This window comes from Ahaetulla prasina, chromosome 4 (genome assembly GCF_028640845.1).
Source record: "Ahaetulla prasina isolate Xishuangbanna chromosome 4, ASM2864084v1, whole genome shotgun sequence".
NCBI classification, from domain to species: domain Eukaryota; kingdom Metazoa; phylum Chordata; class Lepidosauria; order Squamata; family Colubridae; genus Ahaetulla; species Ahaetulla prasina.
In genome coordinates this window covers 5043931-5186414 of record NC_080542.1, presented here as the reverse complement: position 1 = coordinate 5186414, position 142484 = coordinate 5043931, and the positions used below count along the sequence as shown (strand labels likewise).

Sequence of the window (142484 nt, the reverse complement as noted above, 5' to 3'; positions counted from 1 at the left end):
CCTCAATATCATCATCTTTTAATGACCCCATAATCTGTTGCCGGATAGAGAAGCCAGTTTCCTTGAACAACCATGTGATTCACTTAACAACCGTGGCCCCCCAAAAATAGATTGTAAAATCAATCTCCCTTAACAACCACCTCGCTTAGTGATGGAAATTTCAGGCTCCATTGTGGTCATTAAATCGAGGACTATAATCACATCGGGAAGGGAGGATCACGTACCAGGGCTTAGGCAGGGAAGCAGATGTGCCATACGACTCCCTCAACCGCTTTGCTTAGCGACGGAAATGCCAATCTCGAATTTGGTCATAAATTGAAGACCAGCTGTATTTTCTCAATCTTGGTTTAGCATTCCAGAAAATGGGTCCACAGACATTCTGTCCCCACCTCGCAGGGTGGATGCAAGATCAGAGTTTCCTGTCCCAGCTGTGGGCCTGATCCTTCCAACATTTAGTCCTCGACTTACAACAGTTCATTTAGTGACCTTCAGAGTTGCAACGGCACTAAAAAAAAGTGACTTAGGGATGATTTTTTTCACAGTTACAACCTTTCCAGCATCCCCATGTTCGCGTAATCAAAACTCAGATGCTGGGCCACTAGTTCACACTTACGACGGTTGCAGAATTTCGGTTCTGTAGTCTACTACAGGTAGTCCTTGGCTGACAAGAGTTCATTTAGTGACTGTTGGAAAGTTACGATGGCACCGCTAAAAGGAACTTGGGACCATTGCTGCTTCGCCGTGGTCACGTGATCAAAATGCAGGCCCTTGACTCGCATTTACGACGGTTGCAGAATTTCTGTTCTGTAGTCTACTACAGGTAGCCCTTGACTTACCACAGTTCATTCAGTGACTGTTTGACGTTACGACGGCACTGCGAAAAGTGACCTGCGACCACGTTTTCACACTTCCGATCAGAGGTGGCATTTAGCCGGTTCGTCCGAACCGCTAGCGGAAATTGTGTGATCAAAATTCAGACCCTCGACAACGGTCTCATGGTTTACGACGGTTGCAAACGTCCCCCGGGTCACACAATCTCCTTTTTGTGACCTTCCGACGAGCTAAGTCAACGGGGCGGGATCCCGATTCAGTTAACGACCGGCTTGCTAACTTATCACCCGCGATCCCCTGAACGACCGAGGCCCGAAAGATCGTCAACCGAGGCGAAACTCCAACCAATTCTCACGTAAACGGGACCTTTGTGGGGCTCCGCGGCGGCCGTTCACTCGAGGACTGCCCAACAGTTAAGAGAGCAGAAAAGCTTCGCACAGAAACTGAATTATTATTATTTATTCTAAACAGAGGAGAGGAAGAAGAGCCTGGCTTTGTTTATTGATTATTATTATTATTATTTTTTTTTAAAAAAGTTGCAACCTAAAAAAATCCAGCAAGGATGATGACGATGATAATTGTCTCTCTGGATCATTGATTCTAAGGAGGAAGATTCCCCTCCCCCTTCCTCCCCCCCCCATCACTTCTTCTCAACCCCCCCACCCCACCCCAGGAAAAAGGAGTTCTTGCAAAAATTTTAAAGAGGATTTTAATTGAGTTTAATTTTTTTGCGTGGGGAGAATCTCTCAAGGGGTGTCCCTCTTGTGCATGCCTCCCCCCACCCTCTAAACTCCCCTCCCAAAAATACAGGAAGAAGGAGGGGGAAGGTGGAAAAGCTGTCCTCCCCCTTTGCAACTCCCCACCAACCAGGGAACCTGGGAATGTTGGCTTGCAAGGAGTTAAACCTTGGATCTTTTTTTTCTACTTCTCCCCCCCACACTTAATATCTCCCGGGTTGGGAATGCATCCCCCTCCTCTTCTCTCTCCCCCCCCCCCGCAGCTCTTAATTGCAGCTTTCCGGTTTCCGTGGCAACGGGGAGCGAGGGAGCGAGACAGTCACATGGGGAGAGGAATAAAAAATAGAACAAGCCAGAGGAGCCGAATGAAAGGGAAAAAAAAAAAAGCAGGAAAAGTACCTGCTGGGAGGAGGAGGAGGAGGAGGGAGATTAAAAAAAAATACGACTCCCGAGAGCCTTTGCGCGGCTGGCGGCCTGTGGTGCAGCGGCTTTTCCGGTCCCCCTTTCCCTCCCCGGTCCCACCACCATTGAAGGTCCGGCCGGGGACAAACTCCGTCGTTGTTTAGATCCGCTTGGCAAAAAAAAAAAAGCCGTTTCTGGCAAACATGGAGCGGGGTTCTGCATGCGAAGCGGACCTCCAACCGGGGGAAGGTCAGTGGCTCGCTCCGAGGAGAGGGTGGAAGAGGGGGGGGGAGTCGGAGCAACGGGCAGGAGTGCAATTAATCCGGATTAAGTTAACCCCCCCCTCCAAGCCTCATTCCAACTCCCCCCCCCTCCATCTCAGGCCAGGCTGCGCTGGCTTTTTAGCTGCCTGTTTTAAGCCTTGCCCGTGCTTAGCCGTGCAATGAACCCCGGAGGTGCAATGCACGCGAAGGCGCCGTGCGGTGAACGTGCAAGGCACGCAGAAGCTGCCAGATGCAACAAAATAAAACAAAACAAAACCAAGCCCTGCGGTCAACCACGGATGTGCAATGCACGCGAAGGTGCCCAGGGGCAAAATTACAGTGCAATGAACCACGAGCGTGCAATGCAGGCGAACGCCCCACGTGCAAAAGTGCCGTGAAGCAGGAAGGTGCAATGCACGCGAAGGTGCCAGGTGCAAAATTGCAGTGCCATGAACCACGACTGTGCAATGCATGCGAAGGTCCCACGTGCAAAACTGTTTGTGCGGTGAACCAGGAACGTGCAATGCAGACGAAGGTGCCAGGTGCAAAGCTGGCGTGTGGGGAACCACGAATGTGCAATGCACGCGAAGATGCCGGGTGCAAAACTAATGTAGAGAACCACAAGCGTTGCGATGCACGTGAAGGTGTGCCAGGTGCAAAACTGACGTGCAAGGAACCACGAGTGTGCAATGCGTGCGAACGTCCTGTGTGCAAAACTGCAGTGAACCAGGAACGCACAATGCACGGGAAAGTGCCAGGTGCAAAGCTGACCTGCCGTGAACCAGGAATGTGCAATGCGCGAAGGTGCCGGGTGCAAAAATTGCCGCGCAACAAACCCCGAGCGTGCAATGCAGGCAAAGGTGCCAGTTGCAAACATCCCGGCAAACACTAGATGGCAGCAAAGTTAAAAGATCAGGGGGATTTGCTAGCCCAGATCTGAAAGCCAGGAAAATTTAAGTTTTACCCCTGACTCGCATTAGGTGATATACGGTAGCTTACAGATCATTACTAACTTAACAACCGCCGCGATTCGCTTAACAACGGTGGCAAGAAAGGTCGCATAATGGGGCCAAACTCCCTTATAACTGTCTTGCTTAGCCCCAGACATTTTGAGCTCCATTGTGGTCGTCGTAAGGCGAGGACTACCGGCGTAAATGCAGCTCAAGGGTGATTTTTGTCCCGAAATCATGGCAAAGGCGAGACAGCCCCTCAGAGGTCTGGGTTCAAATCCTCCACTAACCGTGATGTGTAGGGGGACACTATTGTTCACCCCCCTGCGGTCTGCCTCACCAGCCTTCGTCCTGAGCCATAAAATGGATGGAGGGCGAGAAAGGAAAGGAAAGGAAAGTTATCATTAAATGAAAAATGACCTGTTGCTGAAACAGGAAAGAAGGAAGGAGGAAAAAAACAGGAAATGCTATGTGGTGAGATTAGAAACCGTGTTTTTTGTTTTTTTTTAATTCCGAGTCTAGGCTTTTGCTCTCGCTCCAACCGTTTTGTTTTTAAAAGACTAAGGCAGTGGAAGATGGTTTTTGTTCATCAAGCAATCTCTTCAGAAACAGATCCTGAGTCCTTCGGGAGAAGGGCGGTATAAAAATTTAATAAATAATAATAATAATAATCCCACGCTGATTCTGCTGGGAAGTGCAGCTGAAGGCTTAAAGCAGGGTTGTCAAACTTGATTTCGTCGAGGGCCGCATCGGGGTTGTGTTTGATCGTTGTGGGCCAGGGTGGGCGGGGCCGGCACGATGTTACTTGTGTCGGGGGCCCGAGCACTCTGCCAGCGAAAACAGGCTCCGGAGCTCTGTTTTCGGCTGCGATGGCGTCCTGCAACCCTCTGCCAGCGAAAATTGAGCTCAGGAGAGCCGCACGCGGGCTGCGCGAGTTCTGTTTTTGGCTGTGAAAGCCTCCTGCAGCCCTCTGCCAGTGAAAACGGAGCTCGGGAGAGCCACACACGGGCTGCGCGAGTTCTGTTTTCGGCTGCGAAAGCCTCCTGCAACCCTCTGCCAGTGAAAACGGAGTTTGGGAGAGCCGCACACGGGCTGCGCGAGTTCTGTTTTTGGCTGCGACGGCCTCCTGCAACCCTCTGCCAGCAAAAACAGCTCAGGAGAGCCGCACGCGGGCCACGTGATTTCTGTTTTAGGCTGCGATGGCGTCCTGCAACCCTCTGCCAGCGGAAACGGAGCTTGGGAGGGCTGCACGTGGGCCTTGCGAGTTCTGTTTTTGGCTGCGATGGCCTGCTGCAACCCTCTGCCAGCAAAAACGGAGCTCAGGAGAGCAGCACGCAGGCCACGTGATTTCTGTTTTCGGCTGCGACGGCATCCTGCAACCCTCCGCCAGCGGAAACGGAGCTCTGAAAAGCCGCACACGGGCCGCGCGAGTTTTGTTTTTGGCTGCGACTGCCTCCTGCAACCCTTTGGCAGTGAAAACAGCTCGGAAGAGCCGCACACAGCCCTCGTGAGCTCTGTTTTTGGCTGGTAGAGGCATTGTGTGCCAGTGCTTATCTGTTTCCACGACAGCCTTATGGGCTAGATCTAAGCACCCCGCAGGCCGGATTTGGCCCCCGGGCCTTGAGTTTGGCACCCCTGCCTTAAAGGGACTACTTAGAAGCTTTAATGCCCCTACTCCATTTTGAATTCAAAACCTTGCAAATATTCTAAATATATATTTATATAACTACATAAACTTAAATAAATTCATAAAGATATATTCTAAAATAGCTTTCATCAGCAGGTTCTCCGAAAGAGCGAAATTCTGAGCTGAGCAATTCACAAAGAGCAGAATCCAATTTGCTGTAGAAAAATCATTAGGATTCTTTTTCAATTTTGGATACTTTCTTTTTTTGTGTGTGTTTGTGCCCCAGGACAGACTTCCGGAGCCATCGAGGTGGAACAGAAGTTTCTTTTCGGGCCCAGCACCATCGAGAAGTTAGCCGAGCTGGGGGCGATCTTGGAAGGCCGCGTCTCTTTTCGCGACAGCTACTACGACGTCGCTGATTGGTGCTTGACGCGAGAGGATCACTGGCTGAGAGAACGCGAGGGGATGGGTTGGGAGCTGAAATGTCCCCCAGATGTTGGGGTGGGTGGAAGCAAGGAGACCCCATGTGTGGCAGAGACGGATAACCATCCGTCCGCTCCAGTTTTGCAACCACCGAGGGACATTAGATCTTCTCACGCGGCCACTCAGTACCGAGAAGTGACGTGTCCCCAAAATATCGTGACCCGCCTTTGTGGTTTATTGGAGAGAGTCCCTGGACAGAACTGGACTTCTTGTGTGAACAAAGCAGTGAAAGAACTGGGCTTGGAGGTGTTTGCTAGTTTTGTGACCACGCGGCACAAATACCGCGTGGGGGATTTGCACGTGGATCTCGACGAGGCGGATTTCGGCTACGCCGTGGGCGAGGTGGAAGCCGTGGTCCAGCGGTTAGAAGACGTCCCTGAAGCTCTGGAGAAGATACAGAAGTTTTGCAGGCAGCTAGGTAAGGCTGATTTTCTTCGGTCTTGTGTGTTTGTGTATGAGCGTGTGATAAAGTTCAATTTAAAAAAAAAAAAATGATTGGACATCTTTGTCTTAAACGCCTTCTCGGCTCGAGAAAAGGACTTTGGGAAAGTTTCAGATTTAAGATGGCATTGGCTTCACTCATTACTGCCTTGTTCTGTCTCCCCTCGCCTCAGTCCGAGCGATGGCTTAATTAGCCGGCACTATCAGCTCTGGCAGCAAACTAGCGGGCGTCTGCCAAGTGACTCTGTTATCTCCCTTATGCCGATGAGTCACTCAGGAACAAACAGTATTTCAGCTCGTAGATTTGCCTGCTACAAAGAGGCATAGCAGCCCTCGCTGGTTTTATATCCTGTGGGGTATGGCTCCATGACTCAGCACTTCCTAGGCCTGCCCCACCCCTGCTTCTGTTGTTCCCGCCTCTCCTACCTACGAAACCTAGGGTCCAGCCAGGCCTGATTGCCATCAGCCGGGTCTGGAGGCGTGGCCTGGGGGGGAAAGAGTCAGGGGACGGAGGCCTCGTTATCTCCTCCACCTGGCCTGCCTCTGGCTCCTGGAGCTGAGCCAGGGAAGCCGGTGCTCCCGAGGTAAGTCCTGATAGCCCTTCCCCTCACTTTCCAAGTCACTTTCTGGCAGGGGGCCCGGCTTGGGGGCCGCAGACACAACACACCTGGAATTTTGCTCAAATCTTTGTTTGAGGGCTGGATCAGCATTGTAGTTCTCTGCGGGTCAGTAGGTGGGGGAGGGGAGACAGGACGGATGCCTCTTGCAGCAGTTTGCTGGTGAAAACGGGACACGGCCTCATTTTCGGCTTCTTGCAGCTTTTTTCCGGCCAAAAACGTGCCACACGGAGGCCCCCCCACGGCCCGTTTTCAGCCTCTCCAACCTTTTGCAGCAGCCTGCCAGCCAAAAACGGGCCATGTGGCGGTCCCGCGAGGCCCCCGCGCAGCCCATTTTTGGCCGGCAAGAGTGCTGCAGGAGGTGACGGTGGCCGAAAATGGGCCGCAGCCCCCTGTGGCCCATTTTGGCTGGCAGAGACACAGCAGGCCCATTCTTTGATATTTCCGGGCCAGCCCGCGGGCCAGATTTAAGCACCCTGCAGGCCTGTGGGCCTTGAATTTGACACCCCTGTTCTAGGCTGTCAATAGAAAGAAAATTCTTTCCCCACCACCACCTTCTTCCTCTGCTAGGCTTGGAAGAAAAGACCGCCGTTCCTGGCAAGATGTCGGTGTATTTGCACAGATTCAGACCGGCCCAATACAAGGCCTTGACGGAGGTTGGAATTGTGCGGAAAGTGATAAATGCAACAGAGCGACAGGATGGAGAAGTCTGACGGGGCAAGAACCGGGATGGAATGAGAAGAGCTTCATCTCCACACTACAGGGTAGTCCAGAATTATCTTAAAATTAAATCAAATGATCTTTAAATTAAAAGAGCAATTCAAATAAACTGTCCTTTTCCTTCCAAAATATATTGCAAAGATAGGTTTTTCATTTTAATTTGGTGGTTGTGATCTTTTCGCCTTTCCTTTAACTGTGTTTCTCAATCTCTCGCCCCCTTTACGATGGTTGGACTTCAACTCCCAGAATTCCCCAGCCAGCTTTTGTGAGGAGAAGACGAAAAGCTCTGCTGGCTGGGGAATTCTGGGAGTTGAAGTCCAGCCACCTTAAAGGGGGCGAGAGATGGAGAAACACTGCTTTGGTATTTCATGAGCCTGACGTGACATGACAGCGGGTAAGCCAATGGCTGAAAGAGGGAGGGGCTCGGCTGGTTCGTTGATCGTCACTTGGATAATTGTAAAATTATCTGGAGAAAAAGGTTTGTTCATGATCCGACTTAAAAACAGGGACGCGGTGGCTCAGGGGCTAGGACGTTGAGCTTGTCGATCGAAAGGTCGGCAGCTCAGCGGTTCGAATCCCTAGTGCTGCCGTGTAATGGGGTGAGCTCCCGTTACTTGTCCCAGCTTCTGCCAACCGAGCGATTTCGAAAGCACGTAAAAATGCAAGTAGAAAAAATAAGGACCACCTTTGGCGGGAAGGGAACAGTGTTTCCGTGCGCCTTTGGCGTTGAGTCATGCCGGCCACATGACCACGGAGACGTCTTCGGACAGCACTGGCTCTTCGGCTTTGAAACGGAGATGAGCACCGCCCCCTAGAGTCGGCAACGACTAGCACAGATGTGCGAGAGGAACCTTTACCTTTACCTAAAGGAAGCCCAGTTTTTTAATCCGAACACACCATCTAGCCAGGTGTTGTATGTACTTACTTTCCATACCTGTTCGCAAATGTCCACGCATGAACCTGGCCCTCTACGCATGCACTTTGCTGGCGTGCGCCTTCTGCAGTGCGCCCGGCCTCAAAAACATACCTAAATAGGATGGCATAGAACCGTGGGTGATTTCCGCTAGCGGTTCGGGTAAACCAGCACGAGCCGGCTGAATACCAGCTCTGCATCTAGCCGACGTTGCCCTTCATGCTACCTGTCGTGTCCCATTCCTCCTCTGACGGCCGGGTCTGGGAAGTCTGTATCAAGTGTGGCCACAAAGCTTCTGCAGCTTTGCCAAATTCCTGTCAGAGTTCTCAGGGCAGGCAGGAATCCAAGGTGTGACTTCAGCAACCAGATGAGACTTTGCCTGACTCAAGGAATGCCAGAAAGCAGATCCTTCATATAGGCCATGCGGTGTGGCTCCATGACACAGCACTTATCCAGGCCTGCCCCTCCCTTCCTTTTGCTGACATCGCCTCTCCATTCTCCGGAAGCGGGGATCTGTCCACTATGTCTTTTCGTCCTCAGCTGCTGGCAATTCCAGCTTGTGGCTGGCTTCGTGCTCACACGCTGTAGGGAGGTTTGTTTGCTCAGTCTGTCCGGGCATGGTGCCAGGGCTGGGGACTGGAGGCATGCCAGGCCATTCTTCTTCACTATCAGTCTCTGGCTCAGATAGCAGGAGATGGGAGGGGCCCGGCTGAGGAGAGGAGGGCGGGCGAGGCACAACACTACCTTAACCTGGTTAGGACAGGAAGTCGAAAGCCGAAAGTTGCAGTACCCATTAAAAGGGGCGGGGCTTGATACAATCTGAATTAGGGCCGCCATCTCGACTTCTGGTTAACCATGTTTTGAATCAACCTTGTCAACTTTTTTAAGATTTGTGGGACTTCCACTCTCAAAAGAGTTCTCCAGCCACACGAAGCTTTGTGGTTTGGTCGATATCGGTCACTCCCGTCGGCCGGCCTTCCTCTCTGGCTGACAAGGGATGGTGGGAGGTGAGGACCTGCATGGTTAGCTTCGACCATGGTTTATGAACAAGACCTGGGCCGGCTTGGAATATGGTGGACACCATGAGCTCAGGAAGACACAACGTTCAACCTTAGTGTTGGACCTTCTTGAGAAGATCTCAAGGGACACGTCCTCCAGTGTCAACGTGTTGGACAGGAGTCATGGAAGCTGGAGATTAGGGCAGGAGAGCTGGTGGCTCAGGGGTTACCCATCTGTGCGCCCAACGTGGGTGATTAGGTCCCATCAAGGGGTGAGAAGCTGGTGGGACTCCATGCAGGATATCCCTTCCAGGGATGGGATTGAAAACTTTTAGCAACCGGTTCTCTGCCCAGTTGGTGGGTGGACGTGGCCTTTGGGGCGTGGCCTACTCAACCTTCTGCACCATGGTGGAGCCACTCCAGGCTCTGGAGGCTTTTCTCGAGCCTCCAGGAGGACACCATGAGCTGAGGAAGACACAACGTTCAACCTCAGTGTTAGACCTTCCTGAGAAGATCTCAAGGGACACATCCTCCAGTGTCAACGTGTTGGACAGGAGTCATGGAAGCTGGAGATTAGGGCAGGAGAGCTGGTGGCTCAGAGGTTACCCATCTGTGCACCCAACGTGGGTGATTAGGTCCCATCAAGGTGCGAGAAGCTGGTGGGACTCCATGCAGGATATCCCTTCCAGGGATGGGATTGAAAACTTTTAGCAACCGGTTCTCTGCCCAGTTGGTTGGTGGACGTGGCCATGGGGGCGTAGCCTACTCAGCCTCCTGCACCATGGTAGAGTCGCTCCAGGCACTGGAGGCTTTTCTCGAGCCTCCAGGAGGGTAAACATGGCCTCCCCCGGGCTCCGGAGGCCGGAAACGGGCCTGTTTCCAGACTTCTGGGAGGCCTGTTGTTCCCCCTCCCAGACCCTCCGCGTGGATCCTCCACTTAGGTCGCATCCAAAATGGGCCACGCGGAGACTCCTAGGAGGGGCGTTGCCAGCCAGTCCTTGCAACTACCACTTCGTTGAACCAGATGCAAAATTAGCATCCGGTTCATGCGAACCGGCTGAATCCTACTCCTGATCCCTTCTCTTGGTTTCGCTCGTGTTATAGGGGTCTCCTGAGGGGTGTGTACGTGTGGGGCAATTTAGGCAGGGCCAGGGGGGAACCCTGGGGCAGAACCTCTAAATCAGGGGTGTTAAAGTCAATTTCACTGAGGACCGCACCAGGGCTGTAGTTGATCGCGGGAGGGGGGAGGCTGGTGGGTGTGTGGCTGACTGGGTGTGGCCAACTAAGGGCGTGGTCAGTATGACGCCACTCCCCAAATTGCTGCCATGTTTCCTCTTCGCAATGGGTAGACGCGGGCCGACCTCTTACATTTTCCAGGACGGCCACAGTGGACTGGATCGGACCACATCGCAAGCCGGATCCAGCCCGTGGGCCTTGTGTTTTGACACCCGGGTTCTAAATTGACCCTTCAAAAGGGAGAAAAATCCGCCACGGCTGCGTCGATTTCGACAGCCAGCTTCTTCCCTTCACTCGTTTACCGCCATTGATTTCCACTTAGTCTCGCTCGCTTGTTGTGGAGTTTCCCCATCCGGCTGATCAATTCAATTGATTTACTAGCAGTTGAAGTGAGGAGAGAGGGGAAAGCCACCGACGACGAGCCATCGGGATTCCCGATATTTACACCTCCGCACGTGGGTACAACCTCCACAAGGGCCTGGCGCCGCTCACTCTTTTGGGAAGCCCGGCTTCGAACGTACGTTCTACCGGTAGTCCTCGACTTACGGCAGTTCATTTAGTGACCGAGGTTACGACGGCATAGGGAAAAGTGACTTACGACGTCACACGAACCAATATACTTAATTCCTTTCGCTTTTTTAAAGCAGTCTTGGCCATTGTAGCTAGCAGGTTACGGAGTCTCAAAGCCTGTCGGCGCCTAAATATTAGCTTCATACAGATAGTCCTCGATTTACGACAGTTCATTTAGTGACCGAAGTTACAACAGCACTGGAAAAAAGTAACTTAGGACCGTTTTTCACTCTTAACAACCGTTGCAGCGGTCCCCTTGGTCAAGTGATCAAAATTCAGGTGCCTGTCCGCTGTTTCATACTTACGACCGTTGCTGTGTCCCACGGTCATGTTTTGCGAGCTTCTGACAAGCAACGTCGATGGGGAAGGCAGATTCACTTAACAACCGGGTTACTAAGTTGCCAAGTTGCACTGATTTGCTTAACAACCGGGGCCAGAAAGGTCGTAAAGTGGGGCAAAGCTCATTGGACAAATGTCTCGCTTAACGACAGAAACGTTGGGCTCAATTGTGGTCGTAAGTTGAGGACTACTTGTATATGCCACCCTCCCCCCACCTTTACTCACCCACTGGCCATCCACCCTTCCTTGATTTGCATAAAATAGGTATTGTATAGGTATAGTAGTCCTTGACTTACGACCATAACTGAGCCCAAAATTTCTGCTGCTAAGCGAGACCCTTGTTAAGTGAGTGTCTCGGTTAGCAACGGAAATTTTGGGCTCAATTGTCATAAGTCGAGGACTGCCTGTATAAAAACTGTATTGTGCTTTATACAGGCTTGGCGGGAGCAATTCCCACCCACCCCCGTGTCCTCAGAATACAGCTGGTCCTCGACTTATGACCACAAAATTTATGTTGTTAAGTGAAACATTGGTTTAGTGAGTTTTGCCTTCCACGTTGCCACCTTTCTGGCCTCCGTTGTTAAACGAATCGCTGCAGTGGATAAGTTACTAACCCGGTTGTTAAGTGAATCGGGCTTTCCCGTGGGTGTCGCTCGTCAGAAGGTCGCCAAAGCAGATCATGTGACCCCGGGACATGGCGGTTGTCGTAAGTCTGAACCGGTTGCCGAGCGTCTGAATTTTGATCCCGTGACGTGAGAATGCGGGAAAGGTCGTAATTGTGAAAAACGGTGCCAAGTCCCTTTTTTCCCAGCCGTCGTAACTTTGAGCGGTCACTAAATGAACGGTCATACGTCGAGGATGCCCTGTCTGGAAAGCCCTTTGTAAAACCTCATGTGCGTTTATGGCGAAACCAGCTTTCTGGACTAACAATGCATGTTTATTCAAGCGCACATGTGAAAGGGAACACAAATACCACCATCCGTTACTCCAGGAGTTCCTTACTCCTTTGAGTAACCTACTATTCACTTCCACGCAGTCTCCGGGAACGAGTTGAGTTCTTCGACGTGTTGTACAACAGCCCCGGAAGGCAGCGTGTAGGAAAAACGTAGCCTCATCCGAAGAGGGATCTGGGTTGAAGAAACAAGACAAGAGACCTAACGTCACATCTTCGCACTAACTAAATACGTGGAGGTTCTAAGATTCCAGCGGAATCCAGCGGATTCTAGTGGATGGAACAGCAATATATTGTACAACCAATCGGTGAGCTGCTGGTTGAAATTCTGACAAACCTCCCCAAGGTAATTTATGCCCGGATTCAAACTTACAATAGCCGCGTTTCCACCACCCCCGCACAATCGTGTGATTGCATTGTTTGTGTCCCATGGATTGGCCCACGGACGTGTCCCGCGGATGACTGCAAAGTAGGGTTTGCTTTCTTTTTGCACACGATCCTCTTCATTTAACGACCCCATAATCCCTTACGGGGTGGAGTCGGGGCAACTGAATGGAGCTAGTAGAGTGTTTTTTTTTACTGGCTGGATGCCTTTCTTGTCACCGGTGCGGAGTTCTATTCAGCAGATATATTCTCATCGTGCCCAGAGAGAGAAATACCTGGGATCGAACTCACAGCCTCCTGATTGTGATGCGAGAGCTGCACCTCTAGGCCACTGCACCACTTCTGTTTGTACACAATATACGGTATACTTATAATCAATTCCTTATATATATACTTTATACATTACATGTACTATATAATGTTTTTTATACCGGATATAAAATTCCACCCAAAACGCTCCCACCATCACTGACAGGGAAAGCCATTTCTATATAAATAGAGAGCAAATCCCGCTCCCTTCTAACCCTGATGATGTTACCTAGTTGGGTGATGAAATGTCTCAAGAAAACTGCCAAGCTCAGAGAGCACTAAGGAACCCAGTCATTCTCCTCCTCCACCTCTTCCTCCTCCTCCTCCTCCTCCTCCTCCTCCTCCTCCTGCTCCTTCTCCTCTTCTTCCTCCTCCTCCTGCTCCTTCTCCTCTTCCTCCTCCTCCTCCTCCTTCTCCTCTTCTCCTCCTCCTCCTCCTCTTCCTCCTCCTCCTCCTTCCCTTCCTCCTCCTCCTCTTCCTCTTCCTCCTCCTCCTCCTCCTCCTCCTCTGCTCTTCTTCTCTTCTTCTCCTCCTCCTCTCTTCTTCTCCTTCCTCCTCCTCCTCTTCCTCCTCCTCCTCCTCCTCCTGCTCCTCCTCCTTCCTCTTCCTCCTCCTCCTCTTCCTCCTCCTCCTCTCTTCCTCCTCCTCCTCCTCCTCCTCCTCTCCTCTCTCTTCTTCTCCTCCTCCTCTTCTTCTTCTCCTTTTCCTCCTCCTCCTCTTCCTCCTCCTCCTGCTCCTTCTCCTCTTCTTCCTCCTCCTCCTCCTCCTTCTTCTCCTGTTTCTCCTCCTCCTCTTCCTCCTCCTCCTCTTCTTCCTCCTCCTCCTCCTTCCCCTTCCTCCTCCTCCTCCTCCTGCCCCTTCTCCTCCTCCTCCTCCTCTCTCTTCTTCTTCTCTCCTCCTCCTCCTCTTCTTCTTCTCCTCCTCCTCCTCCTCCTCCTCCTCCTCCTCCTCCTCTTCTTCCTCCTCCTCCTTCTTCCTCCTCCTCCTCCTCTTCTTCTCCTCCTCCTCCTCCTCCTCTTCCTCCTCCTCCTCCTCCTCCTCCTCCTCCTCCTCTCTTCCTCCTCCTCTTCTTCCTCCTCCTCCTCCTTCCTCCTCCTCCTCCTCCTCCTCTCTTCCTCCTGCTCCTCCTCCTCCTCTTCTTCCTCCTCCTCCTCCTTCTTCCTCCTCCTCCTCCTCCTCTTCTTCTTCTCCTCCTCCTCCTCTTTCCCCCTCCTCCTCCTCCTCCTCTTCTCCATAAACCCTACTCCCTTACTAGCACTGATGTTGTTACCTGGTTGGATCATGAAACATCCTGGAAAACCACCCAGCTCAGTGAGCACCAAGAACCCCACAGTCCTCCTCCTCCTCTCCACAAATCCCACTCCCTTCTAGCACTGATGATGTTACCTAGTTGGGTCATGAAACGTCTTCAAGAAAACCACCTAGCTCAGAGAGCACCAAGGACCCACAGTCCTCCTCCTCCTCCTCCTCCTCCTTCTCTTTCTCCTCCTCCTCCTTTCCGCTAACCTCCCTCCCCCAGGGACCACACAAGATACAAGACAGCTAATGCCTCCAATTGATGGGAAAGATCAGGAGAGATCTCCTCACGGAGCTGGGCTTGTTTGCAAGACATTGCCGGAGCGGGAAATGTCCCTTTGCGTGTCTCGAAAACAGCTAGCCAGCTTCTCCTCCCAATCCAGAGCGGGTTAGAAAGAGGATCAGAAGCCACCCCTGGGGAGAATCCGCCTTTAATCCACTTGCTGATCAAAGTGGGGCTAAGATACCCGGAGAGCCACTTGACCAGGATACTTAAGTCCTTTTCCTTTGCAGGAAATCCGGCTAATGAATCTCGGGGACCATCTGGCTTGTTTTGGAGGACTTTGAGGAGGGTCTTGACACAATGTCCCTGTCGTGTCCCACTCCTCCTCTGACGGCCGGGTCTGGGAAGTCTGTCTCAAGCGTGGCCACGAAGCTTTCGCAGCTTTGCCAAATTCCTGTCAGAGTTCTCAGGGCAGGCAGGAATCCAAGGTGTGACTTCAGCAAACCAGATGAGACTTTGCCTGACTCAAGGAATGCCAAAAAGCAGATCCTTTATATAGGCCACGGGGTGTGGCTCCATGACTCAGCACTTATCCAGGCCTGCCCCTCCCTTCCTTTTGCCTCTCCATTCTCCGGAAGTGAGGATCAGCCCACCTTTCGCCTTCCTGCTCAGCTGCTGGCAATTCTAGCTCGTGGCTGGCTTCAGGCACACATGCTATAGGAGGCATGGTGCCAGGGCTGGGGGCTGGAGGCATGCCAGGCCATTCTTCTTCACTATCAGTCTCTGGCTGAGATAGCAGGAGATGGGAGGGGCCCGGCTGCGGAGAGGGGGGCGGGCAAGGCACAACAGTCCCCTTGGCCACCAGGTGAGAAGACAGAGGCAAGGAAGCAGATTTCTCAATGGGATCACGGCAGAAGTGAAATGCTACCGGTTTAGGGAGGTTGTCTCAAACTGGTAGTGAAAATGCTACCGGTTCGCCTGAACCGGTATTTTAAAAAAAAAAGCTTTAAAAAGTTTTTTTTAAAAAAAAAAGTTCCCACAATCGCACGGCACAGCTGATAGTCCGAATTTTTTAAAAAAACTTTTTAAAAGCATTTTTTAAGTACCCATTCGGGCAATAGGTAGTAAAAAAAATGCTTTAAAAGGTAAAAAAAAAAAGGTTCTCACGATCGCACAGCACCGCTGATAGTCTGAGTTACTTTTTTTTTTACTTTTTAAAAAGCATTTTTGTACTATCTATTTGGGGGGGGAGTCTGGATTTGCTCCCAGGTGGCTTCCCTGAGGCCTGCTAGGCCAAAAACAGCGGGTGGGGGGTAATGCGGAAGGAAGGAAGGAAGGAAGGAAAGAAAAAGAGAGAGAGAGAAAGAGAAAGAAAGAAAAAGAAAGAGAGGGGAGGGAGGATGGGAGAAAGACAGAAAGGAAGGAAGGAAGGAAGGAAGGAAGGAAGGAAGGAAGGAAGGAAAAAGAGAGAGAGAAAGAGAAAGAAAGAAAAAGAAAAGAGAGAGAGGGGGGAGGGAGGGATGGGAGAAAGACAGAAAGGAAAGGAAGGAAGGAAGGAAGGAAGGAAGGAAGGAAGGAAGGAAGGAAGGAAGGAAGGAAGGAAGGAAAGAGAGAGAGAGAAAGAGAAAGAAAGAGAGGGGGGAGGGAGGGAGGGATGGGAGAAAGACAGAAAGGAAAGGAAGGAAGGAAGGAAGGAGAAAAAGAGAAAGGAAAGAAAAAAAGAGAAAGGAAAGAAAAAAGAGAGGAAGGAAAGAAAGAAAAAAGAGGGATGGAGAAAGAAAGGGAGGAAGGAAGAAAAAAGAAAGGAAGAAAGAAAGAAAGAAAGAAAGGGAAGGATGGGAGAAAGACAGGCAGAAAGGAAGGAAAGAAAGAAAGTGAAAAAGAAAGAAAGAAAGGGAGGGATGGAGAAAGAAAGAAAGAAAGAAAAAGAAAAAAAGAAAGAAAGAAGGGGGAGGGAGGGAGGGAGGGATGGGAGACAGGAAGCACGGAAGGAAGGAAGGAAGGAAAGAGAAAAAGAGAGAAAGGAAGGAAAAAAGAGAGAGAGGAAAGAAAAAAGAGAGGAAGGAAAGAAAGAAAAAAGAAAAAGGGAGGGATGGAGAAAGAAAGGGAGGGAAGGGAGAAAGAAAGACAGGAAGGAAGGAAGGAAGGAAAGAAAGTGAAAAAGAAAGAAAGAAAGGGATGGAGAAAGAAATACAGAAAGAAAGGAAGGAAGAAAGGAAGGGATGGATGAAGGAAAGACAAACAGGAAGGAAGGAAGGAAAGTTAAGAAAAAAGAGAAAGAGGGAGGGATGGAAAAAGAAAGACAAAGAAAGAGGGAGGGATGAGAGAAAGAAAAAAGAAAGAAAGAAAGAGAAAGGGAGGGAGGGAGGGAGGGAGGGAAAAAGGGGAGGAAGGAAGGACCACAAACCTGGCACTAGACGCAGCTTCAGAGGATACCTTGAAAGAGCACAGCAATCAATCCAGTGCTTGGAGGGACCTGGAGGTCATCTAGTCCAACCCCCTGCTCCAGCAGGACACCGTTAAAGTGAGTTTCGGTCTTTTGACACACACCCCAGTCACATGACTACATAGCCACGCCCACCCAGTCACATGACCACCACCCCAAGCCACGCCCACAGAACTGGTAGGCAAAAAAAAATTAAGATTTCACCGCTGGATCTTTACCTGTTTGGGGTTCAACACTCGGATGAGCTGGGTGATGGGGGGCCCCCCCTGGCTTGGGACTGTGGAGCTGCTGGGGGCCAAAAGTTCCACCTGGAAGGACTGGAAAGAAGAAGAAGAGAATGTTCAAGCCAAGTAGGAGAAGATGGGAGGGGAAAGAAGAGAAGGAGAAGAGGAGGGAAAGGGAGAGGCGATGGAGGAGAGGAAGAGGGAGGAGAGGAAGAGGAGGAGGAGACAACGAAAGGAGGAAGAAGAGAAGGAGAAGACGTGGGAGAGGTGAAGGATGGAGGGAACAAGATGAAGAGAAGGAGAAAAGGAAGGGAAGAAGGAGAGGAAGGGGAGGAAAAAGAAGAGGTATGAAAAGGACGAGAATGAGTGGGAAGGGAGGAGGGAGGAGGAAGGGGAGCAGAGAAGTGAAGGAGAAGATGGAGAGGAAGAAGAGAAGGAGAAGAGGAGGGAAAGGGAGAGGAAGAGGAAGAGAGGAAGGAGAAGGGGAACAAGAGGGAGGAGAGGAAGAGGAGGAGGAGACGTGGAGAGGTGAAGGATGGAGGAACAAGATGAAGAGAAGGAGAAAAGGAAGGAAGAAGGAGAGGAAGAAGGAGAAAAGAAGAGGTATAAAAGACGAGAATGAGTGGGAAGGAGGAGGAGGGGAGCAGAGAAGTGAAGGAGAAGATGGAGAGGAAGAAGAGAAGGAGAAGAGGAGGAAAGGAGAGAAGATGGAGGAAAGGAGGAGGAGACAACGAAGGAGGAAGAAGAGAAGGAGAAGACGGGAGAGGTGAAGGATGGAGGAACAAGATGAAGAGAAGGAGAAAAGGAAGGGAAGAATGAGAGGAAGAGGAGGAAAAAGAAGAGGTATGAAAAAGACGAGAATGAGCGGGAAGGGAGGAGGGTGGAAGGAAGGGGAGCAGAGAAATGAAGGAGAAGATGGGAGGGGAAAGAAGAGAAGGAGAAGAGGAGGGAAAGGGAGAGGCGATGGAGAAGAGGAAGAGGAGAAGGGGAACAAGAGGGAGGAGAGGAAGAGGAGGAGGAGACAAGGAAAGGAGGAAGAAGAGAAGGAGAAGACGTGGGAGAGGTGAAGGATGGAGGGAACGAGATGAAGAGAAGGAGAAAAGGAAGGGAAGAAGGAGAGGAAGGGGAGGAAAAAGGTATGAAAAGGACGAGAATGAGCGGGAAGGGAGGAGGGAGGAGGAAGGGGAGCAGAGCAGTGAAGGAGAAGATGGAGAGGAAGAACAGAAGGAGAAGAGGGAAAGGGAGAGGCGATGGAGGAGAGGAAGAGGAGAAGGGGAACAAGAGGGAGGAGAGGAAGAGGAGGAGGAGACGTGGGAGAGGTGAAGGATGGAGGGAACAAGATGAAGAGAAGGAGAAAGGGAAGGGAAGAAGGAGAGGAAGAAGGAGAAAAAAGAAGAGGTAAAAAAAGACGAGAATGAGTGGGAAGGGAGGAGGGAGGGGAGCAGAGAAGTGAAGGAGAAGATGGAGAGGAAGAAGAGAAGGAGAAGAGGAGGAAGGGAGAGAAGATGGAGGAAAGGAGGAGGAGACAACGAAAGGAGGAAGAAGAGGAGGGAAAGGGAGAGAAGATGGAGGAGAAGAAGAACAAGAGGGAGGAGAGGAAGAGGAGGAGGAGACGTGGGAGAGGTGAAGGATGGAGGGAACAAGATGAAGAGAAGGAGAAAAGGAAGGGAAGAAGGAGAGGAAGGAGAAAAAAGAGGTATAAAAAGACGAGAATGAGTGGGAAGGAGGAGGAAGGGGAGCAGAGAAGTGAAGGAGAAGATGGAGAGGAAGAAGAGAAGGAGAAGAGAAGGAGAAGAGGAGGAGGAGACAACGAAGGAGGAAGGAAGGAAGATGGAGGAACAAGAGGGAGGAGAGGAGGAGGAGAAGAGAAGGAGGAAGAAGAGGAGGAGACGGGAGAGGTGAAGGATGGAGGAACAAGATGAAGAGAAGGAGAAAAGGAAGGAAGGAGAGGAAGAAGGAGAAAAAGAGGTATAAAAGACGAGAATGAGTGGGAAGGGAGGAGGAAGGGGAGCAGAGAAGTGAAGGAGAAGATGGAGAGGAAGAACAGAAGGAGAAGAGGAGGGAAAGGGAGAGAAGATGGAGGAGAGGAGGAGGAGACAACGAAAGTAGGAAGAAGAGAAGGAGAAGACGTGGGAGAGGTGAAGGATGGAGGGAACAAGATGAAGAGAAGGAGAAAAGGAAGGGAAGAAGGAGAGGAAGAAGGAGAAAAAAGAAGAGGTATAAAAAGACGAGAATGAGTGGGAAGGGAGGAGGGAGGGGAGCAGAGAAGTGAAGGAGAAGATGGAGAGGAAGAAGAGAAGGAGAAGAGGAGGGAAAGGGAGAGAAGATGGAGGAGAAGAAGAGGAAGGGAGAGGCGATGGAGGAGAAGGAGAAGATGGAGGAACAAGAGGGAGGAGAGGAGGAGGAGAAGAGAAGGAGGAAGAAGAGGAGGAGACGGGAGAGGTGAAGGATGGAGGAACAAGATGAAAAGGAGAAAAGGAAGGGAAGGAGAGGAAGAAGGAGAAAAAAGAGGTATAAAAAGACGAGAATGAGTGGGAAGGGAGGAGGAAGGGGAGCAGAGAAGTGAAGGAGAAGATGGAGAGGAAGAACAGAAGGAGAAGAGGAGGAAGAGGAGGGAAAGGGAGAGATGGAGGAGAGGAGGAGACAACGAAAGGAGGAAGAAGAGAAGGAGAAGACGTGGAGAGGTGAAGGATGGAGGAACAAGATGAAGAGAAGGAGAAAGGAAGGGAAGAAGGAGAGGAAGGGAGGAAAGAAGAGGTATGAAAAGACGAGAATGAGCGGGAAGGGAGGAGGAGGAGGAGGAGGAGAGGAGGAGGAGGAGGAGAAGGAGGAAGGAAGAAGGAGAAGAAGGAGAAGATGGAGGAGAGGAAGAGGAGAAGGGGAACAAGAGGAGGAGAGGAAGAGAAGGAGAAGACATGGGAGAGGTGAAGGATGGAGGAACAAGATGAAGAGAAGGAGAAAAGGAAGGGAAGAAGGAGAGGAAGAAGGAGAAAAAAGAAGAGGTATAAAAAGATGAGAATGAGTGGGAAGGGAGGAGGGAGGGGAGCAGAGAAGTGAAGGAAAAGATGGAGAGGAAGAAGAGAAGGAGAAGAGGAGGAAGGAGAGAAGATGGGGGAGAGGAGGAGGAGACAAGGAAAGGAGGAAAAAGAGAAGGAGAAGACGTGGGAGAGGTGAAGGATGGAGGGAACAAGATGAAGAGAAGGAGAAAAGGAAGATGAGAGGAAGAAGGGGAAGAAAAAGAAGAGGTAAAAAAAGAGAGAATGAGTGGGAAGGAAGGAAGAGGAGGAAGGGGAGGAAGAAAAGAGCAGAGAGATGAAGGAGAAGATGGAAGGAGAGAAGGCAAAGAGGGAGGGGAAGAAGGAAAGGATAAAGAGGAGACGGAGCAAAAAGGGAAAAGGGTGAGGAGGAAGGAGAGAAGGAGGAAGAGGAGAAGGAGAAGGAGAGAATGAAGGAATAAGGAGAAGAGGGTGAGGTGAAGGAAAGAGAGAAGGAGTAGAAGGAGAAGAAGGGTGAGGAGAAGGAGAAGGAAAACAATGGAGATGAGTAGAAGGGGAAGAGGAGGAGGAGGAGAAGAAGAGGAAAAAGAGAGAGGTGAAGAAAAAGATGGAGGGAGAGAAGGAGGAGGCAGCGGAGGAGAGGCGGAGATGAAAAAGGGAGATGGGAGAGGAAGAGGAGGAGAGGAGGGAGGAAGAGAGGGAGGAGAAGAGAAGGAAAAGAAGGGAAGGAAGAGGAAGGAGAAGAGGGGAGGAGAAGGAAGTGGAGGAAGAAGGGAAGGAAAAAAAGAGGCAGAGGAGAAGGGGAGAAGGCAGTTTTAAGTGAACCGAAAATGCTTAAGATGAGAAGAAAGGTGAGACGCAAATCTAATCAACAAAATTTACTCCTCCTCTTTCTCTTCTTCCTTCCTTCTTCTCTTCTTGTTCTTCCTCTCCCTCCCCTTCCTTCTCTTCTTCCTCTTCTCCTCCTCCTCATCCCCTCCTCTTCCTCCTCCTCCTCTTCTTCTTCTCTTCTTCTTCCTTCTTCTCCTCCCTCCTCCCTCCCTTTTCCTCTTTTCTCCTCCTCCTCTTCCTCCTCCTTCCTCCTCTCCTCTCCTCCTCCTCCTCCTCCTCCTCTCTTCTTCTTCTTCTTCTCCTCCTCTCCTCCTCCTTCTTCCTCTTCTCCTCCTCCTCTTCCTCTTTTCTCCTCCTCCTCCTCCTCCTCCTCTCCTCCTCCTCCTCCTTCTCTTCCTCCTCTCCTCCTCCTCCTCCTCCTTCCTCTTCTTCTCCTCCTCCTCGTCTCCTCCTTCTCCTTCTCCTCCTCCTCCTCTGCTTCTCCTTCTTCTCCTCCTCCTCCTTCTTCTCCTCCCTCCCTCCTCCTCCTCCTCCTCTTGAAAAAAGAAAAAAAATGCCACCCATCCTATGGACCTCAACTCAGGGCATCTCACCTTGGGCACAGCCACCTGCATGGAGAAGTTCTCAACGTCTCCAGAGTCGGTGTTGGTCACCGTGGCCGTGATCAGCAGCAACGCGGGTTCCCCCGGAGCCCGCCTCATCGAAAACTCCACCAGCAACCCGTTCTGTTTGTAAACCTCCATGCGGGAGGGAGCGGCCTCTGCGGAAAACACGGTTTGTTTCAAACAAAACATTGCTCTCCTCCAGACAGATGCAGAACGACCATTTTTCTCAACTTTTTTTAGACTTCCTCCAGCCGTACGTCCCTTGCTTCAATCGTTTCCCATGGCCACTAAATGAACCTGTCATAAATCCAGGAGCAAAGGTGATATTCAGCCAGTTCAGGCCGGTTCGCATCGGTTCACCCGAACTGATAGCTGTTGTGGTCCGTCAGCAGCCTACAGAGCTGGCAACGGAGTCGGACAGCGATGAGGCTGAGGTGAGGCCGGGGCCATCGGGAAGTGAGGTGCAGACTCCAGAGCCTCCAGAGACTGATAGTAGTGAGGCAGAGGAACAGGAGGAGCCTGTTCCTAATGCACGCATGAGAAGAGCTGCCAGAAGGCAAGAGCAGCTCAAGCAGAGAGGACAACTCAGGAGTAAGGCCAAGAGATGATTGGCCCCTCCCATAAGGCTTAAAACAGACCATCACTGGTGTTTCAGCTTTGCCGGAAAACAACGTTGTAGCTGCGTCTTCTGTTTCATGAATGTCTTTGTTTTTGTGGCTTCTGGAAGGGCCTTTGGCAGTTTGCCGAATTGGACTAAGGTTTGTGAGATAACTGAGGAATTTGTGTTGGGAGGCATTTGTTTTACTTTGAGTCGAAGGACTCTGGGAATGAAGTAATTCCAGCTGTTCGAATAAAGTTTGTTTTTCCACAGACTAAGTTTATTACTACCTACTTGGACCTGGGTCACAACAATAACAGCCGGCTCCAAGTCGTGCTATTTAGGCACGTTTTCGAGGCCAGGCGCAGGCACAGAAGTCGTGCGAGTGAGCAAAGCGCCTGTGCGGAAGGCCGGGGCATGTGGCAGAAGACAGGCGCGTGCGCGCAGGGCGAACCACTAGTAAGATCATTCGAAACCCCCCGCCGTCGAGGACTACCTACAATTGTGTCTTTCCCCAAACAGCTGATGCAGGTTTCCAAAGACCTTCTGCCTGCCTTCCATTTTAAGCCCCCAGTTGCCTCTTGCTGTCCCGGCTATTTGATGGGATCAAAATTCCTATTTTCCTGAGTTTTCGTTTAATTCCCTGCACTCCAAACCCTCCAGGAAATGTTTTTTCTCCTGTTTGACACCAGAAGTAAAGACGAGAAGAATTTCACACAATTACGAATACACAATCACACCAATTACGAATACACAATCACACGAAATACGATGTATCGCTTAGTGACCATCCAAAGTTACGTTAAAAAAGAAAAGAAAAGCGACTCATGACCACAGCATCCCTATGGTCGAAATCCAGACACTTTGGCAACTGACTCGTATTTATGGCGGGTGTCGCATCCTGGGGTCACGCGATCCCCCTTGGGCGACCTTCCGACCGGGAAAGATTCGCTTAACAACCGTCTTAACAAGCTTGTCAACTGCAGTGATTCACTTAACAACAGAGGTGGTAAAACGGGGCAGAACTCACCGAACCACCGTCTCGCTCAGTTGCGCTCCGTTGCGGTCATAAAGCGAGGACTAGCTCAATAGGTTATCCAACCCAGAGGCTCAACAGTTGTAAACGGGAAGGAACCCTTTGCTTAATAGATCCCTCTTAATAGATCCCTACCTGAAGGTTTTAAATCCTGAAGCAAGCCAAGAAGAGATCCTGTTCCCGCATGGGCTGGATTTGACGGAGCGGGCGATGTATCTACAGGGTCTCCAAGCAGGTCCAAGAGATCGAAGACCTAGACAGAGAAAGACAAGAAGAACGGCGTTTGGAAGGGACCTTAAGAGGTCCACTAGTACAACCCCCTGCTCAAGCAGGAGACTCTACACCAGTGATGGCTAATCTTTTTGCCATTGCGTGCCAGGAGGGAAATGGTGGGAGGGAGCCGCGCGTGTACGTGCTCACATCTATAATTCTATGTGCCTCGCCCCCATGCATGCACATGCAACCCCCACCCCACCCCGCTCCTGGCATGCGATGGCCCAGTAGGCCCGTTTTTCTCTCTCACCTGGCTCCAGAGCCTTTCTAGGAGTCTAGGGAGGGCGAAAACAGCCTTCCCCACCCGCCCTCTGGAGGCCAGAAATGGCCTGTTTGCCAACTTCCGGTGGGACCGGAAGTCCCGTTTTTGCTGTCCCCAGCCTCCAGAGCCTCTCTAGGAGTCTGGGGAGGGTGAAAACGGACTCCCCTACCCTCCAGAGGCCCTCCGGAGGCCAAAAATGGCCCGTTTGCCAACTTCCAGGCCCATCTACTTCTGGTGGGCCCAGAAGCCGCGAAAATCAGTTGGCGCACGCCGGAGCGGAGCTCGCGTGGCCACTGATATGGCTACGCGTGCCACCTGTGGCTCTACACCATTTCCGGATATATGGCCGTCCAATCTCTTCTTAAAAACTTCCCTTGCTGGCGATGAACAGTCTTTCCTTGAGAAGGCCAATGTTAATTTCTGAACAAACCACGATTCATGGTCAGGATTTGTGGCCGTTGTTCATTGGGGTGGGGCGGATCTCAGCTTTTTGGTGGCCTCAAAAATCCACTTCTTCTGCTGGATGCATAGAAGCCAAAGAACTGAGTAGAACAGGAGTTTCCCCAAACCTTGGTAACTTTTAAGTAGTGTGGACTTCAACTCCCAGAATTCCTCAGAATGCTGGCAGAGGAATTCTGGGAGTTGAAGTCCACCCCATTTGCTCCGGTCGGTCAGATGATAATCCAGAAAGAGATTTGTTTAAAGCAAATTTTCACCATTGTCAGCAAGGGCTCCAAATCGCAAATCTTTAGGTAGTCCTCGAGTTACGACCACAATGGAGCTCCAAAATTTCTGCCGCCAAGCGAGACATGTCGAGTTGTTCCCCAGTGTGCGACCTTCCTTGCCACCGTCGCTAAGTGAATCCCTGCCGTTGATGAGTCAGTAGCACGGTTGTTAAGTGAATCCGGCTTCCCCGGGACACGGCGACTGTCATAAATACGAGTCAGTTGCCAAAATCTGAATTTTGATCGCCTGACTAGTGGGGGTGCTACAACAGCTGTGTCAAAAACGGTCGCAAGTCACTTTTTTCCTCGCCGTTGTAACTTGGAACGGTCACTAAATGAGCCGTAAGTCGAGGACTGTCTGTTTCTTCCTGGTTGTACTTTACAAAGGGCTTCAATTTAATTTTGGCTAGTAATCAAGAGGCAGGAGAAATTGGGTTTAAAATTAAATCCCTTCTAGGAATAATCAGATTTATACCGGCTTTTAAGGATTTGATGGCCTCTGCTGCCCCCTACTGCCCAAAGCTAGGCACTGCGTCTCCCACCTGGTTAGGTTCTTGGGGTTTGGGATCGGTGGATGGCTCCCCCTGCGGGACGATTGGGGTAACAATTTCATTTCCATTCTGGTCTGTTTCACGGCTTTCCTTGCCGTTCCCAAATTTCTCTACCACCGGCATCTTTTCCAGTATGGAGGCTCTGGAAAAAGGAAGGAAAAAACAGAATGCCTGAAAAAAATTTTTTTGAAGTTGGGGGAAGATGGTGCAAACAAACGATTTGAATTGCAGAATAATAAGAGTTGAAAGGGGACCTTAGAGGTCTTCTAGTCCGGCCTGCTGCCGGAGGTTTGATTCGAGATCTTTCTCCGCTGACATCCATATGAACCTTTGCTGTGATGTTTCTCAACCTTGGCAGCTTTAAGGCGGGTTGGACTTCAACTCCCAGAATTCCCCAGCCCAGGCAAAATTCCATGAGGCAAAAGAATACTCTTTGCTGGCTGGGGAATTCTGGGAGTTGAAGTCTGTCGTGCTTAAAGTTGCCAAGGTTGGAGACTTCTGCTCTAGAGCAGTATTTCTCAAATTTGGGTACTTTAAAATGGGTGGACTTCAATTCCCAGAATTCCCCAGCCGAACCAAATTCCATGAGGCCAAAAAAAAAATACCCTATAACAGTGTTTCTCAAATTTGGGTACTTTAAGATGGGTGGACTTCAATTCCCAGAATTCCCCAGCCGAACCAAATTCCATGAGGCAAAAAAAATACTCTATAACAGTATTTCTCAAATTTGGGTACTTTAAGATGGGTGGACTTCAACTCCCAGAATTCCCCAGCCTAACCAAATTCCATGAGGCCAAAAAAAAATACTCTATAACAGTGTTTCTCAAATTTGGGTACTTTAAGATGGGTGGATTTCAACTCCCAGAATTCCCCAGCCTGCCTCGCACAGCTGAGGAATTCTGGGAGTTGAAGTCCACCTATCTTGAAGTGAACTGAAGAATTCTAGTCTTGCTCAAATTCAAACATTCGCCAGAAAACTAACCCAGAAATTTCCGTGCGGATTTCAACAGAAGGGATGCATTATTTTTTTAAAAAATGGAGAATTTAATTTTTGGAACGGAGGAACCGTCTTTTTATAACGGAGTCCAACGCCTACGAAGTCATGGGGGTTTCTGGGAGTTGCAGTCCACAGATCTCTCTCAACTTTGCCAAGGTTGAAAAACACCGAACGAAACAGAATGGAAAAATCCAGAATATAAAATATAAATATAAAATAAAGCAAAACCCTTTTTTTAAAAAAACAACAACATTCTTTATCGACCATATTACAAATTGCAATCCAGCATGGCCCACCGATTGAGATCGGGAGCTACACCAAGAGTTTGAAGGAATTGGGCTGATTTAAAAACGATCCAAGTTTCTTGTCCTCATTGTATCGGCTGCTTTGGTTCGGCAGGGATTTCAATGGAAGAAAAAGTGTAAAAGGTTCAGGAAGAAATGAGATAAGCCCTAATGATGCAAAAGAGCAAGAAGTTATAAGAACTATCGAAGCCCTCCTTTCCTTTTCCTCATGCACATAGGTTTCCACCCGCCCCGCCCCGCCCCCAAACAATAAGGACTAGTAACTTAGGGATTTGTTTGACCCTGCATTAAGAATCATTGGATGTGGAGCAGAGGTGGGATACTCATGCTGTTACAACCGGTTCACCCAGCACCGGAAATGTGAGCACGCGCCATCCGCAGGTTTGTGCGACGTCAAACAACACGGCAATTTGCTCGCGCGTATGCGTGCGACGTCAAAAACACAGCGATAGAGGACGGGATTGCGCCCGGCTAGGTGGGCGGGCCCAGGCCCACCCGCAGGTCGCTGTTAGATCGGGTGAATGAGGAGGCACGAGACCCAGCGAGTGACAACAGATCTTTTTATTAGCGGGAGACTTCAGCAAAGGGCACCGGTGGAGGGTGACCCTTTTATACCCACCTGGCTGAGGCACCAGCCAATTAGAAATGTTAGTTTTCCCGCCGAAAAAAACCCACCAATAGAATCATACACAACAGTCGCCCCTACCGGTTCGTCGGAACCGGCTGAATCCAATCTCTGATTTTGATGGAGCAGACCGGCTAACAAGTACCTGAGGTGATCGTATTTTCGGAAAAGGGTGTTGTATTCCACAGCTCTCTGTTGTAGTTCTACGTCGTGGCAGCTACAATAGATAGAAACCAAACTCCGAATCCGGCTTTGAATTGGGGAAGAGGAGAGAAAAAAAAAATGAGAGAGAAAAGGAAGTTACTATCTCATTTCTATTCCTTTTGATAGACACTTTAGATAGAAGTCGTCCTCTACTTATGACCCCAACTGAAACCGGTATTTTGGTCGCTAAGTGATGTGGTCATTAAGTGAGTGAGCACGTGACCAATTCTTACAACCATTGACAGCGTGGTCGTTAAGCAACTCTGGCTTCCCTCGTTGATTGCTTGTCTGGGAAGGTGACAAATTGCAGTCATTTGACCGCAGGATTTTGTGACCGTCGTAAAGGGGAGTCAGTTGCCACGCACCTGAAATACAGTCATGTGACTGTGGGGATGTATGCAGTCGTTAGAATTCCCAAAAACAGATCTTAAGTAAAGTTTGAGGAGCTCCGTTGTAATGTTGAACGATCACTAAGTTACCAGTCGTAAGTCGAGGACTGTCTATCAGGGCCTGTTATTATAATCCCCTGCCAGCTGGGAAGCTGAAGCTGCAGTTCCACTAGCAGCCAACATGGTGGCGCTCTCACCTGTGGAAAAGGGTTTTATGGCGCCCTCTAGTGTGAGAGGAGAGAAAACTCACATTTTCTGGCCCAGGGTGAAAGTATTGTACAGGTAGTCCTTGACTTATGAATGGTCACTCAGCGATCGTTCGATTTTTAACAGCGGACCTCCCAAAGGGTACTTAATACCCACCCCCAAAGCGGTGGTCACTTAAGGACCAGGTCAGTCACTTAGCAACCTCAGTGCTCACTTAATGACAGTCACAAAAAGGTCATAAAATCAGGTCAATCGTGTGGGCGACCCATTTTACGACCATCACAACTTGCTACCATAATCAGATTCCATTAAGTGAGCCATCACACAACAAGGAACCCACAAAACTGCACACTGGACGATGCATTTTACAAGAAAATCCCAGGGAGCACTTCTGCCTGTTCAGAATCAATGATAGGATAATTTTTTTCCCGCGCTCACTTAATGTCGGCGTCCTGGAGGCGTGTCCCAAGCTTCATGAGGGCAGTGAGGGCGTAGCCCCGGGTGGAGGGCAGGGACAGATGTGACTGGAGGACGCGTTCCAGCAAGCTCAGCATGTCCTCGGCGTCCACCTGAGAAGATAAAAAAATGAGGACACGGCGCGACGAGGATCAACAGCTACTAAGATTGTCAGCCGAGCAGGCACAAAAACAGCCAGGGAAATAATTGAAGCCTGGGAAACAGGCCCCTTGTCAGTCAACAGGAGTGCTGATTTAGCCCCAGTTTATCAAGTACTTAGGATGGAGGGTTTGGCCACACAAGGAAACAACAACCAACGATGTAATAGCCGGCCATCAACGCAATCTACATCTAAAAAGCTACACACAACAGGCACCATATAAATACCACACACAAAACAGCCCAAAGTACTCTGAGGATGGGCTCTGGCACACATCCGAAAGATCAGAAGACAAAACCTCTGGTAACCGACCCAGGTTGGATCCAGCAGCATTTTCCTGGGACACCTATATCCACCCTAATTGGTGAGGATCAAGTTTCCCATCGCGGATCTTGTGGCCCGCCGGCAGCCAGTGGGAGCTGGCAGCCGAGTCGGACAGTGAGGAGGTTGGGGAGGAATATGGGCCAGTCCCGGGGGCTAGGGAAAGCTTGGACGAGGGCTCTGTGTCGGAGGCAGAGAGGGAGCTAGACAGCAGTGAGGCAGAGGAACAGTTGGAGCCTGTTCCCAGTGTGTTCATGCAGTGTGGTTTTTGCCGAGACCCTGCTTCCTGCTTTTTAAGGGAGCCTAGGTCAGAACAGATCTTCGCGGATGGATTTCGGAGACCTCACCTGTTGTGGCTCCACCTCATCGCAATTCCCATCGAGAAGGAAGTGTCCGTATTCACCAAGGCACCAGGTGGCCACTTGGACCAAGGGTTGCTGCGATGGGACACAAACAAAGTGCTATTATACCACATCCAGGTAGTCCCCGATATACAACCATTCATTTAGCTCAGGGGTCGGCAACCTTAAACATTCAAAGAGCCACAAAGGTCCTAACCGGAAGCCCCACCATTCAATTCTGGAGCCAACCAGAAGTCCAGTCCCCCCACCATACTATGTCCTAATATGGAGTCTTTTTTCCTCTACCTATCCTAGCCAAAAGTCCTATCAATTGTGGAGCCGACCAGCGACAGGGAGCCGCAGAAGAGGGATGAAAGAGCCACATGCGGCTCCAGAGCCGCAGGTTGCTGACTCCTGATTTAGCTCAAAAAAGTGATTTGTCACGAACGAGTCCTTGCACTCATGTGATCGCAACCTGGTGTGTTATTTGCAGCGTCCCGTGGTTTACGTGATCATCTTTTTCAGCCAGCTTCCAACAAGCAATGTCTGGATTCACTTAATGACCGGGTGATTTTCTTAACGAAGGTGGTGAAAAGTTCATAAAATTGGACGTGTTTGCACGTTGGAGCCTGCTAGTGATGGTTGTAAGTTAAGACAGCCATAAAACGGGTCACCCACACGACGTATCCAATTTGATGACCTTTTTTGCGACTGTCATTAAATGACCATTGTAGTTGTTAAGTGATTGCTATGGTCCTTAAGTGACCACGGTGGTCGTTATTCAAAGCAGGGTGTAAGTATCCTGGGGAGCTCTGTTATTAACATTAAACAATCGCTAAGTGACCACTCATAAGTCCTGGACTATCTATATAATATTTACTTTTCATCCTGGGCCAAAATCTGAGTGGTGCAGTGGCCTAGAGGTGGAGCTCTCACCTCACAATCAGGAGGCTGTGAGTTCGATCCTAGGTAGAGAAATATCTCTCTGGATACAATGAGTTTATATCTGCGGAACAAAACTCCGCATTGGCAACAGGAAGGGCATCCGGCACTCTGCTAGCTCCATTCAATTGCCCAGACTCCACCCCGCAAGGGATTATGGAGTCGTTAAAAGTTGAAGATCCTGGGCCCAAAAAATGTTGAGTTTTCTCTCCTCTGACACTAGGTAAAGGTAAAGGTTCTCCTCGCACATACGTACTAGTCGTTGCCGACTCTAGGGGGAGGTGCTCATCTCCGTTTCAAAGCTGAAGAGCCAGCGCTGTCCGAAGACGTCTCCGTGGTCATGTGGCCGGCATGACTCAACGCCAAAGGTGCACGGAACGCTGTTACCTTCCCACCAAAGCTAGTCCCTATTTTTTCTACTTGCATTTTTTACATGCTTTTGAAACTGCTAGGTTGGCAGAAGCTGGGACAAGTCACGGGAGCTCACCCTGTTACAGGGCAGCACTAGGGATTCGAACCGCTGAGCTGCCGACCTTTCAATCGACAAGCTCAACGTCCTAGCCCTTGTGTCCTCTGACACTAGAGGGCGCCATAACCCACTTTCTCTCAGGCTGAAGCACCACCTTGTGGTCAACGGTTGGAACTACAGCTTCAGCTTTGCAGCTTTCAGCGGGATAACCCCTTCTTTTTTTTTGAGATGCGATATATTGTTTTTAGGCTGGTTCAATCTTGGGCCCCCAGACTTCCCAGGATAGATCAGGAATATGCTAATCCCCCCACTCTTTCCGTTCTGAAATGATCCCCCCCACGATCGGTGGGATCTACTCCGAGCAAGGCCTGCTGCGGTCTGCAACTTAATGTTCCCTCTGCTTAATGCAAAACCCTCAATGTAATTTTTAAGGCTGGAGAAAACGCCGAATATTTCTCTACGGATTCTGAACGTGACACACGTAAGCAAAACCAGAAGGGAGCCATTGTCTGCGTCTGCATCTTTGCAAGCAATTAAATCTCAAGCTTTAAAATATTGGTGTCTCCAGATCCTTTTATCCTCCAGAAGGGGTAACTGAGGTCAAATAAGTCAAAATGGAAGCACACGATTCAGCCCATATTCACCGCTTCGATCTCCTGTCTTGGATTGCGCCGTTACGGAAAACTAGAGCGGTGAATATGTCCGTCACCGTGATTCTAACCAAAATATGAATACCCATGCCAATATCGAGATATCAAAACCATTCGTTTAGTGACCGTTCAAAGTTACGACAGCATTTATGATTCAGCCTGGTTCAGGCTGGTTCGGGCCGGTTCGTGTGAACCGGATGCTAATTTTACATCTGATTCGCCGAACCAGTACTTCCAAGGACTGGCTGGCCCCACCCACCCCACCCCGTCCCTTCCAGGACTCTCCCCATGGCCTATTTTGGATGCCAGGTAAGTGAAGGGCCAGCACAGAGGCTCTGGGAGGGCGAAAAATGGGCCTCCCAGAAGTTCCGGAAGTCTGGAAATGAGCCCTGGAGCCTGGAGGAGGCCGTTTTTGCCAGGGAACCCTCTGGAGCCTGTGGAGGGCGGAAAATGGGCCTCCAGGAAGTCTGGAAATAGGCCTATTTCCGGCCTCCGGAGGGCCTCTGGAGCCTGGGGGAAGGCCATTTTCGCCTTTCCGGAGGCTCAAGGGAACCCTCCAGAGCCTGTGGAGGGCAAAATACAGGCCTCCAGGAAGTTCCAGAAGTCTAGAAGCGGGCCCATTCCTGGCATCCGGAGGCCCTCGGGAGGCTCTCCAGAGGCTGGGAAAGGCCGTTTTTGCCCTCCCGAAGGCTTGAGGAAAGCATCTGGAACTTGGGGAGGGCGAAAAAGCACCCCCCATGGCCACACCCACCTAACAACTGGGCAGTGAACCGGGTTGCAAAAATTTTTTGAATCCCACCCCTGCTTATGACTGTTTTTGACAATGACGCTGGAGCATGCCATGATCAAAATTTAGATATTTGGCAATTGACTCATAGTTATGACTGTCGCAATGTCCCAGGGTCACGTGATTCCCCTTTCGCGACCCCTTCTGACGAGCAAAGTCTACGGGGGAGCCCGATTCACTTAAATGACCGGGCAAATAATTTAATACTTGCTACGATTCACTTGACAATTGTGGCGAGAAAGGCCCGTAAAATAGGGCAAATCTCACTTCACAATGGTCTCGCCGAGCAACAGGAATTTGGGGCCCAATTGTGGTCGTACGTCGAGGACTAACTGTAGTAATTTTTTTTTTTTTTGATAAATCTTTGCTGTTGGATCCGTTTAGGCCAGGGGTGGATTTCTTGGAGGGCCGGATCAGCATTGTAGTTGTTCGCGGGCTGGCCAGGTTTGGGGTAGGGGGGAGATGGGACGGACACCTCCTGCAGCACCCTGCTGGCCATGCGCCATCCACTGAAAACAAGGCAAAGGGGGAGGCAGCCACTTCCAGGTGGTGCAGAGGCCATCCAGGCCCCGTTTTTACGAGCAGAGCCACTGTGGGCCGGTCATTTGCTATTTCCAGGCCAGCCCTGCGGGCCAGATCTAAGCACTCCGTGAGCTGGATCTTGCCTGTCAACCTTGAGCTCAACACACCTGGTTTAGGCCTTATGATGGCGAACCTATGGCACGCATGCCAGAAGTGGCACGCAGAACCATCTTTCCGGGCACGCCAGTCGTCACCTGTTGCTTTTCCGGTTCCAGCACGCACATGCACGTCGGCCAGCTGGTCTTAATACCGGAAGACAAGGTGACCCGCGTGTATGCACACGCCGGACACCGGAAGCTCAGCTATCCAACGTGGACATCAGTGGTGGGTTTCGGCCCAGTTCGGCTGAACCGGTAGCGACGATGGTGAGCTGAGAGCGAACCAGTTCTCTCTGATGGTTAGGTTGGCCCTCCCGCCGGCCCCTTCATTATACCTACTTTATATTTGATCCACTTTAGCCCAGCTGAAAGGCATGGCAGCGTGGATTGTCGCGTCTCAGCTATTCTATAACACACTGCGCTTGCGTGAAACACGCACGAAGCATGTGCATGAAGCGAACCGGTGGTAACACCGGTTGAAACCCACCACACTGGTGCACATGCACGCTGGGGAACAGCTCTTCCGGTTTCCGGCACTCTCCCGCGCGCCCGCGCACTCCCGTTTTGGCACTCGGTGCCAAAAAGGTTCACCAACGCTGCCGTAGAACATCATGCAAATGTTGAAACAGTCACATACCTGCGAGATATCTTGGGCCACTGCGCCATACAGCTGATGCACAGCGTAACTATGAAGCTCCTTGGCACCTCCAATCAGGTGGATGAGGTTGGGGACGGCGTCATCCCGGACATAAGAGCCCGCCTGCCAAAGAGGAACCGGGAAGGTGATGTTTGTACTCCGTTGACGGGATTCTCGTTGCTTACTCTGTCTTTCATCACTCTTCCCCCCAGAAGGAGCGAAAGGAAGATCCATAAGAAATCTCCCCTGCCTGTGCTACCAAATGCAACCTCTAGAGGGTAGCAGCAGATTAAGGTTATCCACGTCTCTCTGCTGCCACTTAGTGGACACCAAGGGATCCTAGCACCAATCCTTGCTCTCACCATGATCAGAATCTGGAGAATGGTATCGATGTGCCACCGTTTGTTGGGCGCGAAACTACGGGAGGGAATCAGAAAAATAAAAGAGAGCTCGTAAGATTCGGACAGAGCTGGATATGTTCGTCCTGCTCTCTATCGCCCTCTTGCAGGTAATGGTGGAATGACTCACTTCTCGGCAGCCAAGAACAGTCCGGAAGCGCACTCCGACTTCAGATCCGGTGTGCTGCTTTCCATGAAGGCCAGCAATTCCTTCGTGGTTGTGCGGATGTTAGCGTGGTTGATCAGGGATAAGCTCAGTTGGAGGGCTCTCCTACGGGGAGAGAAAAAAATAATCAGAAATACGGTTTTCTATTTATCAAAATTCGAACTTTCGCCCATCTTCGGGCCTTCAGCTCACCTCTTCACTGTCGAGTCGGGATCCGTCAGACAGCCGAGAATGGTGGTTCGGTGTCTCTGGACAGCGTTGTTTTCCGTCGGCAACAATTTCTGGAGTGATGTGAGGGCCACGTATCTAAACATCCCATCGATTAAAATGTTAATTGGACCAAGCGGAATTAAATCTTGTCCGCTCTGCTGCCCCCTGGTGGAATTCTGGGCAAAAAAAATGCCCATTTAGCTAAAACGGATTTGCTTAACGACCGTGGCGTTTGCTTAACGACAGCCACATTTGTTTCATAACCACCGCTTTGAACAAGCAAAGTCAACGGCGGGGGCCAGGCTTGTTTAACGACTGCATGCCTCACTTAACAACAAGGGATAAAAGGTTATCAGATTAGGCGTGGCTCACTTAACTGCCTGGCTTAGCGATGGAAACTCAGGTCCCGATTGTCGTGGTAAGTCGAGGACTATCTGGGCCGTCCACATGACAAAAGGGGTGGGGCTTCAAATAGTCCCACCCACTCTTTCAAAAGCCAATGACTATTGTGTGAATATCCTGGCTGGGAAGGATCATGTGATCCAGTGTTTTTTCCCAACCTGGCAGCCTTTAAAGACTTGTGGACTTCAACTCCCAGAATTCCCCAGCCAGCAGTGGATTCTGGGAGTTAAAATCCACACAGTCTTAAAGTTGCTAAGTTTGAGAAAGACTGAGAAATAATTCCCCACAGCAGGGAGTTAGCTACAACATCCTTCATAAGTTAGACGGTTATCTCGCCTCTGTTTAACAATGTTTAATTCTAATAATGTTTAATTTATTTATTTTTTGGCTTGGGCTTATTAGGTTCCTTAACATAGCAACTGTGTTTTGTTAACTCAAGACTCTAAAGTGCTGAGTAAACCAGCCATTGTAGATTTTTTTCTCTTGTCTAATCTTCCTTTCTCCCTTCTTTCCTTCACCCCCTTCTTCCATTTCCTTGTTTCCTTCCTTCCTTCCCTCCCTTTCTTGTTTCTTTTCTTCTTTCTCCCTCCCTCTCTCCCTTTTCTTTCTAAATTCCTTGTTTTCTTTCTTTCCTCCTTCTATTTCCTTCCTTTCTTCTTTCCTTCCTTCCTCCTCTCACTCCTTCCTTCCTTCTCTGCCTTCTTCACTCACATTCTCTCTTCCTTCCTTCCTCTGGCCATTTCCTTGTTTCCTTCCTTCCTTCCTCCCTTTCTTCCTAACTCCATTCCTTCCTCCTCCCTCCTTTCTTGTTTCCTTACTTCTTTCTCCTCCTCCTCCTCTCTCCTTTTCTTTCTAAATTCCTTGTTTTCTTTCTTTCCTCCTTCTATTTCCTTCCTTTCTTCTTTCCTTCCTTCCTCCTCTCACTCCTTCCTTCCTTCTCTGCCTTCTTCACTCACATTCTCTCTTCCTTCCTTCCTCTGGCCATTTCCTTGTTTCCTTCCTTCCTTCCTCCCTTTCTTCCTAACTCCATTCCTTCCTCCTCCTCCTTTCTTGTTTCCTTACTTCTTTCTCCTCCTTCTCTCCTTCCTTCCTAAATCCCTTGTTTTCTTTCTTTCCTCTCTCTATTTCCTTCCTTTCTTCTTTCCTTTCTTCCTTCCTCCTCCCTTTCTCTCCTCCCTTCCTTCTCTGCCTTCTTCACTCACATCCTACTTTCCTTCTCTGTCTTCTTCACTCATTCTTTCTTCCTTTTTTCCTTCCTTCCTTCCTTCTTTCCTTCCTTCCTCCTCTCTCCTTCTCCTTCCTTCCTTCCTTCTCTGCCTTCTTCACTTCCTTCCTTCCTTCCTTTCCTTCGTCCTCACTCCCTTTCTTTACTTTTCTTTTTGCTAGGGAAATATTCAATTTTTTTGAATGAAATGCCAGATTTGAAGAACACAGAATATTTCTCCCTAAGGTTCCATTCAGAAAAGCAGGAAAGTAGGTCTTTAATCAGCCCGACCTGAATAGTTTTATCCCAGCTGGATTTAAATTGAGATTTTCTTTTCTTTTTTACCTGATATTCTTATCTTTGTTAAGGAGAAACCGCCCCAGGATATTTATCGCCAAAATCTATGTATGGAAGAAAAAAAAAATCAAGAATTTCATTTCATTCTTACAATGAATCTGAGGTAAAAGCGGGATTAGGAAAACAGATTGAGTCAGGATAGTGTGTGGAACTACCTGACTCATGATTTTATGAAGGAGATGCTAAAATCTGAGGGAGTTTGTTGTTAGAAAAAGCTTAAGTGTTGTACCTTATGATTCTTGATGAAGGTATCTTTTCTTTTATGTACACTGAGCTCATATGCACCAAGACAAATTCCTTGTGTGTCCAATCACACTTGGCCAACAAAAAAAATTCTATTCTATTCTATTCTATTCTATTCTATTCTATTCTATTCTATTCTATTCTATTCTATTCTATTCCCTCTTCATTCTATTCTGTTCTATTCTATTCTATTCTCTGTTCATTCTAATCTATTCTATTCTGTTCTGTTCTGTTCTGTTCTATTCTATTCCCTTTTCATTCTATTCTATTCTATTCTATTCTGTTCTGTTCTGTTCTGTTCTATTCTATTCTATTCTATTCTATCTTCATTCTATTCTATTCTATTCTATCTTTTATTTATTTATTTATTTATTTATCGTATTTGTATACCACCCTATCATTCATTCTATAGAATCTTCATTCTATTCTATTCTATTCTATTCTATTCTATTCTATTCTATTCTATTCTATTCTATTCTATCTTCATTCTATTCTATTCTATTCTATTCTATTCTATTCTATTCTATTCTATTCTATTCTATTCTATTCTCAGTTCATTCTATTCTATTCTATTCCCTCTTCATTCTATTCTATTCTATTCTATTCTATTCTATTCTATTCTATTCTATTCTATTCTATCTTCATTATATTCTATTCTATTATATTCTATTCTATTCTATTCTATTCTATTCTATTCTCTGTTCATTCTATTCTATTCTATTCTATTCTATTCTATTCTATTCTATTCTATTCTATTCTATTCTATTCTACAATCCTTACTACACATTGCAATGCTGACAAGCCTTGATTTGAGTTCAGCCAGCTAAGCTAAAGAGAGAAATGTTGGTTTAAATCGAACACTAATGTTTGCCCTGTGCAATTGTGCATTGTTCAATTTTACGGTACCCTCAATCCACTGGTAGACTGTATCCCCATGATTGTCAGCACCGTTTCATACAAGATGGCGTTGCCCACGTTTCGTGTGGTTTCAGTGTTGGTTGCCACCTGGGTGAAGAAAGACAGAAAAACATCACGCCCCACGTGTCTTTCTTCCGTAGTCTTCCTTTTATTCAAACATCATAATTTTGTTGCTTTGCATTTTTTACTTTTTTCAAAAAGTAATTTTATCGCTTCGCGTTTTTCTTTTTTAAAATAATATTTTTATCACTTAGCAGTTTCCCCCTTTTTAAAATAATTAAAATTCTTTGCCTTTTTATTTTTTTTAATAATCATCTTATCTATCTATATCAATCTATCGGTAGCTCTCTCACAAACACACACACACACATCTATCTGTCTATCTATCTATCTATCTATCTATCTATCTATCTATCTATCTATCTATCTATCCATCCATCCATCCATCTATCTATCTATCTATCTATCTATCATCTATCTATCAGTTCCGGCTTTATTAATGTTTAGCAATAAGTCAAAACATATCCAACACACATACCTCCTCCTATTTTTCTTGCAAAAACAACCCTGTGAGGTGGGCTGGGTTGAGAGAAAGGGATTGGCTCAAAGTCACCCAGCCAGTTTTCATGCCTAAGGCGGGAATAGAACTCTCCGTCTCCTGATGATTGGCTCAAAGTCACCCAGCCAGCTTTTATACCTGAGGTGGGACTAGAACTCCCTATCTCCTGGTGATTGGCCCAAAGTCATCTAGCTGAGGTGGGACTAGAACTCACTGTCTCCTGGTTATTAGCTCAAAGTCACCCAGCCAGCTTTCATGTCTGAGGTGGGACTAGAACTCACCGTCTCCTGGTGATTGGCTCAAAGTCACCCAGCCAGCTTTCATGCCTAAGGCGGGACTAGAACTCACTGTCTCCTGGTGATTGGCTCAAAGTCACCCAGCCAGTTTTCATGTCTTAAGGCGGGACTAGAACTCTCTGTCTCCTGATGATTGGCTCAAAGTCACCCAGCCAGCTTTCATGCCTAAGGCGGGACTAGAACTCACTGTCTCCTGGTGATTGGCCCATAGTCACCCAGCTGGCTTTCATGCCTAAGGCGGGACTAGAACTCACTGTCTCCTGGTGATTGGCTCAAAGTCACCCAGCCAGCTTTCATGCCTAAGGCGGGACTAGAACTCACTGTCTCCTGGTGATTGGCCCAAAGTCACCCAGCTGGCTTTCATGCCTAAGGTGGGACTAGAACTCACCGTCTCCTGGTGATTGGCCCAAAGCCACCCAACCAGCTGTCATGACTAAGGCGGGACTAGAACTCCCTGTCTCCTGGTGATTGGCCCAAAGTCACCCAGCTGGCTTTCATGCCTAAGGTGGGACTAGAACTCACTGTCTCCTGGTGATTGGCCCAAAGTCACCCAGCCAGCTTTCATGCCTAAGGCGGGACTAGAACTCACTGTCTCCTGGTGATTGGCCCATAGTCACCCAGCTGGCTTTCATGCCTAAGGCGGGACTAGAACTCACTGTCTCCTGGTGATTGGCTCAAAGTCACCCAGCCAGCTTTCATGTCTAAGGTGGGACTTAGAACTCACTGTCTCCTGATGATTGGCTCAAAGTCACCCAGCCAGTTTTCATGTCTTAAGGCGGGTCTGTCTCCTGGTGATTGGCCCAAAGTCACCCAGCTGGCTTTCATGTCTTAAGGCGGGACTAGAACTCTCTGTCTCCTGGTGATTGGCCCAAAGTCACCCAGCTGGCTTTCATGTCTTAAGGCGGGACTAGAACTCTCTGTCTCCTGGTGATTGGCCCAAAGTCACCCAGCTGGCTTTCATGTCTTAAGGCGGGACTAGAATTCTCTGTCTCCTGGTGATTGGCCCAAAGTCATCTAGCTGGCTTTCATGTCTGAGGTGGGACTATAACTTACCGTCTCCTGGTCATTGGCCCAAAAAGTCACCCAGCCAACTTTCTTGTTTCTTGCTTTCTAATCTGGTGCCTTCCTCACTAGGCACCATCACTTTTTCATTTTCAATAATAATTTAACCCCTTTGCGTTTTTTCTTTTTTTTCTTTTTAATAAGAATTTTATCACTCGGCATTTTTCCTTCGTAATAAAAAAAAAAAATGGATCGCTTTGCATGTCTTCCGAAGTACACGATTATATATATAAAAAATTCTTCAGAGAATTCCCACGTCCTAAGACCGTGATGGCAGGTGACACGCGGAGCCATTTCTGCGGCCACGCAAGCTTCGCCCTAGGTCAGCTCCACCGTGCATGTGCGCACGCCTCCCGCCGGCCACCTGATTTTTGAGTCTCTGCCCATGCCGCCCCTCCCCTCCCAGGATTTTCCACGCGGCCCGTTTTGGATGCCAGGTAAGTAAAGGGCTGGCGCGGAAGTACCAGAAATCTGGAAACAGCCCTCTGGAGACTTCAGGGAGGCCTGCAAAATGGGGAACTGGGGGGGGGGGTGTCGCATGTGTTGTGGTCCGTCAGCATCCTACAGAGCTGGCAACGGAGTCGGACAGCGATGAGGCTGAGGTGAGGCCAGGGCCATTGTGGGAAGTGAGGTGCGGACTCCAGAGCCTCCAGAGACTGATAGTAGTGAGGCAGAAGAACAGGAGGAGTCTGTTCTTAATGCACGCATGAGAAGAGCTACCAGAAGGCAAGAGCAGCTCAAGCACAAAGGACAACTCGGGAGTAAGGCCAGGAGATGATTGGCCCTTCCCATAAGGCTTAAAAACAGACCAGCACTGGTGTTTCAGCTTTGCCGGAAAACAACGTTGTAGCTGCGTCTTCTGCTTTATGTACGTCTTTGTTTTTGTGGCTTCTGGACGTTTGCCAGGAAGGGCCTTTGGCAGTTTGCCTAATTGGACTGAGGTTTGTGAGATAACTGAAGAATTTGTGTTGGGAGGCATTTGTTTTACTTTGAGTTGAACCACGCTGGGAATGCAGTAATTCCCAGCTGTTCGAATAAAGTTTGTTTTTCCATGGACTACGTTTATTACTACCTTAAAGTGACCAGATTTCAGCGATGGCAAAGCGGGACACCATTGACGGTGGGGGGTGGGGGTGGGCTGCGCATGCGTGCTGAGTCTTGCCATCTGCCTGAAGGAGGAGGAGCGACTGCTGCTTCTCCGCTCTTCCAGGCAGGCTCGGCTCTCCTCTCGGCTCTTCTCTTCCTCTCGGGTGAAGTCAAGCGGCGTCTCTCCTCCCTCTCGCGCCCCCTTCTCCGCCACTCCCCCTTCTCTGCCTCCTCCTCTTGCGTTGCCGCCTCCCATTTTCAGAATGGGAGTGAAACAAAAAAAAATCGGGACTTTTTGGAATTGCCACGGGACACGGGACAAATTATTAAAAAGCGGGACGTCTGGTCACTATATACTACCTACTTTGGACATGGGTCACAACAACATATATTGTATAGTTATTGTCATGTCCCACTCCTCCGCTGATGGCCGGGTCAGGGAAATCCGAATCAGGCGTGCCTCTGCAGCTCTGCCAAAGTCCTAGCAAAGTCCTCAGGGCAGGCAGGAGACCAGAAAGTGACTTCAGCAAGATATGTTTAGACTTTGCCTGACTCAGAGAATGCCAGAAAGCAGATCCTTTATATAGGCCATGGGGTGTGGCTCCATGACTCAGCACTTATCCAGGCCTGCCCCTCCCTTCCTTCTGTTGCCTCCGCCTATCAAGTCTTCTGACGCGAGGGTCACTCCAGTCGGCAGCTGTTGGTAATAGACCTCCCTCAGGCTCACATGCTGTGGACGAGGGGGAGGGGTCTAGTTGCTCCGTTTGCCTGGGCATGGAGCCAGAGCTGGGGGCTGGAGGTATTTCTTCCTCTTCAGCCTGTCTGGGCATGGAGCCAGGGCTGGGGCCAGGAGGCATACTAGAACATTCCTTCGTGTTCGGAAGCAGATAAGAAGACCCCGGCTGAGGTGAGATTGGACGAGACACAACAGTTATTTCATGCTTATTCTTATGTATACTGTTGTGACAAAATAAATAAATAAATAAAATAAATAAAAACATGCCCCTGCGCAGGGGACGGGGCAGTGGGGGGGTTTTTTGCGAGCATAGGGCACTGCATTATGGGTGTGGCATGCTCCAACCCAGCCTGTCTTTCCCGAAACATCCCGCTGACCTGCGCCAAGGAGTCGTTCATGGCATCGCTGGCCTCCGTGTTGTCTCGTCCTAAGATCCGTAGTAGCCGAAGGAGCTGGACCTTTGATAGAGAGAGAGAGAGAGAAAAAAGAGGACAAGAGAGGTGTAACCGCAGGTTTTTGTAGCTTCGATGGAAGAAGTTACTGACTCTTTTACAAACTCGTTTAATCCAAGTCAGTGATGGCTTACCTTCTTGCCAGCACGTGCCAGGAGGGGGGGAGGGGGGATCACGTGCCCGTGCCCACACCCATAATTCTATGCATCCCACCCCCGTGCATACGTGTGCGCGACTGCCCCCCCCACTCCTGGCACACGACGGCCCGGTAGGCCCGTTTTTCTCTCTCACCTGGCTCCAGAGCCTTTCTAGGAGTCTGGGGAGGGTGAGAACAGCCTTCCCCACCTCCCTTGGAGATCCTCCAGAGGGGGTGGGGAAGACCGTTTTCACCCTCCCCAGATTCCTAGAGCGGCAAAAGGCAAATTAGCTGAACCGTGTCAAAGTGAGCTGAAGTCTTAATCTGTTGGAACTTTTGGCAGGCAGCTGCGTTTTCTCGGCCAGGACTGATAGGAGCCGTGAACCCACTGGCTGTAGGCCAGCTCGTTACTCCAAAGTGAGGACGGAGACAGAACAAACAGTTCACTTGCTACTGAAGTTCGCAGATGACACAACAGTGATTGGTCTCATTCGAGACAATGACGAATCCGCATATAGATGAGAGGTCGAACGACTAGCCTTGTGGTGCAACCAAAACAATCTGGAACTGAACACACTCAAAACCGTAGAAATGGGGGTAGACTTTAGGAGAAACCCTTCCATACTTCCACCTCTCACAATACTAGACAACACAGTATCAACAGTAGAAACCTTCAAATTTCTAGGTTCTATCATATCGCAAGATCTCAAATGGACAGCTAACATCAAAAACATCATTAAAAAAGGACAACAAAAAATATTCTTTCTGCGCCAACTCAGTAAACTCAAACTGCCCAAGGAGCTGCTGATTCAGTTCTATAGAGGAATTATTGAATCTGTCATTTGCACCTCTATAACTGTCTGGTTCGGTTCTGCAACCCAACAAGAAAAACACAGACTTCAGAGGATAATTAGAACTGCAGAAAAAATAATTGCTACCAACCTGCCTTCCATTGAGGACCTGTATACTGCACGAATCAAGAAGAGGGCCGTGAAAATATTTGCAGATCCCTCGCATCCTGGACATAAACTGTTTCAACTCCTACCCTCAAAACGACGCTATAGAGCACTGCACACCAGAACAACTAGACACAAGAACAGTTTTTTCCCGAAGACCATCACTCTGCTAAACAAATAATTCCCTCAACACTGTCAGACTATTTACTGAATCTGCACTACTATTAATCTTCTCATAGTTCCCATCACCAATCTCTTTCCATTTATGACTGTATGACTATAACTTGTTGCTGGCAATCCTTATGATTTATATTGATATATTGACCATCAATTGTGTTGTAAATGTTGTACCTTGATGAACGTATCTTTTCTTTTAAGTACACTGAGAGCATATGCACCAAGACAAATTCCTTGTGTGTCCAATCACACTTGGCCAATAAAAATTCTATTCTATTCTATTCTATAACAAACTTAGCAACATAAATGTGGGGCTCAAGGACTACCCGTGTTGTGTATCTTAAACATCTTTGCTGACCCATGCAGGTCCGTGTGTTCCTTTTGTCCCCAGTTGTCGCCTTGTGTAGGCTTCGCAACAAGAAAGCCAGGTTATCTCCTGCCTACCTGGAGAAAAGGTTCACTGATGCCCGCAATTGTGTTATTCGGAGAATATCCAGCTACCACCAGGTTGCGCAATACTCCGGCCAGCTGGGGAACAAACTGCGGAGGACGACAAAGAGAAGGAGAAGGTCAGGACGGTGAGGTCCTTCCCAAGGGAGGGTGTTTCTACAGGTCTCGGATCCCGTCGTCCACAGCCAGAGATCTCCTGCATGCTGGAAATGCCTATGGAGCCACGTGACCTATGCAGTCCAATGCAGGGAGCCATGGGCAGATCTGTCGATTGGGGAAACAAAACAGCCACTTCATAACCGCATGGCACAACCCAGAAGAAACCCAATCAGGACTAGGTTCAGCCGTCCAGCTGCATTTAAAAGACAAAGGCCACTCTTTTGAAGGCATCAAAGTCCACATTTTGGACAGAGAGGACCGCTGGTTTGAAAGAGGGGTCAAAGAGGCCATCTAGATCCAAATTGAACACCCCTCCTTCAAAGGGGAGGGAGAGATACGACCTCATCTATCTCCAGTCTAAAACACGGTCCTTTCAGCGCTTCCAAATAGGCTTCGCACTTATCTGCACCACTTAGGTGACAGATAAACCTCCAGGTGACCTCAACACAACTCGTTAAAAAGAATGCAAATGACCCGCTGTCTTCAAGGAGGATAAATCCTTCCATTCCCCACCATCCAGTCGGAGCTGAAGAAGCTTCTTCGGGTGAGAAGCGAAACATCTTCAAAGAAAAAAACAGAAAGTCCAGTTGCCTCTTGGACGTGCATGTTGGAAATCTTTTTAAACGTATCGCATTCTGTCGATAGATTCAACTGGAGGCTTTCAAGAAGAGACTGGAAAGCCACTTGCCAGAAAGGGTTTGCGGCTTGAACCGGGGGGCGGGGGGGGGGGGGTTGGAATAGATGACCTCCAAGGTCCCTCCCAACTCCGTGATTCTGTTATTATCTGCTATTACCTTGGAGAAATGTTTGAGGGCCTGTGAGCTTTTTTCACACATCTCCGCGATTAACATAATGGTGCCGTGGAGGATGCCTGGAAGAAAATTAGATTGCTCATTTTTGACTCATTCAGTTGTACTTCCCAATTGCTCGGTTTCTTCCATTCCTTCTTGATTTCCTTCCTAACCTTTTCTCCCTCTTTCCCCTAACCTGTTCTCACTCTTTTCTCTTTTTCTTTATCTTTTCCCTAACCTTTTCCTGATCTTTTTCTTAAATTTTTCTTAAACTTTTCTTAATCTTTTTCTCAATCTTTTCTCTTTTTCTTGATATTTTCCCCAATCTCCTGATCTTTTTCCTAACCTTTTCTCAATCTTTTCATTTTTTTCAATCTTTTCCCTGACCTTTTCTTGATCTTTTTCTAACCTTTTCCTGATCTTTTTCCTAACCTTTTCTCAATCTTTTCTTTTTCTTGATCTTTTCCCTAATCTTTTCCTGATCTTTTTCTTAAACTTTTCTTAATCTTTTTCCTAACCTTTTCTCAATCTTTTCTCTTTTTCTTGATATTTTCCCCAATCTCCTGATCTTTTTCCTAACCTTTTCTCAATCTTTTCTTTTTCTTGATCTTTTTCCTAATCTTTTCCTGATCTTTTCCCCAGTGTTTTCTCAATCTTTTCATTTTTTAAAAAACCTTTTCCCTAACCGTTTCCTGATCTTTTTCCTAACCTTTTCTCAATCTTTTCTTTTTCTTGATCTTTTCCCTAACCTTTTCTTGATCTTTTCTCTAACCTTTTCCTGATCTTTTCCCCAGTGTTTTCTCAATCTTTTCACTTTTTAAAAAACCTTTTCCCTAACTTTTTCTTTAATCTTTTCTCTTTTTCCCGATCCTTTTTCCCACTTGGGTGGAGGGTTGGACTAGATGACTTACAAGATCTCTCCCAACTCTGTAAATCTGTTTTTCCTAACCTTTTCTTGACCTTTTTCCTAACTTTATTTTTTGTCTTTTACCTTTCCTCGAACCTTTTCCTGATCTTTTTCCAAACCTGTTCTTGATATTTTCCCTAATCTTTTCTCAATTTTTCTCTAACCATGTCTCAATTTTTTTTCTCAATCTTTTTCTTGATTTTTTAACCTTTGCTTGATCTTTCCCTAACCTTTTTGCTATCTTTTCCCTTAACTCTTTCTCAATCTTTTCCATAACCGTTTCTCGTAACTATTTCTCGATCTTTTCCATGTTCTTTCCTTGATCTTTTTCCCTTAACTGTTTCTCGATCTTTCTTGTAGAGTTTTCCCAGTTCTTCTGTTGCACGTTTTAGCCCTGAAATCAGTTCCCACGTTCACCTTTTGGTGCAAGTAACGGATGGATCGCCATACAAGCAGGAATAGTGCAACTCACCAATTTTGCCCACCGACCTCCGACACAAAAACCAGCCCACTCACTCTGAATTTGTTCATTCAACAGCTGCTCTCCCAGTGGTGTGAACATATCTACTAAAGTGGGTACTTTTCGGGTGATATGAACGGCACAGACCACGGCCTAGAAACAGAGGGTTCATAAAAAGGAATTATTATGATTTACATGTATATATTGTATAACATATTCATATTATAAAGATATTATTTATTATACATTTATACAGTACATTTTATAATTCACTTATAATTCAGAGTTTTTCAGGGCTCGGCTTTGGAAGGGGCGTTCAGTCCTTTTGTTGTGGTCTGCCAGCAGCCTGCGGCAGACAGTGATGAGGCTGAGGAAAAGCATGGGCCAGTCCTGGAGGCTTGGAAGTCCCAGATGAGGGCTCTGCATCAGAGGAAGAGATGGGGCCAGGGCCATCAGGGAGTGATGTGCGGATTCCGGAGCCTCCAGAGGCTGACAATAGTGAGGCAGATGAACAGGAGGAGCCTGTTCCTAATGCACGCATGAGAAGAGCTTCCAGAAGGCAAGAGCAGCTAAAGCAAAGAGGACGACTCGGGAGTAGGGCCAAGAGATGATTGGCCCCTCCCATAAGGGTTAAAATAGACCAGCAACGGCGTTTGAGCTTTGCCGGAAAACAACATTGGTAGCTGCGTCTTCTGCTTCGTCTACGTCTTGCATTTATTTTTGTGACTTCTGAACGTTTGCCAAGAAAGGCCTTTGGCAGTTTGCCTAATTGGACCAAGGTTTGTGAGATAACTGAGGAATTTGTGTTGGGAGGAATTTGTTTTAATTTGAATTGAATGACGCTGGGAATGAAGTAATTCTCAGCTGTTCGAATCAAGTTGGTTTGTTTTTTTCACGGACCGAGTTTCCTACTACCTACTTGGGCTTAAGTCACAACAGATCCAAACCTTTATGGTCAGCGCACAACATATGTGCCATGAAAGGGGTTGAGCGCCCTCAGTGGAGTCCTTCAGAACGTTGAACGGTCACTAAAGGAACTGTTGTAACTCAAGGACTAGCTGTACGGCTAAATCCAGAAAGCGAATCCGCGGCTTCTCACCTTCCTTCGTATAGTGTGCTGCCCGGTTTTTGCCAGCTGCTGCACTTCCTGTGCCAAATCCTGCAACATGGCCGCGGAGCCGAGCGAACCTAGGGTGCTGAGTGCCAATCCTTGCACCCAGGGGTTGCTATGCAGCAGGTCACTTGCAGGTAAGGAGGGAAAAGTGGCATATAAGAAACCTCATCTTCCACACGCCGCTCCTTATTCTTATTAATATGTTGCCCGTTGTTTAATATTTTCCAGTCTAATCATTTTTAGAGAACCTGCATTTTAATGTGCAGTTTTATGGAAAGTTTTTATTAGCGTTAGATAAATAAACACGGGTCTTCTTGTAATCAGAGCATATCAATGTTTCTCAATCCGTTGCCCCTTTAAGAGGAGGGGACTTCAACTCCCAGAATTCTGGGAGTTGAAGTTCCCTCCTCTTAAAGGGGCAACGGGTTGAGAAACACTGGAATACACTATATTTATGATATATTTTATCATTGCCAGTATGTTACTGCGCTACTTCTCTTTCTTGATCCTGATGGCATTTCCTTTTTTTTTACTTGCTCATTTTATTATTTAATGTTGTTGGTCATTGATGAAATAAATAAATAAATTTAGATTTCATTGTTCACATGCTCCCTTCATTTCCCCCCCCCCCAAAAAAATCTTGAAGGGGAGAAAGCAGAATCTCTGCGTCCCCCAACCCCCAAATATATCCTACCTTATGGGCAGGGATTCTTTAGCTGCAGATTTATCTATCTATCTATCTATCTATCTATCTATCTATCATCTATCTATCTATCTATCTATCTATCTATCTATCTATCTATCTATCTATCTATCTATCTTCCTCTCTCTCTCTCTCTCTCAATCAATCTATATCTATCTATCTATCTATCTATCTATCTATCTATCTATCTATCTATCTATCTATCTATCATCTCTCTCTCTCTCTCTATCAATCAATCTATCTATCTATCAATCTATCTATATCTCTCTATCTATATCAATCTATCTCTATCTATCTATCTATCTATCTATCTATCTATCTATCTATCTATCTATCTTTCTCTCTCTCTCTCTATCTATCTATATCAATCTATCTCTATCTATCTATCTATCTATCTATCTATCTATCTATCTATCTATCTATCTATCTATCTATCTATCTATCTATCTATTTCTCTCTCTCTCTCTCTCAGTCTCTCTCTCTCTCTCTCTCTCTCTCTCAATCTCTCTCTCTCTCTCTCTCAATCTCTCTCTCTCTATCTATTTATTTATTTATTATTTTATTTTATTTATTCATATTTTTATACCGCCCTTCTCCGAAGACTCAGGGCGGTGTACAGCCAATAAAACGACAAGGATCCTAACAAATTAAAATACAATATCAAGTTTAAAAAACTGATTCAATCGCTGTATACTTAAAATATTAGCTAAAATTTATCAAAACTAAAACCTTAATAAAACCCACTAAAACCCCCCCATACTAAAATCAATCAGGCCAGCCCCGCTTGGTGAAAAAAAGAAAGTCTTGAGCTCGCATTTAAAGGTCCAGAGATCAGGGAGGAGACGGAGTCCCACCGGCAGCTCGTTCCATAGAGCCGGGCCCCCCATAGAGAACGCCCTTACCCTGGGGGCCGCCAGCCGACATTGACTAGCCAACGGCACTCTAAGAAGACCCTCCCTGTGGGCGCGCACTGGACGTACCGGACAATGGGAGGTAACTGTCGGCAGCAGGCGGTCCCGTAAATATCCTGGTCCAATGCCATGGAGCGCTTTAAAGGTGATAACCAACACCTTGAAGCGCACCCGGAAGACCACCGGCAACCAATGCAGCCTGCGCAGGAGAGGTGTTACATGGGAGCTACGAGGAGCTCCCTCAATCCCCCACACGGCCGCATTCTGCACCAGTTGGAGCCTCCGGGTGCTCCTCAAGGGGAGCCCCATGTAGAGAGCATTGCAGTAATCCAGACGGGAAGTGACGAGGGCATGAGTGACCATGCATAACGCGTCCCGGTCCAGGAAAGGGCGCAATTGGCGAATCAGGTGAACCTGATGAAAAGCTCCCCTGGCGACGGCTGTCAAATGGTCTTCTAAAGACAGCCGTGCATCCAGGAGAACGCCCAAATTGCGCACCAATTCCCTGGGGGCTAAAGATTCACCCCCCACAGTCAGCGATGGAGTAAGCTGACTGTGCCGGGACGCCGACATCCACAGTCACTCCGTCTTGGATGGGTTGAGTCAGAGCCTGTTCGTCTCCATCCAGACCCGAACGGCCTCAAGACACCGAGTCATCACATCGACGGCTTCGTTGGGGTGGTTCAGGGTGGAGATGTACAACTGAGTATCGTCAGCATACAGCTGACAGCTCACCCCGAAACCACGGATGATCTCTCCCAACGGCTTTATATAGATGTTGAATAAGAGGGGTGAGAGAATCAACCCCTGCGGCACCCCACAAGTGAGTTGCCTAGGGGTCGATCTCTGCCCCCCTGTCAACACCGTCAGCGAGCAGTCGGAGAGGTAGGAGGAGAACCACCGTAAAACGGTGCCTCCCACCCCTAAGCCCTCCAACCGCCGCAGCAAGATACCATGGTCGATGGTATCGAACGCCACTGATAGATCTAACAGGACAAGAACAGAGGAACAACCTCTGTCCCGTGCCCTCCAGAGATCATCAACCAACGCGACCAAAGCCGTCTCTGTGCTGTACCCAGGCCTGAAGCCAGACTGGCACGGGTCTAGATAAACAGTTTCCTCCAGGTACTGGGGGAGTTGCCAAGCCACCACACTCTCTACAACCTTCGCCGTCTTTCAAGGCAGCTGGGAAGACTCCCTCCCTCAGAGAAGCGCTGGTAATTCCCTGGAGCCAGCCTCGTGTAACCTCCTGGGTGGCCAGTACCAACCAGGAGGGACACGGGTCCAATAAATATGTGGTGGCATTCAACCTCCCCAGTATCCTGTCCATGTCATCGGGAGTCACAGGATCAAACTCAGCCCAAACAATGTTCTCAAGACGCGCCCGCGTCATCCCGTCCGGATCTACCCAATCTGTGTCCAACCCATCCCGGATCTGAGCGATTTTATCATGCAGATAACTTCCAAATTCCTCAGCCCGACCTTGCAAGGGGTCCTCCCGAGCCCCCTGAAACAGAAGGGAGCGGGTCGCTCTAAACAAGGCGGCTGGGCGGTTATCTGCCGATGCTATAAGGGTGGCAAAGTAGACTTGCTTCGCCGTCCTTATTGCCACTAGATAGGTCTGAATATGTGACCGTACTAGTGTTCGGTCAGATTCGGAGCGGCTGGCCCTCCAGGCACTCTCTAGGCGTCTTCTCCGGCGCTTCATCTCTCTCAGCTCCTCAGTAAACCAAGGAGCTGGTCGAGAGCAGCGCCGGGTCAGAGGCCGCATCGGCATGACACGGTCCAAAGCCCCCGCCGCCACCCTTTCCCAGGTGGCAGCGAGTTCTTCGGCCGAGCCGTGGGCCAGCTCCTCAGGAAATGGCCCAAGCTCCGTCAGGAACGTACTCGGGTCCATCAGGCGCCTGGGACGGAACCAACGAACTGGCTCCGTCTCCCTGCGGTGAGGGTCTGCGGTCCGAAAGTCCAGGTGAAGGAGAGAATGATCTGTCCACGGCAGGGGAGTAATGACTAAATCCCCCACATCCAGATCATTCAGCCACTGTCCCGAGACAAAAATCAAGTCCAGCGTGTGTGTCCCAGTGTGTGTGGGCCCATTCACTAACTGGGTCAGGTCCAAGGCTGCCATGGAGGCCATGAACTCCCGAGCTGCGACGATGACTCACTGCCGACGGCAGATTGAAATCCCCCATGACCATAAGCCTGGGGGTATCAACTGCCGCCTCGGCTATCACGTCGAGCAGCTCGGGCAGGGCTGCTGTCACGTGGCAGGGAGCCAGGTACGTGATCAGTAAACCCATCTGTACCCCATGGCCCCACCGCACAAAGAGAGACTCACAGCCAGCTGTCTGCGGGACAGAGACCTCCCTCGCATCCAAACTCTCATTTATAATAACCGCAACCCCCCCCACCCCTGCCTTGAACCCTCGGCTGATGAAATGCACGGAAGCCCTGTGGGCACATCTCGACGAGGGGCACGCCCCCTTCTGTGCCCAGCCAGGTCTCTGTAACGCCCATCAGATCCGCACCCCCCCTCCTGTATCAGATCTGAAATGAGGGGGGGCTTATTAATAACGGACCTGGCGTTGCATAACATCAGTCGAAGGTCGCGGCCCTGAGGAATCTGAGCACTTGGGGAACGGGAAAAGGGAACGGGACCGAAGCACGTAATCGCTTGTAAACAGCGCGGGCGCACTCCCTGAACATGATATGGTCCCCTCCTTCCGCCATATCTGCCCCTCCCATAAATCGTACCGATAGAATAATACTCTTGTCCAGGGGCTTCAGTCACCCCTGCTAAAGTCTCGGAACCTGTCTTCATAATGCGAGCTCTAGCAAGGTCTGGTCCCCTCCCACACCCACCCACCCCTCCCCTCCATCCTAAGCCCTCCCTCCCCCTAAAAGCCCATTAAAAGAACCACCTCTCGGGGTTCCAGAACCCGTCATTAAGGTAGGCCCTTGATAAAATAGAGGGCCATGTCCACGAGAGAGGAGCATCCCGCAGATCCAAGAGTTGTGCGGGTGAATATATCATAAAACCAAATAGCAGTCAGGGATCGGGGAGTCGTGTCCCGGCCAGTCCAAGGTGGTTTCTACAGTTCGGGTATCAAGATGAAACCCCCCGAGGGTGCTCTGCCCACTAAGGAAAGATATATCAAGGAACCAAACAGAAGACCAAAGAGATGTCCATCAGCCAGGCACAGGAGGCTCCACCCGTCTATCTATCTATCTATCTATCTATCTATCTATCTATCTATCTATCTATCTATCTATCTATGTCGGCTGGCGGCCCCCAGGGGAAGATCCTTCTCTGTGGGGGCTCCTACTCTTTGACATGAACTTCCCCCTGGTTTACGCCAAATACCTGACCTTCGGACCTTTCGCCGCGAATTGAAAACACATTTGTTTATTTGCGCGGGGCTAGCTTAAACTTTTTTAATTGTTTAGTTTTTAAATTTTAAATTCTATTTATATTTTAAATTGGGGTTTTTAGATTTTAATTATTTTAATTTCTCGGCCAATTGTGTAATAAGTTTCTTAATTTAGTTTTTTAATATTGTATATTGTGTATATTTTTAGCCTGGCTGTACACTGCCCTGAGTCCTTCGGGAGAAGGGCGGTCTAGAAATTCAATAAATAATAATAATAATAATAATAATATCTCTCTATCTATCTCTCTATCTCTCTATCTCTCTATCTCTCTATCTCTCTATCTCTCTCTCTCTCTCTATCTATCTCTCTCTATCTCTCTCTATCTCTCTATCTCTATCTATATCTATCTATCTTTCTCTCTATCTCTCTCTATTTCTATCTATCTATCTATCTATCTTTCTATCTCTCTCTCTCTCTCTCTCTCTCTCTCTCTCTCTCTCTCTCTCTATCTTTCTCTCTATCTCTCTCTATTTCTATCTATCTATCTTTCTATCTCTATCTCTCTCTCTCTCTCTCTCTCTCTCTCTCTCTCTCTCTCTATCTATCTATCTATCTATCTATCTATCTATCTATCTATCTATCTATCTATCTATCATGTACTCAGTGGTGGTTTGCCCCCAGTTTGTTCCGGTTCTATAGAACTGGTAGTAAAACTGGTGGGAGGCTCCACCCACCCGCCACGATGTCATCACGGGTGATCTGCACATGCGCTCCCATCGCGAACTGGTAGCAAAGGTAAGTAGAACCCACCCCTGATCTAGCTAGCTAACTGTCATCTATTTACCTAGCTATCATCTAGCTATCTATCATCTATCATCTATTTATCTAGCTAGCTACCATCTATTTACTTATCATCTATCTATCATCTAGCTAGCTAGCTAGCAACCATATATCATCTATTTATCTAGCTATCATCTAGCTAACTAGCTAGCTATCATCTATCTATCTATCTATCTATCTATCTATCTATCTATCTATCTATCTATCTATCATCTAGCTAGCTGTCATCTATCTATCTATCTATCTATCTATCTATCTATCTATCTATCTATCTATCTATCTATCTATCTATCTATCAGAAAAGAGCTGGGAGGGACCTTGGAGGTCTTCTAGTCCAACCCGCTGCTCAAGCAGGAGACCCTGTAGATAACATTCCACAAGCGACAGGTTTATGGATTCCGTGGCTGTTTCCCTGCCACCATTGTTAAGTGAATCCTCGCAGTTCTTTAACGTACTCACAGGCTTGTTAAGCGAAATCGGGCTCTCTCCTCCAACCCGGCCTGTAGATAACATTCCACAAGCGACAGGTATATGGATTCCATGCCTGTTTCCCTGTCAATGTTGTTAAGCGAATCCTATCTATCTATCTATCTATCTATCTATCTATCTATCTATCTATCTATCTATCTATCTATCTATCTATCTATCTATCTATCTATCTATCTATCATCTATCTATCTATCTATCATCTATCTATCATCTATCTATCTATCTATCTATCTATCTATCTATCATCTATCTATCTATCTATCTATCTATCTATCTATCTATCTATCATCTATCTATCATCTATCTATCTATCTATCATCTATTATCTATTTATTATCTATCATCTATCTATCATCTATCTATCTATCATCTATCTATCTATCTATCTATCATTCATCTATCATCTATCTATCTATTCTATCTATCTATCTATCTATCATCTATTCATTCTATCTATCTATTCTATCTATCTATCTATCTATCTATCTATCTATCTATTCATTCATCTATCTATCTATCTATCTATCTATCATCTATCTATCTGTCATCTATCTATCTATCTATCTATCTATCTATCATCTATCTATCATCTATCATCATCTATCATCTATCTATTCATCTATCTATCTATCTATCTATCATCTCATCTATCTATCATTCTATCTATCTATCTATCTATCTATCTATCATCTATCTATCATATCTATCTATCATCTATCTATCTATCTATCTATCTATCTATTCTATCTATTCTATCTATCATCTATCTATCTATCTATCTATCTATCATCTATCTATCTATCTATATCTATCTATCATCTATCTATCTATCTATATCTATCTATTCATCTATCATCTATCTATTCATTCATCTATCTATCTATCTATCTATCTATTCATCATCTATCTATCTATCTATCTATCTATCTATCTATCATCTATCTATCTATTCATCTATCTATTCATCTATCATTCATCATTCATCTATCATTCATCTATCTATCTATCATCTATTCATTCATCTATCTATCTATCTATCATTCATCTATCATCTATTCATCATCTATCTATCTATCATTCATTCATCTATCTATCTATCTATCTATCTATTCATCTATCTATCATCTATTCATCATTCATCTATCTATCTATCTATCTATCTATCTATCTATCTATTCATCTATCTATCTATCTATTCATCTATTCATCATCTATCTATCTATCTATCTATTCATCTATTCATCTATCTATCATATCTATCTATCATTCATCTATCATTCATCTATCTATCTATCTATCTATCTATCATCTATTCATCATCTATTCATCTATCTATCTATCTATCTATCTATCTATCATCTATCTATCATCTATCTATCTATCTATATCTATCTATCTATTCATCTATCTATTCATTCTATCTATCTATCATTCATTCATCTGTCTATCAATCTATCATCTATCTATCTATCTATCTATCTATCTATCTATCTATCTATCTATCTATCTATCTATCTATCTATCTATCTATCTATCTATCTATCATCTATCTATCATTAACTATATCTACATGCCCTCCTCGATATACAACCAGTCACTGAGGGACCATTCAAAGTTACAATGGACCCCCTCCCAAGGACCCTAGAACCCCTTTTCCAAAGGTTTTAGGGTTGCCCACTCCCCCACACACACATCATGGAGTTTTTTGACCACATCCTGCAGACGCCCCGTCTTCTGAGTCCTTCAAACCCAGTTCCCTGCTCACGTGTTCCACTAAACCACGCTTTAACCGTCATTAGAAACCCTCGCCTGACTGGGTTTGGCTGACAAACCACGATGTCTGTGGTGGCGCCCCCTTAAGCCAGAAGCAAGGATCTGCATGGAGGATTAGTGGGATTGCAGGGTCCCGGTCACCGAAATCCCCTTCGGGACCTGCAAATTCTCCCGCAGGAATCCGCCTGAATCCCTCCCTCTTTCGATAGCCCCACCCATTTTAATCCATTCCGTGGATCGATTTTGAGATCTCAGATTAGGGAAAAGAGAGACCCCCCCACCCCCCAAAAATTTGGACACGCCCCCCCCTTTACTTCTTGATGCTATTGGTCAGGAGAAGGTGAGTGTCCTGCTTCTCGTCCAATAGGAGGGCAGCCCCGAGGTAGCCAATCCGCTTCTCATGGAGTCGGGCAGAGGCGATGAGTTTCAGGCACTCCATCTGGGTTGCGACAGGAAGAAGAGAACTTGCATTTTCCCCCCCCCACAATGCTTTGCAGCGGCATTTAGTTAGGGGGATGGTGGGAAATCAAAATGGCGGCTTCCAAAATGACAGCTAAGGAAGGGCGATATTTTTAAACGTAACCTACCCCAAAATTTTGTGGTTTTTTTTTTTTTGCTCTTTAATAACGGAGTCAGCTTGCAAATGTAATGCATGCATTTAATATATTTATCAATGCTTTACTAAATCCTTACAAAATTACGGTGTTGTGGTCCGTCAGCAGCCTACGGAGCTAGTAACCGAGTCAGACAGCAATGAGGCTGAGGTGAGGCCAGGGCCATCGGAGAGTGATATGCGAACTCCAGAGCCTCCAGAGACTGACAGTAGTGAGGCAGAGGAACAGGAGGAGCCTGTTCCTAAAGCACGCATGAGAAGAGCTGCCAGAAGGCAAGAGCAGCTCAAGCAGAGAGGACAACTCGGGAGTAAGGCCAGGAGATGATTGGCCCCTCCCATAAGGCTTAAAGCAGACCAGCAACGGCGTTTTGGCTTTGCCAGAAAACAACGTTGTAGCTGCATCTTCTGCTTCGTCCTCTGCTTCGTATACGTCTTTGTTTTTGTGGCTTCTGGACGTTTGCTTAATTGGACTAAGATTTGTGAGATAACTGAGGAATTTGTGTTGGGTGGCATTTGAGTTGAACAAGGCTGGGAATGAAGTAATTTCCAGCTGCTCGAATAAAGTTTGTTTTTCCACGGACCAAGTTTATTACTACCTACTTGGGCCTGGGTCACAACACACGGCTAATCCTCCACCTACGACCACAACCGAATTTCCGTTGTTAAGCGAGTTTTGCCGCATTTTACGACCTTTCTTGCCACGGTCGTTAAGTGAATCACTGCCACTGTTAAGTTAGTCACATGGTGTGGTTTTTTTTTAAGTGAATCTGGCTTCCCTTAATTGTCAGGTCGTAAAAGGGGGATTATGTGATCCCGGCACGCTGCGACCGTCGTAAATGCGAGTCAGTTGCCAAGCGTCTGAATTTGGATCACGACGCGGCCATGGGGCTGCTACAACGGTCGTAAGTCTGAAAAAGGATCCTAAGTTACCGTTTTCAGTGCCGTTGTAACTTTGGCTCATGTGCTCATTGGTTCAGCAAATTTACCCCCTTTTACAACCCTTTTTGCCGTTTTTAAGTGAATCACTACCACTGTTAAGTTAGTAACACAACTGTTAACTGAATCCCCTTGCTTGTCAGGTCGTAAAAGGGGGATCACGTGATCCCCGGGACACTGCAACCGTTACAAATGTGAACCTGTTGCCAAGCATCTGGCCATGGGGTTGCTGCAACGGTCCTATGTGCTGCTGTCCCGTTGAACGGTCATTAAACGGATTATTGCAAGTCGAGGATTTAGCTGTACGTACCTGTCCAAAGTGGGCAGGATAGCCCAACATATAGATGTACAGCAATTTCGCCAAATTGGAGGCCCGGTTTCTGGATTCATTGCCCCGAAAAGCGCTCCTAATTTTGGCGCTTTCGCGTTGCACCAATTCCCGTTCTTCTGCCTGCGTCTGGGCGCTCCGGATCGTCCGGATCAGGACCGGTAAGGTGAGCGGTCCCTCGGACATCCTAGACAACAAAAGAAATGTGGGACCGGTCATAATTTGTCAGGATTTGCCAGGAATTTCCCTTATGCTATCTTCTGCACATGATGTGTATTTTTCTTGCGGTTCCGCCCCCTCCCCCCCGAAAACACACTATTAGAACTCGGGACCGGAGACCTGACCTAACCCACCATCTGAGGTGCATCGGAATGACAAAACGCAGGACTTTCAGTTGTGGATTTGGGGAATCTCTTCGGCCCCACAAAACATGTTTAGTCCAAATTTTCAGAGCCCCTTCTCTTCAAGACACCGAACCTGGTCTGCGTTAACCTCGGTTAAGGTTTACCGGATCGTCTGAACCCCAGCTTGGGTTTGCTACTTCGTGATTGGCTCTAAAACAGCAAATGAGGTTCATTTACTTTATTATTTAAAGTAAATACGTTAATTGAGCAAATCAATTGTGCTTCCTGGCAAGCCCAGTCGTCTTCTTCTTCTTCTTCTTCTTCTTCTTCTTCTTCTTCTTCTTCTTCTTCTTCTTCTTCTTCTTCTTCTTCTTCTTCTTCTTCTTCTTCTTCTTCTTCTTCTTCTTCTCCTTCTTCTTCTTCTTCTTCTTCTTCTTCTTCTTCTTCTTCTTCTTCTTCTTCTTCTTCTTCTTCTTCTTCTTCTTCTTCTTCTTCTTCTTCTTCTTCTTCTTCTTCTCCTTCTCCTCCTCCTCCTCCTCCTCCTCCTCCTCCTCCTCCTCCTCCTCCTTCTCCTTCTCCTCCTCCTCCTCCTTTTCCTCCTCCTTCTTCTCCTTCTCCTTCTCCTTCTCCTCCTCCTCCTCCTCCTCCTCCTCCTCCTCCTCCTCCTCCTCCTCCTCCTCCTCCTCCTCCTTCTCCTTCTTCTTTTTTGATAAATCAGGAGTCTCCAAACTTGGGTGATTTTAAGAGAGGTGGACTTCGATTCCCAGAATTCCTCAGCCGGGCATTCTGGGAATTGAAGTCCACCCATCTTAAAGAAACCTTACCTTTCTTAAAAGGAAAAGGTGCCCCTCGCAGCTACGTGCTAGTCGTTGCCGACTCTAGGGGGCGGTGCTCATCTCCGTTTCAAAGCTGAAGAGCCAGCGCTGTCCGAAGACGCCTCCGTGGTCATGTGGCCGGCATGACTCAATGCCAAAGGCGCACGGAACGCTATTCCCTTCCCACCAAAGGTGGTCCCTATTTTTTTCTACTTGCATTTTTTTACCTGCTTTCGAACTGCTAGGTTGGCAGAAGCTGGAACAAGTCATGGGAGCTCACCCTGTTATGTGGCACTAGGGATTCGAACCGCTTAACTATTTTGTCACAACAGTATATGCAAAACATTGATATAAAACAACAACATATCATAAAACTTACGGAACCGCCTGCTGCTACCGAATACCTCTCACCGACCCGTGCGCTCTCACAGAGAGGGACTCCTCAGGGTGCCGTCGGCGCGACAGTGTCGTCTGGCGACACCCAGGGGAAGGGCCTTCTCTGTGGGGCTCCAGCTCTGGAACGAACTCCCCCCAGGACTTCGTCAACTTCCGGACCTCCGAACCTTTCGCCGCGAGCTCAAAACTTACTTATTTATCTGCGCTGGACTGGGTTAGTTTTTTAAGTTATGGGTTTTTAATGGGTTTTATCTCCAAATTTTAATTGTGGCCAATTTAAATAAGTTTTTTACTAGTATTTTAATTGTATTCATAATGTATTGTGCATTTTTTACTTGGCTGTGAACCGCCCTGAGTCCTTCGGGAGAAGGGCGGTATACAAATTTAAATAATAAATAAATAAAATAAATAAATAAAAACATACATATAAGCAAAAGAATGCAACAACTATATTAATCTGATATAACGAAAGAGAACAATAGGACAGGAACGGTAGGCACGTTGGTGCTCTTAGGAATGGGATGAGGTCAATAGTAGACAGTTTTTGGTTGAAGTGTTTGGGATTTTGAGAAGAGACCACAGAGTCAGGTAGTGAGTTCCAAGCGTTAACAACTCTTGTTACAGAAGTCATATTTTCTGCAATCAAGGCTGAAGCGGTTAATGTTCTTCTTCCATCTTTTAAGACTTTTAAGACTTGTGGACTTCAACTCCCAGAATTCCCTAGCCAGTTTGCAGACCCATCCACCCCCCCTCTCTAAATCATGGCGGCCAATTCATAATCTTTGTCTGAGCTGACAGGTTTTTTTAAAAAAGTGGTTTAGGATAATATCTTTGATTCCTTCTCGTAGGCGGCAGAACTATTCAGCTGGTTCAAACCGGTTCGGGGGGAACCGGTAGTAGCGATCTGCCCACCCGCCCCTGTGCTATGCCGTCCTATTTAGCCACGTTTTCAAGCCGTGTGCATGTGTGGAAGCTGCGTGTGCGAGCAAAGCACACACACACGGAAGGCCGTGCGTGGAGGTGGAAAGCCGCGCATGCTCTCGCATTTTCGGTGCTCGGCGAACCGGTAGGTAAATTATGCGAATCCCAGATCTGGTAGGCGGTAACCTCACCAGGTTCGACTGCAGGCAGCTGATTTGGGGTGTCTTTAAATGGGAACAAAATGCTAATTATTATTATTTTAACCCCATATATCCCCCATATAACCCCATATAACCCCGTGCGATCAAACATTGCTCCTCGAAGCAGGAAGCTGAAAACACCAGCCTGAAGATGACGAATGAGACTTCGTCGAAACGTCGCCAAGACACTTCCAATTTTATGCGGGAGAAAACCCGAATAACCAAAGACCCACCCACCCACCCACACACACACACACACACACACACATATATATATTTGTTTTCTGAGGTTTTCGCGGGTGTTTGTATGTAGGTCTTTGGTTGTTCGGGTTTTCTCCCACGTAAAATTAGAAGTGTCTTGGCAATGTTTCGACGAAGTCTCATTCGTCATCTTCAGGCTGGTGTTGGCAAGAAGCACGTAGCAGTAAACACCAGCCTGAAGATGATGAATGAGAGTTCGTCGAAACGTCGCCAAGACACCTCCAATTTTACGCGGGAGAAAACCCGAATAACCAAAGGCCTACATACAAACACCCGCGAAAACCTCACAAAACAAATATATATATATACACACATACACACACACACATCTTCTTGGTTTGTGATTTTTGCATCCCCCCCCCCCCCTCAAAAAAAATATCTTGTTTCTGCTCACAGATCTCAGCTCGGCTTTGCTCACGGTTCCAAAGGAACCGGAAGTCTTTCTTAAGCGCCGGTCTCAGAAATGTTCTTCGCTTTGTGAAACCTTACAACTCCTCGCTCGACTCCGGTTTCAAAGTCCTCGCCACATTCCACCCACCCCATTCAAACATTCCTTGCAAAGCACACACTCAACTTGAAATGAACCAAGATCTTTCCTTTCATTTTTATATCTGGACGATTGGGGAGGTGGGGAAAGGGGGGCTCTTGCAAAAATTAATTTGCAAATTGGCTTGATTAGATCGGTGAACGTTGGGAGTCACTCGTAACTTATTCTCTCTCTCTCTCTCTTTCCTTCTCTCTCTCTCTTTCTTTCTTTCTCTCTCTCTCTTTCTCTCTTTCTCTTTCCTTCTCTCTCTCTCTCTCTCATTTCATTACTTCTTCTTATCCTGCAAATGTTCCTTCACCTGTACCAGACGGCTCCTCCCCTTGGCCTTCTTCTGTTCCTGGGAAAAGCAGAAAAAACAGCAGCTGGAATCCTTCTCTCTCTGCCTCTCCTTCGGATCTCAGTCAACTTTCTCGCAGTTCCGGACAAGGCTCCTTCCAAGCTTGGCAGGTGAGCTCACCTGAGCTTTGGAGAGGTAGCTTGGCCCTGGGCGCCCTCTGTTGGACAAAGGATGCATGACATCAGAGGGAGGGGTTGATCTGGAGTCCGTGTTGCTCATCCTGGACAACTTGGAAGGTTGTGTGGGGGGGAACTTCAACTCCTAGGATTCTCCAGCCAGCCGCGGAATTCTGGGAGTTGAAATCCATTCCATCTTCAAGCGGTCAACTTTATTTAAACTGCTTTAAAAGCCTTTCCTAACACAATTGAAGGCTGGGATAGCAGGGGAAAGCAAGACTTGGCAGCCATAGGTGAAGAGAAGGACCAGGGGAGACAGGATAGCAGCGTTCTAATATTTGAGGGGCTGCCACAGAGAGGAAGGGATTTATTTATTTATTTATTTATTTATTTTGTCACAACAATATATGTAACTATCATACAGAAAGGTTATATAGTATATAAAGATATAGAAGACAAGAAAAACAATAGGACAGGAACGGTAGGCACGTTTGTGTGCTTATGCATGCCCCTTATGGACCTCTTAGGAATGGGGTGAGGTCAATAGTAGAAAGTTTTTGGTTAAAGCTTTTGGGATTATGAGAAGAGACCACAGAGTCAGGTAAAGTATTCCAAGCACTGATGATTCTGTTACAGAAGTCATATTTTCTGCAATCTAGATTAAAGCGGTTGACATTAAGTTTAAATCTATTGGTTGCTCTTGTATTATTGCAATTAAAGCTGAAGTAGTCTTTGACAGGAAGAACATTACAATAGACGATTCTATGAGTTAAACTTAGGTCTTGTCGAAGGCGACGGAGTTCCAAGTTTTCCAAGCCCAGGATTTCAAGTCTAGCGGGATAAGGTATTTTGTTGTTTACAGAGGAATGAAAAACTCTTCTGGTAAAATATTTCTGGACACATTCAATTGTATTGATGTCAGAGATATGGTGAGGGTTCCAAAGAGGTGAGCTGTATTCTAGAATTGGTCTAGCAAATGTTTTATATGCTCTGGTTAGTAGTGTAGTGTTTTTGGAAAAGAAGCTACGCAAGATTAGGTTTACAAAGATTAGGTTTAAAGACTACTTCAGCTTTAATTGCAATAATACTAGAGCAACCAATAGATTTAAACTTAATGTCAACCGCTTTAATCTAGATTGCAGAAAATACGACTTCTGTAACAGAATCATCAGTGCTTGGAACATTTTACCTGACTCTGTGGTCTCTTCCCATAATCCTAAAAGCTTTATCCAAAAACTTTCTACTATTGACCTCACCCCATTCCTAAGAGGACCATAAGGGGCGTGCATAAGCGCACAAACGTGCCTACTGTTCCTGTCCTATTGTTTTTCTTTTTCTTCTTTCTATATATATATGCTTATACCTCCTTATATTTACCCATATATGTTTATATACTATATAATCTTTTGTATGATTCCTACATATATTGTTGTGACAAAATTAAATAAACAAACAAATAAACAAACAAACAAATAAATAAATAAATAAATACAACTCTTAGAGCCTTTTTTGCTATGTATTTGCAGGGATGGTCAAACTATTCCCCAAAGCAGGGTTCTCCAACCTTGGTCACTTTAAGACTTGTGGACTTCAACTCCCAGAGTTCCTCAGCCACTCTGGGATTTAAAGTCCACAAGTCTTTTTTTTAAAAAAATAAATAAAAAAGTTTTATTTTAACATTCATATCCAATAACGTATTTAGTGTACCATCATATACAATTAATCGGACCTGCCCAGTCACCACCCCCTTCCTTTAACTCTCTTCCCTTCTCTACCTTCTTCTACTTTCCACGACCATCCTCCCCATCTCTTATCTACATCCTCTCCTCCTTCCTCCCTACTCCTTTCTTCTCCCTCTTCTATCCCTCTTCCTTCCTTTCCTCTTCCTCCTCTTCTCTTTCCTACCTCCTTCTCTCTTCTACTTCCTTCTTTCCCGTCATTCTGAAATGGTAGCCAGGCAGCTCCGATCTTACATTAATTATACATCTTCAATCATCTCTGTACATTAACCATCAATCCATTTTCTACCCTCATCCCCCTCCCCTCCCTTCCCTTCCTCCCCCACCCCCGGGACTTCCCGAAGAACCGAATACAGGGTATAAAACTAACAGTCAAAAATTAAAATATAACACAAATCATAATCCATAGTCACTCCTTAAAACCTCAACTCCCCTTCCAGAAACAAAGTCCACAAGTCTTAAAGTGACCAAAGTTGGAGACCCCTGCTCCAAAGCACACGGAGGCCAGATAAAGGAATAATGGATGGAAATTGAACAAGGAGAGATCCAACCCTGAAATAAGGAGTAAAATTTTCTGACAGTGAGAACAATCAACTCATGGACCAGAAGTTGCCTTCGGAAGTTGTGGGAGCTTCATCCCTGGAAGCTTCCAAGAAGAGACTGGACTGCCATCTTGTCAGAAATGGTGTACGGTCTCCTGCTTGGGCGGAGAGTTGGACTAGATGACCTACAAGGTCCCTTCCAACTCTGTCAATCTGTATATCTGTATACCAGGTCTTCTGTACCAAAGAAAATAGGTAAATATCAATTAATTAGTGGCTCAGGGGCTAGGACGTTGAGCTTGTCGATCGAAAGGTCGGCAGCTCAGCGGTTCGAATCCCTAGTGCTGCCATGTAACGGGGTGAGCTCCCGTTACTTGTCCCAGCTTCTGCCAACCTAGCAGTTTCAAAAGCACGTAAAAATGCAAGTAGAAAAAATAGGGACCACCTTTGGTGGGAAGGTAACAGCGTTCCGTGCGCCTTTGGCGTTGAGTCATGCCGGCCACATGACCACGGAGACGTCTTCGGACAGCGCTGGCTCTTCGGCTTTGTAACAGAGATGAGCACCGCCCCCTAGAGTCGGCAACGGCTAGCACGTATGTGCGAGGGGAACTTTTACCTTTACCTTTATCAATTAATTAACTAAAGACAACTGGGTTTATTCTGGAGAAAACGCATGTGGTCACTACGAGTTGACAGTGGATTGTGGGCGCATTTTGGAGTCGGGCTCCCAATTATCTCTATTTTATTTTGACGGCTGTTCAGCAAAATAATAATTGCACTAATGATGTTCCAGAGTTGGGACAGGAAACGTCTGCAAGAAAACAGCCAGGCTCAGAGAAGGCAGAGCACCCCTCCGTCATAATGTATTTATTCGCCCGCTTTATATTCCCATCCATCTCCGTTTATATGATTTTAGCTGCCTTATAATCTGTGGCATGAAGAATCGGGCGTGTAGGAGTTAAATTGCAGCTTAATTTGGCCAAGCAAAATTCTATTAATTGTCTGTCTGTCTGTCTATGTATACAAATCTATCAACCTAAATTTATCTGTCTGTCCATCTATTATCTATGAGTTCTATCTATCTGTCTGTCTGTCTATCTATCTATCTATCTATCTATCTATCTATCTATCTATCTATCTATCTATCTATCTATCTATCTATCTATCTATCTAACATCTATATATAATCTGTCTGTCATGTTATCTGTCATCTATCTATCTATCTATCTATCTATCTATCTATCTATCTATCTATCTATCATCATCTATCTAACATCTATATATAATCTGTCTGTCTTGCTATCTGTCATCTATCTATCTATCTATCTATCTATCTATCTATCTATCTATCTATCTATCTATCTATCTATCTATCTATCTATCTTCTATCTATCATCTCTTTTTCTCTCCAAGCCTATCAGTTTAAATCCATCCATCTATCTGTTGTTCTGTATACCAATCTATCAATCTAAATCCACCTATCATCCATCTGTCTCTCTCCCTCTCTCTCTCACATACCTCTTATCAAACTAACAAAAGCGAAAGTAGTAATAGCTATAACAATAATACCAATATCCCACTTAGCACGCTGGCTGGAGAATTCCGGGGGTTGAAACCAACACGTCTTTAACCTTGTCAAAGGTGGGAAACTCCCATTTATTGTAGTAGTGATTGTGTTTATTAAATATAAGTCAGTGCAAAAGAAACTTCGAGGGTTTTAGCCGAACTCCCTGTGCAGAAAATCTTCTACCTGGTGAAGAAAACTGGGTCGCAGACAGGTAAGTGAGTTTTGCACCCAGATCCAGAGGTCTTGGTGGTACAAAAACCATACCTATTTTGCTAGCTATTGTATTGTATTGCATTGCATTGCATTGCATTATTGTATTGTATTGTATTGTATTGTATTGTATTGTATTGTATTGTATTGTATTGTATTGTATTGTATTATTTTTTTATTTTATTCCCATTCTTTCTTTCTTTAATGCAGCATGCAATTCCTTAAAGCCAGCCTGATGCAAATTACTGATTTTTGCAAAGTCCCCTTTCCTGGTTATTTGTGCAATTCAGACGTTGCTGGGCAGCTCCCATTTTTTTCTGCACGTGTTCCAGAAGGGAAAGCGGAGGATGAGGAAGGAATCTCGGGACTGCAAAGCTGGCCGTATCGCAGCTTCAGCCAATCAGGCGGCCATCAGGCGGCCTCCAAATGTTTTCTGGATTACAGAACCCATCATCCTTAGCCGAGAACCGTTGGGGATAATCGTAACGGTATTTTAACAATACCCTCTCACCCTAGGCCACTTCGTTGTCTCTTTAGAGCAGAGGTCTCCAACCTTGGCAACTTTAGGCCCGGAGGACTTCAGCTCCCAGAATTCCCCAGCCAGCAAAGAGTATTCTTATGCCTCATGGAATTTTGCTTGGGCTGGGGAATTCTGGGAGTTGAAGTCTGCCAGGCTTAAAGTTGCCAAGGTTGGAGACTTTTGTCTTAGAGCAGGGCGACGCCAGAGGTAGGGGGCAGCAAAACTTTCTGATCATGATTGAGAATATGGCTAGAGTGTCATCATCCGGAAATCGCCGTTCTAGGGCGAAAGCCTTCCCCCTCGGAGCTTCTCGTGGCCCATAGATATAAAAATTCAGAATTGACTGAACCACTTGCCTAGTTTCCGGTGTCATTTGACTTGTTTCCATAGAGCGGAAATGATAGAATTTTTCTTTTCTTCCTTCTCTCCCTGATTCCTTCCTTCCCTCCCTCAATTTTCTTCCCTTTTTCTTTCTCTCTCTCTCCCTCCTTCCTTCTCTCCCTCTGATTCCTTCCTTCCTTCCCTCACTCAATTTTCTTTTTTCTTTTACTTCTTTCTCTCCTTCCTTTCTCCCTCCCTTCTCCTCTCCCTCAATTCTTCTTCTTCCTTCCTTCTATACTCCCACTTTCCTTCCTTCCTGCTCGCCCTTCCTCCCCGATTCCTTCCTTCCTTCCCTCACTCAATTTTCTTCCGTTTCTTTTACTTCTTTCTCTCCTTCCTTTCTCCCTCCCTTCTCCTCTCCCTCAATTCTTCTTCCTTCTTTCCTTTCTCTCTCTCCTTTCTCTCTCTCCTTCCTTCCTTTCTCTCTCTCTTCCTTTCTCTCTCTCTCCTTCCTTTCTCTCTTTCTTTCTCTCTTTCTCTCCTTCTTCCTTCCTTTCTCTTTCTCTCCTTCCTCTCTCTCTCCTTCTTTCCTTTCTCTTTCTTTCTCTTTCTCTCTCTCTCTTTCTCTTTCTCTCTCTTCTTCCTTCCTTCCTTTCTCTCTCTTCCTTTCTCTCTCTCTCCTTCCTTCCTTTCTCTTTCTCTCCCTTTCTCTCTCTCTTTTCCTTCCTTCCTCTCTTTCTTTTTCTCTCTCTCTTTCTCTCTCTCTCCTTCATTCCTTCCTTCCTTTCTTTCTTTCTCTCCCTCTCTCTCTCTCTCTCCTTCCTTCCTTTCTCTCTCTCTTTCTCTCCCTCCCTCTCTTTTTTCTCTCTTTTTCTTTCTCTCTCTTTCTCTTTTTTCTTTCCTCACTCTCTCTTTCTTTCTTTCCCTTCCTCCCTCCCTCCTTCTCCTTTTCCCTCTCTCCCAAGAAGGGTTTTAGCAGGACAATGCATGCTTGGAGCAACTCAGAATTACATTCCAATTTTTTGTACGAACTTTCTTCTGCCGGCAGATGTGGTCAGGGCTGTACTGAACCAAACACTTGTTGTTCGTTGCAAAGTCATATCTGACCCATTGTGACCCCCCATGGACAACGTTCCTCCAGGCCTTCCTGTCCTCTACCATCCTCTGGAGTCCATTTAAACTCACACCTACTGCTTCGGTGACTCCATCCAGCCACTTCATTTCAACCAAACACTAGATGGCAACGAAGAGTAGAGTTTTCTGTAGCTCTTGGGTGCCCCCTGTGGGTTATTTGACCTGCCCCTCTTCCATTTTTATTTGCAAATGGTCGCTAAGCGAGGCAGTGGCTAACTAAGGACTACTTCAACTGTCCAAACGTATTGCTTTTCTGAGTCTGGACTGAGTAGACTTCAAGGGAGGTTCCAAATCAGATTAGATCAACAGATTAATAGAGTCGGAAGAGACCTTGTAGGTAGAATAGAATAGAATAGAATAGAATAGAATAGAATAGAATAGAATAGAATAGAATAGAATAGAATTTTTTATTGGCCAAGTGTGATTGGACACACAAGGAATTTGTCTTGGTGCATATGCTCACAGTGTACATAAAAGAAAAGATATGTTCATCAAGGGACAACATTTACAACACAATTGATGGTCAATATATCAATATAAATCATAAGGATTGCCAGCAACAAAGTTACAGTCATACAGTCATAAATGGAAAGAGATTGGTGATGGGAACTCGATTATATACAGTTTTCAGCACATTTTTGTGCTGCCCCTCGCTTATACTCGGATCGGCTTATACTCGAGTTTTTTTTTTTTAAGCCTCGGCTTATACTCGGATCGGCTTATACTCGAGTTTTTTTCTTTCTTTTTCACATTTTACGGACTGAAGCCCTGCCGGTGCAGTGAGAGGGCGGGCGGGAGCCGCCAGCCTTCTCAGCTGAGGGAGGGAGGTTTCAACGGTAGGTGCCTCATTTCCCACCCTCGGCTTATACTCGAGTCCCCAGTTTACCCCAGTTTTTGGGGTAAAATTGGGGACCTTGGCTTATACTCGGATCGGCTTATATTCGAGTATATACGGTAATAGTAGTGCAGATTCAGTAAATAGTCTGACAGTGTTGATGGAATTATTTGTTTAGCAGAGTGATGGCCTTTGGGAAAAAACTGTTCTTGTGTCTAGTTGTTCTGTTGTGCAGTGCTCTATAGCATCGTTTTGAGGGTAGGAGTTGAAACAGTTTATATCCAGGATGCGAGGGGTCTGTAAATATTTTCATGGCCTTCGTCTTGATTTGTGCAGTATACAGGTCCTCAATGGAAGGCAGGTTGGTAGCCATTATTTTTTCTGCAGTTCTCATGATCCTCTGAAGTCTGTGTCTGTCTTGTTGGGTTGCAGAACCGAACCAGACAGTTATAGAGGTGCAGATGACAGACTCAATAATTCCTCTGTAGAATTTAGTGTAGAATTATCTAGACTAGGTCATCTAGACTAGGTCATCTAGTCCAGGGTTCCCCCAACCTTTCAGACCTCAAGGACCACTAAATTCACAATTTTTAATCCCGCAGACCACTAATATGAACTGCCTAATGACTGGCTGGGTGGGCGTGTCTAGGTGGTCATGTGACTGGGTGGGTGTGGCCAACTCAATGTCACTCATGTCAAGGGGCAGCTCGCCAGCCTTTACTCGCCCCTCCTACCTACTCCGCTCCTGCCCACCCGGGCTCCTTAGGGCCCCAACAGGAAGCAGTTGTTGGAGCTAAGCAGCCACCATGAGAAAGAGTTGGCAAAACAGCTCAGTTCAAATTGGATCTGGCTGAGAAGGAAGGTCAGCAGAAGCACCTCACTGAGGACTAGGAGCATAGGCTTTCCAAGCAGAGGGAAGACCTGCAGGAGTGCGAGGCCAGGTACAGGCACCTGGAGGCTCAGCGGGCTTAGATGGTCAACCAGTTCCAGGCCATGACGCAGTCCCACTGGAACGAGGCCCTCCGGCTCTTCGCCACCAGCAGCGCTTCCCTCCAGCTCTTCGCCCAAAGCCCCACAGCAGGAGGTTGAAGCAGACCCCGAATCAGAATTTCTGCCCTCCTCCAACCCGCACAAGAAGACCCCGAAGGGGGAGACTCTCTGCAGCAACACAAACTTTCATTGCACGTATCCGTCCCATGGGGGTCGTAGTTTGAGGACCCCTGATTTAGTGCAATATAAAAAAATGCAATCAATTTATCTGCGGACCACCAAAATTTTCTCACGGACCACCGGTTGGTGACCGCTGATCTAGTCTAGTCCCACGCCCAAGCAAGGGACCCTACACTCTTATTTCTGACAAATGGCAGTCCAATCTCTTCTTGAAAGCCTCCAGGCACCCCAGGTTTAAAGGGGGAGGGGCAAGGATGTAAATTGCACATTTATTTATTTATTTATTTATTTAACTTTTCTGCCTTCCTTTCCAAATTACACCGTGATTTCAACAGATGTGCTTATCTGGGCCCCAAATATCAGACGGAATAAAGAAAACGGTAGGCGACTGTTAAACTAAGCTTACATTTTTTTCATGGTTTAGTCCTGCAGAAGGGCTGATGATAGCTTGCAGCACAAGAGAGAGAGTTCCCGATTGTCCGCCTATCCAGGGTTCTGCAACCTTAAATACTCAGAGACCCATTTGGACCCGTTTCCCGCAGAAAAGAAAATACTGGGAGCCACAAAACCTGAGTGGGCGCGGCCAACTCAACGTCACTCACTCCCACCCAGTCACATGACCCCCACCAAGCCACGCCTACCCAGGTTTCTGTGGGAAACGGGTATTGTCTCTCTCTCATTTCTCCCTCTCTCTCCTTTCTCTCTCTCTTTCTCCCCGTATCTATCTATCTATCTATCTATCTATCTATCTATCTATCTATCTATCTATCTATCTATCTATCTGTTGTGTCCTCCTCGCTTCCATCTGAATGATGGCTTAATTAGCCGGCACTATCAGCTCTGGCGGCAAAAGAGCCAGCGTCTGCCAAAAGCCCTCGATAGCTGCCAAGGCGCTGGTGAGTCACAACCTTCAGCTCTAGTCAATCCGTGGATTTGCCTGTTACAAAGAGACACACCAGCTCTTGCTGCCTTTTATATCCTGTGGGGTGTGGCTCTGTGACTCAGCACTTCCTAGGCCTGCCCCTCCCCTGTTTCTGTCGTTCCCTTCTCTCCTGCCTACGAAACCTGGGATTGAGCCAAGTCTGATTGCTGTCAGCTGGGTCTGCAGGCGTGGCCTGGGGGAGGGAAAGAGTCAGGAGAAGGAGGCCTCGTTATTTCTTTCGCTTGGCCTGCTTCTGGCTCCGGGAGCTGATCCAGGGAGGCCGGTGCTTCCGAGGTAAGTCCTGATGGCCCTTCCCCCTCACTGTCCAAGTCACTTTCTGGTAGCAGGCCCGGCTCCAAGGCACTTTCAGGCATGGGGCCAGGTTTGGGGGTGAGAGCCACAACACTATCTATCTATCTATCATCTATCTATCCAGTGGTGGGATTCAGCCGGTTCGCACCTATTCGGGAGAACCGGTTGTTAACTTTCTTAGCAGTTTGGAGAACCGGTGGTTGGAAGAAATCTTATTTTGTTTCCCCCCCCCCACTTTACAGGACTAATCCTGTAAGGAAGGAAACATTCCGGTGGCATTTCTAGCCTGATCTTTATCACCCTGTATCCAGAAACTGCCTCTCTGGTTATTACATTGTAACAGCTAAGGCAAAGCGCCCATGGATATGAGTCACGTTGAGTTGGCCACGCCCACATGGTCACATGACCACCAAGCCACGCCTACCCAGCTGGTCATTAGGGTAAAGAACCGGTTGTTAAAATTATTTGAATCCTACCACTGTATCTATTTATCTGAAAATCATAAAAAAGAGCCGGTGGCATCTGACTATATATACTCAGCAAGTACAGGGGTGCTTTGTTTCCGCTCTGAAATGTGGACCGAGTCTCCATCCCCCGCCGTTCACCCTTACCTTTTCAGGCCAGGCGAGGAGTGACTGGGAGGGGAGGGTGTTGGGCGGGACCAGCCAGTGGTGGTGTTGTGCCTCGTCCTCCCTCCTCTCCTCAGCCGGGCCCCTCCCATCTCCACCCGGGCCTGTTATCAGACTCTGAGTCTGATAATGAAGATGAAAGGCCTGTCATGACTCCAGCCCCTGGCCCTGGCCCCATGCCCGGAGAGGATTCCAGGAATGAACAAACAAACCTGATAAACCTCACTCCTACAGCGTGTGAGCAGGAAGCCAGCCACGTGCTGGAATTACTGACAGCAGATCCAGCTGAAGAGAATTCACAGTGGGAAGACCCTCGCTTCCGGAGATCTGAGAGGCGACGTCAGCAGAAGGAAGGGAGGAGCAGGCCTGGATAAGTGCTGAGTCATGGAGACACACCCCACAGCCTATATAAGCAAGCATTCCAACCTTGAGTCAAGCAAAGTCTCATCTAGTTTGTTGCTATCGGACTCTATCGCTGAAGTCACAACTTGGACTCCTGCCTGCCCTGAGAAACCTCGAAGGAATTTGACAAGCTGCAGAGGCTTCATTGCCACGTTTGATACGGACTTCCTTGACCCGGTCGTCGGAGAGGGAGGGGGACAGAACAGGTGAGTTGAGCAAACAGGGAGCCACAGCAGGGGGACAAAAGAGCCGCATGCGGCTCTGGAGCCGTGGGTTGCCGATACCCGACCTATACAAACTCACATCCACACAATCACGCACTCGCACAGCACTGTTCTCCTTAAAAATGACGTTTCAACCCGTTCACAAGTTTCACTTCCACTGTTAACCCGGAACCCCATCCCCCCCCCGTGAGCCCGATGCAGATTTTTTTCCCGCCCCCCCCCCCTGCCAAGAAAAACACACAGCCTCCAGGATTGTTGTCGTTCTTTTTTAATGAATATATTTTATTAAATTTTTTTTTTTTACCTGCAAGACTTATTTAATTTTTTTTTGTTTGTTTATTTGTTTTCTCAATCCCAAAGACACGAAATTAGAAATATATCCAGTCGAAAAGGCAAACGAAGAAAGAAGGAACGGGGAGGAAGAAAAAGGGAAAGGGGTATGAGGCGGGGCGGGGGGGGAAACAGGCAGTAGAAAATCCAGTACAGAAGGGTTATTCATGATTATTCGTAGGATAATTTCATATTATTTTTTTTTCCTCTTTTTTTTTTATTATTTTTATTTTTTATTTTTCTCTTGGCTATACAGACATTCTCGGTATACACGGCACGCAGCAAAGGATCAGTCACAACCTCATGCAAAAATCCAGGAAAGGGTCGAACAAGAGATTCCTCGGGGAGGGGCGGGAAAGGGACACCAATCAGCGGTGGGTTTCATATTTTGTTGCTCCCGGTTCACCCCCCCAGTGCGTGTGCGCCTTTTTGGCACACGCACCCGGCTTCAAAACCGTGCCTTAAATAGGACGGCATAGAGCTGGAGTGGGGGTGGGGTGGGGGGCTATCGGTTCCGATGAACCGATACGAACCGGTTGGATACCACCTCTGGACACCATCCTAAACCAAAGGACCTCCAACACAACAACAACATCATCATCATCACCCTCTTCTTTCCTCGTTCTGCGGCTCTCGCGCCTCCACAGTCGTTCTCAAGCACCCACCAACCTGAAACGAGGGAGGGGACCACACCTGGCCCCCCGGCCCTCCGAAGCCCTCATTTTGACAACATCTGCCCTTTTTTTTTTAAATTGCCTCTCTTTGCTTATATCTCAAAGGCAGTTTTCTTGTATTGCACGCGACACAGAAAAAAAAACACCAAAAAAAAAAATATCCGGATTTTTAAAAACAATTTTTCTTCCGTCTCGTTTTGGATCCGGGCCGTTCTAGGCGCTTTTTTTCTATTGCACATTTTCTTTCCAAAGGCACAGCTTCTTGAATTTGGGGTTTTGTTTTTTTGTCTTTTTTTTTTTTGTCTTTTCCCCCATAGGGGGTCAACACTTACCCTCTCAAAGGCAAATTATTCTCTCTCCTGTTTTCTCCCCACCCAGCCACCCCCTAAGTCCCATAGCCCGCTGGCCCAGGTGGGCCTTTGCTTCCTTGGGTGGGTGAATTTTCTCGCACGGAGGTGGGGTGGGACGGAAAACGCCACGCCTGTTTTAAAGTGCTTCGTTCTCAGAAATTTTTGCAATTTCTCCATTTCATTTTTTTTTTTTTTTGCAAACCCCCCCAGGAATCGGGGCTAGAATCATCCCAAAGAGATTCTCCCAAGAGCTTTATGTGGGACCTATCCACCGCCTTCCGTTTCCCAGAAGAGGCATCTCGCAGCGTGGTCCAGAAACACCCTCGTTTTTCGTTCACGCACCTGGTATTTTCCCTTTTGGGGGGAATCAGCAGCGCAATTCCCTTGTTCCCCCGAAGTCCTTTTTTTTTTTCTTCCTCCCCTCCCTCCCCACACCCTCACACCCCCCCCCACAACCCCGGCATCAGGAATCTCCCATTCACCCTCTCTCGTTTATAAGTTTATAAGTTTTTTTTTTGTGTTTGTGTGTGTGTGTGTTTTTAAAGTATTCAAACGCTGCGAGAAAAAGGGTTTATAAAAGCGTTAAAAGGAAACGGATGCAAGGTGACGGTGGGCTTGTCGTTTCGTCTTTTGGTCTGGTTTGCCGGTTAGTCGGTCGGTTGGTTCGTTGTTGTTGTTGTTGTTTTTTCCCCTTGTCCGTTCGTTTGAAAAGAAGGTCCTGGGACAGGTGGGGAGTTGGGGGGAAGAGGAAGCAAGCAAAGAGAGAGAAAGAGGAAAAGGGTGTTTTGGTTTTGGTTTTTTTTAAAAAAAAAAAAAGGCGGAGAATTAAAGATGAGGGGAAGGAAAATAAGAGAGCGGAACCAAGACGCCGTCCGCCATGTTCTCAAATTTCCACCCTTTCTAAAGACGTACGGGTGTTCTCTCACAGCGTCTAATTCGGAGAAAATGGAACTCTGGGAGAAAAAAAAACAAACCATCCACTTTTTGTGTGTTGAAACGGAAACCGTCTCCCTGCCTGTACAGGAAGTCCTCGACTTACACTCATCTGTTTAGCGACCGTTCAAAATTATGAAGGCGCCAGGAAAAAAACATGACTTAATAGGACTGGTGCTCGCACTTAAGGACCGTCCCCAAGGTTACGGGAAAAAGGCCGCGGAAAGTTACGGGGGGGGCAAAAAAATGTGACTTATGACCAGTCCTCGCACTTATGACTGGTCCTCGCACTTATGACCGTCCTCAAGGTCACGTGGACGAAATTCGGGCGCTTAGCCACCAGGGATGCATTTTTTACGCCGGTCATACCGTCCCGTGGGATCACGGGATGACCTTCTCGGCCAGGGTTTCCGATACGATGGGAAGAAAGCCAGATTCGCTTAACGTCCGATTCACTTAACAACCGCAGCCAAGAAGGCTGCAAAATCAGCGGTGGCTGCCTTATTCAAAAAACGCCTTGCTTAGCCCCCCCACGGAAATTCTGGCTGTAAGTTGCCTGTATTCCTAAAAGGCCCAGAGGGAAGAAACCCCCAAACCAACAACTTCAAATTGTAGGAATTGTGTGTTTGTGTTTGTGTGTGTGTGTGTGTGTGTGTGTGTGTGTGTGTGTGTGATTTCGATACAAGCAAACCGGCCCACCGGATGTTGACGTTCTCTCTCTAATCCAACCATCCTAATATTTAATTCTCCAGAGGGTAAAATTTCTCCTTGCACCTTGGCTCAATTTTACTCCGGTGCCCAACAGTTCCACAATGAAGGGGGGAAAAAAGAGGGGGAAAATAAAATAAAATGAACGAACGAATGAATGAATGAATGAATGAAGCAGGAAAAAGGAGATATTCGTTATTTGGGGAGGAGGGGGGGGCGAAAGCAGCAAAGAGCAAGGAAGGGAATGAAAATCGCCAGTAGAAAGAGCCCTTTATATGTAAACGGTCTAGAAAATTTATAGTTTTAAAGAGGCAGCGGGGGAGTCGCGGCTGGGGGTGAGTAAAGACAATGTGAAAAAGAGATAGAGGGAGCGGGTGGGGTGGGAGAAGAGAGGAAGAGATCAAAGCTTGTTTATCAAACTTCTTTGGGGTGGGGGTGGGAAGAAGAGGAGGAAGAGGAGGAAAAGGGGAAGGGGAGACAGGGGAGAGGGGACAAAGGGCTCCTCCTGCCTCCATCATCTCGTCTCAAGCCAGGAGGATGGAGAACAGGTAAGCCAGACTGACGTCCACCAACAAGACAGCCGCCACAACCAGCAAGTGAGACCCCTGCAAAAAGAAGAGGGGGAGGGGGAGGAGAAAAAAAAATCACAATCAAAAAATTAATACCACTTTATAAAGCCCTTGGTTGTGGTCCGTCAGCAGCCTACGGAGCTGGCAACGGAGTCGGACAGCGATGAGGCTGAGGTGAGGCCAGGGCCATCGGGGGAGTGAGATGCGGACTCCAGAGCCTCCAGAGACTGATAGTAGTGAGGCAGAGGAACAGGAGGAGCCTGTTCCTAATGCACGCATGAGAAGAGCTGCCAGAAGGCAAGAGCAGCTCAAGTACAGAGGACAACTCAGGAGTAAGGCCAGGAGATGATTGGCCCCTCCCATTAGGCTTAAAAATAGACCAGCACCGGCGTTTCAGCTTTGCCGGAAAACAACGTTGGTAGCTGTGTCTTCTGCTTCATCTTCTGCTTCGTCTACGTCTTTGTTTTTGTGGCTTCTGGACGTTTGCCAGGAAGGGCCTTTGGCAGTTTAGCTAATTGGACTAAGGTTTGTGAGATAACTGAGGAATTTGTGTTGGGAGGCATTTGTTTTACTTCGAGTTGAACGACGCTGGGAATGAAGTAATTCCCAGCTGTTCGAATAAAGTTTGTTTTTCCACGGACTAAGTTTATTACTACCTACTTGGGTCTGGGTCACAACACATGCTTGGAACATGGCAGGCAGTTTTGGTCGCACACAATATATAACCAAAAAAAAAAGATGTGGAGACTCTAGACAGAGTGCAGAGAAGAGCAACAAAGAGGATGAGGGGACCGGAGGCTAAAACATATGAAGAACGGTTGCAGGAACTCGGTATGCCTAGTTTAATGAAAAGAAGGACCAGGGGAGACATGATAGCAGTCTTCCAATATCTCAGGGGTTGCCACAAAGAAGAGAGTGTCGGGCTTTTCTCCAAAGCACCTGAGGGTAGAACAAGAAGCAACGGGTGGAAACTAATCCAGGAGAGAAGCAACCTGAAACAAAGGACAAAACTTCCTAACAGGGAGGACAATTAACCAGTGGAACAGCTTGCCACCAGAAATCATGGGGTCTTCATCCACAATTAATCAGTGGAAAAACTTGCCTCCCAAAGTTGTGAATGCTCCAACACTGGAAGTTTTTTAAGGAGAGATTGGACAACCATTTGTCTGAAGTGGGGTAGGATTTTCTGCCTAAGCAGTGGGTTGGATTAGAAGACCTCCAAGGTGCCTTTCAACTCTGTTATTCTATTCTGTTCTGTTCTGTTCTGTTCTGTTCCATATTCTATTCCATTTCTTTCCATATTCTATTCCATTCCATTCTATTCCGTTCCATATTCCATTCCATTCCACTCCACTCCACTCCACCCCACTCCATATTTTCTATTCTATTCTACTCTATTCTACTCTATTCTATTCTATTCTATTCTGGAGGGGGTTGGATTAGAGGACCTCCAAGGTCCCTTCCAACTCCTGTTCTGTTCTGTTCCGTTTCCTATTCTATTCTATTCTATTCTATTCTATTCTATTCTATTCTATTCTATTCTATTCCATTCCATTCCATTCCATATTTTCTATTCTATTCTATTCTATTCTATTCTATTCTATTCTATTCTATTCTATTCTATTCTATTCTACTCCACTCCATTCCATTCCATATTTTCTATTCTATTCTATTCTATTCTATTCTATTCTATTCTATTCTATTCCATTCCATTCCATTCCATATTTTCTATTCTATTCTATTCTATTCTATTCTATTCTATTCTATTCTATTCTATTCTATTCTATTCTATTCCATTCCATTCCATTCCATTCCATTCTATTCTATTCTATTCTATTCTATTCTATTCTATTCTATTCTATTCTATTCTATTCTATTCTATTCTATTCTATTCCACTCCATTCCATTCCATATTTTCTATTCTATTCTATTCTATTCTATTCTATTCTATTCTATTCTATTCTATTCTATTCTATTCTATTCTATTCTATTCTATTCTATTCTATTCTACTCCACTCCACTCCACTCCATTCCATTCCATATTTTCTATTCTATTCTATTCTATTCTATTCTATTCGATTCGATTCTATTCTATTCTATTCCAATTCTAATTCTACCCATCACTGGAGGTTTTTAAGAAGCGATAGGACAGCCATTTTGTCTGAAATGGTATAAGGTTTCCTGCCTGAGCCGGGAGCTGGACTAGAAGATCTCCAAGGTCCCTTCCAACTCTGTTATTCTGTTAAAAACCGGAATTAAGTTGAAGTCAGGAAGGGTGGAAACTAGATTTAGAAGCTGCGACAACCAGGGCGGCTCGGAGGATGCCGAATTAACAGAGCTGGAAGGGACTTCGGAGGTCTTCTAGTCCAACCCCCCCTGTGTTACTCTCGTTGCAGGTCACGATCTTCGGATGGAGGGGTGGGGACAGCCAGTCACCCTGCTCTAGCAGGAGACCCCATACTAGTCCTCGACTGACGACCATAATTGAGCCTCAAATTTTTGTAGCTAAGTGTGAAACACTGGTTTAAGCGAATTTGGTCCTGTTTTACGACTTTTCTCTCCGTTGTTGTTAAGTGAACGGCTGCAGCTGTTAAGTTAATAACACGGCTGTTAAGTGAATCTGGTTTCCCATTGGCTCTCTTTGCCGGAAGGTCGCCAAAGGGAGATCCGCATTACCGTCATAAATGTGAACCCGTTTCCAAGCGTCTGAATTTGGATTGGGTGACCCCAGGGATGCTGCGACGGTCGTTAAGTGTGGAAAAAAACGGTTGAAGACATTCCTTTCAGTGCCGTCCTGATTTCGAACAGTCACTATACGAACTATTGCAAGTTCTATTTCGCACCAATGGCCGTCCAATCTCTTCTTAAAAAGGAGGAGGAGGAAGAAGAGGGAGAAGAGGAGGAGGAGGAATCACAAAACCGGAAGGGACCTTGGAGGTCTTCTAGTCCAACCCCCTGCTCAGGCAGGACACCCTATACCCATGATGGTGAATCTATGGCACGTGTGCCACAGGTCGCACGCGGAGCCATATCTCTGCCCTAGCTCAGCTCCAGCGTGCATGCGCATGTCGGCTAGCTGATTTTCAGGCCTTCTGGGCCCACCGGAAGTTGGGAAATGGACTCTTTCCTGCCTCCGAAAAGCCTCCAGGGGATTGGGGAAGGCCATTTTCATCCTCCCCAGGCTCCAAGAAAGGCTCTGGAGCCTGGGGAGGGTGAAAAATGGGCCTTCCGGGCCCACCGAAAGTTAGGAAATGGGACAGTTCCGGCCTCCGGAGGGCCTCGGGAAGGGGGGGGAAGGCCATTTTCGTCCTTCCCAGGCTCCAAGAAAGCCTCTGGAGCCCGGGGAGGGTGAAAAATGGGCCTTCTGGGCCCACTCAGGGGTGAAATCCAGCAGGTTCTGACAGGTTCTGAAGAACCGGTAGCGGGAATTTTGAGTAGTTCGCAGAACCGGCAAATACCACCTCTGGCTGGCCCCAGAGTGGGGTGGGAATGGAGATTTTGTAATATCCTTCCCCTGGAGTGGGGTGGGAATGAAGATTTTGCACTATCCTTCCCCCTGGAGTGGGGCGGGAATGGAGATTTTGCAGTATCCTTCCCCTGCAGTGGGGTGGGAATGGAGATTTTGCACTATCCTTCCCCTGGAGGGGGGAGGGAATGGAGATTTTGCACTATCCTTCCCCCTGGAGTGGGGAGGGAATGGAGATTTTGCACTATCCTTCCCCTGGAGTGGGGTGGGAATGGAGATTTTGCAATATCCTTCCCCAGGAGTGGGGTCGGAATGGAGATTTTGCAGTATCCTTCCCCTGCCACACCCACCAAGCCACACCCACAGAACCTGTAGTAAACCTGTAGGATTTCACCACTGGGCCCACCCGTAACCTTTTTGCTATTGCATGCAAAAAGCGGGGGTCATGCATGTGCGTGGAGGGGGCGGGGCACGGGGGCATTGAATTATGGGTGTGGGCGCATACATGCGCAACCTCCCCCCTCATGCTCCCCCTGCTTATGGCATGCAATGGCAAAAGGGTTAGCCATCGCTGCCCTATACCGCTCCAGACAACAGGTTGTCCAATCTCTTCTTAAAAAGCTCCAGTGTTGGAGAAATCTACAATTTCTGGTGGCGGGTCGTTCCACTGGTTAATTGTTTTAATTGTCAGGAAATTTCTCCTCAATTCTAGGTTGCTTCTCTCCTTGATTAGTTTCCACCTATTGCTCTTTTTGTCCTGCCTTGTGGTGCTTTGAAGAATAGCTTGACTCCTTCTTCTTTGGGGCAGCCCTTCAAAAATTGGAAGGCTGCTATCATGTCTCCCCTAGTCCTTCTTTTCATTAAACTAGACATTCCCAATTCCGGCAACCGTTCTTGGTACATTTTAGCCTCTAGTCCCTTATACAGTAGTGGTCAAAATTGTGGAAACCTTTTGGGAAAAGTTGTATTTTCTAAAACTAGTTAATAACACCGCTTTTTTTTTTTTTTTTTGGAGTAGTACCATAAAGTTATATATCAGTGGAAAGATAATTTAATCAAGAATGTCATGCAGTCACTTTGATGAAGGATTTGCTATTAGAATAGCAGTTACGGTCTCAAGAAGAAAAGGGAAACAGAAAAAAACGAGACATACAAAAATGATCACCATACAAAAAACGAGATATACAAAAAGTATCATCATAGAAAAAACGAGATATACAAAAATTATCACCATAGGAAAAAAGACACGTACAAAAATTATCACCATAGAAAAACCAAGACATACAAAAATGATCCCCATGTCAATCAATACTTTGTTGGGTCACCTTTAGAATGAAATATAGCCTTACAACGTCTTCCCATGGAGTGAACCAAGTCTTTGAGTTCTGCAGCTGTGATCACGTGAAACCAAGATTGAATGATGGCTTCGATTAACTGGGTTTTATTACTGGGTCGCTTCTACTAACAAGTTTCTTTAGTCGGCTCCATCGATTTTCCATTAGGTGAAGGTCTGGGCTATTCCCAGGCCATTCCAGCAATGGAATATCATTATCTTAAAAACTCCAAAAAAATAAAATAAATAAAGTGGCGTTATTAGCCGTCAAACCTCAAAAATGCACTTTTCCCAAAATGGGTTTCCACAATTTTGGCCGCAACTGTAATTATCTTTGTCGCTCTTCTCTGCATTCGTCAAATGCAGGATTTCTACTTTAGGATTTCTACCAACTGGTAGGATCTCGGCTGTTTGCTTCCCGCCCTGTCCCTTCCCAAACTGGGAGGGGGGTCCTGGAAGGAACTAGAACCAAGACCCCAGGCCTACCCACCTCTCTTGTCAGGCCCCGATTGGGGGGGAAGGATGCTATAACTGGGACCCGTGGCCTGGTTTCTTTTCATCGGCCGTTCGTTTCAGGATTTGCCTCCAATTCGTGGCTTTGTTTATTAGCGTTTGAAAAGGCGATACAGGGAGCCCTTCAGTTTACAACTGTTCGTTTAGTAGCGACCGTTCGGAGTTACGACAGCACTGCAAAAGAATGGCCGTTTCTGGCCGTTTTTTTCAAGATTAGGACCGCTGCAGCATCCCTCCAGCCACGTCAGCCGTTTGGCAACCAACTCAAGTTTACGACGGTCGCAGTGTCCGTCGGGGATGGGGGGGAGCACGGGATTCCCCTTTGGTGACCTTCTCTGACAGGCCGGGTTGGAGGAGAGAGCCCGATTTCGCTTAACAAGCCTGTGAGTACGTTAAAGGACTGCGAGGATTCACTTAACAACGGTAGCAGGGAAACAGCCACGGAATCCATAAACCTGTCGCTTGTGGAATGTTATCTACAGGGTCTCCTGCTTGAGCAGCGGGTTGGACTAGAAGACCTCCAAGGTCCCTCCCAGCTCTTTTCTGATAGATAGGTAGATAGATAGATAGATAGATAGATAGATAGATAGATAGATAGATAGATAGATAGATAGATAGATAGATAGATGGACAGACAGACAGACAGACAGTTGGAGGGAGGGAGGGAGGGATAGATAAGAGATAGATATATAGATAGATATATAGATATAAATATAAATATATATATGGATGGATAGAAATAGATAGATAGATAGATAGATAGATAGATAGATAGATAGATAGATAGATGATAGATAGATAGATGGATGGATGGATGGATGTAGTGGTGTAGGGTTTCCTGCCTAGGCAGGGGGTTGGACTAGAAGACCTCCAAGGTCCCTTCCAACTCTGTTATAATAGATAGATAGATGGATAGATGGATGAAGGGAGGGATGGAGGGAGAGATAGATAAGGTAAAGGTAAAAGTTCCCCTCGCACATACATGCCGACTCTAGGGGGCGGTGCTCATCTCCGTTTCAAAGCTGAAGAACCAGCGCTGTCCGAAGACGTCTCTGTGCTCATGTGGCCGGCATGACTCAACGCCAAAGGCGCACGGAACGCTGTTACCTTCCCACCAAAGGTGGTCCCTATTTTTTCTACTCGCATTTTTACGTGCTTTCAAAACTGTTAGGTTGGCAGAAGCTGGGACAAGTAATGGGAGCTCACCCCGTTTTGTGGCAGCACTAGGGATTCGAACCGCTGAGCTGTCGACCTTTCAATCGACAAGCTCAACGTCCTAGCCCCTGAGCCACCGCGTCCCTAAGGGATAGATAAGAGATAGATACATAGATATAAATATATATATGGATGGATAGAGATAGATAGATAGATAGATAGATAGATAGATAGATAGATAGATAGATAGATAGACAGACAGACAGATATATATATATAAAGAGGGAGGGAGGGAGGGAGAAAGGAAGGAAGGAAGGAAGGAAAGAAGGATCAGAATAACACAGTTGGCAGGGACCTTGGAGATCTTCTAGTCCAACCCCCTATACCATTTCAGACAAATGGATGTCCAGTCCCTTCTTAAAAAGGAGGAGGAGGAGAGGGGGAGGGGGAGGAGGGGGAAGAGGAAGAGGAGGAATAACAGAATAACAGAGTGAAAGAGTTGGAAGGGGCCTTGGAGGTCGTCTAGTCCAACCCTTCCCAATGTATCATTAAGTGTAAAATTTGTACCCTATGACTGTCATTAAGTGTCGTAAGTGTTGTACCCCGATGAAGGTATCTTTTCTTTTCTGTACACCGAGAGCCTATGCACCAAAAATAAATTCCTTGTGTGTCCAATCACACTTGGCCAATAAAAAATTCTATTCTATTCTATTCTATTCTATTCTATTCTATTCTATTCTATTCTATTCTATTCTATTCTATTCTATTCTATTCTATTCTATTCTATTCCATATTTGCTATTCTAGTCTAGTCTGGTCTATTTTCCCTGTTCAAGCAGGAGGCCCTATAGGCCTATAACATTTCAGACAAATGGAAGTCCAGTCCTTTCTTTAAAAGGAGGAGGAGGAGGAGGAGGAGGAGGAAGGAAGGAGAACAGAATAGACAGAGTTGGAAGGGACCTTGGAGGTCTTCTACCCCCACCCCTCCTCCCCGCTCAAGCAGGAGACCCTACGGCAAGCCAAGCCGTTCCAGACACAATGGCTTCTCCAATCTCTTCTTCAAAGGAAGAGGAGGAGGGGGAGGACCTCCCTCCCCCGCCCCCCGCAGCCACCTTGCCGAGCGTGCTACGCCTGTTCTTTTTCAAGTGTGCAAGCTGTACTATTGTCCTAACAGCCAGAAAATTCTCCCTGAGCCAGCATTCTGCTTCCCCTACGTGCAGTCAGAAGCCGACGGGGCGGGCAGACGGATGAAATATGGGATACAGAGGCAAAGGGAGGGAGGGAGGGAGGAGGAGGAGGAGGAGGGGACATTTCCCCCCCCTTCCCCTCCATCGCCATAGACACCCAGGTCTGCTCGGCGCCCGCCTGGCACTTGGCATCCGCAGCCCGAGGATAATGTTGTCCTTGGCACATCCACGGCCTACGCCTCCTGCTGTTCCCCTCACCCCTGCCCCCAATTCAAGCCCCCGCCCCCCCCTTGAGAGCAGAACTGCTGGATTATTGATGACCTGCAGTTCTGCCAGCCCCCCCCACCCCCTACCCCCACCCTACCCCACCCCGTCCTTCCCAACACCACCTCCTCTCCTCCTCCCCACCCCACTGCGGTTGTGTGGTGCCGACGGGGCCCATCCCGATGCTGCAGTGCAGAAGGCGGGGACTAATGGAGGATGCTGTTGCCGGGAGAAAAGATGCGGTTGCCTAGCGACGGGAGGACGGCGGCTAGCCAATCCCCTTGTGGATGCTGCCAGGGTAGTGGGGGGAGCGTTCGGTTCTTTCCAACCCTCCTCCCTCCCTCCCTCTCTCCCTCCCTCCTCCTTCCTTCTGTATTCCAGAATATATACATACATACATACATACATACATACATACATACATACATACATACATATATATATATATAAAATGAAAATAACAGATGTGGTTTGGGGAGGGGAAAAAGGGGATGGGGAGAAAAGAGGAAGGGCAAACCCTGTAAAAAGACCACCGAGGGTGTTGTAAGGGGGCAGTCAGTGAGATACGCCAGGGTTACACAAAGAGGTTCAAACTGTGGTTTGTTTGTTGTCGGGCAGGGATCTGCTTGCAGGGATATAGTTTGGGGGGGGGGAAGGGTCTTATGAATGGGCCGGATTGGGTAGTTTAGAAAAAAAAGGGGGTGGGAATTTGCCCCTCCTTAGTTGTGTAAACGGGGCGGAGGGGGGTTTAGTCCAGAATGTAGTGAGGAAGTGGGGAGCAAGAGCCGTATGGAAAAGCAGAAAGTTGTGTTGGGTGGATTTGGGGACTTGTCGATGTCAGCGAATTGTGTGCATCACACAAGAACTGTTGCGGGTTGTGTGGATTGTGCTAGCGGAGTGGGAAGGGCTGCTATTTTCTCTTGGGGGATGGGCGGCGGCGTTGAGATGCTCCTGGCAACGGTGCAGGGGGTGGGTGGGTGGGTGGGTTTTTTTCTTTTTCAAAACCTACGTCTTTTTTGTTACTGCTCCGCCCTCCAGACTGCAGTTCAACCCGAAAACGGGGAAGTCCTCAGCTTAGCGACCGCAATTCGGCACGGAAAATAAAAACTCAGCGGTCGTGAAGCCAGACGCCACGTGATCAAGGCCTTGGTGACTTCTTCAGCCGGCTTCCATATCGATTTTGCTCGGCCGAGAAGGTCACAAAACGCTGGCGCGCGTGGGCACCCGGGGAGACAGCTGTGCCCGTCGCAAAAAGAGGACCACCATTTGCCGAGTGTGCAAATCGGGTGATGCGGGGGGTGGGGACGTGGTCACGGTTGGGACGTGAGACCGTGTCACGAGTCTCTTTTTTTCCCCTCCCCAAGCCGTCGTAACTTTGAATACAGGCAGTCGCTCGACTGAACGATCACAATTGGCCCCCAAATTTCTATGGTTTAAGCGGGAGACCGTTGTTAAGTGAGTTTTGCCCCCAGTGGACGACTTTGCTCGTCAAAAGGTCGCAAAAGGGGATCGTGCAACCGTCGTAAACAATGAGTCAGATGCCAAGCATCCGAATGTAAATCAGGTGGCGGTGGAGATCCCGCAACAGTCCTAAAGTGTGAAAAACGGTCATAAGTCGCTTTTTTCCAGGGCCTTTGTAACTTCGGACGGTCACTAAGCGAATTGTTGTACGTCGAGGATTATCTGTAACATGTAAATAGGAAGCGATGGGCTTCACCTCTTGCTAAACCATAACCTGTTCGGTTGGGTTGTTGGTTTTGTGTCGGATTAAACCCGCCGATTGCAACTTGTAAATCATGGTTTATTGCCTTAGCTTTATCTGGGAACCTAACCATGGTTTAGTAAGATGTGTGAATCATGCCTTAGGACAGCAGGAACTTAAAGTGGTTGAGCATTAAGCTTCCTTTCATTCCAAAGATCGTCCATTTTTGACGCAATTTATGATGTTGAGAGCAGGCATACAAAAAATTCAAGATGGCCGCCAGAATTATATTTACAATAATAGGTGAAGTGTTATTTTTTTCCCCCAAAAGCAACTGGACTTTTTTGGTTTTGTTGTTTTTTTCTTTTAAATGTTTCACTTCTCATCCAAGAACCGAACGGAAGAAGCTTCTTGGAAGAGAAGCAAAACGTTTTTAAAGAAAAAAAAAACCAAGAAAATTCCGTTGTCTTTTGGGGGAAAAAAGGACCTTTGAGATAACCATGATCTGGATGATTGAGAATCTCCGTAGATATGGGACATTCAAGGTTTGTTAGATTTGGGGAAGTTTTCCCCCCCCCCCCCACTCCTTATTTTTAAGAAAAATAAGAAAATAAGGGTTGTCCTCGACTTACGACGGTTCACTTTGAAGTTACAAGTGCTTAAAAAAGTGATCGATGGACCGTTTTTCACACTTACGACCGTTGCCAGCATCTCCATGGTTACGTGGTGATCTACATTCGGATGCTTGGCAACTGACTCACATTTACAACGGCCGCAGTGTCCTGGGGGTCGGGGGGGGGGTCGCGTGATCCCCTTTTGCGACCTTCTGACAAGCAAAGTCAACGGGAAAGCCGGTGGCTAATTTTAACAAACTGCAGTGATTCGCTTAACAACGGTGGCAAGAAAAATCGTAAAACGGAGCAAAGCTCACTGGAGCAATGTCTCGCTTAGCAACAGAAATCTGGGGCTCAATGGTGGGCGTATGTTGGGGACTATCTTCTCAATAGTTTTGCTGCCTTTAAACAGTGGTTAGTCCGGGCCACACACCCAGCTGTGATGTGCTATTGTGGTTTACTGAATAAACTGCCATTGGCTGATTCCTCACAACCCTAAGACACAGGCCAGCAAGCCACTTTTCGATGAAGCGTCTACTGTGGGCCCAGACAGATCTCTCTGTGCTTTTAACAACAGCCTGCCAGGCAGAAATCCAACTGGTTGGGTTTCTCACAGTATTTGCGATTCACCTATCAAAAGCTGCCTCCAATCTTAACTTTCATCAGAGGCAGAAAACATGGAACTTATAAAACCCAAGTTGGTTGGACTGTGTTTTGTATACCCTCCTCAGGTGGGACTTCAGTGCCCATCATCCTTGGCCAGGAGGGTCCAGGAGGGGTGGGAGTTAGCCCGACACATGAAGAGAATAGCAGATGGGACAAAGTCCTTAGCAGAATTTCCCAAAACCTACATTTAAAAAATCTTTGCTACACCTCAGAGGATTCCAGAATTCACTTAACAGACTTGGAAAGGGACCTTGGAGGTCTTCTAGTCCAACCCCCCTGCTCAAGCAGGAGACCCTACACCATCTCAGAGAAATGGCCGTCCAATCTCTTCTTAAAAACTTCCAGTGTTGGAACTCCCACAACTTCTAGTGGCAAGCTGTTCCGACGATTTAATTGTCCTCGCTGTGAGGAAATTCCTCCTTAGTTCTAGGTTGCTTCTCTCTCCTGGGTTAATTTCCATCAACTTGGATCGGTTTCGTTGTCGTGGGAAAGGGGCATGGGAGAGAACCTGAGAACAGGTCAGAGGTTCGGCTTCGTTGATGGGATGTGTCCAGGAATGGGTCAAAAAAAAACAAACCCAAGAGGGTGTTCACCAACATATATGATCAAAGCAGAATCTCGCGGTGGATCAATGTTGACATTGTTCAACATTCCTGCACCTGCCTTAGATGTTCTTCTTCCCTTCCTTGGATGATGTCGAAGACCATCATCTTCTACACTGAAGATGGTCTTGGACATCTAGCTCAGATCTAAGGCATGGTACTTTAGAGCTAAATGGAGTCACCTGTCTAGTTTCGCTAGTGCGACCACAAACCATACTCAGCTTAGCCAGGAAGACCTGAATATAATGTCCATCTGAGGTGGCCCACCCTCCTTAAAATGCGTTGGCCTCTTACCTGTCTCCCCCTTTGGACTGCTTGTAGACTCTCTGGTCCCTCCAGCAGAAGAGAAGACCTGCACAATTCCTCGTTTTTCGGTTCTGCATCAACCGGAATTCCCAAGGGTACCGTATCGTCCTGGTTCCCCTTGGGATAAGTCTTTGAAGCGTTCCCTTCTTCCTCCTCTTCTTCCTCCTCTTCTCGGAGGCTGCCTGAGCTGCCGCTAGCTGGGCTGCCCGGCTGAGGGTGCTGAGCGACCCTCTCGTAATCTTCTTCCTCGGCTTCGTAGCTGCTCAGCTGCCCTTGTTCCTCCTCGCCTTCCCACAACCCCTCGGGAACGAGCCGCGGTGTCCGAGATGGGAAACTACCCCGCGAACCCCACTCCTCCTCTACATCCGAGGCTTCGGGGAAGAGCTGGCGAGGACCCCCGTTCTCCAAGGGAGGCCAAGTCCGCCGAGGGTCCCCCCGCCAGGGTTGCAGCGGAGTGGGAGGGTAACTTGGCGGTAAGCTCGGATCCGGGGTAACGTCGGAAGGGGTGATGCCATTCTCATAGATGTGAGGGCTGTCGTACTCGTGGAAATCGGTGTCGGTGCCTTCCGAATCTAACCGACCCCGCGGCTCTGGGGAAGGAGAAGCGACTGGCAGTTAAAGAAAGAAGGGATGGGTGTAAAAAAACTCTGGCTTCAAGAAAGTTTGGCGGTGGATAGCGCTCTGATATCATGGTCACCTGTTCTCTATTGCAGGACAAAAGTACAGTGGTACCTTGGTACTCGTCGTTAATTAGTTCTGGGAGGCACGACGAGTACCCAAATTGAGTACAAATATTTTTTTCACGTAAGGAATACTGTAGTGCAGCGATGGCAAACCTTTTCGGCACGGAGTGACAAAGGGAGCACGCGCACCTGGGCCGCAACCAGGAAGAGGAGCTGCCCAAGGCGCACGCGTATGCCAAAAAATGAACTTCCGGTTTCAGCTACTGAACTTCCGGTTTCAGCCAGCTACCGTTCCGGGTTTCTGGCACGCATGCGCACACGATGATCAGCTGGCCGGCACGCCTGCTCACACGGGAAAACAGACAACCAGCTCTTCTAGTTTTCAGCACTGCAAAAAGGTCAGCTGATTGTCACACGCACATGCGCGCTAGAAACCCGGAAGAAGAATGGCCGACGCCGCATGTGCCTGAAGACATGGCTTTGCATGCCACTTTGGGCACGCATGCCATAGGTTTGCCATCCCGGCTGTAGTGAGTCACAACATCGACCACTTCTAGCTGGTGCGTTGGGTACCAAACAAACAACGAGTACCGGGGCAAAATGTTCACGTCAATATATGTTGAACACCAAATCCAATGAGCTTCAAAGCAGCTAAGTACCAAGATACCACTGTAGTTAAATGTCCAGTCGGGATTGTAAAAATCGAAACAGGTGTGTAATCGGAGCGGTTCTGTTATTTATTAATGACACCCCCTTTTTAAATTAGATTTCACGGCAGTATTTATCAACCTTTCGTCGCTTTAAGATGGGTGGACTTCAACTCCCAGCATGCTGGCTGGGGAGCCCTGGGAGTTGAAGTCCGCCCATCTTAAACGGTCTAAAGTTGAAAAGCGCTCTTCTACAGCAACATTAATGTAATATGCATCGCACATTATAACAGAACAACACAGTTGGAAGGGACCTTGGAGGTCTTCTAGTCCATCCCCCTGCTCAAGCAGGAAACCCTATAACCGTAATGGTGAACCTATGGCGCGTGTGCCAGAGGTGGCACACACAGCCCTCTGTGCCAGGTGCTCTTCTAGTTTTCGGCACGCACATGTGCGCCAGCCAGCTGTTCTTCGCAGGCGCTAGAGTGCTGGAAAACAGCCAAAAAAAACGGTTTTCTGAGCTGTTTTCAGCCCTTTTTCAGGCTGTTTTCAAACCATTTTTGTGCCATTTTTGGGCATGGGTCACTTGGACATTTTGGGCTAGAAATGGCCCAAACAACAGCCAGAAAATGGCCTGGAAACAGCCTGGAAAACAGCCAAAAACTAGGCCATTTTGGGGCCATTTTCAGGGTGGTTTTGGGCTGTTTTTTGGTCGTTTTTCAGCTGTTTTTTTGAGGTGTTTTTCAGGCCAGAAGCGGCCCGAAAAACAGCCTGAAAAAGGCCCAGAAAACCAGCAAGAAACAGGTATGCGCATGCCGGCCAGCTAGTCTTCGGGTTTCCAGGACTCTGGCGGTCTTCGGGTTTCCGGCGCATGCACATGTGTTCCAGTTTGGGCACTTGGTGCTGAAAAGGTTCGCCGTCACTGTCCTATAACATTTCAGTCAAATTATTGATCCCAGGAATGTACCATTGGGTTAAGAAGGGAATCAAGGACTTGTGGACCCTTTGAGGAGTGAGCAGAGGGACGTGTCATGTTTCCGAAGATGAGACTACGCACCAAAAACCCATTGATCGCTTGGGCCTTCGCCGCCACCCCTGCCAAAAAAAAAAAAAAAAAGGACTACCACCCCCACCTCCCACCCCCGTTCTCCAGGGCCGAATTTTGAAGGAGGTAGAACATCTTTAATCCTGGGAGAGAAGAAGACCCATCACGCAAACGTCTCACCTGAATCAGCTAGAATGGGCTGTAGTTCTTGAGCCAAAATTTTGGCCAAACGGGAAGTTTCTAGAGCCTTTTCAGCTGCCCCGAGGGCAGCAGCAGCCTTCAGACGAGCATCTGCAGCCCTGAGGTAGAGAAAGTTTTGGGTCAATGAGGAAAGAAGGTCCTTTCTGAAGACTCCCCTTCTCAGGTGGCCCTCCATGATTCTCCCTCAAAGAAATCGATGGAGACAGTATTGCGTCAAGGGAGACGGAAGGAGCTGCTGATCCAGTTCTACAGAGGAATGATTGAGTCTGTCATCTGCACCTCCAGAACTGTCTGGTTTGGTTCTGCAACCCAACAAGACAGACACGGACTTCAGAGGATCATTAGAACGGCAGAAAAAATGATGGCTACCAACCTGCCTTCCATGGAGGACCTGTATACTGCACGAGTCAAAAAAGAGGGCTGTGAAAATATTTACAGACCCCCCCCCCCGCATCCAGGACACAAACTGTTTCAACTCCTACCCTCAAAACGACGCTATAGAGCACTGCGCACCAGAACAACTAGACCGGGTATCAGCAACCTGTGGCTCCAGAGCCGCATGTGGCTCTTTGGGTAGTCTGCTGTGGCTCCCTGTCAGGTGATCCCACCGCTGGCTGGCTCCACCCATCGTCCTCCCCTCCCAGTCATTCCTCGCTTGGCCTGAGAAGGTAAGGGTGACGGTGGGGGATGGAAAAGCAGACAGGGCAGAGACAGAGAGATATAAAGAGAGGGGGAGAGATAAAGAGATACAGAGAGAGGGGGGGAGGGAGTCGGAGTCGGAGAGAGAGAGAGGGAGATGTCAAAAGGGTTTTGTGGTTCCCAGTATTTTTTAACAACCGGTTCTCTGCCCTAATGACCGGCTGGGTAGGCATGGCTGTGGGGTGTGTGTCACGTGACTGGTGGAAGTGAGTGACATGGCCATGCCCACCCAGGTTTTGTGGCTCCCCGTGTTTTTTTTTTTTTTCTGTGGGAAATGGATCCAAATGGCTCTTTGGGTGTTTAAGGTTGCAGACCCCTGATTACTAGACACAAGATCAGTTTTCCCCCGAACGCCGTCACTCTGCTAAACGAATAAATCCCTCAACATTGTCAAACTGTTTACTAAGTCTGCACTACTATTAATCTTCTCATCGTTCCCATCACCCATCTCTTTCCACTTATGACTGTATGACTGTAACTTTGATGCTTGTATCCTTACGATTTATATTGATATTGTTTCCTGATTGCTTATTTGTACCCTGTGACTATCATTAAGTGTTGTATCTTATGATTCTTGACGAGCGTATCTTTTCTTTTATGTACACTGAGAGCCTATGCACCAAAGACAAATTGCTTGTGTGTCCAATCACACTTGGCCAATAAAGAATTCTATTCTATTTCCAAACTCTATCCTCCTGCGGTGGCCTTCCATGATGTTTAAAGAATTGATGGAGAAACGGAGGAAGAAGCTGCGTTCGTAAATATGTCCACCTAAGGTGGCCCTTCATGATGTTCCAAGTGTTCTGACCTAGGCTTCCCCAGCAGCGCGAAGCCGAGTCCTCATCCTGATAAACCTCTTTTATTTCATTTACAGCGAATTCCTCTCCAGCAACGTCTTTCCCCTCCCACAGTCTTTCAAGATCGTTCATAATTACCAACCTTTATCAGGCTTGGAGAGTGGCCAGGCCGATATCTTTCAGCCTCCACACTGTAACAGACAATACTTGGCCAGAATGCAGGAACAGATCTTCACCCAAATGAACTAATTTGTCTCCTGCAAACTCCCCTCCCCTTCGCTTCTCTTTATTCCCTATGGGAGGGGCCATTCACTGTCAACCTGTGGCTTTACTCCTGAGCTGACCCTTGTTCCTTAGCTGTTTCCTCCTGGCAGCTCTGCGCACGTGCACACTGGGAACAGGATCCAGCTGTTCTTCTGCCTCACTGATGTCTGACTCCGAAGGCAGCTGACAACTGTCAGACGGCCCTGGCCCCCTCTCTGCCTCCGACGCAGCGCCCTCATCAGAGCCTTCCCCAGACTCCAGGACTGGCCCATGTTCCTCCCCAACCTCCTTACTGTCCGAATCTGCTGCCAGATCCGCTGGCTATTGGCGGGCCACAACACAAAGATGGAGAAAGTATTGGGTCAGCAGAGAAAGTTCTTTTCTGAGGCCTCTCCTTAGAAGATGGCCCTCCTTGACCTTCAAAGAATCACTCCAAGATGGTCAACATTGGCCACCTTAGCTAGGAGCATCCTAACCAACATTGCCTCTATAATCCTTGCTCCTCAAGCTTTGAGGCTGGTCCTCAGCTTCAGATGTGGAGTTGCTGAACCCTTTTCTTTCGTTTTCACAGCACAGTTGTGGATTCACTTCACAATTTCGTTCAACAACAGAAGTAGAAATCATTGATCAACCAAGCGTTGGGATCAATCTAATCATTCACATCTGTTCCAACCTTGGCCGTTTGTCCTGGGATAAATACGTAAGGAGCTCGCCACCAGATATTGAAAAATTTGAAAAAAATATTTCCATGTTCCATAGTTCAATTTTGCCAGTCTTATCAACTTGGTCGTTGTCGTTGTTATTATTTAATGTTTTCAACCCAAATCCATTGGGCTACAGAGGTTTTTGATAAGGAATTTTGTCTGGAAAACTAGGATTCTGATGGCTTTGGGGAAAAGCTGAGATACGGGTAGGCCTCAACTTACAACCATTTGTTTGGTGTCCGTTCAAGTTACAATGGCAACAAGTGTTTCTCACACCTATGGCCAGAGGTGGTCTTGAGCCGGTTCGTACTGGTTCGGGCGAACCGGTAGCAGAGATCGTGGGTGGGCCTGCCCACCAGCCCCAGCTCTATGCTTTTCCTATTTAGGCATGGTCTTGAGGCCGGGTGTATGCATGGAAGGCCCGTGCGCGAGCAAAGCACATGCGCGGAAGGCTGGGCACATGCTCTGAAGGTGCTCGCGCATGAGGCGAGCGTCCGCGCATGGGGCGAACCAGTACCAACAAAATGTGAAACCCACCACTGCCTAAGACCGTTGCTGCATCCCCATGGTCATGTATTTAAGAAGGTTTGCACTATCTTGGGTCATGTGGTTACCATTGGTAACCTTCCCAGATGTCTTCTGATGAGCAATGGTATGCTGACCCAGCTTTCCAAACACGACAAACCCTCTGATGTGAACGCAAAAGATTCCTTTATTAGGAACACCGGCAGCCCCAGCAAAAAGCTCATCTCGCAGGCTAACAAGTCTGTCCGGCCAGAAGATGAATAGTTGTTTGCCACATCTATTCATCTCCGCCCACTATATTTATCCTCAGAGCTCGCTAGCAGCGATAGTTCTTCTAGCCCAAGAATCAGCCCATAGATTTCCACTGCTCTCCTCTCCTCTGCCTTCTCCGCATCTGCACTTCAGGCACTGGACCCAGCTATTCTTCCTCTTCCTCATCAGCCACCTCCAGACCTGGGAGCTGTTGACTCTCCATCTGAGGGCTGACGGACAGCCCAGGCTCCGCCTCTGTCACTCTCTCTCTGACAGCTCCATTCCATCTTCCCCCCTCAGAGCTCTCAGGTTGCCACGCCTCCTTCTCCTCCTCTGATTTGGCTGCTGGAGGGGCTGGAGGCCGACAGGCCACAACAAATGGGGGGAGCTGGATTCATTTACCAACTGTGTGATTCACTTAACAACTGCAGAGATTCACTTAACAACTCTGGCAAAAAAAAGGGCCGTACAATGGGCCAAAACTCATTTAACTTTCTCGCTTAGCAACATAAATTTTCAGCGCAATTGTCATAAGTCAAGGACTAACTGTATGTAAATGCATTTCAGACTGGTTGATCCAAGGTAATCCTCGATTTACAACAGTTTGTTTAGCGGCCGTTCAAAGTTACAATGACACCAAAACAAGGGACTTATGATCGTTTTTCGCACATATGACCGTTGCAACAGCCCCGTGATCACATGACCAAAATTTGGCCACTTGGCAACTAGTTCATATTGCAATGTCTCAATCTCTCTTTCTCTCTCTCTTTCTTTCTCTCTTTCTTTTTCTTTCTTCTCTCTCTCTTTTTCTTTTTCTTCCTCCTCTCTCCCTTTCTTTCTCTTTCTCTCTTTCTTTCTCTCTCTCTCTTTCTCTTTCTTCTCTTTGGGCATTAAACTAAATAAATAACTTACCAACTGTAGCAATAACTTACCAACTGAGGGCAGGCAGTCCTCAACTTATGACCAGCATGGCGGTCGTGTGATCCCCTTTTGCGACCTTCTGACAAGCCAAGTCAATGAGGAAACCAGATTCACTTAACAACCATGTAGCTAACTTAACAACTGCAGTAATTTACTTAACAACCATGGTAAGTAAGACCGTGAAACGGGGTAAAAGAAAGGTATATAAAATAACGCAGGTCTCAACGAACAACATAAATTTTGGGATCCGTTGTGGGTCGTAAATTGTACATAGAATTTTTTCAATTGGTTCGTTAAATATCGGCCTCTCGGGAATTGTAACCCGGTCTATCTGAAACCCAGAAGTAGGGAATGTTCGTGGGAACAAACCTTCTGAAACAACTTGGCATAAACTTTATAGAGTGAGTGTTTCAGGACAGGAGATTAAACAAAAAAAGTTGGGGTGTATGTCATTTTTTGTGACGTCCCGGCCATTATCTCAGTTAGTCCTACCCCCTTATTAAGCCTTAAGATGGTCTACGCTATGTGCCTACAGCAATTCCACTTCGTGAATCGTGGTTTGAGCTTAGCGGGTTGTGGGAAGGCAGCCTAATTCGCCGCGGACTTTTCGCCGCGAGCTGAAAACATACCTATTCTTCCAAGCAGGACTGGCAGGACTACTGCACAAATCAAGAAGAGGGCCGTGAAAATATTTGCAGATCCCTCGCATCCTGGACATAAACTGTTTCAACTCCTACCCTCCAAACGACGCTATAGAGCACTGCACACCAGAACAACTAGACACAAGAACAGTTTTTCCCCGAAGGCCATCACTCTGCTAAACAAATAATTCCCTCAACACTGTCAGACTATTTACTGAATCTGCACTACTATTAATCTTCTCATAGTTCCCATCACCCATCTCTTTCCACTTATGACTGTATGACTATAACTTGTTGCTGGCAATCCTTATGATTTATATTGATATATTGACCATCAATTGTGTTGTAAATGTTGTACTTTGATGAAGGTATCTTTTCTTTTATGTACACTGAGAGCATCTGCACCAAGACAAATTCCTTGTGTGTCCAATCACACTTGGCCAATAAAATTCTATTCTATTCTATTCTATTCTATTCTATTCTATTCTATTCTATTCTATTCTATTCTATTCTATTCTAATAGGGGTTTTTAATTCGTTTTAAATGGGGTTTATTTTTATATTACGTATTTTATATTTAAATTTAGGCCATATGGAATAAGTTTTTTAAATAGTTTTTATTGTAATATATTGTATGGTTTTACTTGGCTGTTCACCGCCCTGAGTCCTTCGGGAGAAGGGCGGTATAGAAATTAAAATATTATTATTATTAATTCACAGAAGCGCAGAATTGTGGCGCGAGAGGGGGGGGGGACAGAAAGGTCATCTAATCCAGTGTTTCTCCAATTTGACAGCTTCGAGTTATTGTGGACTTGGATAAAAAGTGCTATGGATTTGACTTTGTTCAAAATGAATGGGAACTTTCAATATGTGGCAACCAGTGGTGCCGTTCAGTCGGTTCGTACCGGTTCGGACGAACTGGTAGCGGCGATTCCCGGCACTATGCCGTCCTATTTAACCACGTTTTCTAAGCCACACCAGAGGTGGGTTTCAGCAGGTTCTGACCAGTTCTGGAGAACCAGTAGCGGAAATTTTAAGTAGTTCGGAGAACCAGTTGTAAAAATTTTGACTGGCCCCGCCCCATCTATTCTTTGCCTCCCGAGTCCCAGCTGTTCGGGAGGGAATGGAGAGTTTGCAGTATCCTTCCCCTGGAGTGGGGTGGGAATGGAGATTTGATACTATCCTTCCCCTGGAGTGGGGTGGGAATGGAGATTTTGCAGTATCCTTCCCCTGGAGTGGGGTGGGAATGGAGATTTGACACTATCCTTCCCCTGGAGTGGGGTGGGAATGGAGATTTGACACTATCCTTCCCTATTATTGCCAAGACTTATAAAATGCTATCGAAATTGGAATTTGGAAAATGAACAGATTAAAAAACATCGTACGATTCAGTGGGCCAGGAATGTTGGATATAATGGGATGGTAGGACAATGGGAAAATACGTGGACGAAAGGTTTAAGATTGACATTAAATTATCATCTAAAAGAGACGGAGTCGGAATATTACTATGCGTCAGCAACCTGACCCAGACAATACACTGTTCACAAAGCACTTATACATGTAAAAGAAAAATGTATAAATAAAATATAAAATGCTTCTTTTTCTCCCCGCCCTCATCTTTCCTCACTTCACTTCCTCCTTCCCCCAGAGATAGTATTTAACCGGTTCGTACCGGTTTGGGCGAATTGATAGTGGCCACCTGCGGGTGGGCCCGCCTCGCCCCTCATTGTTCTTCTATTTACTTCTGTATTTTGCGTTTTGTAAGACTCCGCATGACTTCATAAAAAAATTTCGATTGAAAAATAAGTAAATAAATAAAAAGACACGGGGACTTCAACTCCCAGAATTCCCCCGCCAAAATGGCCTCCCCATTGGCGGCCTGTCAATCTTTAACTGCCGCGCGTTTTTTTTTAAAGACGGCTCCTGGGAACCGCCGCCCTGAATGGTTGGCAAGAGTCCTCAACTGACGACCCTCAATTGGGATCAGAATTGCAGCGGCTAAGCCAGGCGACTGTGACGTGCGCCGCGCCCAATTTTTTGCAACCTGTTCGGCCTCTGTGGTTGTTAAGTGAATCGTTAAGCTCTCCCGTTGACTTCGTTTGTTGAACTCTGGCTGGGAAGGTTGCAAATGGCGGTCAAATGGGATTCAAATAATTTAACCACCGGTTCTCTGCCCCCGTGACTGACTGGGTGGGCGTGGCCATGGTGGGCGTGGCCAGGGGGGGTCAGGCGTGACAGGCAGCACGTGGCCTCCTGAACCCCTCTGGGGGCAAAAATGGGCCACGGGGGCGGGAGAGGGACGCACCGCCCCACGACTCCCCATTTTGGGCCTAGGCAGCTTCCCTGCAGACTCCTGGGAACAAAAATGGGGCGTGTGGGGACTCCTGGAAGGGGCGGGGTGGGGCCAGCCAGCAATTTAACTACCGGTTTGCCCGAACCGGACCGAACCAGCTGAATCCCACCACTGCACATGACCCCGGGATGCTACGACCGTCATAAATAAAATGCCAGTTGACAACCATCTGAATTTTGATCATGTGGGAATGCTGACATTGTCATAAGTATGAGGACTGGTCCTCTGTTATGTTTTTCAGTGCGGTGGCAATTTCAAGTTTGCTAGATGGATGTTTGTACAGGTGGTCCTCGACGTACAACTGTTCGCTTAGTGACCGTTCAAAGTTACAACGGCACTGAATGTTGTGTCTGCGCCCCCCGAGCCGGGCCTTCTGCCAGAAAGTGACTTGGAAAGTGAGGGGGAAGGGCCATCAGGACTTAGCTCGGGAGCACCGGCTTCCTTGGCTCAGCTCCAGGAGCCAGAGGCAGGCCAGGTGGAAGAGATAACGAGGCCTCCGTCCCCTGACTCTTCCTCCCCCCAGGCCACGCCTCCAGACCCAGCTGATGGCAATCAGGCTTGGTTGAACCCTAGGTTTCATAGGCAGGAGAGGCGAAAACAACAGAAGCAGGGGTGGGGCAGGCCTAGGAAGTGCTGAATCATGGAGCCACACCCCACAGGATATAAAGGCAGCAAGAGCTGCTGTGCCTCTTCGTAGCAGGCAAATTAACTGCTTAACTAAGAGCTGAAGTACTGTTTGTTCCTGGGTGACTCATTGGCGTTGAGGAAGATAACAGAGACACTTGGCAGGCGCTCGCTAGTTTGCTGCCAGAGCTGATAGTGCCAGCTAATTAAGCCATCGTTCAGACAGAGGCGAAGGGGGGACAGAACACTGAAAGAAAAGTGACTTATGACTGTTTTTCACACTGACGACCGTCGTAGCATTCCCATGGCCACAGGATCAAAATTCAGACACTTGGCAACCGACTCATATTTATGACGGCTGCAGTGTCCTGGAGAGAAGGTGTCACATGATCCTCTTTTACGACCTTCTGACGAGCAAAGTCAAGGAGGAACCCAGATTCGCTTAACAACCATGTTACCAGCTTAACATCTGGGTTGATTCGTTTAACAGCCGTGGCAAGCAAAGTCGGAAGAAGTGGGGAAACTCACTTAACAAACGTCTCACTTAGCAACCGAAATATGGTGGCTCCATTGGGCTCCTATGTCAAGGACTACCTGTATATATAGATAGATAGATAGATAAATAGCTGCAGCTGCAACATTAGCCATTTCAAACCCCTCCAATCCATACATGCAGCAGACTGACACCCACTACGAAGATGTAGCACGACCACGAACACGAAGCCAAACAGCAGCAGTGCAGCTCACCAGCTCAAATCCCCCTGCAACTCAGACTAATCTGAGCACAATCAAGCCCCCAACCAAACAGGACACACCCCTAGCCAATCAGAGCACAAAAAACCCCCCCATCCAATCAGATCACAGCCAAGCTCCCACCCAATCAGTTCAAACCCCCACTAGCACTTAAAAAGGAAGAAACAGCTGCAATCACACATTGTTCCCAGAAGCACGAAGCTGAAGACTGAAGATGACGAATGAGACTTCGTCGAAACGTCGCCAAGACACTTCCAATTTTATGCGGGAGAAAACCCGAATAACCAAAGACCTACATAGATAAATAGATATAGATATAGATATATAGATATATTGTGTGTATAGTATATTACATTAAGTTATATATTAATTATATAATTGCACCCAGTTTTGAAAGGGTAGGTGTGGAATTAAAACTTAAAAGGAGGCGTACAGATACTCCTCGACCTACGACCAGAATAGAGCCCCAAATTTCCATTGCTAAGCGAGACATTTGTTAAGTGAATTTGACCCTGTTTTGCCAGCCTTCTTGTCCCGGTTTGTTAAGTGAATCACCGCAGATGTTAAGTGAATCTGGGTTCCCCTTTGACTTCGCTTGTCTGAAAGTCGTAAAACGGGGATCACCTGACCCAGGGACACTGCGACCGTCATAAATATGAGTCAGTTGCCAAGCGTCTGAATTTTAATCACGTGACCATGCATTGCGCTGCAATCAGTGGTGGTATTTAGACGGTTTGTACCGGTTCAGGCGAACTGGTAGCAAACATCGCCTCTATGATGTTCTATTTAGGTACATTTTCAAGGCCGGGCGCATGCGCAGAAGGCAGAGCGAGCAAAGCCATGCGCAAAAGGCGTGCATGTGTGTCACGCAGCGAACCAGCGGTAAGAAGATTGAAAACTCTCCGCTGGCTGCAGCGGTCGTAAGTGTGAAAACTGTCATAAATCATTTATTTCAGTGCCGTTGTAACTGCGACCCGTCACTAAATGAACCGTTGTAAGGCGAGAACGACCTGTGTATCTTTTTTTTCAGCGAAATGCATTAAAATCCAAAGTCTTTAAATTTCTTTAATCCTTAGACAATCCTTACACACATGCAAACACACCAGCAATAAATTTGTGATCCACCACATTTTGCCGCTACAAATAAGTTGCTCATTGTAGCTCTCCATTATCTCTTCTCCCACCCACCCCCAAAATGTTTTAAAAGTTGCCCCCCTTGTTTAAGGATGACCAAGAATGGGGAAAAGTTCTTTTTTGAAGAGTTTATTTTGAGTTAAAACAAGATAAGTCGCTTGGGATAGCGAGGTGGACAGCGGATATAATTTTAATTAATCAATAAAATCAAATAATATACAGGCAGTTGACTAATAATAATAATAATAATAATAACAACAACAACAACAGAGTTGGAAGGGACCTTGGAGGTCTTCTAGTCCATCCCCCGGCCCAGGCAGGAAACCCTACACCATTTCAGACAAATGGTTATCCAACATTTTCTTAAAAATTTCCAGTACTGGCGCACTTACAACAAGCAACCTAGAACTAAGGAGAAATTTCCTGTCTGTGGGAACAATTAACCAGTGGAACTGCTTGTCACCAGAAGCACTGGGATTTTTTAAGAAGAGACTGGATAGCCATTTGTGCGGAATACTACAGGTAATCCTCGGCTCGCGAAAATTCACTTAGCGACCGTTCAAAATTACGATGGCACGGGGAAAAAAGTCGACTTACACTTTTTTCACACTTACAACCAGGGCAGCTTCCCCGTGGTGACATCAAAATTGAGACGCTGGTCATCTGATTCATATTTATGACGGGTCGCGTGATCCCCTGTAGCGACCGCCTGACGAGCAAAGTCCATCGGGAAGACGGATTTCAACTCGTTCTCTTTAACCCGATGCAGCCGTTTTAACATCTTACAACTTTAATTATTCGTTCTCTAGCTTTACGAATATTTTATTTTATTGCATTATGTTCTTGCTATGTTTGTCTCGTACCCCCTCTTTTTATTTTTTTTGCAAGCTTTGAAACTCCAATTTTACAAGGAGGAGAGAGGAGCGTGGATGATTAACATCTGTGTATCTTACACCTTCTTTGTACTCCTACGGCTAGTCCTTGAAATTACGACCGCAACCGAGCCCAAATTTTACGGCTGACTTGAGTTTTGCTCCATTCGATTCGCTTTCTTGCCACGGTTCTTAAGCGACTCATTGTCGTCATTAAGTCAGGAACCTGGTCGTTAAGTGAATCTGGTTTTCCCCATCGACTTTGCTTGTCCCGTGACACGCAGCCCCCCCACCCCAGGACACTGCAACCGTCATAAATATGAGTCAATTGCCAATGTTTATCGGAATGTTTATCGTGACCCTAGGTTACAACGGCGATAGGTGTGAGAAGCGGTCCTACGTGACTTTTACTCGGTGCCGTTGTAAGTTTGAACGGTTAGTAAATGACTTGTTGGAAGTGGAGGATGACCTGAATACACCCTTCCATCTGTCCGCCATTCCGTCAGAACAGAAGAATCTTCTCTCGGGTGAGAAGTGAAACCTCTTCAAGGAAAAAGAAAAAAAACTTCAGTTGACTTTCGGGGGGGGGGGGGGAAACAGCACCTTTGGGATAACCCTGACTTGGATGGTTGAAGAGCTCCGTAGACATCCCATTTTAAGCATCGTCTAACCCAGAGGTGGAATTCAGCTGGTTCGTACCGGTTCGAGCGAACCGGTAGCAGCGACTGCCATCCATTTAGCCACATTTTTGAGGCCGGGCGCATGCATGGAATGTGGGTGCGCGGCGAACCAGTGATGATGATGATGATGAGGATAATAATAATAATAATAATAATAATAATAATAATAATAATAATAATAATAATAATAATAATAATAATAATAATATTTTAATTTTTGTACCGCCCTTCTCCCGAAGGACTCAGGGCAGTTAACAGCCAGATAAAATACAATACAATATACAATAAAACCCATTTTAAAAACTTATTCAATATGGCCAAATTAAAATGATAAAAGACCTGATATAAAACCCCGTTTAAAATCCAATTTAAAACCCATGTTATGCCAGTCCTGCTCGACAGAATAGATACGTCTTCAGCTCGCGGCGAAAGGTCCGGAGGTCGGGAAGTTGACGGAGTCCAGGAGGAAGCTCATTCCAGAGGGTAGGTGCCCCCACAGAGAAGGCTCTCCCCCTGGGGGTCGCCAGCCGACATTGTTTGGCTGACAGCACCCTGAGGAGACCCTCTCTATGGGAGCGCACCGGTCGGTGGGAGGCTTATGGTAACAGAAGGCGGTCCCGCAGATATCCGGGTCCTATGCCATGGAGCGCTTTAAAGGTGGTAACCAGCACCTTGAAGCGCACCCGGAAGACCACAGGTAGCCAGTGCAGCCTGCGCAGGAGAGGTGTTATATGAGAGTCACAAGTGGCTCTCTCTATCACCCGCGCAGCTGCATTCTGGACCAACTGGAGCCTCCGGGTGCTCCTCAAGGGGAGCCCCATGTAGAGAGTATTGCAGTAGTCTAGGCGAGAAGTGACGAGGGCATGAGTGAGACCGTGCATAGGGAATCCCGGTCTAGAAAGGGGCGCAACTGGCGAACCAGGCGTACCTGGTAAAAAGCATATAAGAATATGTGAAACCTACCACTGGCCTAACCCCAATACAGGTAGTCCTCGACTTACAACAGTTCATTTAGTGACCGTTCAACGTTACAGCAGCACTGAAAAAAAGGAACTTACGACCGTTATTCACAGTTACAACCTCTGCAGCATTCCCCCCCCCCCCGATTCAAAATTCAAATGAATGCCTGGCACAATTGATTCATATTTATGACACACTCAGTGCCCCGGGGTGTGTGGGGGGTGTGTGTCACGCGATCCCCTTTTTACGACCTTCGGACAAGCAAAATCCATGGCGTGAAGCCAGATTCACTTAACAACCGGGTGACGAACTTGATCCACTGGCAGGGATTCGCTTAACGGTGTGGCGGGGCAAAGTCGTACAAATGAGCCAAAGCTCACTTAACCATGGAAAGGCCGGTTCTCAATTGCGGGCGTTAAATTGAGGACTACCTGTAGATCCGCCTCGGAGTCCGAAAAGAAAGAAATGAAAAAGGAGTTGTTGCTGCAATGGGGGGGGGGGGCTCTGCTTGGATGCAACCCCCAGCCCCCCCCCAAAAAAAGCCTCCTGGCCTCCTTGCAATTCACCCCTCCCTCCGTACACACAAATCAACCCCCATAACACCTGGTTTGCCTCCACCCACGCGATTGGCATCCTGGTTTGTTTATGCCCACAGCTCCTCCTCTTCACTGTCTGCTCCTCTTGTTTCCATGCCTCTCCGCTCTTCTCCCCTCCCTCGTGTGTGTGTGTGTGTGTGTGTTTGTGTGTGTGTGTGTGACCCGACAATATTTCTCGATTGGCCCCATTCCTGTCTCTTCTCTCCCTGGACGGCGCCGCCTCGCTCCCTCCCCTCCCTCCATGCCCGTAGGATGCTGCGGCTGTTGCCATGGCAGCAGTCAGCCAATCGCCTCGCCCGTCCTCCTGTTACCTAGGTGACCGGGCAGCCTATACTAGGAGCCGGCCTTTTTACACACTCACACACACACACAAACAGAAATACGCGTGCGCGCTCGGGCACATACACACACAGATGGACTCACTTACAGTTTTATACTGAGAGAGAGAGAGAGAGAGAAAGAGAGAGAGAGAGAGAGAAAGAGGAGAAAGAAAGAGAGGGGGGAGAAAGAGGGGGAGGGAGAAAGAGAGAGGGAGAAAAAGAGAGAAAGAGAGAGAGCGGGAGAAAGAAAAGGAGAAAGAGAGAGAAAGGGAGAGAGGGAGAGAGAGAGAGGGAAAGAGAAAGAAAGAGTGGGAAAGAGAAAGAGGGAGAAAGGGAGAGAGAAAGAGAGAGAGAAGGAGGGAGAGAGAAAGAGAGAGAGAGAAAATTGCTTAACACAATATACGCTGCCCTGTGTCTTCGGAGGATAAAAATTTAAATAAAAAAAAGAGAGAAAGAGGGAGAGAAAGGGAGAAAGAGAGAAAGAGGGAGAAAGGGAGAGAGAAAGGGAGAAAGACAGAGAGAAAGAGGGAGAAAGAGAGAGAAAGAAAGAGTGGGAAAGAGAGAGAGAGAGAGGGAGAAAGTGGGAGAGAGAGAGAGAGAAAGTGGGAGAAAGCGAAAAAGAGAGAGAAAGAGAGAGAGGGAGGGAAGCCTGGTTAGGGAGCAGGAAGGAATGTGAAAACAGCTAGAAAAGGGCTAGAACAGGGAATATTTTAAAAAGAAAGGAAAAATGTAAAAAAAAGAGGATTTTGTGGCTGAGGAAAACAGGCAGAGCAGGAGAAGGATGAAAAACAAAGAAAATGCAGATGGATCAAAACAGAAGGAAAAAAAAAGATGGACAGATAGCCTTAGAAAATTGCATCAATTCGTCTTATCTCCCTTTATTTTGAGGGCTGGAGCCAAAGTCTACACACCTAATGCACACAACCACCACCACCACAACAAGAAAAAGCCTTTTCATCCTTTCCCACGAGCCCCAAATTATTTTTATAATGAATTTTCCACCCGGGAGGCTTGATAACGATGGATTTTTTTTACACGCTAAAGTCTGTGTGGGACTTTAAAAAAAAACAAACCACACACACACACACTAGAAAGAGACATTTTCGTTCCGTCTCTTTTTAAAATGGCTCCTGGCAGGGGGAGAAATTCTCCTCTTGACCAGCTGTAAATCCCGCATCCTCTTTATAAAAAATATTTTTTTAAAAAAATCAGAATAAATCTAGGAACATATTTTCAACGAACCCATTTTACGCCGAGGCAGAAGCTGGGAATCAAACTGACGAAAGCCTGTGGGTGTTCTAGAACTGAGGGTGTTCAACTGCGGCAATTGGAAGACTTGTGGACTTCAACTCCCAGAATTCCCTAGCCAGCGGCGGCTAACTGGGGAATTCTGGGAGTTGAAGTCCACAAGTCTTCAAGTTGAAGGCCGCAAGTCTTCAAGTTGAAGGCCGTAAGTCTTTCAAGTTGAAGGCCGCGAGTCTTCAAGTTGAAGGCCGCGAGTCTTCAAGTTGAAGGCCGCAAGTCTTTCATGTTGAAGGCCGCAAGTCTTCAAGTTGAAGGCCGCAAGTCTTCAGGTTGAAGGCTGCGAGTCTTTCAAGTTGAAGGCCACGAGTCTTTCAAGTTGAAGGCCGCGAGTCTTTCAAGTTGAAGGCCGCAAGTCTTCAAGTTGAAGGCCGCAAGTCTTCAAGGTTGCCAAGTTCGGACATCTGTGGTGTAGACCAAGGGTCTCCAACCTTGGCAACTTTAAGCCTGGTGGACTTCAACTCCCAGAATTCCCCAGCCAGCAAAGCTTTTTTGGAGGTTGGAGACCCCTGGTGTAGACCATGGAAGAACATCATCTTCTTTCAGTGAGGACACCTCATCGATTCAATCATTCTTCCCCCCGCATTCTGAAGATTCCTTCAAGGCAAGTCAACCTTCTCCCGTGTCAACCGTTAAGTTGAAACCATCAATGAGACGGTTGTAGGAACGTGCTGCTCTCTGCCCTCTTCCCACCTCCAGTTCCCCTTCTTACCTGGCAATGGCTAATTCTTGCTTCTGACGAGCCATGCTGACCGCTCTCCGGGCCACCTCCACTGCTCGGTCCACTTTCTCTTTGACTTTGCTCCGTCGAAGCGGGATGAGGTTCTTCACCTTCCCGCTCACCAACCGGTTGAGCTTGTACTTCCCTTCTTCTTTGGAACCGTCGGGGTAGGTGGTGCGCCCGTACCCGTGTCGCCGGTTCCCCAGCCACTCGCCCTCGTACCGCAGCCCGTTGGAGCGGCGACTCACCCCGTAGCCACTGCGCCGGTCGGCCCGCCATTCTCCCGCGTAGACCTCGGTGGAAGAACCTTCAATGGTCAGAGTTGAAGGCAGCTCAGGAGGTTCGGTCTCGGCATAGCTGAGAGTGGTGGCCTCGCTTCCCGCTGAACTGACCCCTGCCTCGCTCTTGAGGGACCCTCGCTTGCTGCCCAATGAGGCTTTAGACTCGGCCCTCCGGACTCTTAGCCCGCTCAGGAGCAAGGAACGCCGGAAGAACCCTCCGCTCTTCTTCTTGGTCCCCTTGGGGAAGTCCGGATCTCCAGGGAAAGCTAAGACAAAGCCACCCCTGGATCCTGAGGCGGGGCTGTCCCCAGGGAGTGGTGGAGGAGGCAGCGAAGGAGGAGGGAGTGGTACCACAGGGGCATTGTGATCGGCCTCACTGTGGAGAGACTCCAAGGAAGTCCGGTGTGGGGAGCGCACCAGGGTGGCTTGACGGTACGGGACACTCTGGCGTACTCCATATCCATGACGCTTGCCGGACTGCCACTGGCCTTGGTAAGTACCTGCAATGGAAGGAAAGGTGAGGTCAACCAAGGAAGGCGAAGGACATTCCACATCTCTTGGACAAGAGAGGTCCAATATACCGATCTAGCTGGAGAGGACCACTCAGGTTTTCTCAGACGTACCAAGAAGGGAGAACGGTCTTGGTGTGTAGAAACCCGATCAGGAACTCCAGTTTTTTGGGTTGGAGACCATGGAGAAAAGTCATGGGTGAGGGGTCAAGGATTACGCAAGAGCGCCTTCCCCAGAACGCCCGAGGGTTTCATTTTTGAAAAAAAAAAAGGATGGTTAAATGTCACGGATGGGATTTCATTCATAGGGCCGTGGTGTGGCTCAGGCTGTAAGAAGCCTGTTATTAAAACACAGCTGCCTGCAATTACTGCAGGTTCTAGTCCCACCAGGTCCAAGGTTGACTCAGCCTTCCATCCTTTATAAGGTAGGTAAAATGAGGACCCAGATTGTTGGGGGGGCAATAAGTTGACTTTGTAAATATACAAATAGAATGAGACTATTGCCTTACACACTGTAAGCCGCCCTGAGTCTCCGGAGAAGGGCGGGATATAAATGTAAATTTAAAAAAATAAAAAAAATCTTGGGTTTGCCTCCTGTTGGTCTTTCAAAGGACTCCCGAGATGAGTTGGTTATTCCCGTGTTTAAAGGGGTGAAGGTTGCTTGGGAGCGGGCGTGCAACGTGTGTGTCTGAAAACTTGCTACATTTTACGGCCCAGTTGAGTTTGAAACTCTACAATGAAATTGAATCTTGAGACACACAGAGGGTGTTCACACCGCCGTTATCTTGAGACCCACAGAGGGTGTTCTACAGCAAAGTGTGGGTGTGGGGTGACACACAGAGGGTGTTCTACAGCAGGGTGTGGGTGTGGGATGACACACAGAAGGGGTTCTACAGCAGGGGTCTCTCCAACCGTGGCAACTTTAAGACGTGTGGACTTCAACTCCCAGAATTCCTCAGCCAGCTTTGCTGGCTGAGGAATTCTGGGAGTTGAAGTCTACAAGTCTTAAAGTTGCCAAGGTTGGAGACCCCTGTTCTACAGGAACCTTTAGCCCCACCATCACCACCACAACCATCTCCACCACATCATCTTTGGACAGAAAGATGGTGTTCTAGAGCAGTGGTTCTCAACATTTATAGTGCTGCGACCCCTTTAATACAATTCCCTACGATGTGGTGACCACTTTAATACAATTCCCCATGATGTGGCGACCCCAACCGTAAAATTATTTTTGTTTTGAATTTATCGCGCCTGAAGCCGTATTGGCTAGCGATCTGAACTGCTTGCGATTGCCTTGAGGACGGGGGCATTAAAGCGGAGACTCCTCCCCTATTAAATTTATCGCGCCTGAAGCCAGATTAGGTTAGCGATTGGGAGTGATTGCAGCTGGCTTGAGAGGGAGACATCGGAGCAAAGATTTCTCTCTTTTTTAATTCATCGCGCCTGAAGCCGAATTCGGCTAGCGATTTGAAGAGCCTGCAGCTGGCTTGTGGAGTCAACCATTGGAGCGCGATTCTTCGACTCGCAAGTATACTTCCCATATTTCCGATGATCTTAGGTGACCCCAGGCAAATCGTCATTCGACCCCCAATGGGGTCGCGACCCACAGGTTGAGAACCGCTGTTCTAGAGGAACATCTAGATGAAGGAATGGGCCAAGGGTGAATGAAAAGTATACAGAGAAATCTGACCAACTTTCTATGGACCTCATCACCATCACCCACCACAACCATCACCACCACCATTATCACCATCACCACCATCCGTTATCTTGAGACACACAGATGGTATTCTTAGAGGAACATCTAGATGAAGAACAAAACAATGGTGTGTGAACAGTGTGTGTGTGAGAGAGAGAGATGGAAAGAACCATCACCACCATTGTCATCATCATCATCATCATCCTCACCCCCTCCATCACCACCACAACCATCTCCATATCATCTTTGGACAGAGAGATGGTGTTCTAGAGGAACATCTAGACGAAGGAATGGACCAAGGGTGAATGAAAAGTACACGGAGAAATCTGACCAACTTTTTATGGATCTCATCATCATCACTCACCACAACCATCACCACCATCACCTCCACCTGTTATCTTGAGACACACAGATGGCATTCTTAGAGGAACATCTAGATGAAGAACAAAACAATGGTGTGTGAACAGTGTGTGTGTGTGAGAGAGAGGTGGAAAGAACCATCACCACCATTGCTATCATCATCATCCTCATCCTCATCCTCACCCCCTCCATCAGCACCACAACCACCTCCACCCATCATCTTTGGACAGAGAGATGCTGTTCTAGAGGAACATCTAGATGAAGGAATGGGCCAAGGGTGAATGAAAAGTATACAGAGAAATCTGACCAACTTTCTATGGACCTCATCACCATCACCCACCACAACCATCACCACCACCATTATCACCATCACCACCATCCGTTATCTTGAGACACACAGATGGTATTCTTAGAGGAACATCTAGATGAAGAACAAAACAATGGTGTGTGAACAGTGTGTGTGTGAGAGAGAGAGATGGAAAGAACCATCACCACCATTGTCATCATCATCATCATCATCCTCACCCCCTCCATCACCACCACAACCATCTCCATATCATCTTTGGACAGAGAGATGGTGTTCTAGAGGAACATCTAGACGAAGGAATGGACCAAGGGTGAATGAAAAGTACACGGAGAAATCTGACCAACTTTTTATGGATCTCATCATCATCACTCACCACAACCATCACCACCATCACCTCCACCTGTTATCTTGAGACACACAGATGGCATTCTTAGAGGAACATCTAGATGAAGAACAAAACAATGGTGTGTGAACAGTGTGTGTGTGTGAGAGAGAGGTGGAAAGAACCATCACCACCATTGCTATCATCATCATCCTCATCCTCATCCTCACCCCCTCCATCAGCACCACAACCACCTCCACCCATCATCTTTGGACAGAGAGATGGTGTTCTAGAGGAACATCTGGACGAAGGAATGGACCAAGGGTGAATGAAAAGTACACGGAGAAATCTGACCAACTTTCTATGGACCACATCATCATCACCCACCACAACCATCACCACCATCACCTCCACCCGTTATCTTGAGACACACAGATGGCATTCTTAGAGGAACATCTAGATGAAGAACAAAACAACGGTGTGTGAACAGTGTGTGTGTGAGAGAGAAAGGTGGAAAGAACCATCACCACCATTGTCATCATCATCATCATCATCATCATCATCTTCACCCCCTCCATCACCACCACAACCATCTCCACCACATCATCTTTGGACAGAGAGATGGTGTTCTAGAGGAACATCTAGACGAAGGAATGGACCAAGGGTGAATGAAAAGTACACGGAGAAATCTGACCAACTTTCTATGGATCTCATCACCATCACCCACCACAACCATCACCACCATCACCTCCACCCGTTATCTTGAGACACACAGATGGCATCTTAGAGGAACATCTAGATGAAGAACAAAACAACGGTGTGTGAACAGTGAGAGAGAAAGAGAGAGAGAGAAAGAGAGAGGTGGAAAGAACTGTCACCACCATTGCCATCATCATCATCATCATCATCATCATCTTCACCCCCTCCATCACCACCACAACCATCTTCACCCATCATCTTTGGACAGAGAGATGGTGTTCTAGAGGAACATCTAGACGAAGGAATGGACCAAGGGTGAATGAAAAGTACACGGAGAAATCTGACCAACTTTCTATGGACCTCATCACCATCACCCACCACAACCATCACCACCATCACCTCCACCCGTTATCTTGAGACGCACAGATGACATTTTTAGGGGAACATCTAGATGAAGAACAAAACAACGGTGTGTGAACAGTGTGTGTGTGAGAGAGAAAGGTGGAAAGAACCATCACCACCATTGTCATCATCATCATCATCATCATCATCATCTTCACCCCCTCCATCACCACCACAACCATCTCCACCACATCATCTTTGGACAGAGAGATGGTGTTCTAGAGGAACATCTAGACGAAGGAATGGACCAAGGGTGAATGAAAAGTACACGGAGAAATCTGACCAACTTTCTATGGACCTCATCACCATCACCCACCACAACCATCACCACCATCACCTCCACCCGTTATCTTGAGACGCACAGATGACATTTTTAGGGGAACATCTAGATGAAGAACAAAACAACGGTGTGTGAACAGTGTGTGTGAGAGAGAGAAAGGTGGAAAGAACCATCACCACCATTGTCATCATCATCATCATCATCATCTTCACCCCCTCCATCACCACCACAACCATCTCCACCACATCATCTTTGGACAGAGAGATGGTGTTCTAGAGGAACATCTAGACGAAGGAATGGACCAAGGGTGAATGAAAAGTACATGGAGAAATCTGACCAACTTTCTATGGATCTCATCACCATCACCCACCACAACCATCACCACCATCATTCCACCCATTATCTTGAGATACACAGATGGCATCTTAGAGGAACATCTAGATGAAGAACAAAACAAAGGTGTGTGAACAGTGAGAGAGAAAGAGAAAGAGAAAGAGAGAGAGAGAGAGGTGGAAAGAACTGTCACCACCATTGCCATCATCATCATCATCATCATCTTCACCCCCTCCATCACCACCACAACCATCTTCACCCATCATCTTTGGACAGAGAGAGATAGTGTTCTAGAGCAGGGGTCTCCAACCTTGGCAATTTGAAGACTTGTGGACTTCAACTCCCAGAATTCCCCGGCCAGCAAAGAGTATTCTTTTGCCTCATGGAATTTTGCTTGGGCTGGCTAGGGAATTCTGGGAGTTGAAGTCCAACCCATCTTAAAACTGCCGAAGTTGGGAAACATTGCACCAAAGGTTCAATTTTGCTGGCTGAGGAACTCTGGGAGTTGAAGTCCACAAGTCTTCAAGTTGCCAAGGTTTGGAGACTCCTGTTCTAGAGGAACCTCCAGTTGAAGGGATGAAAAATATATGGAGACATCTGACTGACTTTCTATGGACCGCATCACTCTCAACCACCATCGCCCTCCACCACAATCTTGAAACACATGGATGGTGTTCTAGAGAACTCTCTAGATGAAGGAACGGAGCAAGGGTGAATGAAAAGTATATGGAAAAATCTGGCCAACTTTCAATGGACTTTCTATCATCACTATCACCTCCACCATTATCTTAGGACACACAGATGGCGTTCAATCAAGAGGAACGTGTACACGAAGAAACGAAGCAACGGTGTACAAAAAGTGGGAGAGAGAGGTGGAAAGAACCACAGGACCTTCATCAACATCACCTCCGCCCATTATCTTGAGGACAGCTAGATGGTGTTCAATCTAGAGGAACCTCTAGATGAAGGAATGAAAAGTATACAGAGAAATCTGACCAACTTTCTATGGACCGCATCATCCTCACCCACCACAGCCATCACCATCACCAGTGGTGGGTTTCACATATTCTTACTACCGGTTTGCTCGTGTGCGGCCCTTCCGCGCATGCGCTTTGCTCACGCACCCTTTCTGCCCATGCGCTTTGCTTGTGCGCACACCTTCCGCGCATGCTCCCAGCCTCGAAAACGTGGCTAAATAGGATGCCATTATGGTGGATCGGGGTGGCTGCTACAGGTTTGCCCGAACCCATACGAACCGGCTGAATACCACCTCGGACCATCACCCTCGCCACCAGTATCTTAGGACACACAGATGGTGTGGTAGAGGAACATCTAGATGAAGAAACGACGCAATGGTGTCCAAAAAGTGTGCGAGAGAGGTGGAAAGAACTGTCACCATCACTTCCACCCATTATCTAGGAGAGATGGTCTCCTAGAGGAACATCTAGATGAAGAAACGAAGCAACGGTGTACGACAAGAGCATGAAGAAATCTGACCAACTTTCTGGAGACTACATCACCATTGGCACCACTAAATCCCATTGCCACCATCACCTTCACCATTGTCTTAGGGCACACAGATGGTGTGGTAGAGGAACATCTAGATGAGGAAGTGGAGCAAGGGGGAATGAAAAATGTATGGAGAAATCTGGCCAACTTTCTACGGACCGCATCACCATCCACCACAATATCTTAGGACAGCACTCTTCAATCTGTGGTACTCGTACCACTGGTGGTACTTCGGCACCTGGTGGGACATCTCCTAGACTTAGAACACATGGGTGTCCGACGGTGGCAGGCTACAGGAACATCTAAACCGGGGCGTCAAACTCAGTTTCATTGAGGGCCGCATCAGGGTTGGGTTTGACCTCGGGCAGGAGGAAGTGGGGGGACATGGCCAGGGTGAGTGTGGCCAGCTCGACGTCACTCGCTCCGTTTTCGGCTGCGATGGCCTCCTGCAACCATCTGCCAGCAAAAATGGAGCACGTGGCTCACCCGAGCTCCATTTTCACTGGCAGAGGCACCTTGGGCTGGTCTTTCACTGATTCCAGGGTGGCCTCACAGGCCAGATCTAAGCACCCCGTGGACTCCGATCCAGCCCACATGCCTTGAGTTTGACACCCCTGATCTAGACGAATGACGCCATGGGCCAAGTGGACAATCAGAAGACAGATATGACTTCGGGACCCCCACCCAGACCAAGACGAAACAACGGCCCGGCCCCCAACCCCCCCCACTTGACCTGTCCTCCTGACTCACCTCCGTCCGCGTAGGTCTCCATCCCGTAGCCATCCTGAAGACCTTCGCGCCACATGCCTTCGTAGACGACTCCCGAGTGGCTTTCCCAGATGCCCAGGTGGCCCTTCAGCCCGTGGCACCACTCCCCCTTGTAACTCCACTTGCTCTTCCGCTCCGTGCCCAGGCCGCTGCGCTTTCCTTGACTCCAGAAGCCTTGGTAGGTATTCCCGCTGGGCCAAGTGTAGACGCCCAGAGACTCAAAGCCGCGACTCCAACGCCCGCTGTACTCCCCCTGGGCGCCCGGGCCTGTGCACACCCCGTAGCCATGTGCCCGGCCCTCTTCCCAGTCACCCACATAACAGCCTCCATCATCAAACTCAAATCTGCCTCCGTTGGACATTCATGTAATGTTTCTCCCCGGCCAGTCGGGCTGCAGTTACCTCCGTGTCCCCGTGTGCATTTCTCCAGCCCCGCCGAAATCGTTTCTACATGGCTATGCTCCACCCTGGACCAACTTCATTCCTCCATGGCTCCCTCCGGGCAGCCAGACATCGATCTGGCAAGCCGTTCTCCCTTCTCTGGCCGGCTGCCTCCGGTTCGGCTGAACCTGAAATTCCAATTTTGCTAATGCCGGCTTGTTTGGCTTTCGTTAGGCATCAAATCCCGGGAGCACTGAGGAGGAATCAGGTGGCTTCTCGGCAGCCGCCTTCAAGGTCCTTCCAAGCAGGAAGAAACTAGCTGTAGGGCGAGCCCAACCTTTAATGGTAATGAACATGCGGCGGCGATTATATTAAAGTTTAGAAAAAGTCACCGGCGTTAAAGTGCAAAAAATGTGTGTGGAAAAAAATATCCGTCTGGGCAGAAGCCTGTGGAATCTTCCGAGCACAGATTCACTGCTCTTCCTACTATATAAGAAACATCCCTCCCACCTACCCCAAAAAAGTCTTCCAGCTACAAACAAAGCAATGGTTCAGGCGTTATCTGTAGATGTTCCTCAAGGCTCTGTGTCGTCTAGTTGGAGGTCCCGAGAATTGGAGATGAGTTGGATCTCTGGAATATCAGAAGATATGGGTTTTCGGAGGTCTGTCGAGGAATCTGGTGGCGCCCCAGACAATCTAAGGGCTTTGTAGAGCCGAGGGACAGCCAGTTGGTCTTTCTTTGGCGAGGACCAAACATGCTAAGTTCCTAGAAGAACTTCATTGTGGTGAGGCTTCTCGCTTCTTCAGCAACAGGAGACAAACATTTGGTGACTGCTTTCCATGTCACAAGTTCAGGATAGACAAATGTGTGGGCCTGAACTCTTTGGTTGAGAAGTTCTAGGGTGGTCTGGGTTGATCGGTGGCGACTTGTGGGTAGAAGACAACCAGACGGTGGATCCCCAACTGCAGGAGGCCATGAAGTCATGGTGATATTCCATTCATGGTGGCTGAGGGACCGTCAAAGTCCTCAATTAGACTTGCTGAGCCCTTCTCAGTTTTAGGAGGCCATCGCTGAAGGGAGGGTCTGGAATTCAGGGCCCACAAACCTCTGTAGCATCAGACAGAGAAGTGGATCGTGGGGTTTTCCTCCTTAGGGCCCATCAGAAGCAATCTAGATCATCCCCAACAATCGGTCAACCTCTTCCGAGTGGGGGAGAGGCAGTAGGGTTGGTGAGGAGGCACACCAGGTGATAAAAACTGTAGAGAATAACCTGCATCAAGAGACATATGAGATTAGGCAGATACTCAAGTGAGCATTGCAAAAATAGTGAAGAGAAAGAGGGAGGGAGGGAGGAAGGAGGAGAGAAAGAGAAAGAGAGAGAAAGAGAGAGAGAGAGAGAAAAAGAAAGAAAGAAAGGAAGAAAGGAAGGAAGGAAGGAAGGAAGAGTATGAATGCATGAATTCTGGTATCTTAAAAGTCCACAGTTCTTAAACATTATCAAGGCTGAGAAACACTAAAATACCATGATGGTTAATAGAACTAAGATTATAAACCATGCATGTTGCGAAAACAGTGGCGATTAGGTTGGAGAGGGAGGGAAAGAAGGAGAGAAAGAGGAAGAAAGGAAGGAAGGAATAAAGGCAAGAAAAGAAAATGGAAGGAAGGAAGGAAGGACGGAAGGAAGGAAGGAAGGAAAGAATAAATGAATGAATTCTGGGATCTTCAAAATCCACAGTTCTTAAAAGTTATGAAGGCTAAGAAACCCTAAAATACCATGATGGCTACTAATAGAACTAAAATTATAATCCATGCATGTTGCAAAAAGAGGGAAGGGAGAGAGGGAGGAAGGAAGGAAGGAAGGAAAAAGAAAAGAATGAATGAATTCTGGGATTTTAAGTCCATAGTACTTAAAGTTATCAAGGCTGAGAAACACTAAAATACCGTGATGGCTACTAATAGAACTAAAATTCTAATCCATGCATGTTGCAAAAAGAGTGAAGGGAGGGAGGGAGGAAGAAAGGAAGGAAAAAGAAAAGAAAAGAATGAATGAATTCTGGGATTTGAAGTCCATAGTACTTAAAGTTATCAAGGCTGAGAAACACTAAAATACCGTGATGGCTACTAGTAGAACTAAAATTCTAATCCATGCATGTTGCAAAAAGAGGGGAGGGAGGGAGGGAGGGAGGGAGGAAGGAAAAAGAAAAGAATGAATGAATTCTGGGATTTGAAGTCCCCAGTTCTTAAAAGTTATGAAGGCTAAGAAACCCTAAAATACCATGATGGCTACTAATAGAACTAAAATTATAATCCATGCATGTTGCAAAAAGAGGAAGGGAGGGAGGAAGGAAGGAAGGAAAAAGAAAAGAATGAATGAATTCTGGGATTTGAAGTCCATAGTACTTAAAGTTATCAAGGCTGAGAAACACTAAAATACCATGATGGCTACTAGTAGAACTAAAATTCTAATCCATGCATGTTGCAAAAAGAGAAGAGGGAGGGAGGGAGGGAGGAAGGAAGGAAGGAAAAAGAAAAGAATGAATGAATTCTGGGATTTGAAGTCCATAGTACTTAAAGTTATCAAGGCTGAGAAACACTAAAATACCGTGATGGCTACTAATAGAACTAAAATTCTAATCCATGCATGTTGCAAAAAGAGGGGAGGGAGGGAGGGAGGGAGGGAGAGAGAGAGAGAGAGAATTCTGGGATTTGAAGTCCCCAGTTCTTAAAGTTGCCAAGGCTAAGAAAGCCTAAAATACCATGATGGCTAATTAAAATTATGATCCATGCATGTTGCAAAAAGAGTTGACAGAGGGAGGGAGGGAGAGAGGAAGGAAAGAAAGAAAGAAAGAAAGAAAGAAAGAAAGAAAGAAAGAAAGAAAGAAAGAAAGAAAGAAAGAAAGAAAGAATGAATGAATGAATTCTGGGATTTGAAGTCCACAGTTCTTAAAGTTGCCAAGGCTAAGAAAGCCTAAAATACCACGATGGCTACTGATAGAACTAAAATTTTTGCATGTTGCAAAAAAACGGAGAGAGGGAGGGAGAGAGAGAGAGAAAGAGAGAAATTAAGAAGCAGAGAATCAAGAGGAAGCTAATCAGATTCACCTCTGTTCATCAACGAGCCAAGACCGAAAACAACTCACAAGCGGTGCCTCCCAAGGGAGGCAGATGTGCAACACCCCTGTACACACACACACACATACACACACAAGCACTTTTGTAAACAAGCACCACCAGTCGAAGCTGTGTCCACTGCACAAGGCAGGTTGACATCACCCGAGAAAGATCACACATGCGCGTGAAACACACACGCATGTATCCAGGCGCTCGAAACGGGTGTTTTTTTTAAAAAACCACACACACACAAAACAGGGCTCCCCCAACCCACATACAAGCTGCAAAAAAGAGAGAGACAGCAGGAATTCATGCTCACTCAGCAGAAGGCTACACAACACAAATGCACAGAACTGCACGCACAAAATCCAGACCTGTGCACATGCAAATATCTATATATCTATCTGTATGTATGTATTATTGTATGTATGTACGTATGCATGTAATAACCAGGCAGGATGTAGGCAGGGGAACCAGTGTGTGAGTGTGTTTGTGTGTGCCCCCCTTCTTCCCCTGTTGTGCCAGGCTTACTTTTTTTTTTTTTTTACACGCCCAAGCGGAATTGGTGTCAGCTGCAGAGCCCGCCCCACACAAAACGCACCCCACATTCGCCAGCAAAAAGGGGGAACTATGTCTACCCAAAGCCCAGATCGCCTCTCTTGAAGCATGAAACAAGCTACATGAGCATTAAAAAAAAAAAACACACACACACACACGCTTGGCCAAATCCTGCAAACAAACCCAGATAGATCTGCACGGTGCATTTGATGGGCGGAAAATATATCTATATCTATATCTATATCTACATACACATACATATATATATATAGAGAGAGAGAGAGAGAGATAGGTTGAGTTTCGTTTAACGACCGCCGCATGCAGGAAAAGCCCAAAGCAACAGCTCTTTCTGTCGCCCTGGAGAATAAATAACCCAGAATAATACTCCCCCGTTACATACACAACACACTTACCGGGTGTGGATTCCCACGAAACAGTCTGGAAGGTGAAGAAGAGAAGAAGAAGAAGAAGAAGAAGAAAGGGGTAAAAAAAAAGAAAGGAAGGAAGAAAACCACTCGCCAGATCTTCTGGAAACTGCACAGATGCGCTCTCTCTCCGAGACACACCCAAGGCGAGAGAGAGCCAGTAGATCGATGGAGAGGGATCTCCGCTGGGAATACCAAGCTGATGGGGGGGGGGAGGGCGGGTTAAAAAAAAAAAAAAGACAGCCCCCACCCCTGGAGAAAGCAGGAGGGGTGGGTGGTTGGGGGGAAAAAAGAGAGAGCTTGCGGGACCGTTCGAAAGGTGGAATGGGGAGGAAGAAGGGGAACAAAAACTAAAAAAAAAGAAGAAGAAGGGATGAGGCGAAGAGGCAGCCGAAGAGCTGATGATGGAGGGATCGGGCGGAGGAAAAAGCACGGGACACGGCTGGGGTGGGAGAGAAAGGGGGGGGAGGGTTTGGGAAAGAGAGGGATGGCTGGAAAAAAGGGCGAGAGAGGATGGGGAGAGAAAGATGGAGAGACAGAAGGATGGAGAGTCCTTTTTAGCTCTTAGCATCCTTGTCAAAAACCCACCAAAGGCGCTAAGCAGACAGCATCTTCGTGGTGGGAGGAGGGGGGGGGGAGAAGCCCTGATCCGTGCCCCCACCCCCCCAGATTTATTTTATTTTGTTTATTTTGCAAAGTAATAATAATTTATTTTTTTTTTAAAAAAAAGCACCCGGCTGGACCGGTTTTTTTCCTCCTTCCTCCCCCAGCATGGAGCGGGGTGGGTGGGAAAGACACAATAAATGGGAAGGGTCTTTAGGAAGGCAACTGGCTGGCTAGGAAGGAGTGTGGGAGGGAGGGGGGACCGGGAGGAATTGAGGGGGGGTCGTTGGGGTCCATCTGCCCCCCCCCCAGAAGGCAGATGGAATCCGAAAGGAATGAGAGAAAAAAAAAAATCAGGATGGAAATTAAAGAGAGGATGGGAATTATTTTTGATGGGAGGAATGGTGGCAAAATGGGGAGGGCTTGCGTGCGGGGGAGGGAGTCCCTTGGGGGGTGGGGGAAAACCAGGAAGGGGGGGTCTCCCAACCAACCCCCCCCTCAAATGCAGAAGGTGGGGACGGGGGGGGGGGTTGTTGGCATCAGATCCGGAAACAGGAGAGGTGGCTGTGGGTTGGGTTTTTCTGTCTGGCGGAACCCCCTTTAAGGGGTGGGGGTGGGGTGGGATTTGGGGGTTCCCTTCCCACCCCTCCCCCGAGAGAGAAACAGACACGACAAACAGGTGTGATTCCCAAAGAGGTGTTTATTTTAGTTTTTACACAGAAGGCACTGAGGCAGGGCGGGAGCGAGCGCCGGCGATATTTGTGTAGCCCCCTCCCCAACCCCGAGAGATTCGGGCTGTTCCCCCAATCTCGCAGCCCGTCCAAGCTGGGTTTTTCACCCCCCCTCCCTATAGAAGACCCTCTCCTGAAAAGACCTTCCCCTAATTTCCCAAGAAGCCCACTCCCACACACATCTCCCTTCCCCAACCTCCAAGAGCGACGATGACGTTTCAAACAAACCAGGATCAAAAACTAGCCACCTTTCACTCAACGCAGCTCGGAGCGAGCTTGTGCATGGGGAGTTGGGTGTCTCCTTGCACGCACGTGTGTGCGAGAGTCCTTCAACCTCAGTCGTGCGCAACGGTATTTTCCACCTACAATCCGACGGTTGTTGTTTTCCACCTAAAATCCAACAGGAGACACCCACCCGCCCAAACCTAGGTAGCCGGAGGTCCATGTTTTGGTGGTCATCACTTCTTCTCAAGAAAGTTGACCTCCTTCTCCCTTTGAAGCTGACCCAACCACCATCCCAGCTGGGACACCATCCCCAATCACCCCCACATCTTATTTTCTGAGGTCCCCCTTGTGCGATTATCTGATCCGTCGTCATAGCTGAACGACGGTAGACACCACGATCTCCTGGTTAAAGACGGGAAGAGGCGCCACCAGCCACCACCACCGTCTCCCCGTTGATGTACTCGGCATCGGCGGAGCAAAGGAAAGAGACGATGCCCGAACAGTCTGATGGGACTCCGATCCTGGGGGAAGAGGAGGAGGAGGAGGAAGAGGAGGACCTGGTTAGTGGTCAGAGGACCTTTAGGAGACCCAAAGATCTGTTGCCTTCATCCAGAACGTAGTTTGAGGGTGGAAGCTTAGGTATGTAGGCCAGGAGGACATCAAACCAAGGTGTTGTGACTCGTCCTCCCTCCTCTCCTCAGCTGGGCCCCTCCCGTCTCCAACTGGGCCTTTTATCAGACTCCGAGTCTGATAATGAAGATGAACGGCCTGTCATGCCTCCAGCCCCCGGCCCTGGCCCCATGTCCGGACAGGATTCAAGGAGTGAAAGGACAAGCCCAATAAACCTCATTCATACAGCGTGTGTTCCTTTGGCTCAGCCTTCAGAGCAGGAAGCCAGGCAGGTGCTGGAATTACTCAGGCCTACTCCCTCTGACCCCTCCCTTTCCCAGACGCTGACAGCAGATCCAGCTGAAGACAACTCAGAGTGGGAGGACCCTCGCTTCCGGAGATCTGAGAGGCGATGCCAGCAGAAGGAAGGGTGGGGCAGGCCTGGATAAATGCTGAGTCATGAAGTCACACCCCACAGCCTATATAAAGGACCTGCTTTTGGCATTCCAATCTTGAGTCAAGCAAAGTCTTCTCTAGTTTGCTGATATCAGACTCTATCGCTGAAGTCACAACTTGGACTCCTGCCTGCCCTGATAAACCTCGAAGGAACTTGGCAAGCTGCAGAGGCTTTGTTGCCAAGTTTGTTACGGACTTCCTTGACTCGTTCGTCGGAGTGGGGGTGGGACACGACACAAGAACTGTCTTGGTGGATAGCTCAAAAGCTCACCCTGGTTCAGAAGGTTGCATCTCTTGGTGGTCAACCAGATGGACCTACAAGGAGACAGCCTTGTCTTCTGCAGCTGACCCCCGCCCTCGCAAGATTTGGAGGTATCTGCTCCAACTTGCACGTCACATGGAGTCCAAGGTGGTTGGTCTTCAAGAAACCTGTTCTTCGGGAGTTCCTTCAATCTCCCGGAGGGCAGATTTCTTGAAGGCCATCCATCCTCTTCATGTTCCTTGCAGGTTAAGAGGAGCACCTTTCCTTCAATCTCCTGAAATCCACAGGTTAGCGAGGTGTGGTTTGAGGACTACATCTTTGGACCTGTGTGTTCTCTCTTTCCTGTAAGCGTCACCGGGTTTGGGGTGGAAAAATAAAGAGAAATATCTCCTTCAGCTTTCTCCAACAAATATCTCCTTCGGCTTTTCCATGTTCTGCTTGGGGTTTTTTTTGGGTTTTGTTTTTTTTTGGCCTTTCCTATTGCATTTTTACAAGAGTCCTAAGCAAACGTTGGAGACTCAGACTTACGACGGCTTGTCAAGCTAGCCGTTTGGTGCCGCCAGAATTACTCTGGAGTCCGGCAGCGCCATCATTGCAACTCAATAAACCCATCCTTAAAATAAGCAATGGCTTTGATGACAAACCAACCAGATGTTTGCTGTAATTTATGCAGAAGGTGGAGCAGGGTTTCTAGCTCAGAAGGTGTGTGCGTGTGTGTGTGGGGGGGGAGCGGTTGCCATGGTATCATTCTGGACTGGTCCGGTACAGGTGATTTGGTCAGTAAACCACATCTGGAGGTCTATTTGGGGGGGGGGTGTTTTTAAGCAAGGGATGTGCAGTTGTGGATCAAGTCATGGGGGGAAGACCAGGCCAAGTGGCTGCAGGAAAGGGCAATTCTATCTATCCCTCCATCCATCATCATCCATCCATCTAAACAACATTCATCTATCCATCTATCCATCATCCATCCATCCCTCATCTATCGATCATCCATCCATCATCCATCGTCCATCCATTTATCCACCATCTATCTATCTATCATCCATCCATCCATCATCTATCTATCATCCATCCATCCATCATCTATCTATCTATCCATCATCTATCTATCTATCTATCTATCATCCATCCATCATCTATCTATCTATCTATCTATCTATCTATCATCCATCCATCATTTATCTATCCATCATCTATCTATCTATCTATCTATCTATCTATCTATCTATCTATCTATCTATCTATCTATCTATCTATCTATCTGTCTGTCTGTCTGTCTGTCTGCCTATCTATCATCCATCCATCATCTATCTATCCAACATCTATCCATCCATCATCTATCTATCATCCATCTATCTAAACAACATTCATCTATCCATCTATCCATCATCCATCCATCCCTCATCTATCATCCATCCATCCATCATCCATCATCCATCCATCCCTATCCATCCATCATCCATCCATTTATCCATCTATCATCCATCCATCATCTATCTATCCATTATCTATCTATCTATCTATCTATCTATCTGTCTGTCTGTCTGTCTGTCTGTCTGTCTGCCTATCATCTATCTATCATCCATCCATCCATCATCTATCTATCTATCCATCATCTATCTCTCTATCTCTCTATCTCTCTCTCTATCTATCTATCTATCTATCTATCTATCGATCTATCCTATCTATCCATCCATCTATCTATCTATCATCCATCCATCCATCTATCTATCCATCATCTATCTATCTATCTATCTATCTATCTATCTATCTATCTATCTATCTATCTATCTATCTATCATCCATCCATCCATCCATCCATCCATCATCTATCTATCTATCATCCATCCATCATTTATCTATCCATCATTTATCTATCTATCTATCTATCTATCTATCTATCTATCTATCTATCTATCTATCTATCTATCTGCCTATCATCCATCCATCCATCATCTATCTATCCAACATCTATCTATCTATCATCCATCCATCATTTATCTATCCATCATCTATCTATCTATCTGCCTATCTATCATCCATCCATCCATCATCTATCTATCCATCATCTATCATCCATCCATCATCTATCTATCCATCATCCATCCATCATTTATCTATCTATCTATCTATCTATCTATCTATCTATCTATCTATCTATCTATCTATCTATCTATCTATCTGCCTATCATCCATCCATCCATCATCTATCTATCCAACATCTATCTATCTATCATCCATCCATCATTTATCTATCCATCATCTATCTATCTATCTGCCTATCTATCATCCATCCATCCATCATCTATCTATCCATCATCTATCATCCATCCATCATCTATCTATCCATCATCTATCTATCTATCTATCTATCTATCTATCTATCTATCTATCTATCTATCTATCTATCTATCTATCCTATCTATCCATCCATCTATCTATCTATCATCCATCCATCCATCCATCTATCCATCCATCTATCTATCTATCTATCTATCTATCTATCTATCTATCTATCTATCATCCATCCATCCATCCATCCATCATCTATCTATCTATCATCCATCCATCATTTATCTATCCATCATTTATCTATCTATCTATCTATCTATCTATCTATCTATCTATCTATCTATCTATCTATCTATCTATCTGCCTATCATCCATCCATCCATCATCTATCTATCCAACATCTATCTATCTATCATCCATCCATCCATCCATCATCTATCTATCATCCATCCATCTAAACATTCATCTATCCATCTATCCATCATCCATACATCCCTCATCTATCATCCATCCATCCCTCTATCCATCCATCCATCATCCATCCATCCCTATCCATCCATCCATCCATCCATCCATCCATCCATCCATCCATCCATCCATCCATCCATCCATCTATCTATCTATCTATCTATCTATCTATCTATCTATCTATCTATCATCCATCCATTCATCTACCTAGATTTAGATATACAGCTATATATGTATATTCATTAGCAACTGTTCAAAGTGACATCACTGAAAAAAGTCACATGACCTTTTTTACATACTTACGATAGTTACAGCATCTCCATGGGCATGCGATCAAAATTCAGATGCTTAGCAACTGACTCATACTTATGACGGTTGCAATGTCCCGGAGTCACGTGATCCCCTTTTGCAACCTTCTGAAAATTAGTCAATGGGGAAGCCAGTGTTGTGGTCCGCCAGCAGCCTGCAGAGCTGGCAGCGAAGTCGGACAGTGAGGAGTCTGGGGAGGACACTGGGCCAGTCCTGGAGTCTGGGGAAGGCCCGGACGAGAGCTCTGCATTGGAGGCAGAGATGGGGCCGAGGCCATCTGGGAGTTATGCGTGGACTCCGGAGCAGACAGCCGAGGGAGAGGAACAGGAGGAGCCTGTTCCTAGTGCGCACATGGGCAGAGCTGCCAGAAGGCAAGAGCAGCTAAAACAAAAGGGACGACTCAGGAGTAAGGCCAGGAGATGATTGGCCCCTCCCATAAGGCTTAAAAGAGAAGCAACGGCTCTTGGGCTCTTTGTAGGAAAGCAACGTTGTTAACTCTGTTTCTAGTCGGCATCTCTGTTTGATTCTAGATTTTGTGGGGCTTTGCCAAGTAAGGTCTTTGGCAGCGTGTCAAAGGAGATAAAGGATGATGATAATCCCGAAGGACTTTTTTGCAACTAAATGGGACTCAGCTGGGAACGAACATAATTCTCAGCTGTTGCAATAAATTTTGGGACTATTTGTGTGTTTTAATGACTCAGGAAGCTTAGGTCACAACAGCCAGATTCACTTTACAACTGTGTTCCTAACTTAATAACTGCGGCAAGAAAAGTCATAAAATGGGGCAAAAGCCACTTCACTAATGTCTCACTTAGAAACATAAATTTTGAGCTCAATTGTGGTTGTAGGTCGAAGACTATCTGTATGTATGTGTGTTTGTGTATGTATGTATGTATGTATGTATATGCATATATATGTTTTCTGAGGTTTTCACGGGTGTTTGTATGTAGGTCTTTGGTTGTTCGGGTTTTCTCCCGTGTAAAATTGGAAGTGTCTTGGCGACGTTTCGACGAAGTCTCATTCGTCATCTTCAGGCTTCAGCTTTCTCCCAGAAGCACGAAGCTGAAGCCTGAAGATGACGAATGAGACTTCGTCGAAACATCGCCAAGACACTTCCAATTTTACACGGGTTGTGTGTATATATTAAATGAACATATTAATTATAAGTATCAAGATAATTAGAAATTGGACTTCCGCTGGCAACGCAGGCTTCGTGGACGTTCCTTTGGGATCGTCTGCCCTGGGTTTCGTCAAACCGTCCCTGACAGCGTAAATGGGCTGTCAAACGGTTTGGAATTCTCTCCCCCGGGAGAAGGGGGAGGGAAGAGTGGTCAGGTCTGGGTAGATCTCCCCGGGATCCCCTGGAATTTAACCAGGGGATCGAAGGGTGAGAGCTCCCCTTTAGCCTGACGAAGCTCCGTGCCCAGGGTGCTTCTGTTTATACAGAACGAGAAGCCGCAACCATCTCTGTGCCAAGATTTATTTTTAAAGAGAACTTAACACAGACAGAACAAAGCAGGAGGACTAGCAAGAATTTGCAAGTAATAAATCTTAACTTCGGCTCTTAAATAGCCTTCCTTTGAACTAACTTTCAACCTGAGTGGATTTAAAATGGCGTTTGCAATATACAAAGGATAGTAAAACTACAAAAGGATAAAGGAAGAGATTTTAAGACTGTGGTTTCAGAGAAATTTAAAAAGATTTTTTACTAATTTTAATTTTAAGAAATAAAGTTTAAAAGAAGATGGCAATTAAGCAATTAAAAACAACTGCTTTTAAAAGTGTTGGAGTGTGCTGGCATTTGCTTGTAAGAAGATTTTAGCAAATGGCGTTTTGTGTATTGGAAGTGAAAGTTAAGGAAATGCTTATTATAACTGCTGGCGTGGAACCTATAAGAAGAACATAACAAGCTACTTTTTAAATGGAATGAATAAGAACTGTTAATGATTTTTTTTTCTTTTTACCTTTTTCTTTATCACAATGTTTAAGAAGAAAAGTTTATTGAATTTTTTTTTCTCTTTTTGGTAGATTTTACAGTTTAAAAATGGCTCTTAAGCAAACAGAACTAACTACTAAAATCTTGGAAACTTCTTCAGTTCAAATATGGAATTTTTTTTTTATAGGAACTTTTGGAAGCTTATCTTTTCTTAATAAGTTTTTAAACAAGAGATTTTTACACCAATATATTAAAGATTGGAAATTCTTTATTGTTAGATGTTAAGCTGATTGGTGAGCAGATGGTGGAAAATGTGTAAGATAGAAGACAAGGGGAAGGAGAATGCTTAAGATGTGATTTTGATGGTATTTTTTTTTTAAATATATATATATAGGGTTTAATTTTTACAACTGATCTATTTTGGGTATAAGGTGTTACTATTTGATATATGTGAGGTATAAAGGAATGGGAAGATGGAATATTGTTTAACTTTTGGAGGACAGATGGAAAAAATTATGGATGTAATGTTGGTATTTGGTTAAATAGAATTTGTTATAATTAATATAAGTTATAAGTATAATTTTAATAATGTTATTTGACAGATATAAGGTAAATTGAAGAAATATTAATATTAGCAATGTTATTTGATTTATGTAAGTGATATTAAAGATATGAGAAGATAGAATATTGTTTATTTTTGGAGATTGGATAAAAATTTAAGAATTTAAGCTGGAAATATGAATTATATTTGGGAGACTGTTTAAGGAAGAAAGGTATATTATAAAAGAATTTCTGATGAATACTGGAAGATGGAATATTGTCTCGGTCTTGATCGATGAAGATTGGATATTAAAAACTATAAGATTCTGAAGACTTCAGGAGTGGAATGGATTGATATTTGGTGTTAATCGATGAAGATTGGATATTAAAAACTATGTATTTTATTGGTGAACTGGAAATACTAATTTAATTGGAAGATTCTGAAGATTTTAGGAGTGGAATGGACTGATATATAATGGACTGGAAGAAGAATGTACTTTTTTGTTTCTGGAAAGGGAGTTTTAAAGAGAGGAGTGACTATGGATTATGAATTATGTTGTATTTTAATTTATGATTGTTAATTTTATACCCTGTACTTTGTTCTGGGAAGTCTCGGGGGAGGGGAGGGAGGAGAAGGGAGGGGAGATGAAGGATCAATGTAAAGGAATGATTGAAGATATGTAATTAAGAAATAGAAATAATTTGAAATGAAATCGGGCTGCTCAGCTGCCATTTCAGAAGGAATGGAAAGGAGAGGAGAGAGTGAAGGAAGAAAGTTGGTAGGAAAGAGGTAGAAGAGGGGAAAGGAGAGGAAGAAGAAAGGGAAAGAGAGAGGGTTAGAAAGGGTGGAAGAGAAGAGTGGGGAAGGAGGAGAGGAAGTAGAAAAACGAAGGAGAAGAAGGATGAAGAAAGTAGAAGAAAGTAGAGAAAGAAGGAGGAAAGGTTTGTTAAGGAAGGAAGTGGTAGCTGGGCAGGTCCGAATAAGTAACAAATGAAAGTTAATGACTAATGTTGAATAAGAGACTGTATATTGAATAGGTTGTTGGAAAATGGAAATAAAACTTTATTAAGATAATTAGAAATTAAGTTAAATTAAATTATGTCACCGTAAATATGAAGATGATTATAAGATGTTAAATTATAATGCAGTTATTAATACGAATATCATTATAAACGTGAGTTAAATGAAATTATAATGTAGTTATAAGCATATCACTATGAATTTCAGTTAAATGGAAGTGCAATGTGCTTAAAAATATCAACGTAATTATAAGTATCAGCCAAATTAAATTGTGATTCAATTATAAATATCGGTACCGTTACGAAAATTCTAATGGCATTAAAAATATAAATATAATTATAAAGTTAAGTTAAATGCCATTACTTAAACATATAATCATAAAGAAGAAAATGAAAATATACTTTAATTATGAACGCAAATTAAATTGAATTGTGTAATTATGCACGTCCAAACAAAAGAATTAAAATAAAATAAATTTGAACATGAACGGCCAGCTGTGGAGTTTTTTTTCCCTTTTGCCAAAATGAGTGACAGCTGTCAGTTTTCAGGTTTTGCAACCCCTCAAAAAAAAAAAAAAAAAAAAGAACAGCTGAAGTTTGTTGGAAGTTTATAGAATCAGATCCTTCAGCCCTTATTTTAATGCAAAACTCTTTGATTTATTCCAAATTACCTCTTTACTCGCATGTTTTCCAATATTCCGCGTTCTGCGTTTTCGTCCTGCCAAAACTAGAGAGAGAAAAGAACCAGCTGTAAAATGATTTGATGGCCTCCTTTTTCATTTTGGAATGACAGGCCGTCCTCGACTTACAACCGTTCATTTAGTGACCGCTCAAACTGACTCATACGTACGACCGTTGCCGTGTCCCGGGGGTCACGCGATTCCTCCTTTTTGCGACCATTGAACCGCAAAGTCAACGGGAAAGCCGAATTCACTTAACAATTTTAACAACTGACGGAGGTGTCGTAAAATGGAGCAAACTGTGGCAGGAGAGGTCGTAAAATGAACCAATGTTTCGCTTAGCGACAGAAATTGTGGTTGTAAAGTCGACCTGTTACAAGCAAGCGACGGTGAGGCGAGAGGACAGGCAGCGATTGTCAAATATTATGAATGCAAATATTTAAAGTTTGGTTCCGCTTCCGCCAATTTTTAAGATGGGTGGACTTCAACTCCCAGAAAGCCTTGCCAATTTTTAAGATGGGTGGACTTCAACTCCCAGAAAGCTTTGCCAAAATTTAAAATGGGTGGACTTCGACTCCCAGAAAGCCTTGCCAATATTTAAAATGGGTGGACTTCGACTCCCAGAAAGCCTTGCCAATATTTAAAATGGGTGGACTTCGACTCCCAGAAAGCCTTGCCAAGATTTAAAATGGGTGGACTTCGACTCCCAGAAAGCTTTGCCAATATTTAAAATGGGTGGACTTCGACTCCCAGAAAGCTTTGCCAAGATTTAAAATGGGTGGACTTCGATTCCCAGAATTCCCCAGCCAGAATCTTGAGGAATTCTGGGAGTTGAAGTCCACCAATCTTAAACCGGTCAAAGATGAAAAATCACTGCTCCTAAAAATCTCTTTCCCGCCTTAAAAGATACTCACAGCCGAGCTGAATTTTGTGCGGATGAGGCCGGGCGCCAGACAGTTGACACGGATGTTGTGCGGGGCCAGTTCGCTGGCCAGGTTGCGTGTCAAACCCAGGAGGGCCGTCTTACTGACGTTGTAAGGCCCGAGGCTCTAGCAAGGAAGAGGCGAAGGAAGCAGAATTAGGGGCACCTTAACTGGGTTTTTGGGTTCCCCCCCATGGCTGATCTCAAAGCTAAACAAGCCCAGCTCCTTGCATCTCTCTTTGTAGGAGTTTGTCTTTCTTTTCACTTCTCTCTCTCTCGCTCTCTCTCTCCATCTTTCTATCTCTCCGTCATCTATCTAACTCTCCATCTGTCTGTCATCTATTCTGTCATCTCTCATCTATTTATCCAGCCATCCGTCTGTCAAGTATTATATCTATCTGTCTCTCTGTCTGTCTCTCTAGCTGTCTGTCTTATCATCCATCTCATCCATCCCTCTCTCTGTTTATCCATGTCTATCCGTCTAGTAATCTAATTATCAGTGTTCATCTATCTTTTGTAATTATCTTATCTATTTGTATCCATCCCTATCTATCTATCTATCTATCTATCTATCTATCTATCTATCTATCTATCTATCTATCTATCTATCTATCTATCTATCTCCATCCATCCATATCCATCTATACATTTATCTATGTATCTGTGTAATTATATCTCAATTTACCTTATTTATATCTATCTATCCATCCATCCATTAATGTCTATATCTATCTGTATCCATATCTATCCATCCATCCAAATCTGTACCTATTTGTATCTGTCTGTCTGTCTGTGTTTATCTATTGTAACTATCTTAATTATTTGGATATCTATCTATCTATCTATCTATCTATCTATCTATCTATCTATCTATCTATCTATCTATCTATCTACCTACCTACCTACCTACCTACCTAATTATCTATGTCCATCTATACATTTATCTATGTAATTATATATATCAATCTACCTTATTTATATCTATCCATCCATCATCTCTATATCTATCTGTATCCATATCTATCTATCTATCTATTTATCCATCCATCCATCCATCCATCCATCCAGCTATCTGAATCTGTATCCATTTGTATCTGTCTGTCTGTTTATTTATTGTAACTATCTTATCTATTTATATCCATCTATCCATCCATATCTCTCTCTATCCATCTATCCAATGTATCTGTCTATGTAATTATGTATATCAGTATCATATTTATATCTATCTATCCATCTATTATTTCTATTTGTATCTGTATCTCTTTATCTCTATCTTCCATCCATCCATCTACCCATCGATCCATTCTCTTCATTCTCTCTATATCTATCTATCTCTCCATCAATCATATCTGTATCTCTCAATCTCTCGATCTGTCTAGCATCTATCTATCCATCATATCTGTCTATCTGTCTCTCTATCTTCCATCAATCATCTATTCATTCTCTCTCTCATCATCTACCTACCTACCTTACCTACCTACATCTATCTATCTCTCTATCTATGTGTCTCTCTAGCTTCCATCCATCCATCTACCCATCTATCCATTCTCTCTTCATTGTCTCTCTCTCTCTCTATCTATTTATCCATCCATCTATCCATCATATCTATCTCTATCTCTATCTCTCTATCTCTTTCCCTCTGTCTCTCTCTCTCTATTATATTTAAAAGTGCTTATCCCAGTTATTTCCTTTCCCTACGTCTAACTTCTCTGAATCCTCCCACTTAAACTGGGAAGCCCAGCACAGAATAAAAGGGAATTATTTATTTCTCCGAATTTGGAAAATCAACTTCCTAGATGCAGCCAGCAAATCGCATTTGCCTTTTATCGCAGCTGCGTTAACGCGGCTGGCTCCTTATTCGGGTTCAAAGAGAAAGAAATCTCTTTCTCCTGAACCTAATTGTTTTATTCCATTTTTAGAGACAGCCCGAAAGATGCAAAACAGGTAGAAAATGATGTGTTTCACTTACTGGAAATGGCATATATCCAGCCAGGGATGATACGATGACGATGGATCCGCTTCTGGAACAAAGCAAGGAATTGAGAGAGGCAGAAATTTTTATTCCCTTTTTCTTCCGCTCTCGTATTCCTTTATTCCCCTGGAACCAATCACTATTTCTCTCCCAACCTACCTCGCAGGGTTGTTGTGAACAATAATTAGGATTCAACACGCAAATAATGGAAGATTTCGATTTAGCACAAATGTTGGTACTATGATTAGATTTATTATAAGCTTGTTAAAAGTAATAAATACGATTAATAATATCCTATTTGTATTAAAAGGTATGATAAGTAGAAGAGGGTGATTGGCATAGAAATGGCACATTGGAATATTGAATGATTAAATAATGAAAGGTCACAATTTAATAAAAATATGTGTATTCTTACAAGGATTATCCAAGCTTGTTAAATGAAACAGATACGATTAATGCTATTTTATTCGTACTAAAAGATATGACACTCAGGTGCCAAACTGTTCACACGTTAATGTGTTTGTAAATAAAAAAATAAAAAAATAAAAAACTTTTTAATAAATAATAATTAGGATTCTGGAATATCTCCCTAATCTACTGAAAGAAGCTTTTAAGAATCTAAATGGGAAATGAAATAACGTTCTGAAGCAAGAAAATAACTTCCATTTTTATTTTATTTTTTTTGAGATCATGGGTATGATCTCAAAATATTATATATTATAGAATATAATATTCTGGCCACGAAGACCGAAAATTTGTTGCGTTTCTCATGAACGCAGCAGGCACCGAGTGCAAATTCGACCTCCTTTGAAAAAGGACCCTCCCCACACTTCACAAAACCAGGCATTTATCCGAATCGAGAGCAGCTTCTATAGAGCAGCTTTCAAAAGGCTGGAGAAATTCACAATGAGGACTAGAAACTTGAAATGCTTGCCAGGAGAAAGAAAGAAAAAAAAAGAAAAGAAAAAGAAATACTGGTAGTCAAAACTGATCAGAAACTAGGCAAGAAGAAAGAAAGAAAAAGAACGAGAAGAAAATTATAATAATCTAACGATTTTCCAGCCCAAACGTTAAACTAGAATATACTAAGGGAATTTACTTCCTGCTTTAAACTGAAAGACGGTACAGGTAGACCTCGACTTACGACCGCAACTGAGCCCCAAGATTCCATCGCTAAGCGAGACCGTCGTTAGGTGAGTTAGGCCCCATTTTAAGACCTTTCTTGCCACCGTTAAGTGACTCGCCGCTGTTGTTACCGCGGGTAATGCCGTTGTTAAACGAATCGACTTTTGACTTGGCTTGGCAAAAGGGGATCCCGTGACCCCGGGACGCTGCGGCCGTCATAAATGTGAGTCAAAGTTGCCGAGCGTCTGAATTTTGATCACGTGACCATAAGGACGCCGCAAACGGTCGTTAAGTGTGAAAAAGAAGTCCCTTTTTCCATAGTGCCCTTGTAGCTTGGAACGGTCACTAAATGAACGGTTGTTAAGTCGAGGACTGCCTATACGTCAATTAAGACGAAAAAGAACCCCAAAATATTAACGTTGTGACATACTCACCCCCTTTTCTGCATATGAGGAACTACCAGGCTGGCTAGCAGTGCTGTGGCCTTTACGTTGATATCCAATATCTGAAAGAAATAACAGGTTTAAGACCTGGACTTACGACCGTTAACGGAGACAGGAATTTGTCGGCTGTCCTTACGGCCGTAAGACGAGACACCCGCGCGATTTTGCCGACCTGATTTTAACCCCCATTTTTTCCCGTGGCCGTTCCCCTAAAGCCATCCTCGCAGGTTGAATACCATACGCTCCCCCCCCCCGTCATAAAAGCGTAACAGGAGCGTCGTAAAACGGGCAGAGCCGTCGCGAAACGTGTCCATTTTGGGAGGAAAACAGGCCGAAAAAGACGGAACACTCACAACAACTCAGTCCTGGGTTTTGAGTAACGTCGCAACCGACCTTATTTATTTTTATTTTATTTATAATTTAATTTCTATACCGCCCTTCTCCCGAAGGACTCAGGGCGTGGTTTACAGCCATATTTAAAAACACAGAATATACAAAAAAATAAATAACAAATTTAAAACGACATAAAACGTGAAAATGTAAATCTGGTGTGCTTGTCTACCGTGTTTCTCTGAAAGTTAAGACCCTGTCTTATATTTTTTTTGCACCCCGAAATAAGCGCTTGGCCTTCATTTTCGGGGAGGTCTTATTTTCGGGGAAAACACGGTATATGTGTGCATTTGTGTGCTGTGTGTGTGTGTGCGTTTTTGTGCTGATGTCAGAATTCTGGAACCAGATGGCAACTAGCTTTGGAGGGGGGAAATCTGTCCTAATTTCAAAAGGCCGCTAAGCGGACCACCTATAAAGCAATATTTTTATCCCCAACCGTTTTCCCAGTCCATGTTTTGCAGATGTTTGGCTTTGCCAGCTGGTCTGGCCGACGTTCCTCCGACGCGCTAGGCTTCCTGCAGGGTTAAACTTCCTGTCGGACTACCAAGCCCATCGTTTTCTCCTCCCTCCCCATCTGCAATGTCTCACCTTGTCCCAGACTTCCTCGGAGGCGTCCAATATACTTCCGAAAAATGGGTTCACGGCTGCGTTGCTGACCAAAATATCAATTCCCCCGTAGCGCTCAACGGCCTGCGGGGAAGAAAAAAAAAGAATGGGGAATTAAACACCGTCGTTTAAAAAGGTAACCCAGCTTGTAATGCCAAATTTCTCAATTTTGAGGACTTCAACTCCCAGGCAGCTTTGCTTTGCTGACTGGGGAATTCTGGGAGCTGAAGTCCTCACCTCAAGAAAAACACCCTTCCAAATTACAAAATTCAATCCCTTTTTGCAACTGTCTAATTAAAAACAAATGCAATATAAAATGCAACTCGATCCAATTCGCTTCCTGTGACGCAAAACGGCGACCGGCATTCCTCCATTTACGGCAGTTCGCTTAGTGACCGAAGTTACAACGGCACGGAAAAACTGACTCGAGAGCGTTTTTTTCACACTTCTGACCATTTGCATCATCCTCACGGCCATGCCATTTAAAATTCAGGCGTTTGGCAACCGATTCATATTTATGACGGTCGTAGTGGCCCGGGGCCACTTTTTGCGACCGTCCGACAATGGGGGTAGCCAGATTCATTTAACGACCTGGTGACTAAACTTAAAAAACTGCAGGGGTTCAGTTAAGAACGGTGGCGAGAGACGTTTGTAAAATAGGGTAAAATTCGCTTCACAAAATGTCTCACTCAGTGACAGAAATTTTGGCCTCCATTGGGGTCGTAAGTTGAGGACCACCTGTAGATATTCAAAGCAAAATGTGATGAAACCTGAAAAGAAGCAAAATTTCAATTTTAAGGATCTTAAAACCTTAAAAGGAAGAGTGAAAAAATCCAGAAAAATTGGAGAAAAAAAGATATATATATATTTTCTTTTGGAAAAACGTTTTTTTAACTCCATCCTGGCCCAGTTGGGAAAACAGGTTCCCAGTTCTCTGTATCGGTGGCAGGTTGGGCCTTGCACTGTAGAAATTACAATACCAGAGAATTTCGATTGCAAGAAACTCGCCAGAGGAAAAATATCAACTCAGCCTCTGGTTTTTCCACCACAAAAACACACAAACACAGCACAAACGAAGGTGCTTCAGTAAAGCTACAACAGGATTCCTTTGGAAATCCTGAATTTTGGAAGAAATTCCAGAGCTGTTGGGGGGGGGCGAGTCCATTTTTACTCCCCCCATCGTCAGAATTAATTCTGAAAAGTTTGAAAACAAACACCCGGAAATTTAGTTCATCTCTTCCAGGGAGTCCTCGATTTACAACCATTTGTTTAGTGACCGTTCGATGGAGTGGTGCGGTGGCCTAGAGGCCGTGAGTTCGATCCTAGGTAGAGGCAGATATTTCACTCTCTGGGCACAATAAGAATATCTCTGCTGAACAAAACTCCAGACTGGCAACAGGGAAGGGCATCCGGCCAGTAAAAAAACACTCTGTTAGCTCCATTCAGTTGCCAGATTCCACCTCGCAAGGGATTATGGGGTCGTTAAAAGACGATGATTTACTGACCGTTTGACATTACAATGAATCGTTGGGATTCAAATTCCGACGCTTGGCAACCGGTTCTTACTTAGTGTCCTGGAGTCACGCGATCCCCTTTTTGCAACCTTCTGACAAGGCCAAGTCAATGGGGAAGCCGGATTCGCTTAACCACCTTGTGACTGACTTAAGAACGGCGGTGATTCGCTTAACAATGGTGGGAAGAGAGGTGGTAGAAGGGGGCCAAATTTGCTGTCTTGCTGAGCGACAGCAATGCTGGTGATAAGTCAAGGACTGCCGGTAGTGAAACAATGGGGCAAGATACACCACAGAGGAGGGGGCGCTTACCGTGTCCACGAGGCGCCGCCTGTCTTCCGCCTTCCCCACGTGGCACACGGACCCCGACACGCTGAGTTTCTCGGCCTGCAATTCGGCTACCGCCCGGTCCACATTGGCCTGCTTCCGGCTGCTCACCAGCACGTGTGCCCCGTCTTGTGCCAGCCGCCGTGCGATGGCTAAGCCAATTCTGCCGAGACAGAGACGCCGTGCGGGTTGACCATGACTTACAACCGTTCCGTTTAGCGACCGTTCGAAGTTACCAGGACAAAAGCGACGTGGGACCGAAATTTTAAGCCGGTGCGACCGTTCCACCAGCTTTTTCCAATCCAGATCAGCCGGATCGACAACTTAACACACCTGACTAGTGTCGAAAACGACAGCAGAGTGAAATCGTGATGTGTTTCTTCAGGGATTTCAAAATCGGGCGATTTACTCAAAAACAAGATGGGAGAATTCGAAAGGAGGAAAGGAGGCGATCTGGGTTGAAGGCCAGGCTTGGCTGAAGGAGCATAGAAAAACCAGCTTTTTTTCCTTCTACCCTCAGACCATATATCATGTAAATAGAACACTTAATTCAGTTTAATTAGGCCACAAAACAGGTTGTTGCGAAAGCATACAGAAGCTGGAATTCGTAAGTGACAGGTAACTGCATTGCTTGATCCAGGAAGAAACTGGAAAAAAACTCACTGCCTTGTGTTATGTGTAAAATAATAACAGCAGGATACAAAGAGGAAGGAAGGATGGAAGGAAAAGAAAGAGAGAAGGAAGGAAGGGACAAAGAGAGAGGGAGAGAGAGAGAGAGAGAGAGAGAGAGGGAAAGAGAAAGAAAGAGAGAGAGAGAAAGAAAGAAAGAAAGAAAGAGAAAGAAAGAAAAAAAGAAGGAAGGAAGGAAGGAAAGAAAGAAAGAAAGAAAGAGGGAAGAAAGGAAGGAAGGAAGGAAGGAGCGAGCAAAGTATGGAAGACAGAAAGGAAGAAAGGAGGGAGGAAGGAAGGAAGGAAGGAAAACAGAGAGAGAGAAAACAGTCAAACTAGAGTCTTGGACTTCAAGAGAGCTAATTTCAATAAACTCAGAGAGGGCTTGAGAAGGATTCCATGGATGAGAATCTTCAAGGGGAAAACAACTCAAGAAGCTTGGGAAATTTTGAAAAGTGAGATTATAAAAGCCCAGTCTAGCACAATACCAATGAGAAAGAAAAATAATAGATCTCAAAAGAAACCAGCATGGATGCATAAAGAACTATCTGACAAATTGAAAGACAAAAAGGACACATATAAAAAGTGGAAAGAGGGGAAAATAACTAAGGCAGAATATCAGCAAATAGCCCGAGCCTGTAAAGATGAAGTGAGGAAAGCTAAGGCTCACAATGAACACAGGCTAGCGACAAAAGTAAAAAACAACAAAAAAAGCTTCTTCCAACATGTTAAAAACAAGAAAAAAGTCAAGGAAACAATTGGCCCATTGTTGGGAGAATGTGGCAAGCAACAGGGAGAAAGCAGAACTACTTAACTCATATTTTGCAACTGTCTTTACACAAAAGGAAAAAACAATCCAACCTATCAAAAACAGCACCACAAAAAACAGATTAGGAACATAAGTTAAAATAGGGAAAAAAATGGTAAGTGAACATCTGTCTATCCTAGACGAGTTCAAATCACCAGGACCGGATAGATTACACCCCAAGGTTCTGAAGGAACTGGCAGACGAAATCTCAGAACCACTGAACTATATCTTTCAAAGATCCTGGAGCACAGGGGAACTGCCAGAGGACTGGAAAAGAGCTGATGTAGTTCCCATCTTCAAAAAAGAAAAAAAAACAGATCCAGGAAACTACAGACCTATCAGCCTGACCTCAATACCAGGGAAGATTCTGGAAAAGATAATCAAGCAACGAATCACTGAATACCTAGAAGCAAACAAAATAATAACCAAAAGCCAACATGGGTTTGTCAAAAACAGATCATGCCAGACTAATCTTATTGCATTCTTTGACAAAGTGACAAAATTAGTGGACCAGAGGAATGCTGTTGATATAATTTACTTGGACTTCAGTAAAGCATTTGATAAAGTAGACCATAACCTACTACTAGGTAAAGTAGAAAAATGTGGGTTAGACAGCACCACCACCAGATGGATTCGTAACTGGCTGACCAACCACACTCAACGTGTAGTCCTCAACGGAACTACATACACATGGAGGGAAGTATGCAGTGGAGTACCCCAAGGCTCTGTTTTAGGCCCAGTACTCTTCAACATCTTCATCAATGACTTGGACGAGGGGATAGATGGGGAACTCATCAAATTTGCAGATGACACCAAGCTGGCAGGAATAGCCAAAACTCCAGAAGATAGGCTCAAGTTACAGAAATATCTTGACAGACTTGAACATTGGGCGCTATCTAACAAAATGAAATTCAACAGTGAAAAAAGTAAGGTTCTACATTTAGGCAAAAAAACCAAAATGCACAGGTACCGTATACGTAGTACCTTGCTCAATAGTAGTACCTGTGAGAGGGATCTTGGAGTCCTAGTGGATAACCATTTAGATATGAGCCAGCTGTGTGCAGCAGCTGCCAAAAAAGCCAACACAGTTCTGGGCTGCATAAACAGAGGGATAGAATCAAGATCATGTGAAGTGCTAATACCACTTTATAATGCCTTGGTAAGACCACACTTGGAATATTGCATCCAGTTTTGGTCGCCACGATGTAAAAAGGATGTTGAGACTCTAGAAAGAGTGCAGAGAAGAGCAACAAAGATGATTAGGGGACTGGAGGCTAAAACATATGAAGAACGGTTGCAGGAACTCGGTATGCCTAGTTTAATGAAAAGAAGGACTAGGGGAGACATGATAGCAGTGTTCCAATATCTCAGGGGTTGCCACAAAGAAGAGGGAGTCAAACTATTCTCCAAAGCACCTGAGGGTAGAACAAGAAGCAATGGGTGGAAACTAATTCAGGAGAGAAACAACTGAGAACTAAGGAGAAATTTCCTGACAGTTAGAACAATTAATCAGTGGAACAACTTGCCTGCAGAAGTTGTAAATGCTCCAACACTGGAAATTTTTAAGAAAATGTTCGATAGCCATTTGTCTGAAATGGTGTAGGGTTTCCTGCCTGGGCAGGGGGTTAGACTAGAAGACCTCCAAGGTCCCTTTCAACTCTGATATTATTATTGAGAAGGAAAGAAGGAAGGAAAAGAAAGACAGAGAGAGAGGGAAGGAAGGAAGGAAAGACAGAGAGAGAGAGAGAGAGAGAGAGAGAGAGAGGGAGGGAAGGAAGGAGCAAAGTAGGGAAGACAGAAAGGAAGAAAGGAGGGACAAAGGAAGGAAGGAAGGAACAAAAAAAAGAAAGACAGACAGACAGACAGACAAAGAATGAATGAATGAATTCTGGGAGTTGAGGTCCATAGTTTCTTAAAGTTGCTGGGGTTGAGAAATGCTAAAATAACATGATAGATAATAGAGCTAAGATTATATATAATTTTCTCCAAAGCAAATCCTGTCACCCTGAATTTAGATTTTACAGCCCTGTTCAAGCAGAGAAGAGGGTCAAAATGGCGTTTCTTTCGGTTAAAACCTCAACTATTAAATTCTCAAGGTTTGAACTTTTGCCTTCTTCCAAAGTCCGGTTTGCGGGAGCTCTGCAAAGGATGACAAAATATATATTTTTCAAAAGAACAGAGAAAAATGCTCTTTTTAATCCAGTCCTTTGGAGCCATAGAAACTCTCAGTCAATTTTCAGGGATTGCAGTTAGGGAAGTAAAGGAGGGAAGGAAGAAAGGAGCAAAGAAGAGAAGAAAGGAAGGAAGAAAGAAGGAAGGAGGGAAGGAAAGGAAGAATGGAAGAAAAGAGGGAGGGAAGGGAGGAAGGAAGGAGAAGGAGCAAAGAAGAGAAGAAAGGAACGAAGGAATAAGAAAGGAAAGGAAGAAAGGAGGGAGGGAGGGAGGAAGGAAGGAAGAGGCAGAAGGGAGGGAGGGAAGAAAGAAAGAAAGGAAAAGGAAAAGGAGGGGAAACAAAGGATGGAGCGGAGAGAGAAAGAAGGAGTGAGTGAGTGAGCAATGGACGGAAGGGAGGAGGGAAGGAAGGAAGAAAAGGAAGAGAAGGAGCAAAGAAGAGAGGAAGAAAGAAAAAAAAGAAAGGAAGGAGCAAAAAAGGAAAGGAAGAATGGAAGAAAGGAGGGAGGGATGGAAGGGAAGAAGGGAGGAAGAAGGGAGGGAAGAAAGAAAGGAAAAGGAGGGAAAACAAAGGAAGGAGGGGAGAGAGAAGGAGGGAGGGAAGAAAGGAAGGAGCAAAAAAAGGAAAGGAAGAATGGAAGAAAGGAGGAAGAGGAAGAATCACTTTAAGATTTGTGGACTTCAACTCCCAGAATCCCTCAGCCAGCAAAGCTCCCAGAATCCCTCAGCCAGTGTGATTTAAGACAGGGGTCTCCAATCATGGCCACTTTAAGACTTGTTGGACTTCAACTCCCAGAATCCCTCAGCCAGCAAAGCTCCCAGAATCCTTCAGCCAGTGTAATTTAAGACAGGGGTCTCCAATCATGGCCACTTTAAGACTTGTTGGACTTCAACTTCCAGAATCCCTCAGCCAGCAAAGCTCCCAGAATCCTTCAGCCAGTGTGATTTAAGACAGGGGTCTCCAATCATGGCCACTTTAAGACTTGTTGGACTTCAACTCCCAGAATCCTTCAGCCAGTGTGATTTAAGACAGGGGTCTCCAATCATGGCCACTTTAAGACTTGTTGGACTTCAACTCCCAGAATCCCTCAGCCAGCAAAGCTCCCAGAATCCTTCAGCCAGTGTGATTTAAGACAGGGGTCTCCAATCATGGCCACTTTAAGACTTGTTGGACTTCAACTCCCAGAATCCCTCAGCCAGCAAAGCAAAGGAATTCTGGGAGTTGAAGTCCACAAGTCTTAAAGTGGCCATGGTTGGAGACCCCTGCTCCTGCAGTTCTTGTGAGGAGGAGTGGGGGGAAGAGAACCACAACTCCCAGCATGCCCTTAGAAAGGAGGAGTGGGAGGGGGGAAGGTGATGGTCGCAGGCGACCCGAGCCCGGTGCATTCTGGGAGTTGCAGTCTCCCCCAAAGTTTCTTGCTTACCCTTCGGTGGAAGCCGTCACCAGGGCCACTTTCTCGGCCAGGGAGCGGCCGGCCGGGCCCCCGCTGCTCATCCTCGCCAAGGGGGTCCAAGCAAGGCGGCCGCCGGAGAGCAGCGCTCTTTGCATGCCTCCTTGTAGGATCCCGCGCAGCTCCGCTTGCAATGCGCCCACCGCCCCGTTTGCAAACTCCGAATTGCTGGCTTTCTTGCAAGCAAAAGGGGAAAGAGGGCGGGGCGGGGCGGAGAGCGAGGAGGAGTTGGGAGGGGGTAGCCGGCGCCCTCTGGCGGGCCAGGCCGGGGCTGCGTCGCGCTCAAGCATCGCGAGAGTTCCTCCGTGCGCGGTCTCGACGACGCCCTGGGAGGGAGGCGGGTGGCGGAGGGAGGGAGGGGGGAGGAGGAGGAGGTTGCCCGTCGCCTCCCTGAGGGAGTTCCTGCTCGGGTTTTCCTGCGGGGGGGGCGGCGCAGGAATCTTGGAGAGGGAGGGAGGAATATTCCTTTATATGAGGCTGGGAAGGAAGGAAGGAAGGGGGAAAAATGGAAGGAAGAGGGAGGAAGGAAGGAAGGAGATGAAAAGAAGAAAGAAATGAAAAATGGAAGGAAGAAGGAAGGAAGGAGATATAGAAAGGAAAGAAAGCAAGGAAAAATGGAAGAAAGAGGGAGGAAGGAAGGAAGGAGGGAAGGAAGGGGACGAAAAGAAGAAAGAAATGAAAAATGGAAGGAAGAGGGATGAAGGAAGGAAGGAAGACGTAGAAAAGAAGAAAGGAAGAAATGAAAAATGGAAGGAAGAGGGATGCAGGAAGGAAGGAAGGAAAAGAAGAAAGAAATGAAAAATGGAAGGAAGAGGGATGAAGGAAGGAAGGAAAGAAGGAAGGAAGGAAAAGAAGAAAGAAATGAAAAATGGAAGGAAGAGGGATGAAGGAAGGAAGGAAGGAAAAGAAGAAAGAAATGAAAAATGGAAGGAAGGAGATGTAGAAAGGAAAGAAAGCAAGGAAAAATGGAAGAAAGAGGGAGGAAGGAAGAAAGGAGGGAAGGAAGGAGACGAAAAGAAGAAAGAAATGAAAAATGGAAGGAAGCGGGAGGAAGGAAGGAAGGAAGACGTAGAAAAGAAGAAAGAAAGAAATAAAAAATGGAAGGAAGAGGGATGAAGGAAGGAAGGAAGGAAGGAGAGGAAAAGAAGAAAGAAATGAAAAATGGAAGGAAGAGGGATGAAGGAAGGAAGAAGAAGGAAGGAGAGGAAAAGAAAGAAATGAAAAATGGAAGGAAGAGGGATGAAGGAAGGAAGGAAGGAAAAGAAGAAAGAAATGAAAAATGGAAGGAAGAGGGAGGAAGGAAGGAAGGAAAAGAAGAAAGAAATGAAAATGGAAGGAAGAGGGATGAAGGAAGGAAGAAGAAGGAAGGAGAGGAAAAGAAGAAATGAAAATGGAAGGAAGAAGAAGGAAGGAGATGTAGAAAGGAAAGAAAGCAAAGAAAATGGAAGGAAGAGGGATGAAGAAAGGAAGGAAGGAAGGAGAGGAAAAGAAGAAATGAAAAATGGAAGGAAGAGGGATGAAGGAAGAAAGGAAGGAAGGAGAAGAAAAGAAAGAAATGAAAAATGGAAGGAAGAAGAAGGAAGGAGATGTAGAAAGGAAAGAAAGCAAGGAAAAATGGAAGGAAGAGGGAGGAAGGAAGGAAGGAGACGAAAAGAAGAAAGAAATGAAAAATGGAAGGAAGAAAGAGGGAGGGAGGAAGGAAGGAGACGTACTAGAAAGGAAACAAGAAAACAAGGAAAAATGGAAGGAAGAGGGAAGAAGAAAGGAAGATGTAGAAAGGAAGAAAGGAAGGAAGGAAGAAAGGAAGGAAGGAGAAGAAAAGAAAAATGAAAATTGGAAGGAAGAAGAAGGAAGGAGATGTAGAAAGGAAAGAAAGCAAGGAAAAATGGAAGGAAGAGGGATGAAGGAAGGAAGGAAGGAAGGAGAGGAAAAGAAGAAAATGAAAAATGGAAGGAAGAAGGAGGGAGGAAGGAGACGTACTAGAAAGGAAACAAGAAAGCAACAAAAAATGGAGGGAGGAAGACGTAGAAAAGAAAGAAAGAAATGAAAAATGGAAGGAAGAAGGAAGGAGATGTAGAAAGGAAGAAAGAAAGGAAAAATGGAAGGAAGGAAGGAGACGTAGAAAGGAAGAAAGAAAGCAAGGAAAAATGGAAGGAAGAAAGAGGGAGGAAGAGAAAGAAAAAGAAAAAAGGAAGAGGGAGGAAGGAAAGAAAAGGAAGGAGAGGTAGAAAGGAAGAAGGAAAAAGGAAAAATTGAAAGAGGGAGGAAGGAAGGAAGGAAGGAAAGTGAGGTAGAAGGAAGGAAAAAATAAATAAAAGAAAACTGGAAGAAAAAAAGAAGGATGGAAATGGGAGGGAGGGGAGAAATAAAAGTGATGTAGAAAGAAAGCACGCGATAAAAGAAAAATGGAAGGAAGGAAGGAAAAGAAAGGTAGAAAGAAGAAGAATGGAAGGAAGGAAAGGAAAGGAAAAAAGAAAGGCAGGAAGAAGCAAGGAAAAGAGGGACAGAAGGAAGAAAGAAAAGAAATAAGCAACGGACAAAAGAGAAAAAATGGAGGGAGGGAGGAAGGAAGGAAGGAGAGGTGGAAAGCAGGAAGAAAGAAAAGATGGAAGGAATGAAAAGAAAAAAGGGAGGGAGGAAAGAAGGAAAAGACGTAGGAAGAAGGAACCATATTACTAATTTAACTGCAGCGATTCACTTAACAACGGTGGCCAGAAACCTGGTAAAATGAGGCTGTGTCTTCCTTTAGCGACGGACATGTTGGGCTCCGTTGGGGTCGTAAGCCGAGGACTTTTTAAAAGCGTCTCTTTTCAGAAGCCCAGAATTCACTTACAGATGGAACGGAAGCGGCTGGGCAAGAAAAAAGGCAACCAAGCCCCAACAACAGGAAGTCAAAGCCCAAAAATGAGGCAGACCGAGAAACGACTGAACGCACAAAACACACAAAACTCACACACACATACACACCGCACAAACGGAGGAGGGAAAAAAAAAAAGCTGGACTCTCTCCCTCTTACCGATTCTACTGCTATTCGGCCCCCCCCCCCCATTTCTGGCTTTTGAGGTTTCCAGAAAAGCCACCGTCCTCTGAGCACGTGCAGAGTTTTTTTTATTTTATTTTTTTTTTAAATCCACAAACGGCTTGCAAATCCAGGATTTAAGTTTTGGATGAAGTCCCTTCGATTCTAGGCCCTTCAAGGAAACCGTTTTTTTTTTTTTTTTTTAAAACAAGCCTTATTTGGTAATCTTCCTCCAAAATTGACAAATTCGGTTTCAGTTTATGAGGTAACTTTTTCTTTTTAAATCGATGTGGGTAAAAACGGGTTGGTTAACTGGTTTTACTTCCCCTCTAAACGCTCCAGGAGGGGGGGCGAAAAAGAGTGAGATAAAGTAAAACAGTAACAGAGTTGGAAGGGACCTTGGAGGCCATCTAGTCTAACCCCCTGCTCACGCAGGAGACGTGCACTATGAATATGAATATGAATATTTTAATTTGTATACCGCCCTTCTCCCGAAGGACTCAGGGCGGTGAACAGGCAGATAAAATACAGATATACACAATAGTTAAACATTCCTTAAAAAACTAATTTAAATTTGCCCAAATATTAAAATAACATACACCCCCATAAAATTACAAAACTTTAAAAACCCATCAAATTCAATTAAAATTTAAAGATAAAAATCAAGCTAGTCCAGCCATACGAAATAAATAAGAAAATTAAGTTCGCAGCGAAAGGTCCTAAGGTCAGGTAGTTGTCGAAGTCCGAGGGGAACTAGAGATTCGAACCGCCGAAACTGCCGACCTTTCTGATCAACAAGCTCAAGCGTCTCCAAAACTGCCACGGAGTTGTAGAATCCCGAAAGGGACCTGGCGAGGTCATCCAATCCACCCTTTCCGTCTGCCCACCAAATAACAGATTAAATCTGGATGAAATCTGGCCGATGGCTATTTCAGTCTCTCCAGGGGTCCATTAAACATTGGTCATGCCGTCCGAGGTATTACAATTAGTCCTCGTACTTAACGACCGCAATGGACCCCCCAAATTTATCTCGCTAAACGAGAACTTCGTTAAGGGACGGTTTGCCCCGTTTTACGACTTTTCCTTGCCGCCTTTGTTAAGTGAATCACTGACGTCGTTCAAATTTCCCCTCGGGCTTCGACAATTACCGGACCTTAGGACCTTAGGACCTTTCGCCGCGAACTTAAAACCTATTTATTTCATATGGCTGGACTGGCCTGATTTTAATTTTTGAATTTTAAATTGAATTGTGA

General features: G+C 46.5%; 4 protein-coding genes across 4 annotated transcripts; 1 reads left to right on the top strand and 3 right to left on the bottom strand.

Annotated features, from left to right (window-relative positions):
* Positions 1 to 2096: 2096 nt before the first annotated feature.
* On the top strand, positions 2097 to 7200 carry THTPA (thiamine triphosphatase). Its single transcript, XM_058181249.1, has 3 exons — positions 2097 to 2219; positions 5097 to 5711; positions 6922 to 7200. Exons 1-3 carry the CDS (start codon positions 2174 to 2176, stop codon positions 7062 to 7064), a joined length of 804 nt encoding a protein of 267 aa, XP_058037232.1. The 5' UTR covers positions 2097 to 2173; the 3' UTR covers positions 7065 to 7200.
* Positions 7201 to 12042: 4842 nt separating this feature from the next.
* On the bottom strand, positions 12043 to 60146 carry AP1G2 (adaptor related protein complex 1 subunit gamma 2). The gene is made up of 22 exons (XM_058183101.1): positions 59995 to 60146; positions 56195 to 56399; positions 54650 to 54774; positions 46233 to 46374; positions 45190 to 45286; positions 43770 to 43846; positions 42811 to 42906; positions 41023 to 41103; positions 36895 to 36993; positions 35734 to 35789; positions 33765 to 33878; positions 33537 to 33677; positions 33371 to 33425; positions 33009 to 33131; positions 28850 to 28939; positions 28004 to 28134; positions 26911 to 27015; positions 24830 to 24980; positions 23163 to 23280; positions 21382 to 21548; positions 16956 to 17054; positions 12043 to 12254 (listed from the first exon to the last, which is right to left on the bottom strand). Exons 2-22 carry the CDS (start codon positions 56396 to 56398, stop codon positions 12150 to 12152), a joined length of 2376 nt encoding a protein of 791 aa, XP_058039084.1. The 5' UTR covers position 56399; positions 59995 to 60146; the 3' UTR covers positions 12043 to 12149.
* Positions 60147 to 74054: 13908 nt separating this feature from the next.
* JPH4 (junctophilin 4) lies at positions 74055 to 115806 on the bottom strand. The gene is made up of 6 exons (XM_058181439.1): positions 115673 to 115806; positions 111192 to 112860; positions 103732 to 104521; positions 88603 to 88721; positions 86036 to 86637; positions 74055 to 74276 (listed from the first exon to the last, which is right to left on the bottom strand). Exons 2-6 carry the CDS (start codon positions 111568 to 111570, stop codon positions 74196 to 74198), a joined length of 1971 nt encoding a protein of 656 aa, XP_058037422.1. The 5' UTR covers positions 111571 to 112860; positions 115673 to 115806; the 3' UTR covers positions 74055 to 74195.
* A 1365-nt stretch (positions 115807 to 117171) lies between these two features.
* Positions 117172 to 138411, bottom strand: LOC131197820 (dehydrogenase/reductase SDR family member 4-like). The gene is made up of 8 exons (XM_058182339.1): positions 138185 to 138411; positions 133097 to 133274; positions 131256 to 131357; positions 130269 to 130339; positions 128707 to 128758; positions 126730 to 126864; positions 125807 to 125862; positions 117172 to 117764 (listed from the first exon to the last, which is right to left on the bottom strand). The coding sequence occupies exons 1-8, from the start codon at positions 138307 to 138309 to the stop codon at positions 117650 to 117652; spliced, it is 834 nt and encodes a 277-aa protein (XP_058038322.1). The 5' UTR covers positions 138310 to 138411; the 3' UTR covers positions 117172 to 117649.
* Between the last annotated feature and the right edge of the window lie 4073 nt (positions 138412 to 142484).

Excerpts from the sequence above, each read along its gene's own strand:
- THTPA (XM_058181249.1), top strand. The coding sequence starts at position 2,174 with ATGGAGCGGGGTTCTGCATGCGAAGCGGACCTCCAACCGGGGGAAG. Across the intron at positions 2,220-5,096 it reads GGACCTCCAACCGGGGGAAG|GACAGACTTCCGGAGCCATC; the intron begins GTCAGTGGCTCG and ends TTTGTGCCCCAG. Across the intron at positions 5,712-6,921 it reads GAAGTTTTGCAGGCAGCTAG|GCTTGGAAGAAAAGACCGCC; the intron begins GTAAGGCTGATT and ends TTCCTCTGCTAG.
- AP1G2 (XM_058183101.1), bottom strand. The coding sequence starts at position 56,398 with ATGTCCGAGGGACCGCTCACCTTACCGGTCCTGATCCGGACGATCCGG. Across the intron at positions 43,847-45,189 it reads GTTGAATGAACAAATTCAGA|GCATCCTCCACGGCACCATT; the intron begins GTGAGTGGGCTG and ends ATTTTCTTCCAG. Across the intron at positions 33,132-33,370 it reads TTCTCCAGATTCTGATCATG|GCGGGCTCTTATGTCCGGGA; the intron begins GTGAGAGCAAGG and ends CCTCTTTGGCAG.
- JPH4 (XM_058181439.1), bottom strand. The coding sequence starts at position 111,570 with ATGTCCAACGGAGGCAGATTTGAGTTTGATGATGGAGGCTGTTATGTG. Across the intron at positions 88,722-103,731 it reads CAAGAATTAGCCATTGCCAG|GGCTGCAGATGCTCGTCTGA; the intron begins GTAAGAAGGGGA and ends TCTCTACCTCAG. Across the intron at positions 74,277-86,035 it reads CAGTCCAAAGGGGGAGACAG|GGGTCTCACTTGCTGGTTGT; the intron begins GTAAGAGGCCAA and ends TTCTTTTTGCAG.
- LOC131197820 (XM_058182339.1), bottom strand. The coding sequence starts at position 138,309 with ATGCAAAGAGCGCTGCTCTCCGGCGGCCGCCTTGCTTGGACCCCCTTG. Across the intron at positions 133,275-138,184 it reads GTGACGGCTTCCACCGAAGG|AATTGGCTTAGCCATCGCAC; the intron begins GTAAGCAAGAAA and ends CTGTCTCGGCAG. Across the intron at positions 128,759-130,268 it reads CCTCATATGCAGAAAAGGGG|AAGCGGATCCATCGTCATCG; the intron begins GTGAGTATGTCA and ends GCTTTGTTCCAG.